General features: G+C 38.7%; 3 protein-coding genes across 5 annotated transcripts in view; 1 reads left to right on the forward strand and 2 right to left on the reverse strand.

The window, feature by feature from the left end:
• Nucleotides 1–3,436: 3,436 nt before the first annotated feature.
• On the reverse strand, nt 3,437–8,055 carry mns1 (meiosis-specific nuclear structural 1). The gene is made up of 10 exons (XM_058381372.1): nt 7,896–8,055; nt 6,359–6,583; nt 6,121–6,248; nt 5,931–6,033; nt 5,614–5,843; nt 5,213–5,429; nt 4,990–5,097; nt 4,564–4,821; nt 3,795–3,920; nt 3,437–3,708 (listed from the first exon to the last, which is right to left on the reverse strand). The coding sequence occupies exons 1-10, from the start codon at nt 7,914–7,916 to the stop codon at nt 3,595–3,597; spliced, it is 1,530 nt and encodes a 509-aa protein (XP_058237355.1). The 5' UTR covers nt 7,917–8,055; the 3' UTR covers nt 3,437–3,594.
• A 3,108-nt stretch (nt 8,056–11,163) lies between these two features.
• itga11a (integrin, alpha 11a) lies at nt 11,164–61,592 on the reverse strand. The gene is made up of 30 exons (XM_058382304.1): nt 61,454–61,592; nt 53,962–54,073; nt 43,981–44,093; nt 43,414–43,505; nt 42,379–42,493; nt 41,912–42,039; nt 41,517–41,665; nt 41,118–41,262; nt 39,412–39,577; nt 39,066–39,136; nt 36,556–36,700; nt 35,177–35,325; nt 33,142–33,285; nt 31,523–31,726; nt 31,239–31,369; nt 30,615–30,781; nt 26,591–26,730; nt 26,220–26,330; nt 26,012–26,097; nt 25,715–25,919; nt 24,863–24,961; nt 18,772–18,848; nt 16,950–17,033; nt 16,777–16,867; nt 16,579–16,692; nt 15,404–15,487; nt 14,827–14,937; nt 14,433–14,528; nt 12,475–12,588; nt 11,164–12,251 (listed from the first exon to the last, which is right to left on the reverse strand). Exons 1-30 carry the CDS (start codon nt 61,500–61,502, stop codon nt 12,174–12,176), a joined length of 3,570 nt encoding a protein of 1,189 aa, XP_058238287.1. The 5' UTR covers nt 61,503–61,592; the 3' UTR covers nt 11,164–12,173.
• Nucleotides 61,593–94,099: 32,507 nt separating this feature from the next.
• Nucleotides 94,100–118,140, forward strand: part of coro2ba (coronin, actin binding protein, 2Ba) — a 52,154-nt gene continuing 28,113 nt past the window's right edge. The window contains exon 1 of one of the 3 annotated variants that reach the window (XM_058381527.1): nt 94,100–94,338. In XM_058381527.1, the coding sequence (XP_058237510.1) occupies nt 94,324–94,338 (15 nt within the window). In that variant the 5' untranslated portion in view covers nt 94,100–94,323. Of the gene's footprint in view, nt 94,339–117,938; nt 118,093–118,140 lie in introns of those variants that run through there. The other 2 variants (XM_058381529.1, XM_058381528.1) reach the window with 2 other exon arrangements.

A 118,140-nucleotide genomic window follows, 5' to 3' on the forward strand; every position in this document is an offset into this window, starting at 1 on the left:
CCAAAAGTGTGCTTTAATGAGTCGTGGTTGTAAACTCAACGCCAACCCATGGCTTATATTTTATTCCAACATTCCCACACTACCACTCCTTCCTAATGCTCTAATGTCTCTGCTTCATTGATGTGAAACACCTACAGGGCTGGAAATAGAGCATGTTTGTACCTGATTACAGCCAATTTATAAGGGAATTACAGCCAATTTATAAGGCTTTTCTCAGAATATGACAAAAAAAAAAATCCCCAGATTTTTATAATGTTAATAATGTAAAGTAATCTAATATTATAGGCCTATATAGGTCACCAAGAATATAATATACACTCATTAAGTATGAGTCAACTTCATACAGATAAATTCATCCAGACACATCAGCATTGTTGTTTACATTTGTGTCCGAAACAAAAGTATGTTTTAAAGAGCATTGATCATTAAGTCAGGTGCCAAAAAATATATATATATATTTTTAATCTAACAGTAATTACATTAGTATTTTGCATTTAGCATATGCTGTTATAATTACAAAGTTGTCATGACCCTCTCGATCTCCAGATATGATTTACAGAAAGGAGTATATGAAATTTCTGATTTGCTGGATAAATCCAGAACATTATACTCAAATCATATAAGCTTTGCCTAGAGAGTAAGACAGATGTATGATCACAGAATTATCATATATATTTGCCATCAAATATGATGGTACATGAAAATATTCTGCATTTTAGTCTAACTCAGTTCTGGACTCATTAACGTACATTTTACTGTAGCAATGTTCCACAAAAATCAGACTCACAGAAGAACACTGCAAGAGCGCAGTTTAGTTAGTCACATTAAAACGTATGTAATATATGAGAAGAGTCTCTGTTCATCCCTCTGGTCATTCCAATACGCATCATTGACATCTGTCTTCTCAAGTAAGTCAAAGAAACTCTGCATTGGAAAACAATGTCAGCTTGAATTAAGTCGTGCTGTGTTCATTGGGCTTTGCTTGATTTGTTCCAAGATTGAAGTATTCATCCGTTTACCAGAACCCGCTTTGTGATACCTACAATGAACAATTCTCTTAGCAAGTTTATAAAATGTCTTGGAAATTTAGAGGAAACACTAATTCCCAGAGTAGGGCTGAATCACATCTGAGTCAATGCTTGGCACAGTAAGGACTAATAAAAAGTTCAGATTATTTTCTTTTTCTATTGACCTTTGGAAACCACGTTATTATTATTGTATTTGCTGATTAATCATACAATGACATACATGACATAAAAGTCATATTTTCTTAATTGTTATACAATATATATCATACTGAGGCGTTCATGAATGTTGAAAAGACTTTCTTTGTGGCTCTGAGTGTTTATACAGCCTTCTGGGGTGTGAACTTGTGTGTCAGTATTCTGTATGAGTATGTTTACATCTCTCATCTGTCTCAGCTGTCAGCTCCATAACTTCTGCATGAATGACATGAAGAACTGGGCTAACTGAAACACCAAGCCGGAAGAATAACACATTTTGTCCCTCCATTTTTAGTTTATTTTTCCATATGAACGTGTCTGGTTTCTATACATTGACCATGGAAGGCCCTGACACGATGCAGAAACATCAATACAGACGTAACAAATATTTGCAGGGGATCTCTTAATTGAATTCCGACAGGGTCTGTGAAGCTAGGTATGATTGACACTCGACAGATGCTCAAGGCTCAAAGGCTGTGCACGAACCATCACATCTGATTAGATTCTGTGATGGTCATGAACCTGCTTCTACTCAGTGTCAGTCAAGCAGTAGAGCTATGTTCACTTTTGGAAGAAGGTTAACTGCTGTTCCTCTGGGTATAGCTAACTTAGAAGTCCTAACTGCTATAGAAGCAAATAATGTTCTTACAAAGTCAACTAATTTAATTTAATAAATTCCCAAACCACAATGTATGGAAAGTCCCAGTTGCAAGGCAAATCGCAGGTTCATAATGTTATATAATAACAGTTCATAGACAAGGACCTGTTTCACCACTCCAAATTTTGTTGATTTAATTTAAAGTCAAAAGACAATACAATTCATTTAGAATGGATAAACCTACAAAAAAAGAAAGATCGCAAAACATTGGAAAATCTACTAAGTCAGTATTTTGCCCTTTAATAGGTAACACAACCATATGGTTCTGGTACGGTTTTTGTTCTTCCATGCAGATCACAGTTGTGTTAGTGATGCACTGTAGAACAGTAACCAGCGTATGGCCAGCTTTATCCGATTTATTGGTCTTCTAAATCTTACCTTAACTTCCATTTCTTTATGACATTGTGGACAGTAAGAACTGTGAGCTGGAAGTGCTTGATATATCTTTTTTATAGCTTTCCTCTGCTTTCTAGGCATCAATTCAGATCCTGAGACAGAAGCTCGGAGATGCTTTTAGCACAAAGTTTGAGAAAAAAAAACGTAATTGACTGTGCTCTGAAATGCCAATTCCAATTCTTTATCTGTCTAATGATTGCTAATAAGTCAGTTAAGGTCTAACAGGTTAATAAAGTTCTTAGACTTGTTTTTAGTGTTTACCTTTTTGCGCTTCAGAAATCTATTAATTCATGTATATTTATATAATGTCTAAACTTCCCGAATAAAACTGCATGAGTGACCCTCAAAAAGTCCAACAATAAACAGATTAAAAACAATATGTCCTTTAAGAAAGGAAAAAATGAATAATATGGTGGCATTTTCTATAAAGTGATGTTTATTTAAAATTTATGAAAGGAGTCATGGGGGTTTTTTGCCATGGGAGAGTCTTCAGATGATTTTACAGGATTTTATTTTGTTTTAATTTGGAGAGGGAGGGAAAGTAGGCACCTGTTACAGCTGTTATCACCTATATAAGTTATACTGTTTACCTATATAAGTGACTATTGAAATGAACTTGTGTTATAGGTTTACAGTATAACTGTTCATTCAGAATTGTAAACACTAGCAGATGGTCCTTACTTATTCACTTGCTATATTAGTTATAAGTAGAAGCTCTAAATTGTCTGTTTGCTTACTGTATTAACATACTGTGAACTTGTTATAAAGCTTAGGAATTTCTGAAGAGGAACCAGATCAAATGAGAATGCATATATTAGATGCTAAGCTCCTTGGACAAAAAAAAAAAAAAGTCATATGTACCAGAACAGCACCTTACTGGATACATGAAGATGATCCCTGTAAGCGTATCAGAATTCCTAGTCCCTTTCACTTTTTTCTTCTCCTTATATCCCCTGTGTAATGAATGAATTTACTTTATGTAAAATTTTCAAAATATTGCACTGGTTTATTAAAGGTGATCTCAAAATCTCTATAATCTCTAATCATAAATCTATAATCTCAATATCAATATCAAATCATCAAAAACGAATTTCCACAGAGAATAAGATCACACCTGAGATGCTGTTATTAAATAAGCAAATTATTTCAGATATAAGCGTCTTGTTTCAGGGTGTTTTTAATGTTTAAGATGTGAACAGTTTCTCCAACGGATGTATGGGTTTTTACAAATGTAAAAAGCTGGTTTGGACTATCATTTTAAAGAAACTACTAGTAAAATCAATTGTCTGCCATCTAGTGGTCACAAATAGATAAGAGTTACTGCTCATCCTCTCCATAGTCCTCCTCGGAGAACATGTCAGCCTGACGTTTCCGAAAACTGCTCTTGAAGTCTTCGCCAAAATGCTCTAAATCATCCTCCCTAAAAATTCCCTGGAAACAAAAACAAAACAAAAATGAATTAATCTCAGTCACACAAACAGCTAAAATTTAATTTAGTAATAAAGTGATTTCTTTACCTTTGGTAAGTACCCCAACAGCTTTGAAGCATGGAGCTTGAGGAGCTTCAGTCTCTCCTCCTCGATGATCTGTCGACGCTGAGTTTCTCTTTCCTGTTCCAGCGCTCGCTCCTCCGCCTCTCTCTCCTGTACACACAAATATTATAGATCAATATCTCCTTCTGAAACATCACACCTTCCTCGATATATCTAAAATACACTAAATTGCCAAAAGTTTTGGGACACCCCTCCAAATCATTACATTCAGGGGTTGGACTCGGCCCCTTAGTTCCAGTGAAAGGAACTCTTAATGCTTCAGCAACTTTGTGGGGATGACCCCTTCATGTTCCAACATGACTGCACACCAGTGCACAAAGCAAGGTCCATAAAGACATGGATGAGAGAGTTTGGTGCGGAGGAACTTGACTGAACTGCACAGAGTCCTGACCTCAACCTGAAAGAACACCTTTGGGATGAATTAGAGTGGAGACTGACAGCCAGGCCTTCTCGTTCAACATCAGTGTCTGACCTCACAAATGCACTTCTAGAGGAATGGTCAATAATTCCCATAAATACACTCCTAAACCTTGTGGAAAGCCTTCCCAGCTGATTTAGCTGCGATTGATTAACTCCATATTAAATTCATGTGCATGTAAAGGCAGACGTCCCAGTTTTGCCATGGCTTGCATGTCCCAAAACTATGGCAATATAGAGTATATAAATAATTGCGCTGCACATTACACAAAACGAACATTACATCTCTGTAGGTACTGTCTAATTTAAGCTTCACCTTATCAGCCAGGTATTTCTGCCTTCTCTCCTCTATGAGCTTCTCCACAGCACGTTTGTGTTCCTGCTGCTTCATGCGCCGCTTCTGAGCGTTCATCTGCTCAATGCGGTCATCTTCAGCAAACTTGGCTAACATCGTGTGCCTGAAAGCTTCCTCCTCCTCCTTCTCAGCCTGAAGGCGCAGCTGTTTGAAGGCCAGCTGTTCCTGGCAGGTCTGCTGCAGCTCCAGCCTCTGCCGGATTCTCCGCTCCATCTCCTCCTGTGGAAAAAAAAATAAAAGAAATTAAGATGAACAGAAGAGAAGATTTAGAGAGATGGCTGTTTTGGTGAAAGACGTGTCCAACAGAAATGCTACTTTAGCAGAATTATATATTTTAAAATAACAAACATGAGTATATTAATATATGGTTGAAAGACAGATTCTCACGATTTCTTTCTGCCTTGCAGCCTCTGCCTGCTCCTCGAGATAGAGCTCCTCACGGACACGCTCCATCTCTTCACGCTGCCTCTGTTCATTTTCAATCTTCTTAGTCAGCTAAAGGAACAGCAAAGCATTTATCCAGAATTTATTCATCAATAATCTGCATTTCTGAGCACAGTGTTTACTGACAGGCGTGAAGGTTCCAATTTTGTAATTGAGGTTCACCCACCAACTTGTGAAGCTTCTCCTTAGATGCCTCTCTCTGTCTTACACTAGCCACCCTGTCCTCTTCTTTCCTCTCCTGGTATTTTGCATACTCCAAAATTCGCCGGTTCTCCTCCTCCATTTTCTCTCGCTCCAGGCGCCTCCACTCAGCCTGCTGCTTTTTGAACTCCTCGATGTATCGCTGTGTGGCTGTGACCGTTTCGAGCCGGAGCTCATGCTTCCTAGAAAATGAAACAAGCCACAAAAATCCACAACAAAAATCGTCATATCTGATCATTTGCTAAACTAGCTGCTAATCCCAGTGAACCAGCCAGTGAGAGAAGATATAAAAAAGATATAAAAAAAATATATCAGTTCAGTCAATAAAAATATTACAGTATTTGTTAGAAAGGAGAATCATCTCACTTGCGATCTTCCTCATATATCTTTCGCACAATTTCATCCACCATGAGTTTCTCCTTGAGGAACTCTTCATACGACTCCTGTCTCTTTCTCTCCTTCTCCTCCAGCTGCTTCTCCAGTTCCTGCTGATAGCGAACCACTTCCTCGTAGCGCCTCTGCTCCTGCTTCTCCTTCTCCATGGCTGCTTGCTCCTGTTCACTATTCATCCTGCGTGCAATGTCAGCTTGCTCCTTCTGTAACACAACACATCCACAAAAGTGGGTCAAACCTTTCCTTCACATTTTAAAGACCTTTGTGTAGTTCAGAAAGTTCACACTCACCATGGCCTCATACTTCATGGCCTCCTTCTCAGCTATCTGTGCTGCTCTGGCTCTGTTTAGGTAAGCGGATTTAAGCTTTGCCTCTAACTCCCGAATCTCCACACTACAGTGAACAGAACGTAGATAAAGAATAAATGAACTGCACAGAATGACAACAAAATCCATGCTGTTGTTTTCCAGCTCTATCCACCTGTTTTGTTTGATGTACTGCCTCATTTTCTCGTCTCGCATTTTCTCATAGTTTATGCGGGCCAGTTCTTTTGCCATCCTCTCCTCCTGCTCCAACAGCTTCTCCTTGTACATCCTGTCCTGCTCTGCCTGTGAAAACAAAACGGACTAAAACCTACTTTTGGAATAAACACAGAGTATATGTTGATCGCTCATATATTGTACAATGTGAAAACATTCAAAGAAAGATAACACCATACCTTCAAGTAAGCTTCCTCAATTTGTCTCTCGTACTCCTCATCTTGAACCATGCGCAGATACCTTTTCATCTCCACTCTCTCTTCGTTCTTGAGGTTGGCCTGAATCTGCTTCTCTTCGGCCACATGTCTATTCTGATCCTCACGTTTCTCCTCCTGTCGCCTGAAATTGGCGAGTGCTCGCTCGTACAAGCTGTGAGACATTCTGTGGCGCTGGCTCATGGCAGTCTGGAGATTAACAGCAATGTAAACCAACATATGTTTCTAGAAATAATGGCAATGTTCAAGCTCAGCCTTTCATAAAAAAACGTATATGCACACACTGGTTTGATTACAAAGTCCAAAAGTTGCTGCTTTGAATGGATTTATTATATAATTATCCAAGGATCCCTGTAATTGACCATGTGTGTATTTACCTTTTACTCAGTTTTACAATTTTCCATAACCAACAACAACTGAGAAACAGTTCCTTATATAATGTGCACTATATTGCCAAAAGTTTTGGGACACCCCTCCAAATCACAAAATTCAGGTGTTGTTTTACAGGGGTTGGGCTAGGACCCTTATAAGTGAGCTTGGTGTGGAGGAACTTCACAGAGTGATAGAACAACTTTTGTGATGAATTAGAGCGGAGACTTCGAGCCAGGCCTTCACGTCCAACATCAGTGCCTGACCTCACAAATGCGCTTCTAGAGGAATGGTCAAAACTTCCCATAAACACACTCCTAAACCTTGTGGAAAGCCTTCCCAGAAGAGTTGAAGCTGTTATAGCTGCAAAGGGCGGGCCATCTCCATATTACATTCATGTGCATGAAAAGGCAGACGTCCCAGTTTTGGAACGGCTCACAGTCTGCGCTCTAATTCATCCCAAAGGTGTTCTATCAGGTTGAGGTCAGGACTCTGCGCAGGCCAGTCAAGTTCCTCCACACCAAACTCCCTCATCCATGTCTTTATGGACCTTGCTTTGTGCACTGGTGTCCAGTCATGTTGGGACAGGAAGGGGCCATGCAATTGTCCAAAATGTCTTGGTATGCTAAAGCATTAAGGGTTCCTTTCACTGGAACTAAGGGGCCAAACCCAACCCATGAATGTAATGATTTGGAGGGGTGTCCCAAAACGTTTGGCAATATAGTGTATCTTGTTACGATGAATGCTCGACTGCGCACGCGCACAATCTTTGCTTTCGTCCTTTGATTAATAGATAAATCCGTGCATTAACCAGCACCCTAGACCATTCCCATGTTAATGTCCCTAAGCCATATTAGTTTTTACTAACAGGAGAACTGATTAGTTGTTAACGCGTGTGTTCATTTCTATCCTCAAGGCTAAAAATATCGCGATGTTATGATGACCATATTGTTGCTAGAACAAAACCGGCCACGATCATGCAGCATTTTTGTGCAATAATGCACGTTTTTAACGCTAAAAACCTATAGGTAAACTTGTATGTATAGGTAACATGGCATTCAAACAAAAACTCATGAAGCATCTAAAAAATAATTATTATTCTTCCTATTTTGAAGCATCAAGAATTATTTACCATGCTAGTCGAAGAGTTCATCACTCAGGTCAATGTAGTTGTTTTTGGAGCAGAAACCTATCGCTAAAAGTTAGATAGATATCTGCTGTCCTTTTCTTCCCATTCGTTTGTAAATCGTTCCCAAGGAAACCAACACTAACCCTTACTTGCCTGCAAACTCGACAGTGATTGGTCAATACAAAGGTCTGTGTGCGCTTCTCATTGGTGTGAATAAATAGCGCCGTATTGACCACCCTGTTCATTTCCGCGCCTCCTTAAGGCCAGTGTTGCCAGATTGGGCTCAATTGGGCTCCTTTTGGTCACGTCTCACCGGGAAAAAAATGCACTGGGCGGGTTGATAAAATTTAGGTTGGTTTTTGATGCAACTGGCGGGTTTTTATTTTTGACTATAAACATGATATTTTGTTAATTTTCTATTCAAACGAACTTTACAATAAAGTGTAATATGTAATGTTGACGTTTTAGTAATATGGTTCGGTTTAGCCAATAAGGTTCAGGTGAGTGCTGTCCAATCAGACTTCAGTCTTGATTAGCGGGTTGCTGTAATCGTTGTAATCACAAACTGTTATTAACTGTTATAACTGTTTGTTATTATATTAATTATGACAGTATGCATTTTGGGCTGGTATTTCTTTTTAAATGGGCGGGTTTTAAGCTGTAGTTGGAATGGAAATCTTCAGTCCAATCTGGCAACCGTGCCGAAAGCGCCAGAAAACCTTTTATCAACTGTTTACGAACTGATTTTTGACCAGGAATCCTTCATTAATTCACAGTATAATCAATTAATTTTTAATTCATTCACTTCACCTAGAACAAAAAAAAAATACTTCAGTGAATCATGTGCAAAAGAACATCTTTTTCAGATCTTGAACTTAGTGTGCACTATACATTTCCCATAATACACCGATCAGCCATAACATTATGACCAGTGAAAGGTGAAGTGAATAACACTGATGATCTCATCATGGCACCTGTTAGTGGGTGGGATATATTAGGCAGCAAGTGAACATTTTGTCCTCAAAGTTCATGTGTTAGAAGCAGGAAAAATGGACAAGCGTAAGGATTTGAGCGAGTTTGACAAAGGGCCAAATTGTGATGGCTAGACCACTGGATCAGAGCATCTCCAAAACTGCAGCTCTTGTGGGGTGTTCCCGGGTCTGCAGTGGTCAGTATCTATCAAAAGTGGTCTAAGGAAGGAACAGTGGTGAACCGGCGACAGGGTCATGAGCGGCCAAGGCTCATTGATACATGCAGGGAACGAAGGCTGGCCCGTGTAGTCTGCTCATGTGAACGAGCTTCTGTTGCTCAAATTGCTGAAGAAGTTAATGCTGGTTCTGACAGAAAGGTGTCAGAATACACATGCATCACAGTTTGTTGCTTAATGGGCTGCATAGTCACAGACCAGTCAGGGTGCCCATGCTGACTCCGTGCACCAACGAAAGCGCCAACAATGGGGACATAAGCATCAGAAGTGGACCACGGAGCAATGGAATAAGGTGGCCTGGTCTGATGAATCACGTTTTCTTTTACATCATGTGGATGGCCAGGTGCATGTGCGTCACTTACCTGGGGAACACATGGCACCAGGATGCACTATGGTAAGAGAAGGCAAGTCGGCGCAGGCAGTGTCATGTTTTGGGCAATGTTCTGCTGGGAAACCTTGGGTCCTGCCATCCATGTGGATGTTACTTTGACAAATACCACCTACTAAGCATTGTTGCAGACCATGTACACACTTTCATGGAAACAGTATTCCCTGATGGCTGTGGTCTCTTTCAGCAGCATAATGTGCCATGCCACAAAGAAAAATATGTTTCAGGAATGGTTTGATGAGCACAGTGAGTTTGAGGTGTTGACTTGGCCTCCAAATTCCCCAGATTTCAATCCAATCAAGCATCTGTATGATGTGGTGGACAAACAAGTCCGATCCATGGAGGCCCCACCTTGCAACTTACAGGACTTAAAGGATCTGCTGCTAAAATCTTGGTGCCAGATACCACAGCACACCTTCAGGGATCTAGTAGAGTCTATGCTTCGACGGGTCAGGGCTGTTTTGGCAGCAAAAGGGGGACCAACACAATATTAGGCAGGCAGCCATAATGTTATCCCTGATCGGTGTATGCTAAGTATTTGGAAAATTTTAAAATATGCCAGTTAATAAAACTGCACATAGTAGATAAATGAAATGGTTGTCGTACTTGAAGCTGATAATGTGCTGGTAAATCTCTTTCATGATTGGTCAGTAATGTGGTGATGGTCCAGTTAAACAGAAATTACAAAAATCAGCCAATTATGTTTGCTAACCCAAAACAAATGGCAGGTTTGGTTCATTTCCTGCAGTGGAAGCACTTTCAGTCTGCCCTAGAGCTTTGGTTTGGTCTGCTTTGGTTCACTTTTGGTTCACTGCCTGATTAAGATGCACTCGGACCGCTTATTTTGGTTTGCATCCAAGATGATTGCTGTGTCATTCTCCCCTGCATTAAGAACGGCAAAGAGGAAGAAAACACGCCAGGGATTTATTTAAAACCAACGAAACACTGCCTACGTGAAAGCATATCTAGGGATTGTTTGTGGTTCTTTAATAATCTATAGTTATTCATGTTAATCAAGAAATACATGAATTGGAGAGCCCGAGAAGAAAAATAAGAAAATGGCATAATAAAACACAAAAATAATGCAAAATGCCCGAACTGATGAATTACCTTGCTGATCTATTCTATGCATAAACAGATAAATTCAGGCAGAAATAATAATTCTATCTGAATTTCCTCTTTACAACAGATTCGTATATGTTTGTCTAAACAATTTTTGTTCATATTGAAATGATACAGACACTCTAATAAAATGGTATTAAGTTTTATTACTTTTTGTACAAATACTCCATCGGTTCCTATTTTTTTTTTTTTTTTGACATACAGATAAAAATGATAGTACACTTAAATTTCTCTGACTATAATACATGCTTCATTTTTGACACTATACAAAATAACAATCGTAAGTATACCTGAACATTTCGGGAATGTTCTGGACATTGTTTTTAAATTACAGTTATGCTATCCACCGTACAGGTAGATAAACTGGGCCTGGTTGGGGGAAAAAACAAACAAACTATTGGTCAATAAGCCTACCCTTTCTTAAAGGCTATTTGTTGAGATGCAGAGTTTGTAAGCAGAAGAGAAACACTACAGCTCGTCTTAAAAGCCAAACTAGAGCTACAAGGTAATGCCACAGTCCTTATTGAAGCAATATTACACTATTTCTGGCTTAGGTTATAACAAAAAAAAAAAAAAAAAAGATATTCATAACAAAATTCAAGTTTGCATTTTTATATCAATATCAAAAGTGCATCAAAGATTGATCTAAAAAAAAAGGAAAACAGGAAATCATCCTCTCAAAGAGTAGAGAATCATTCGTGAAGAACAAACATATTTGCTAGGGCAAAAATGTATGTGTTATTGTTTTAGGATACCACAAGAGGACAAAAAAAAAAAAATCCAAAACACTGTTCATTTTCATACCAATAAATTATAACCACTGAAAATAAAAAAAAAAAACAAGGAGCTAGTTTACACCAGTGCCTAATATTACATCTTAAATCTGTTGACATCAAAAAAAAAAGAAAGAAAAGCAAGCCAGCTCTTGTGCCAACTTCTGCTCTCCGATTCACCACTTTCTCTATTTCCTAAGATTTTTTTTATTTTGAGAAAAAGCACCAGGAAACATGGCCGTTATGGACAGTCACAGCCCTTTGAGGTTTCTCTTGTATATCTTTGCAAAGAAGAAGTTTAATTTGGCATAGGATCAGATGTGATGAGTCAGTTTCCATGTAAAAGTTCATGTTCCCAGAAGCTGTTCTCCTGAAGTCTTTAAATGCAATCCCACTGTCGGTTGTGACTGACGATCAGATATGGAGGCTTGTCTGTGATGCAAAGGCTCAGTAAGCAGTGCAGGCCAGGTGAAAGGTGGTGCAGTGTTTTTTTTGTTTGTTTGTTTGTTTTTTTTTTTAATGAATGAGCAACAGATTGTCCAGTGCACTGAGCAAATCCCTCATTTTCTTTTTGTCTATTTTTGCCCGTCTCATGTTTCTTGCTTTGACTCTTTTGCTCACTTTCATTTTCCTCTTATTATTGACATGCGTACCAGTCTCATTTATATAATCCTCTCTCTACCTCTTTTTCTTTCTCTTCCTCCTCCTCCGCTCTGTTCCAGAGACGTGTAGTTTCGTAGCGGGACGCTCCCTGAGAGTTGGGCTAGGTTAAGCCCTGTGGGCAGCTTGCGTTATCGCTCCTCTGCTACTTTCCCGTTGGCCTCATTTTCTGCCTCCTCCCTGGGTTTCTGTCTCTGGAAAAAACCCAGCTGGGGAAACAGAAATAGCCGGGAGTTACCATGACACATACAACAAGACAAACGTCTTGTGAAACAGTTGTGAAAAACATTGAATTTACTTGAAACCAGTTGTCTCAGTTCTACCGTAGTGCAAAAATAGTATATCATCTATTATGTAATAAGTATACATGCTAAAATATTGTGATCTGACATGATTTATATCGGTTTCATATTTACATCCAGAATTTATTACCTTCCATAGAGCTAAAATGAGGAGAGAGAGTAGCAACAGTCCACCTAGTGTACTCCCGATAATAATCCAGATGGGAACGCGATAATCTTCCTCCTTCCTCACTTCCAGAATTATCTAAGGAACAATGCAGTCTTACATTATGGAGTTGTACAGTATATATTTATCAACTTTACATTAAAAATAAAAAAATGTTCAATAAATCAGAGGGAAATCACATTGTGCCAAAAACAAATTTCTAACATGGTGATAAACATATATATATATATATATATATATATATATATATATATATATATTTTTTTTTTCATCTTTCCTTTATAGTCTTCTTGCCATTTAAATGATAGATTTTATTTAATTGGGATATACTTTCCTATAGGACGACTGAGTGGTATTCTCAATAAACAGAGAGGGTTTTAAGGGGTAAGAAATGTCAATAATAACTAATCCTAACTAACTTGCTGATTTTTTTTTCTATGATGCATTCTCCGACAGTGTCTATAGATGGCAGAAGAGTTCAGTGTGCTGAATAACAACTGCAAAAAAGTCTGCTGGTCCTTTCGGTCCTTTGGCTCCAGGTTATTGAAGTTCACTATAAACTTCCACCGTCTGAGCTGGTAAAAGGACGTCTCCACCCCTGACTGATTAGTGTTACTACACCGTCTTAAAGGATCCGCACACAGTACCTCAGGTCTGTACTTTCATATTCAACATGAGGTTCTGTTTAGGTTTGTAAATACTTTTGAGTTCTTGTGGGTGATGAGTGTAGAGCACAGCTACAAAGGTTTTGCTGACTAAGATAACATTCAGTTCCAGTGCATAGATCAGCAGTCATCAACTGATGGATTGCAGACCCAGTAATGTATTTAAATGGATCAAACTGAGCACTTAAATAATGCTGGAGTAGAACCAATCAGTTTAGTTCTAAAAAGACATGAATCAAATATGTTTCTGTAGCAGACCCCCTGTTTTGCATTCATGTAAATAATGTCATCATCACTTCAGAGAGTAGCTACAGCGCAAGAGACATTACATTAGAAACATCACTTTTTGAAGTCCATGCAATAAACAAACTCCATTTTCCAGAACACACCGTAGCCTACAAACATGGCTACACTTCCCAGAATCCTCTACTGCTAACTTGTTCTCCTGGACTTTAGATCAAACTCACCTGTTGACAATCACATACACACACAATGCTCCGATTGTCCCACGCATCTGACTTTCCCAAGCCTTCTCTACTGCGTTGTTTATTCTGTTTTTGTGATCATCTGCCTTCCTGATTTACGTGTTGTGCCTTTGCCTAGTACACTCTGATTGATGACCGCCTGACCTATGCCTGTTTTTGACATTGGTGCTGCACGATGATCTGGATTTGTCTGCATTGCTCTCATTTAAAGCACTGAACTGCATCTGTCCCAGTCTGACATTCCTGACAGTCATCTATTCGTAACCTGTGGCGCTAGTAAAGTGAATCAACACTATGAGGCAAAATATAAACGCTTCAAATCGTCTAATCCATAGCTATAATCAAATTATTAATGATTAAGCAGTCAAAAGGATGTCAGTCATGATTTCCTGGGACCTTTGTAAGCAAGGAATTTTATGTCACTGGACCTTTGGAAAACCACAGGCCTAGATTTTGCATTCACAGTACTAAAGAATGTACAAGGTCAAAAATGTTCAAAAATTAGGAACAAGACAGTAATATTTTCCAGATGGGGCCTGGTCACTGTCATACTAATCAGTCAGATATTAAACACTAACAATATGTCAATGAAACAGAAGTGTTTTGCAAAACCACCTACTCTTACATCGCAATCCTTAATAAATTTCATTAAGAAGTCCTTAATTATTTAACGGTGTGGCCGTCATTAGTGTTTATGCATTCTCATGCCCCAAGTGTATGTGGGGTTATGCACACGGTTTCCTGCCCACGTGGAAGTGAGGATGTGACTCACATGTCTGACGGGCCTCTCTTCTTGAAGGAACATGGGACTGGCCTGGCTCAGCTCCACCGAGGCTGTCGTCACCAGCTCCAGTGTTTTAAACTTCAGCTGGACATGACAGGATAAACACACAGTCATTTCTATGGCCCACACACACACACGGACACACAGAATGCAAGAGAGGGCAGTAACTGATGCAATATACATGGAAGAGAATCAGCAGTGATAACAGAAAATGATATGGAGTCATTTCTACAAGAGTGGTGTGTGTCTTTTCTCTTGTTTCTAAACAATGCTGAGAGATGACCAAAAAGTGCTACTATACGGTGTTGTTTTTTTCATACACAGTGCTTCTAGAGGTGTACAGATCTGACCCCTGAGTAACTGAATGATAGGTTCTACTTACTTCATGGAGAGAGTCAACACGCAGAGATCCACTGATTCTCACGCTGACCTCCTTATAGGAGCTTAAATTCACATTGCACTGAATCGGCACAGCCAGGGAGTTGGTATAATTCTACACACACACACACACACACACACACACACAAGGTTCACAAACACACGTACTTGCAAATCAACTTCAGCTGCTTGTGGCAAGATTACTTCTCTGTCATGAAGAGACACACTTCATTAAAAAAAAACCCTTCCAGTGATATTAAGACGTTGTTAACTTAATGAATCCAGTTAATAACACTGGTTGAAGTGCAGTTGCACTGATGAAAATCGGTTGACCGCATTTTAAAGGATAAACCAGTGCAGTAGAGACTCTCTGTCTTACATAAAGCAACAATTTGGCATGCTAGATGACCAAACGTTCAATCTGCTTGCCACAAATGGTGATTAAATAGCCCTGACATCACAGGAAAGGATTTTAGAATTAAGCAAAAGCACCAGTATAAAAAGGCACAGTGTGGTTTTTAGATGCACTGTGTGATATTAGTAACAGAATTACAGACAAAGATGACATAAAAAAGACTTACCAGGCGAGAGACACGACTCAGGTCCTCTGGTGATGCTCGACTGTGTGCTATGTGTTGAGGGGGAATGCAGTGAGTCCCATCTACCTAAAGGCAGAACACAGCTCATCACTTCACCAGAAAAGGGATTATGTTATATTAGGTTGAATCGTTTTAAAGCATAAATTGAAATCAGTATAGAAATATAGTGATAGTCTATAGTATGACGCAGTCCTGGACAGACATTTATTTAGAAAAGTCAAAGCTCTTGGCCAGTCCCATGCTTTTGTTGCCTGGAAACTGAACTGACTAGACTAAATAATTTGTAGCTAATGTAATAATTGACAAACTAGTTAAGTGCATTAATATACTAGAGTACGTAAAATGAACAAGTATACGATCATAATCTTCTTGACGTAGCACATCATGAGAATGAGTTGCCGAGTTAATCAGTTATCTGTCCTTGCGTCACACATGAAATATATTGTTAGAGTCTGGCTAGTCTCTTTACGTTGACATGTATAACCTTAGCGTAGAGTTTTTATGACAGGTTTGTGTTGCAATTTATGTTGTTTCGGTGTCTCTGTTTCTTTTGGACTTTAGAATTTTCCTCCCAATTTGGTCACCTGCCAATTCCAACTTAACACCGAGCTCTCCACAATCACGTATGACTTGAAAATGCTGAGGCATGTGGAACTAATACTTCTATATTTTTGAACTGCAGGTCATGCTATGTCTCATGCTATGTTTCTCACACTAGGAGGATAGAGATATCTAGCTTGTTCCTCATACATGTGTTCACAGGTGCCCATTATTGACTAGTGATTACCAGGAAAGAGAAAGAATTCCATTTACAGAAACAACAAATATTGCTCTCTTATATTCTGGTTCCCGATGGCTGTAGCATCATCAAGGTTTTAAATCATGATCTAACAACAAAACCAGCCTGACCAATCAGCAGTGAATTAAAAAAAAAAGAAGCTAGAATACTGGACTGGTCCTGGTCTCCAGCACTGCTGTTGTTTTTATCCACCCCAGTTACCCATTACTTTGACCTTGAATGCATTTGGTAGAAAAATATATATACTCAGAAAACATCAGTGGCGACTTTACACCTCTCCTGCTCACATTTAAATTCCTTTCTGCGTTCCTTAAGAGTAATGGTCTGATAATTCTTCAGCTTGCTATATATTACTCACCTGGTCTATGTGAAAGTGTTGGATCTGTAGGAAGCGATTCCCGTTTTTCGTCATTTCTGGGATCATAATGTTAAGCTGTAGATTTCTCACTGGGAAGTAGCCCAGGTTCTGGATCTGAACAACACAGAGAACACAACGTTACTTTTTTCTTCTCTTTTTACTTAATCAACTGAGAAATAAAGGGTAAGTGGGTCTCACTTGGAATGTAAAGTTGAAAGGCGGACGGAGGTTTTCTGCCTTCTCCAGAGCAAGATTGGCTTTGAGCTCCCAGTGCGATGGAGTGGAATCTCTACAAAGGCAAACAGACAATTTCATTTCTCATCCGATTTAGAGTTACAGGAAATCACGCTCATACATATACTCTGACTGACCTCGTGAACAACAGGTCAGTCTCGTATCTCAGCGTGTAGAAGATGTCGTTTATGTTGTCGTGTAAAGCCACTTCTTCTCCATCACTAAAGAGAGACAAGAATGAAGAATATGATGTGCGCTACTTCAGTTAGTCTACTGTTCTCTATTAATATTCATTAGTTTCACATTTCTCCAGTGCCCATTCATCAGTCTTGGATATGTTAGTTCACAGTTACAGCCATAAATTCAGACTCGGAATGATGCCAGACTGAAATGTTTTAGTAAAACAGTCACTGGGAACAGTCAAGTGACACTTAGTCACATGTGGAAATTCCTGAAGTTTTTAAGGGTTTTCACAATGATGGGGGAGAAGCTCTCTCTCTCTCTCTCTCTCTCTCTCTCTCACTCACACACCCACACACACACAAACAAGTCATCTTAAAATGCCAGCACTAGTAAAATTCTAAAGACCATAATGCTTTGATTCTGACTGAATGTTTATTATTTTTATGAACTTAGAAAATGGAGATAAATCTTATAGAAAATCCTGAGAAAGAAAGGCGTTCTTAATGATTCTTTGGTTCAAGCTTTCTAAAGAATTATATTATGAAGCTTTTTTGAAAGAGGAAAGCTTCTCATATGGTTTTATAAAGAACCCAGTTCTGATGATTATCATATGGGCTTTCTATCATAGCAAAATTAAATATAGATTCATGCCTGTTGTTAAGAGATCACATGTAAACAAGGTTTCCATCAACAATCCTAATGTTTCTCTGAGGAAACTTTTAGAAGTCCAGAGTAGATCCAAATAATCCTTAACTATCCATATATCCTTAAATAATCCTTAACTGTCCTTCTTCTATGCATGTACAATGGAAATTCATGTGTTCAGTAACTATACACCAGGGTTTACAGGCTAGGTTTTGTTTTCTGCTGTGATCTGTGATTGGGAGATGAAGAAGAAAGCTGTGACAAATGCTCAAAGCATCAGACCACACAAATGTAATTTGGAAAAGGCTATAAATAGCCTCTATAAAAAGTCTCATCTTAGAGGAAGCGATTACAATGATCTTGGACATGTTCTGGGGGTCTTGGGCAAGTCTAGAAGAGCATGATTCATAATGATGTCAGATTTAATAAAACACAAGGAGGTTTTGGTTTGCTGGGCAGTAAGATGATATTCTGAAGCTGTAGCAGTTTGACTAATGCAGCTTCCGGGGGTCAAAGAGTCAGAATAAACCAAGCCCCTTCTAGCTAGCATTCTGAAAGAGCCAGTAACATAATTCAAAATTTGGCAGTGCCAAACCACCTATTTCCTTAAGCCTCTGTAATTTTCAAAAATGGATATCCTCATCCTTTCCAAATAATATTTTTACCAAAAAGCAGGCATGAAGGAGATAGAGAAAGCCATAATAAACTATGGAAGAATACGAAATGTCTGGAAACAATAGCATTGTCTGAGTTATCTATAGGCAACACTATATCACATACACTGTATAATAGATCATATTTATTCAACAGTGGTCATGACTTGTCGATTAAATAATTACTATTAATAATAATTCTTATTTCATTTTATTTATTATGATTTTATTCATAAAAACAACAACAACAATAATAATAATAGTAATAAATAATAATAATAATAATAATAATTATTATTATTATTGTTATTATTATTATTATTATTATTATTATTATTATTATTATTATTATTATTATATAAATGATAATTTCAACATAATTTGAATTAAATTATAATCTTTTTTTAAGTAGTGCCACACGAGACAGGACAAAAGGGCACTGCTGAGTGTTAAAACATTTTTAACTTGAGTTTTTTACCTTCCAGCTGCCAGAATGACCCGAACATGGTCCAGCAACACTGAGCTAATAAATTCAAACTCCAAACGGAAAGTGACCTGGAGAAGAAAAAAACAGAGACAGAGAGAGAGAGAGAGAGAGAGAGAGAGAACAGATTGTTATTTAAATCACATAAGCAGGTAGGGTAAATATGATCTGTCTAGATCTGATCATAAATATGATTTTATCACTGCTGCAAAAAGTCTGTCCAATCATCCTCAGCGAGCTCACAGCGATTACACATGAGTGAGTTTTTATGTCTCATAAGATCGGGGAGAAATAGTCCCCATTGTATAGAAAAGCTTCCAACAGCAACAGTGCAAGCTTTCACACAGGGTTTAGCAAAAGTCTTCAATAATATGCTGTAAGTCTGTGGCCTCGAAGTAAAGCGTCTACGGGCGCCAAAGCACAGCTTCACAGCCGCTTCACTGACAACCAACACACACACACACACACTTTAGAATGGAGAAACGTTATGTCATACGTATCATGCAGAACGTGTGTCTCTCCTTTCTAAAAGGATTTCTTTGCTTGCTAGCAGCTAATATTAACAGCAATTGGTGCTAACATTAAACACTGTTAAATTCCTTTAAAAAAATTGCATTCAGTCAACTTTTAGGACCCTAAGAGTGTATACTGGTGGAGATAGAATAAGCATTTGCAGTGAATGCTACTTCACATGTTATACCAAAGCTATAGATATTGAAAACTGTCTGAACAAAAACAATCACTAGGATGCAAACAAGAGTTTCCTTTACACAGCAAAAAAAAAAAAAAATAATATGAGCACTGCTTAAAATATCAAATAGTAATGCTCAATAAGATGGCTGTATTACATAAGTATCCTTTCAGGTTGGTTAAGCTTGCGTTAAGCTTGATTTGGGAAAAAGTTGATAGAAGTTACTGGACAGACCTGATACTTAAACATGACCTAAGAACGCCACGATATTCCCAATAGGCTTTTGTTAGGAATTCAGTCCTAAGAACATACTGAAATCCTGCAAAGTTTTGACTCCTGAAGCTGTTTTTATTCACAAGGTAAGTAGTCATACCAATAACTAGGTAGCTAATCTGGTGTTCACAAATGTGTGACAAATGACATTAAGAAAACAAAGGCAAAACTCCAACAAAAAGACCACTGCCTATAAATTTGTTTTCTACTGAGTAATAATTAAGAGCATATTTGTTGGTAAAAGTCCACTTAGCTGAACTTGGCACCAAGTGTAGGTCACATCCTGTATTACTTCTCATCGAAAACAAATTGCCTTTTTTTAATCAAAGGCATTCAGTCTGTTAACAAAGAAAACATGCATGTAAGCAAATCTAATGAGTACAAAATCTCTTCTGCCCTTCTCACAGCACACAGAGGAAAAACAAATACTAATGCTAAATTGCTGTCTCTTAAGAGTAATACACCCAAAGGAGAATAGTGATATGGTCTGGAATACCACAACAACCACTGCACCATGATGTCCATAACCTTGTCACTGTGAAAGACTCCTGCAGTAAAACTACTAGTGTTTATTGCGTCCTATCCCAGTCTGAACACCGCTTATGTGCACAGCAAACCACCTAATGAGGCCCTAACTCCCATATCCTCTAGTTGCATCCCTCAGCACTGATGGTCTTGACACAGAGCACACACAGTCCCACCTGATAATAGCAGCACTCAGCTGTAACCACTAGACCTCTCTAAAAAACCCACAGGCATCCGCGTCTGCAGAGAATACAGGAGATTCTTTTTTTTCTTATACCTTAAAGTGTTCTAGGGATGGCTAGAAGGATATTCTGAAAGATCTCTTTGGCATGCCTCAATGAGAGAAGAGGATTCTGGGTAACAGTTCTGTCACTGCTATGTGGAAAAAGGATCGTGCCTGGAAAAAGTGGCAGAAGTGGTGCGGCTAGGAGGCTTCTTTCTGCCTCCTGGTGCTGTCCAGGAAAGGCATGGAAACTCTTTGTCTGGATCGAGGTTGCCAGGTTTTTCTTGAGTAGAGTTCTTAGGGCATAAGTTTTTTCAGCTGACTCTAGACCACCCGCTTTAGATCAAAAAAACTTGTCTTTGTGCCTGAAAAAAGTCAGGTGGTGGAAAATATGCTGTCACAAAAAGCAAGATATAATAAAATTCTAGCATATTGATCATAAGGAATAAATAATCGTAGTTGTGTTAATTTGCTGTTTAGAAATCAGGGATTAATTGACGACTCAACCCTTTATATGAAGCTTACTACTAGAAATCTGCTAATAGGTGGATGGATTGCTCTAAATTGGTCCTAGTTGTGAACAAGTGTGTGAATGTGTGTGTGGATGCATGATGCCCTGATGTCCTTTTAAGGTGAAAAATTGTGGTTAAATCAAGCAGTCAGACATGTCTGAATAACAGATAGTGAAATGTACTGCTTTTGCCCTTATGGGCACAACTGTTCAGTGTCTCTTCTTTGAAATAATTTTGAGGTCTGAATACTGGTGTGTGCAAATTTGGTATTAACTCCTCAGTGTTGGCAGCTAGCACACACTGAGGAGTTAATACCAAATTTGCACACACTCCTTGTTGCCAAGGAGTTGTGGTGAGTTTTCAGTTCAAACCTCTGTTCTGTGCAATATTTCAGCTGTACAGAGGAAAAGAGAGAGAGAGAGAGAGAGAGAGAGAAGATGGACAGGGTGAGAGAGAGAGAGCAAGAGAGAAGATGAACAAGGTGAAAGAAGAAGAGGGGGGAGAGAGAGGGAGAGAGAGAGACAGAGAAGAAGGACAGGGTAAGAGAGAGAGAGAGAGAGAGAGAGAGAGAGAGAGAAGAAGGACAGGGTAAGAGAGAGAGAGAGAGAGAGAGAGAGAGAGAGAGAGAGAGAGAGAGAAGATGGACAGGGTGAAAGAAGAAGAGTGGGGGAGAGAGAGGGAGAGAGAGAGACAGAGAAGAAGGACAGGGTAAGAGAGAGAGAGAGAAGATGGACAGGGTGAGAGAGAGAGCAAGAGAGAAGATGGACAAGGTGAAAGAAGAAGAGCAGGAGAGAGAGGGAGAGAGAGAGACAGAGAAGATGGACAGGGTAAGAGAGAGAGAGAGGGAGAGAAGATGGACAGGGTGAAAGAAGGAGAGGGAGAGAGAGAGAGAGAGAGAGAGAGAGCGATGGACAGGGTGAGAAAGACCCACTCCCCCAACAGACCTTCCTAATTCTGCTTAAGTGTGATATCAGGAACAGAGCAGGAATTTTGGCAGAGATGTTTAAGAATGTTGATGTCCTGGTGTAAAGTGAGTGTATACAGGCCTGTCTTGTGTGAGGTCACTAAACCAGGGTGAATCTCCTCAGTTTCACTGTTTGGCATTAGCTCACACAGCAATAAAACATATCTCCATTAGTGGTGTATAGACGTCACATTAACTGGCTGCGGATTTACGTCCCAGCACCTTCATCCCGAACTGGACCTTTACTGGATTTACATAAAAAAGCTAGTAGTGAGATAAGAGAAAGTACCACTTGAGTACCAAGTTAATTCATTTATGATTACGAAAGACTTGGAATGAAGTTTGCCACATTGTCCAGATTTACTGCCAAATGTACTCACATTGTGAGAAACTTTGGTCTTATGGAACTCTGCATTCTACATTTCCACCCAAACTACACACACACACGCACACATCCCAGTCCTAACTTGTTTAACAGCACTTCTGTATCCTTGCACCAGTGGGAAACTCTTGTTTGTATGTTTACAAGTTTTGATTTAGAGCAAAGCCAAAGTAAGTATTTTGCTGAAGAATTAGCAAGCTAAGAAAATAACCACAGGGAAGTTAGAAGAGATTTTTGTTACCACACAGCAACCAGAAGCCCAGTTCACATATACAGTACACAAAAAACTAACAGAGCTCATAAATCTCACAAGTCAAACATCATCCACTAACTAATTCATGTCCCGTGACCTTCCTGATCAAATCCTCAGCTTCATTCAAAATGTTGCAGAATCAAATCTACTGGGAAATAAGTAAATAATAAAACACAATGTGGTGAAGTTGATTGTAAGCCTATAATAGCATGCTGTGAAGTGCATCATTCTTCTTATGATTTATTGATGAATGACATTTCAACATTTTTACCTATTTATATTTATATTGAATGCTGTGGAATGTTCACAAAAGGAGACAGCTTGTCATATTACAGAGAAACTGGAAAGCACAAAGTCTTCTTTCCTGCCATTGTGGAAAACTTACTGGAAACACTGGAGACTTCCACAGATGCAAAATAAATGTCTTTACAGAAATCTTAAGCCCTCAGGAATCATACATTTGCAGCCTTGGTTGTAATTTAAATCACAGATATACACTATATTGCCAAAAGTATTCGCTCGCCCATCCAAATAATCAGAATCAGGTGTTCCAATCACTTCCATGGCCACAGGTGTATAAAATCAAGCACCTAGGCATGCAGACTGTTTTTACAAACATTTGTGAAAGAATGGGTCGCTCTCAGGAGCTCAGTGAATTCCAGCGTGGAACTGTGATAGGATGCCACCTGTGCAACAAATCCAGTCATGAAATTTCCTCGCTCCTAAATATTCCACAGTCAACTGTCAGCTGTATTATAAGAACGTGGAAGTGTTTGGGAACGACAGCAACTCAGCCACGAAGTGGTAGGCCACGTAAACTGACGGAGCGGGGTCAGCGGATGCTGAGGTGCATAGTGCGAAGAGGTCGCCAACTTTCTGCAGAGTCAATCGCTACAGACCTCCAAACTTCATGTGGCCTTCAGATTAGCTCAAGAACAGTGCGCAGAGAGCTTCATGGAATGGGTTTCCATGGCCGAGCAGCTGCATCCAAGCCATACATCACCAAGTGCAATGCAAAGCGTCGGATGCAGTGGTGTAAAGCACGCCGCCACTGGACTCTAGAGCAGTGGTGACGCGTTCTCTGGAGTGATGAATCGCGCTTCTCCATCTGGCAATCTGATGGACGAGTCTGGGTTTGGCGGTTGCCAGGAGAACGGTACTTGTCTGACTGCATTGTGCCAAGTGTAACGTTTGGTGGAGGGGGGATTATGGTGTGGGGTTGTTTTTCAGGAGCTGGGCTCGGCCCCTTAGTTCCAGTGAAAGGAACTCTGAATGCTTCAGCATACCAAGACATTTTGGACAATTCCATGCTCCCAACTTTGTGGGAACAGTTTGGAGCTGGCCCCTTCCTCTTCCAACATGACTGTGCACCAGTGCACAAAGCAAGGTCCATAAAGACATGGATGACAGAGTCTGGTGTGGATGAACTTGACTGGCCTGCACAGAGTCCTGACCTCAACCCGATAGAACACCTTTGGGATGAATTAGAGCGGAGACTGAGAGCCAGGCCTTCTCGTCCCACATCAGTGTGTGACCTCACAAATGCTTCTGGAAGAATGGTCAAAAATTCCCATAAACACACTCCTAAACCTTGTGGACAGCCTTCCCAGAAGAGTTGAAGCTGTTATAGCTGCAAAGGGTGGACCGATGTATATATATACAACCAGAGCTGCTGCCGTTATAAAAAAGTCAGTCAACACCTTCAGGCCAAACAGATTTGAGAATCTGCTGTTTTAAAGAGTTCATTCAACTACAAGACAATAAATAAATATGACTCTAGCTCAGATGCCTTGATCTGCAAATTTTAAACCTTATGCCTTCAGTTTAGTGTGAATATTTGGTAGATTTGGTATATATTTCTGGTGGTGAAATACATACACTACCGCTCAAAAGTCTGGGATCAAAATTGTATTGTTTTCCAAGGAAACACACACGGAATTAGTCTGAATAGAAAATATAGCAAAAGAACAGGACATGCTGACATGTCAGCGTTAGAAATAATGATTTTGATGGAAATGATGAACTTTACATTCATCAAAATAAACACCTTTTGCAGCAATTACAGCCTGGGTGTTCTAGCGGTCAATTTTTCAAGATAATCTGATGAGATTTCACCCCATTCTTCCTGGAGCATCTCCCACAAGATGGATTGGCTGATGGAGTCTTCCTCCTTAGCTGAAATCAAGCTAAAATATGCAAGTGATCCCAAACTTTTGAGCAATAGTTTAGGCCATATAATTGTTTTTTAAAGCAAACACTTACCTGTGTTTTAGCTCTCATGAAGGGAGCACCGACATCGCAGTACTTCTCATTTCTCGACTTGTCTCCACTGCGACAGTCGATCTGTATGTCTGAATTATCCTAAAACAAAAATGGTCACACCATTTAAAAAAAAGTCTTTGCATCTATAGTTAAGTGCGAAAAATTTCATTTCCCCTTTAAAATAACGTCCTCATATATCGATATTAATATTACAAATGTAGAGTCATTTTCTATGAAAATTGCCTGATCCTGTAATGCTTTTCTGCTAAAACTCTCTTATGACCCAAATATTACAACAGTTGAGCAACTGTTCTCTTTATATCAATCTCAGATGTTTGTATCTCTGCTTTATAATTAGTTTGAAAGTGTCTCATTAAGCTGTCAATGAAAAACAGCACATGACCTAAAAAAAGATCTAAAAAGTATATAAAGTGTTTATGGACCCAAATTCCAACAGCTGGGAGCTTTATTCAGGAATGAACGAAACATCGTCATAGGGGGAAAATGCCAGGGAGATAAAATAAATAGAAATTAATAGGAAAATAAAAAGAAAACCTAACATTTTAAGGGATAAAGTATAGACAGACATAAGACATAAGTATGATTTTTGCCTAGAAATTATTTTATTACATTTTTATACATTTATATATTAATATTTTAATCTATTATTATTATTATTATTACTATTATTATTATTATTGTTAAAATATCTACTTTTTAGCCATTTCAGCTACACATAGACGGTTCCTGTAATGGTACATTTGCTTTTGCTATTTCTTCAGTTCTACCTCTCTCAAAACAATCATCTGTGTTTCACATCCTTATCCCTCATATCCCTTTACAGTTTCTTACCTTTATTATAAGACTGGAGAACTGTAGGTTTCTGGAGTATGAGATGTTAAGTTGGGCTCTATAAGCATTTTCTCCTCGGTTCTCCAAACGAACATCCATTACCATTTTCTTCCTGGATGCCTCTATCACACGCTCGGTATCTTCAGGTTCACTTTGGCTAAGACACAATGCACTGCTCACTCGAAACACCTGTCCACAGAACTGCCTAATATAGAGCAAAGATGGAGTCATTTTTGAAACTGTTGTGTTTAGTATGACTATAGTTATATGTGTGTGTGTTGGGGTATGTAGCCATACTTGCGGCTAATCAGGTCAGTTTGTGATTGTAGCACCAGGTCTGGGACACAATGATCGTCCTCATCACAGCCGTTCCAAAAAGGAAGCTGCAGTAAAAACACAAATGCAGTGGTTTATGAAATATAAACCATCATGTCAACCTGTCAGCGAGTCCAGACATCATAACATTTCATGCAGTTTGCAAGGGTTAGAGAGTGCAGGGACTAACCTGGGTTCTGACGGTAGTTGGCCAGGTATCATCTAGTGTTGGACCATTGTCTGGATCCTGTAGACCTGTTTCCACTGTAAATATGATGGGTCTGGCATAGTCTGTTGTTTCCTTGAATGATAAGAAATAATACGACTCAAATACACAAGGCAGCACAGCAGTCTTTTGTTTAAAGGATGGAAAAAGAATCTTGATGACATTTTATTTCTATTAGGTCTTCTCGTAGCCAGCTGTCATAACTCACAGCTCTTCTGTGTTACAAAGTGGACAGTAGGGTGTGAAATATATAGCATGGCTTAGCAAGAGAATCTCGAGTTACTACATGTGAAGCAATGTTCAGCAATGTTAGTGTGTCTAAGGTGTGAGCTTACCATTACGTGGAAGTAGATGTGTTCACAGTTCTCCACTCCAGGAAGTATAGTAAGATTTTGTGACTGCTGCCGGTCTGGATCATCCATCACTGCGCGAGGGTTGAAGCGCTTCTCCTCAATGAAAGTATTGTACCAAATACCTAGACAGAAGGGGAGACAAGGCAATTCTTTCCTTTACTAAATATGCAATCATATCGGTACTTTCTACTCACTACATTTTTTAATTCTACATCATAACATTTCTCTATAATTGTACACTGATCAGGCATAACATTATGAGCAGTGACAGGTGATGTGAATAACACTGATTATCTTCTCATCATGGCACCTGTTAGTGGGTGGGATATATTAGGCAGCAAGTGAACATTTTGTCCTCAAAGTTGATGTGTTAGAAGCAGGAAAAATGGGCAAGCGTAAGAATTTGAGCGAGTTTGACGAAGGGCCAAATCGTGATGGCTTGACGACTGGATCAGAGCATCTCCAAAACTGCAGCTCTTGTGGGGTGTTCCCGGTCTGCAGTGGTCAGTATCTATCAAAAGTGGCCCGAAGAAGGAACAGTGGTGAACTGGCGGCCAAGGCTCATAGATGCCCGTGGGGAGTGAAGGCTGGCCCGTGTGATCCAATCCAACAGACAAACTACTGTTGCTCAAATTGCTGAAGAAGTTAATGCTGGTTCTGATAGAAAGGTGTCAGAATACACAGTGCAGGATGGGTCAGGGCTGTTTTGGCAGCAAAAGGGGGACCAACACAATGTTATGCCTGATCTGTGTATATTTTATTTTAAAGCTATAAAATGCCTTTTTTTTACCATCAAACATAACTAATTTACATTTAGTAATTATAATCAGTGGGTTTTGTGGGAGATTCTTATTTCTATTATTGTGTAGTATTGTACTGTTTGCATAGGTTTGCTCACCTGTGTAGTTCTGTGTGGTCTCATTTAGTTTGTTACTGTTTTGTGTACCAGTTGTACATAGTAGTTGTACATAGTTGAAACAATAATAAAGCCACTTCACATGACTCTAATTTTATCAGTTCATACCTTTCCATTTTAACTTGGGCAATGTATTCCAAGCTTCTATTAATTAATTAAAAGTATTCATTAATACTACCTTTGTATATTTCTACACGCTATAGTAGACACAAACACACATCCAAAGCTGATTAAGGTTTCCATCATCCCACATGCCGCATGACGTCTACAATTGGATCCACACTTAGATCCTTTCTCTTTGTTAAGGTCTTTGATCTTTGTTAAGACGATCTCCAGGGTCTGAATTCTTTCCACCTACTACAGTTTCATAGACTCTCCTCCTACCACAAGCAGAACTTGAAAGCACTAACAAAACAACAATTTGTATGTTCATTATCATTATTTCTGGTTCGTCATCAGCCAGCTCAATAGGTATGTCCATGGCGCAGTTGATGAACTCCATAGAGCTCAAGATGCACAATGTATTTTATGGCTACAATACAGTAAGCTTTGATTTAAGGGCCACTAGAGATGGGATGAAAATAAGAGATGTGAAACCTGGGAGTTTAAAGTCTTAAATTCAGACTTAAAATGAATCCTTCCACTGACACATAATATAAAACCTTTGCTGCTTATGGAGTAAATACTATTTACGTACTGTATTTGCTAAACTAAGCGCCAACTTCAGTGACTGCATTGAAAAACTGCCTTTCATTTATCTTCATATTAATAGATAACTGTCTGTTTTTTTTCCCTTTAACTTTATAATTCTCTAATGCATGTCAGAGACAGTACCCCCAAAAAATCCCTGAAGCAAGGATGCAAATTAGAATCAGATAAGGAGGAGAAATGCACTAAAGATAATACACTAAATCTAAGTGATAAATCTTGAATCATTTATTTCAAGCCAAAGCAGACTACAAAGCCCTACTTCGAAGTCACCCAAAGCCCTTCTGTAAATCTGAAGATAATTAGCATTAGACAAAATATCGGTGGGAAACCTAAACAAGATGTGCTGCACAATTTACTGCCCTGGCTGTCCATTACAAGCCAAACTTGACATCTATCTGTGACTATTTCTTTGTCTAAGACTATCGGCGAATGGGATGTGGATGCTGACAGGTCATACTGGTTAACCCAAAACACATGCCACTGTAGGACCTGAGGTCAAAATGTGATTGGTTTTTCACAAATTTTGCAGCAAATTTGTGATCAGAATGCGGGTGTCAGGCTGCGAGTGGGCCTCATAAGTCGTAATCCTCTCAGCACTATGGTGAGCAGACCTGCCTTGGAGAAACAAGTGTGCTTTCTCACTGTCCTGTTGCGTTTCTCACACTTAGTATCTGACTGCACTTTAGACAAGATAATTGACTTCCTGGCTTTGGCACAGACAGAAGCACTGTGTCTGGAAAGCAAGATCTATAAGAAAAACACTAAAAAAATATAATAAAAGCACAGCAAGGGAGTGTGTCATCTTCATAAACCTCACATATATCCAGACAAGATATTTCATTTACGAAAAATGTACTCAAGTAAAAAGGTACCTGAGATTGAAAAGCACTTAACCTAAACGATATATTACTCCAAATTTTAATTTAGGGCTTCACCAAAGTCAAAATCATTCTACACTTTAGCTAAAACATTTACTATTCCTAGTTTCACTCCAATCTAACTAATCTGCTTTCCAGTTTTTTTTCCCCACTCAAAACCCAAAGCCTGAGTCAACAAAATGATCATTGATGATCAAAAGCCTATGCTGAGTTCAGCCGTTCATCTTCTTGTTGTTTTTCCTCAAGCCATAAAATGTGGCAAAGTCGTCCTAGGAACCCCAGATGAACCGAGAAGATGTGAGGAAGCAGGAGTTGTTTAGGTTACCGTCTCCACTAACAGATAATAAAAGATTTCTTGCGAATGTCAATAAAAAGAAAGAGCTATTGAAATAGTTGCAGCTTTACAGTATGCAAAATGCAGGAGAAGAGCTTTTAAAAGTACACATCTGGGTGACGGTAATATAATTCATATGATGAAAAACAACATTAAAAACGGGAATAAAAAGGAACAAAAGCGTCAACAGTTTCCAATTATTCTGTCCTATCTAAATTAACCCCGTAAGGCTTAAGTAAACAGCACTTCTCTCTCAGACTGTGTAATATAGCACTCATAATTTAATAATAATGACATTTTCAGAAGTGTTTATTCTGTGCTAGTCTGTACTCTCCAGACTGCATACAAAGTGTATATACGTTTATGCATATGTACAGCCAAAACAGCTAATGTTTTTCTAATATTCATCTGTTAAGTTTCGGTCAGCTTGTGCCCACTGTAGCCTGAAACCCTTTTTCTTGAGTGACCGAATGGAACCCCTATGAGATCTTCAGCTGTTGTAACTCACCCCCCTCAGATTTTGGTGTTTTGTGCATTCTAAGATGCTCTGTTTCTCACCACGGTTGTAAAGAGTGATTATTTGAGTTACTGTATCCTTCCTGTCAGCTTGAACCAGATGTCTGGCCATTCTCCTCTGACTTCCTCATCAAAAAGGCATATCTATGTGGAACTGACGGTAACTAGATATTTTTCTTGGTTTTTTTTTGCACCATTCTGTGTAAATTCTAGAGACTGATGTGTGTAAAAAAGTCTTAGAAGCTCAGCGGCACAGTCGATGATACTATAATCACTGTGATTTTCCCAGTGACCATTCTGAAGTTTGATTTGTATATTAACTGAAGATCTTGATACATGGTTTGATGTATTATGGTTCTGCCACATGATTGGATAATTGCATGAATGAGCAGATGTTTGATCAGTGAGTTTATATACCAAGTCAAATTTCTTGTAAGTTAAATCTTGCTTAGGCAATAACATTCTATCTGATTCTGATATTATTTAGAAACGACTATGAATTATTCAGTAAATCTCATGGGAAAGGTACGGTATGTAATGTAACGAGAGTCAGTCTAGACTTGCCAACTAGTCCTGGCGGTTTAAGCGTTTTTATGGAGCTTTGGCATGCCTTAACAATCGATAATAGAATAAATAACTTTGAGGACTGACCTACTTCCTGTGTGGGTTTGATGAAAGTCCTGGCAGTGACATTCAGACACACGATAGCCGACATACAGGTCACCTCCTTTCCACCGCGCCGACAGTCCTTATTGAAGATGTTGACTTTGCTGGGTTCGAATCGGACAGTGGCATGGATACGGATCACACTGCGAGACCTGAAACATAAAACGGGGAAAAAAGGGAAAAATGCACTTTAGCAATGTTAATAGTGCTATCGTGTTTATATTAGATTGCTTCTGTCTAGGTGACTGAAGCTGAAAATAAAAAAAAGGAGTATACATTACATTGTACCCACACTATCACCTGAGTAAAGCGTATCAAGGTACACAAAAACTCCAAAAAGGATCACAACACAAAACATGACAACACAAATATGTGGGATCAGCAACATACCAGGATTTAATTTTACACATCCAGTCACTGGGTAGAGAGCATTAGAGAGAGTATTTAGGACAGGTATTTTAGTAGTCTTCAGTGCCAGAATTATCACCTTCTATCCCTAACTGTTGTGGTGTTTTGTGATGTGATCATTTTTGTAGTGTTATGCATATTTTGGCCACAATAACGATGAGATACAATGACGCAATAATTTCCAAGCATGGATTCACCAACCAGAGGAGCACAGCAGCACCGATGGAACCAACAGCCAGATCCACCAGTCCATCACCATTCATGTCCATCTTCCCATGGATACTCCTGCCAAAATACTGCAAACCAGAAGCAAGCTCTGCTGCACTGATTCTCTATGAGAGAGAAAGAGACATAGATATACTGCTTTAAAATATATAGGAATGTCTTGATATAGCAAAACATTTTCCCAGAACAAACTCTACCTAAGGGTAATGCTCTGATATAATCCTACAGTGTTACCAAAATGTAAACACTCCAATTCCTACCTGTTTATACTTCCTTAGTATCCTGTTGCGCTGGCTGTTATAGATGTAAATGGCTCCTCGGTGCTCGTCCTCTAACGGTGCTCCCACTACAAGGTCGTTAAAGGAGTCCCCATTTAGGTCAGTTACTGGCGCTAGGGCAGATCCAAATCTTGCATTCTCACCCAGATCAGTGAGCTCCAGCACCCCCTCCAGGATAAAACGGGGCTGGAAGCGTACAGTAATTACCAATGAGACATTATGGGAGAGTGCCAAAATATTTAGACTCTATTATTCGCTACTTCCTTATAAAAGCGAAACACAAAAATGCATTCGTAGTAATATGAGGCGCCAAGTGCAAACTATCCTGAAACTTTACACCCTGTTTCAATACTTTATGCAGGGATCTTTTAGTGAGAAACCTATTAAAATACCAAGACTGACAAGGTCAAATCCATAAAATGCATCTGTATTATCACTTAAGTGTCTCAGTCCCTAGCGTGTGTGTCTATAGTGAAGTCAGTGAGATGATATCCACAGTGCCTTTAAAATCAATTAGTCTCCCAGGAGATGGAAAAGCTTGAAGGAAAGGTGCAATTCCTCAAAGGAAAAAACACTACATGTCAGCCAAGTATTCAGGAGAGCAATTAGCCACACACATCCCTCCTCCTGCTCAGAATATCATCCCTCTCGCTTTTTTTATATACTGCCCTCTGACTGCAGGCACATGAGGTCACTTGTTTTTGGAGGGAGAAGTTGGAAGGAGGAAAGGATGGGGAAAAAATGTGAGGAAAAGGGAGTGTGAGCGAGACGAATAGTGTAGATGGGGAGAGTAAAATAAGCCTATGGGGTTTAGTTGATATATATTTAGGATATAAAGCCTATATGGAGTTCAATTTTTTTTGACAGCAAAAGATCTCGAGCTAGTTGTCTAAGGGCAAGTCCATTGTACGTAATACTGATGCCATAAATTTTACAAATGTTTTAAATCTAGGTTAAAAGAAATTTATGTATATTCCACAACTGTGCATCTGCCCTGAAGCTTTTGAAAGATATCCCACCGACAACTGGACTAAATATGAAATCTCTTCTTCGAATCTTTCTTTGGCACGTGCTGACTTCTCTGTCTGTCGGTGGAAATAAACCTGAAACTAATGAAAAAAACAAAAAGAAAACAAAAACGCATGCGGCTCTCGTTCACGTCCATACTTACTGGACAGCCTTTTCCAGCTATTAGTGAAACTCTCTTGCTTGGCAAGCTGCAGGTAATTATGCTTGAAAGAGAAAATGTTTTCCTACTGAGTTCAATGTGCACTTGAGAGCTTAATGAAGACACGGTATGCCGTTGGCATGAGGCACAAGATGGCAGGTGCCAAGTGCCTGTCTGTGCTGGCTCAGATATTAGAGGATACTTACGACGGATTCTAATGAAGAAACACTTTCAAACGGTTCAGTTTGTTTTGTTTCTCATCAATAAAGAAATTCTATACTGAGTACTGACTTTTCTTTTTCTTTTTTTTTTTACTATAATGGTATTCCACCCAAACACCACTAATTGTGCAAACAGGAAAAATATGCTGCAACCCTGCAGTCCTCCACAGGCATGCATGTGTAAACAGCATCAAAGCAAGTTGTGTGTTTACCTGTTCGGTAATGCGGTAGATGTACACTTTTCCCTTTTCCCAGCCTCCACTGAAGAACATTGGTGCAGAAATGAGTAGGTTATCAGTGACTCCGTCTCCATCAAAGTCCACCGCAGCAATCTCACTGCCATAGTATGAGCCGATCTGCACACAGTCAGAGGGTCAGTGCTGCAATGTGGGAACCCACAGGAATATACACACACCAGCCACAAGCTTCATATTTATACATTTATGCTTGTGTGGAAAAGACCAAGTCCCTTGAATGATTTGCACACATAAACAACAAAGGAATTTTGAAGTGTATGTGCGTGAGTGGGCATGCATTTATCACTTTATGAGGATCCAGTGTCCCCCATAACAACGTTTTCAATGGAAAGAGTGTGTGTCTGTGGATTTGGTGGGGAGTTAGGGGGGTTGCGGGGGCCTTATATCTAGGCGGACCAAACCAAACGTCCTCACCAGGATTGGAATATCTGACAATTTTGGTGAGTTTTTGGCTGATCAAAAACTAAAAGAGGTCAAGGGTAGGGTTAGATTAAGGTGTAGAATTACATATTAAATAGCTGCATTAATAATTGGGTCAGTAGGAGGTCCTCACAAAGATGGCCACTTGTATGTGTAACTTTGTCTGTTTTACATTATGGCCTGTGATCGGAAGCATATGGGATGTGTTCTGTGGATGTGTGCAGTCTAGGCTGCATGTTGTTTCCAAAATAAGAGATGATGGGCGATAAACATAACAATACTGCAAGAGATTTTTATTTTCACGCTAAACATAACACACTATCTTTTGCTACTGCACCATTACTTTATTCACGTGTTATTTAATCTCATTGGTCACAATTTTAACCCTGCCAGATTTGTTTATTTTTCTATAAGAATTGTTAAAAATATGCATATGTATGTATAAGACTAATTATTACCAATATATTGGTGTTAGTAAGGTCAGTAGCACCAACTTATAGTCGTGTGCATAAGACCAAATAAGACTTATTCCCACACATGCCATCAAGACTGCTTATATATTGTTGGTTGTCAAGTTGATATAACACTATTCAGCTAACATACGATATGTAAAACACAAGCTGACATACTAAGCTTGTGTTATATAACACTTTCCAGGCTGACTAATTAGAACATCATGGCAGCTATATTTGTCACTTTGTGTGCTTCTGGTATGTCAGGGTCACATAATGGTGATGACATGACATAAACCTAAAACCAAATGTTTCCTCTGAGACTGGGTCATAAAAACCAGCTGTATACATAACACCATTACATCCTGAATGGTTTAACTGTAATTAACTACATTGTGAGTGTAGTTTTAGTAAAATGAGTTGCATAATTGTGCTTTAATGAACAGGAATGCATTATGCATATTTCATATATCTTCTAAATAAAGTATTTTTGAAAGTTTATGTAGGTTTTCAGCAGCTTTCACTCTGGGGCTTATGTAGGTTTAAGGTAACCCTATAAATGGCACACTACAGGTCGAATGATACAATTTCATGTAGCTGGTATAAATAGTTTATATATTATATAATCGGATCTTTTTACTTCCTGTTTGCAGCTTAGAAAGAAAGTGCCTATGCCAGAAGAGATATACTTAGCATAGTTGGAAATTAATGCTATTTACTAATAGTTTTTTCATTCCGTTGTTTCATTCATTCAGTCATTTTAATTGGTGTGGAGTGACAGCATAGAAACTGAGAGTTAAATAGTGAGTAAGTATTAAGTAGCTTAATAATGATAGATAAAAGATGTTTTAATGTTTGCTTTGATGGTCAAACTGGCACAGGACATCTAGATAAAGAATATATAAGGTTATCAGGTCATATTGGCTAGGTTGGGCTGAAAAAAAGAATCCAGACCCTTGATTTTTTTCCCTTTTTTTTAGATATAGGAAAAATCAAAAACATACACAAATAACTTCCAAAGGCTAAGAAGGTAAGAAGCTTGGTCTAGCTTATGTGCTAGCTTTTTCTAATTTATATGCTAGCTTGGTCTAGCTTATGTGTGCGAGCCAGACTCCTACCTGATGTCCCTTCAGTGAATGCAGGATGGTGAGCTCTCCTGTGTTCTTCAGGGTGAAGATGATCACTTTGCCTGTGTGGTTAAAACGCGGGGCTCCAGCCACATACAGCTGCCCGCTTCGCGCCGACACCACTGAGGTCACCGTGTATCCTACAACAATGATGGAAAAAGCATATCAATATAATCCAATATGATACATCCAAAGAATCCACAGAAATCCACTTTAGCAAAAGCTTATGACGCAGTCAGTACAGAAATTTATGGTACTATATAAAATAACATGTGTATGAATCAAATTTAGAAAATCCAATGGCAAAATGTATAAACTGTTGAGCTGTAAAAGCATTGCTAGAGAATGTAGTTCCAAGTCTCTGTAAACTCAGTTAGAGCTCTGTAATCATTCTCTCATCAGTGACAGCCTGGCACACACAGCTAGAGGGAAAGATGGAGCCTTTACACTTGTGAAAATGAGTGGGTGCACCGGCCTTCACTTTCAGAGAGAGACAGAGAGAGAGAGAGAGAGAGAGAGAGAGAGAGAGAGATGGCAGATTTTATAGACAGAGGTGGATGCAGTTCAGTATTGAAACTATACATTTCAATCAGAACCAGTGACAGATGAAGAATGAGAAAGAGACAGATCAGCAGTGACGATGTGCAGTGTAAGGAAAACAGAAAAAGAATGACTGATAGTAAAAAGGAAGAAGTATATATGAAGCAGTTTGTCTGTGATAGCAATGCTGCATCTTATCTTATTCTAGCCCAGACTATAGATTTGTGCCAACTATCAGTGCAAAATACCATCAGTGACATGACATAAAAGCAGTGATTAAAGGGCATGTGCACTACAACTGTGGGATTAATGATTGTGAACAAGGTGGATTATTTATTCTATCATCAGTTTTCCACAAAATGCCTTTGTAGAAAATTCAACACATTGCACAGAATTCAACACATTTTTGCCAATAAATAAATAAATACGTAAATAATAATACTGTTGAAAATATATTTATGCATGCAATTATGTTTTACCAAATTATACTATTACATTAAATTAAAGCAATAAAAATCTAAACATAAAAAAAGTAAAAAGTTGTATTTGCTTTGCCCATACTAAAGGTCATATATGGCTCAATAGATTAAAATTTCGACTGGGCAGGCACTTTCCAAAACTGAGATTCAAATACAGAGCTAAACGGTTGAACCTTGGGGGATTGCATAAGGGCCCAACAATGGTTCTCACTGACAGCCATGGGGTTTAAACTTTCCAGTCACTAGCACTTTATCCACCAAGCCATTATAGCCCACACTAGTACTTTAAGGCAGTGCATTATAGAGCTGAGTCAGTGGTCTTGGCAGGCTATGGAAGAGAGAATCCCTTACCCAAGTAAGCTCCATGATTCTTCAGTTCTTCAGGGAACTCCTGTGCATAGGAGGACTTGGGTGGAACCACTTTACCATGCCGGGTCTCCTTTAACACGGCTCCATTCCAATCATAAGCCCCGACGGCCCCAACAAGAATCCCATCCTGCAAGCACACCATGACATCAACTATAGAAAACCACCTACATGCTTTCTCAACAATCAAGCCACTGGACCATGATTTTTGACAGAGTGGAAGCATCCATCTTGCATTTGAGCTGCCAGTTGCTGTGTTTTAAAACGCATTTTAATGACTCAGTGTGCATCTGAGCCCTAATTGCTGTAATTAATTGCTACTCAGGAGCCACTCATAGACGGTTAGTCAAATTCTCATTCACTGAAACGCTAATCCAATAGCTATAGTATTGCCTGCCATCATAAAGTCTTATGAAGGTCATAAAATAATTCTTCCCTGACATTCCCAAACATATTTCACAATCTTTGTGCTGCCGTATGCTATGCATGAGGTCTCAGAAACAGCAAAGCTCAACTGGCTGCACAGCCACTGCACATTTTCCAGTGGTTTGTGCATAGCGCAGCACCACAAATACCCTGTAACCCACTGGAACAGTTTCTAAATCAATATTACAGCGATCCACTAACTCTCCCACTTATTCCAGGACATAATTCTTAGAAAGGTCATGCATGTGTGTTGAAGACTATTGCCATGGAAACAGTGCAAACTCAAACCAATTTGTATTTGTAGTGGGATGTGTATGCACATTTATTTCAGAGGAGAAGAATGCAAACTCTAAATGCAAACCATGCATAATGACCATGACTGGACTAGTCAGAGCTCCTACAATGAGTGTATTAGATTATAGAACCTGATCTTTTGGGTTAATTTTGAGGAGTTACACAACGGGGTGGGTGTGGGGGGGGGCTGTCCAAATCCAAAATAAGGTTAAGCTTATAACAAGCTTGTGGTTAAAAAGCAAGACCACATTCATTAACATGAGCGTGACTCGCCACACGATGCCTTTAACATTCATTCTAATGGCTTAGGAAAAAACATTATTAGAAAATGCTCTATAGATTCCTATTAAAAATACTTGGAATTAAGATGAGACTCGGTAAAGCTCAGAGCAAACAGTATTCAATTCTAAATCGCACTATATGATGTAATTATGCACTGGAATCAATGAATTTCCTCCATTGTTGGTATACTGGCATTTTAGATTATAAGCAAGAAGGATTATAAGAGACTATATGATGTCATTAAACAGTACAAATGCATTGATTTTGTGATTGTTTTTAAAATTGCTATAGCATACAGCTAGCTGGCTTTGTTTCTGCATTATTCACATTTTCATGCATCATTAGTGACTGTACTTAGCTAGAGGTTCGGTGTTATTAGGTCATAATTAGCATAGATGACGCTAGTTTTATTTTGTTGTGTGACTGTTCCCTGCTACAGTGTGAAAAATGCTCAATAATGACTAGATATCTCACTTGTCAGGTACTGAAAGTTTTTATAATTAAGATAACTTTAACAATCTGTCTGGTCCTGCAATGAGTTAAAACCTACTCATATCACCAATGGCTGAAAAAACATAAATAAGCAATTAAGACCACATGGAACATTTGGAGTATGTGTGCCCAGAGCTATATTTTAACAGGCCAGATCCCAGTTTCAGTGAAAACCATCTGAGCATTTGTGGGACAGTTTTCTCCTAGAGCTCAAAGATTTTTTTCCAATATATTATCCCTCTTGTCAACATTCAGGTGGCTTCTTATTAAGCAAGTGCTATTCCAGGCATTTGGTTTAGTGACGGATGAGATTTCCAGCCTTCTTAGTCTTACCATCTGCAGTTTTCCTATCTATTTCTTTTCCCACAAAAATCAAACGATTATATCCTAATGATTCCGACAGCAGGTCGGGCCTCATTTGCGGTGATGAATCGGAAAATTGGAGCAGTTGCATCAGCAGTGTGACTTAGACGCTAACGAAGTTCCAGCTAGCACTGAGATTTGGAAAGACAAAAACAACAGGTACAGTCTGGAATGAGCCTTTGGTTTTTGGATGAATGGCTGCGGATGGTTACAGTAGGGAGTATGGAATTTTCGTGGACAAGCCAGCTGTGTCAACTCACGAGCCAAGGATTCTCAGTGTGCTATCAGCTGTGGGCCGAAAAAGAAAAATGCACTGGGGGAAAAAGTACTGCTATTCTCTCTGTCTCACTTGTGAAACACTTCCTTTTCTACTTGCTACTATTCCTCCCCTTGGGAACAGGAAACCGGTCTGTTTTATTCCCATCTTTTGGAATGGGGATTGGAAAAATCCTTCTCTCTATCATCAGGGGCAGACAGTAGGGAGTCAAAGATCATGATGACCTCAAGATCCACAGAGAGAATGGAGGCTGAATTTAGAGAGGGCACGTAAATAAAAAAAAAGATGTGGAAAAACAGTTTGTGTACTATAGGATTGGAAGAGACCAGACAAACATGGACAAACAAACAGCTATGCTTACCTCAACAACATGTGTGGAGAAACCAGCCTGAGACATCTGGAGACCAAATGCTGTCCCGTTCTTACTGGTTCCTAGAATTAGAGCCAATAGCAAGCTTAGAGGGAGGCGATGATCTCCTTTATTGGCTTAGAACTCCCTACACAGTATTTCAGCTTACGTCCTAGAGCATCTTATGATGAGTTATGACACGGAACATATTTCAATGTGAAAACAGAGTGCTTAAGATTTGCTTGGAGAGATTTACACTGCGACCCACTGTGGAGGTGGTGGGAATGTTTTACAGACTGCAGCTTTTCAATGTGGTGTTGATATAAAGCATCGCAGTGTGCGGTGCCCTTGTAGCTACCTTCTAAACTGAATATCCTCTCTCCCAAAGCATCCACAATGTCTTTCAAGGCAGCTTCATCAGTCACATTGAAGAAATGCTTATCATCGGGATCAGTAGCAATGTCTTTGATTTCTTTGAGAAAAGCCTTTGCATCAATCCCTCTGCGATTGTAGTAGCCAAGGACCTGGAAAGAAGATCATTGATATTTGACAGTCTGGTAGCCATGGGCAGAGCGTGGCCAAGGGTGGACAAGTGACTCCTTAGTTGTGAAATACTAGACTGAATTTTAAGGGAATACCCCTTACTATATCTCTGAGAAAATAAAGTCCCTCATTGCCCAGTATTGAGGATTGAAGCATGTGTAGCTAGCAGCTAGGTATGTGCCTTTCATTTTCATTGGTAATCCTACACAAAGAGACTCATATGACATTTTAGTATTTTGCCCGAACCATAGATTGTCACCCCAAGGAAGTCATTGGATCTAACCTGGTAACTCCATTGTCAAAGGTCTTGGCTATGCCCCTGTCTTCTATCACAGTGACAGTCCTCGGTTCTCCTCAGGGTTTATACTAACTCAGCTTCCTTAACCTGGCTATGTTTAAGAAATCCATAGACCTTTATTTATCAGGGAATGTGCCATGTGCCTCAAATTCTGTCAAAGACAGCACCTAAATGTGACCTGAACTCATTACAGGGCTTGGATTTTAAAAACTAGTAGACCTTGGTGAATCAATCCTGTAGGCTGGAACAGTAAGCACACCTACACTCTCAGAACAAATAGTCCTTCAATGGTATTTGGATAGATAAGCTATCTTAGCTTCTACTTGGACTCATCTCTAATACAAAAACCCTCTCCTAGAAGGTTCTACATAGACTAAATGGATTGTTCAGAGGGACAAACTGCGGAGCTCTTAAGGTTCCTTGGATATTTTATCAAATTTGGGAAAAGGATTCTTCTAGTACCCTGAAAAGTTTTTAGATTGCCCCTTTAAAGGATCTTTGTAAATAGGGTTTTAAAGAGATAGACCATGTAACTGTCTAAAAATCCATAAATACCTGGACATGTAGGGAGAACCTTAACAACCGTAAAGGGGTCTAGATTAAACCTTTATCTTCCAGTAAAGTCACTTCACTCACCCTCTTCAATATTTTTTTAGATGGCAAATTGTCCATTGGTCAAATTACTTATCTATTGTCTATAGTTATCTATTACCCTAATGCATTCTTTGGTTTGTCCTTTCTAAGTGTATAATTCCTGCTGTCTAGAACCCTTAACTATTCCAAAGAAGTATTGAGAAACACTTATACCGTCTAACCGTGTATCTTGTTAAAGTATTTTAGCATTTGGAACATTTAATACAAACTAAACTGTCTGCTGTGGTGTTCTACATGAAAATATTCATATTTCCCACAGAGGAAACCAAAGAGTCCTTTTGGAGTGCTTAGCAAGATTTCTAAACAATATTTTAGCAGTGTACCTTCTGAGCTCTAACACAGGATATTGAGAAATCTAGCTGGTTTATGTCAGGATAATTATTAGCGTTGCCTAACACTGACCAAGCTGCTCTGGGCTGCAGTTTGTATCTCACCCAGGCAATTTTGTGGTTCAATGAGATTTACATGTTGAATTTTTATCCAGTATTTGGATTGGAACCGTATATACTTTTATTCCAAAAATTTAAATTAAAGGTATAGAATGTGAAAGAAACATAAAGGAGACTCACAGCGATGGCGTATCGAACAATGCCGTCCTTCTCACAGTCCTCAATGACCTGTTTCAGGTTGGGGCTGTCATGTGATTCTCCGTCTGTTATGACGATCATGACCTTCTTGGCTCCTCTCCTTCCACCCTGTTTAAAGGCCTGAGATCTAGGAATAAATGTGATGGTAACGATCACGTCTTTAGCTGTTTAACAATTAGAAAATTAGAAATGTAGCAATTACAAAGTAAGTACTGCAGTTTTATATATTCACTACCATTTAAATGTAATGTAGGAAGTGGAGATTAATATGAAAATAGAGGTCTTTCCTGCTTAGCATGACAAACTGCATTGCAATTTTTGCATTAAAGGACTGTGTTTGCTTCCTGTTGGTATTTATGTATGAGTAGATGTTCATAGTACCGTGCCACACTGATTCCTAACGCAGTGTTGGTCTCCTCTCCACCTCTCTGTTGTATTTGTCGAGCAGCTTTAACCACTTCCTCCACTGAGCGGAAATCATTTAGCTGGAACTCAGTCACCACCTTTTCCCCATACTGTACCACACCAACCTACCACACAAACACTTCAGTAAATATCTAGGAAATATCTCATACATAAATGATTTCATATGCACAGTACTTAAGTGCACTTGTGCTAAAATTGTGACTATACAGTATCTAGCTTTTAATATGCTATATATAAATACATACAATGAATTTATTTTAGAACTTTATTGGTCTGAATTAAGGATAGGTTCACGCGGACAGTATTTGGACTATCATTATCATTACAGAATATTGGAATGCAAACTATACCTGGATCTGCCCTGGTCCGATGTAAAATTTCTGCAGGATGTTGATGAGAAAGTCTTGCACCTCGTACCATGGATAAATAGAATTAGATCCATCCAGAACAATAACTATATCCATGTACGTCTCACATCCTAAAAAAACAAAAACATATGCAATCAAGAGACAATTTGCTAATCAGACTGTTGTGACTCAGGTTCGAATTTTGTTTAGAAACTAAATACCACCAAGCGGATTAGCTTTCAAGATGTCAGTTTCCATGACACTAAGTATGTGATGGCATTTAAGCTTTATGGCTTGTAAATGTTTCAGGGAGGGAAGTCTTAATTTTTGATTGCTCACATCTCCAAATTGTCATGCTGGGTATGATCAAAAGGGAATCTAGAAATACAATACAAAAAGTCCTCACCCAAAAAAGGTATCTTCGCTAGTTAAATCAAGGTGCATGAGGTGTGCAGGTGTGCATAGCTTACTTTGGAAAGCTGGAGCGATGGTGCGTGAGAATTTAAAGCTGGCGTTGACCCTGGAGCAGATTCCTGTGCTGTAGTAGGAGCTACCACATTCGTACGACCAGAGAGGACCACATGCCTGAAAGTCAAAGCACTCTTTCAGTTTCCTTTCAGATTTTTAAGCTCACATACACACTTTGCTGTCTAAAAGGAGGCATACTATACCTATGGATATAAAATAAAAAGCATATTATTTATAATTGAGTGAACTGTTTGCATTTAAAGTTATACTTCATTTACAGGGATACTCCAGCCAACTTAATCTCTATCTACCCCAATAATAATGTATGTGAAATTACAAGAGATGATTTTCCCATGCTGATGTTTGATTAGAACTCACCCATATTAAAAGCCTAAAGACAGTTGCTGTAATGTAAATGTAATTAAAATTATAATTAAATTCTCTAATAATAAAGGTCCTAGAGAGAAGCAGCTATGGGCAAACATAGTTCTTATATTTATTTCTCTAAATTAACACAAAAATCTGGTTTATTCATGCATTGGTGAAGGTTTCGTCATATCCCTGCATGATAAAATGAAAGGTCAGACACACCGTTGTTTACTTATGTGAGCTACACTGAATATATTAATCATTGGTTAATTCGAATTCTTTAATCTGAATGAATTATTTCATTTCTGAATGTAGAAATTACACAGATGCAAGACTTTAAAAATTTATTTTCTGAAGTCTGGACAAATATCTGCCCTTCTTATCTGACATTCATTATAAATGAGTCCCAAGAGAATGGGATTTCTGCTGGGGGGTGTGCATAAATGTGTAGGGAAATGACCTACACTTTACAGATTCAGTGGATAGGGACCAGGTTAAAAATGCTAAAATGTTCCTTCCCTATCTTAAAGTGAATTTTCTAATTTCTAATAAAGTGAATTTTCACTTTCTAAGTGAATTGTTCAGGGTTATTTATGATCCACACATCTTAAATCCAAAAATGAGAGATGGCTTGAATAATTTTTCTTTTATTCCACTCTTTAACTCACCACAAAGCTGTTGTCTTTAGGGTTGGATGTGAGTGTCATCCCTAGTCTCATTTTATCTTTACGTTCGGAGACATTCGTCAAAGATATCTTTCCTTGAAGAAAACAAAATTGCAGGATGAAACAAATTTCTAAACCAAAGCAAACAAAAAATCCCAAATGCCTGGCCACATATGTCATTTTCACAGTCTGTCTTGCCCGTGTCAGCTAAATCCACATCATGCAGACACTGTAAACTATATAACACCAGCACAAACACACACACACACACTGTCCACATACTCTGCATCCATATATACAATCCTATACAGATGTGTGACACATGTTGGAACAGATGTGGAAATGTATATAAACAGTGGAAAGAATAAATCACACTGATGGTCCCTCCTATAGCTTTTCACACCAAAAGCTGGCTGGTAACACTTTACCCAAAACCACAGCAATAAGATTCACCCACTTATTAAGGGACGTTTTGCGAAGTAATAACACTGGCACAGTAAAAAGTTATGATGCTTTTTGAAAAGTCTATTTACATAAATAACTGTAAAGTGTGTTGTGAAGACAGGGTACCTAAATTGAGCTTTGTGCAGCCGGGGCCTGGGGCTCTTCTGTTTAAAGAACATTTATACACATCACCTGTCTGGTGTTGGCCATTCGTTTCCAATGGAGCTCCGACCAACAACCTGAAAAGAAAAACACAGTTGTATTTTGAAGACAAGTGTCTTATAATAGAAATATAATGGTGTAAGTTTTGGTAGACTGGTATACATTCATGCCTACATTTTTCAGAGATACCCAGTTTGAATATGTATTCTATTTCCCTAAACAAGTAACATATGTTTAATACCCGAATATGAATATATCGTTTGGAATCAACAGATACCAACAGTAGGTGTGCTAATTAGTTTTATTTAGGGCAGAATAGGTGTGCATATGGACTGCAATCCTGCTGGACACAACAAAAAAGTTGCACAAGTGGAAGGTTTTTACTTTTCATTCAGATGCAAGCAGCCAGATATGCAGCTTGTGGACAGAAAACACTGACTGGGGAGCAGGAATACACCCTGGGCGGGATACCGATCCATACACACATTCACATCAAGGTGGAGTTTATCTTAGCCAATCTACCTACACACATGTTTTTGTGAGGTGGGAGGAAACCAGAGAACCCTGAGGAAACCCATGCAGTAACCTGAGCTCAGGATCAAACCAGGGAACTTAAAGCTATGACGGTGTAATGATATATACTGTGCCACCATTCTGCCATCAAATACCCTTTCATATATTACTTGCCTCCATAGTTTTGTCCTAAAAACTTTGAACATAACATTGAATATTGGATTGGATTGAACAGTCTTTATACTGTGGATTTTTCCTGCTTGTTTAGGAAATCAACAACATGAGCCCAAAGATATCATGTCTATTTGGTGCTAGTTGATGAGTTTTTGAGAAAAAAATCAATACCATGACTAAAATATCAACATTTATCCAAGCAAAAAGAGACTTTATGTAGACTGAATTTGGATTTAGTGTGCTTTATCTGTGAAAATGTACTTCTTCATCTGTGTGCTGTTATTCACAGTGACACGACACATACACATATTATTTTTCATCAACCCTGGCTTGTAAATGCTACAAAGAAGAATCTGCTGTATTGAGAAAAAAAATAGCAGGCATTCACCTGGCCCTACACACACACAACATCCAAACACTTTGGAAGACAAGCTCAACAATTGTTCCTTTGTGACAGACCCAGAGCAGGCCTTGTGTTAGATCAAATCCTCATAGAGGAATCATTTCACCTTTCAGAAAATTCAGCTCTATCTGGAGCACTCACACTTTATCCATTTTAAATAGCAGATAGAGCCAAATCTTCTAGGCTCTCAAAGAAGGAAGAAAATCCTCTTGAGCTCAATATGTTTAGGTCACTGTGGACCTATAAATGTCAGTAGATAATTTTATAATGCACTAAGAACATTTGGAGTACAAAACATTAGGCCTGAGAATGGTGGTTCCTTCAGTGATATATTTTCACAGCCCTAAAGAGTGACCTTACACCTTTAGAGGGTCTCTAAACCCAAAAGAAAAACAACTGAGGGTGCAGTAAAGCAATATGGTTCTCTAGGCCAGATAGAAAACAGCAAGTTTCTTTCTTCTGGAAAATCCTGAAGATTTTATGACTTTTGCCTGCATTTTATTTGCAAGGAAAATTCCTACCATCCAATGTTAGATTTTCATTAAAGGAACAGCTTTTGTCCATTTAACATGGCGGTGAGAATTCTTTGACTTTCAAAATAGTCTAATCTTTTAAAGCTTTCTTACTTATATGAATTGTTTCAGTGTATATGGGGCATACACCTAATAAACCTTGAGGTCTAGTGCTAAGAGTTTCTTATCCACTACAAAGCCCTTTGCCACTTAAGTATACATTATCCATGATGATGACAAATGGTTTGGCATTTCAGCCAGCTCCAAACTTGTTTAAACATGTCACGCACAGCTGTCTGATGATGTTAGGGGGCTTCATATGCAAGACTGCTGGAGTTAATGCTGTATACTTGTCTCTTCAGTAGTGCAGATGACAATGGCTCAGTGGGCTGACACTCGATACTTATTTATTACGGATCCAGACGTTGCCGCTAAGCTGTAGCCCCGAGGTCACATGTCAGGCCCCTAAGCACTAAAGAATCGCTTCAGCACACTACTCCTTTTTTTTGCAAAAAGTACACTGAACAGTTGAACTTCTTTAAAAACAATCTTTGTAGGTCTGGTAACAATCTTAACTGAATGGATTCAGATGGTGCTAATATTTTGATGGCCATGGATATTGTGATTATTACTGACATTTCTGCTGTCTCTAGCACTTTATTTTACCCAGGAAAGTTCAGCTAAGGATACAGATACCTGAGACCTGTGTTACTGGGAGAGACGGCTGCTATTTTGCATTGCTTTATGGCCAGAGACATGGCGAGCTGTTAAACCATTTAATGTGTGACTCATTAGGGTCAAGTGTCCTTCATGTACCGCTGCTACCGAGAGAGCAAGAGCACACCTTCAGCTCTCTTGAGTAACAAGACACCAATACATGTTCTCCCACAGAAAGTCCTGGTTTGGAGAAAAATGCTATGAGGCAGAAAGGATTAATGCACCACAAGTGTTATTCCCATTAGCAAATGGAGGGATATGAAGCCAAACTTCTCAGGTATCAAAAGTGAACGAGCTCCAGTGACAGGCTGTTTCAACACTTTCATGTATTTACACACACACACACACACACACCACAATGCAAACAGATGAAAATCTCCAAATTGTGGTCTGATTCTGAGCGAGTAAAAAAAGAACTAATATAGAACATTATGGACATTTTTCCATGGCTTAGAAACATGAACTGGCCTCAGCAGAACATTGGAAACCAGTTCTATTTTCCATCAGCTAAAATCCACATATTGACAAGACTAAAAAATACTGCATCATCATTTCAGTGCACAATGATATCACTTTTACTACCAAGTACTTGATTTAACAGCTCCTTTCCTGAGCTGACCAGTTCTCATCGAGGACAATCAATTTACAGAAAAAAAAATCAGATCAAATTATCAAAAATTATTAAAAATCAAATTAAAAATATTAAAATAATAAAGAAGGAAATTGAAGATTTAGATGTATTTTTTATTTGAACCGATTCCTGTTTATTTTGGGGGAATAAAATGGGGGAAAATGTATATTTCATGTATATAGATTGAATGGAAGATACTGATAACCAAACATTTATTATTGATGATTACTAGATGATATTAAGACTCATATAAAGAACTTTTACTTTAAACTATTTGTGTTTATTTTCCATCTCATTTGTCGATGTTAGATGGAAATCCATTTTAAAATGGATTATTGGTCTGGCCAAACTACCTGACCAAGTATGTATAAAGATGGATTTGGACTGTGGTTGGACAACAGCTATATTCAGTCTATTCAAGCCGAAAGGTAGATCTCTGTGGTCTTCCTGCTGCTTCAGACCCTCATTAAAGCCCATATTAAGATTAACACCTGGAAGGAAGGTTACACTGAAACCCATCAGCAGGTTGTCAGGAAAAATAAATTGCAATAAAGGTGGCAGGATAAATGGCTATTCCCTGAGGGATTTTCATAATTCTTGTCCAATCTACTCACCAATGCATCAAAGGCACAATAAACCTGAAAGGAATTTCTAGTTAATCACACTAAGCTTATATATTAAACGGTCTTTGCCTAGCCAAAGTCTAATTTAAGTTGATTTTCCAATGCGGGCTCAACTCATATCTAGAACCAGACAAGGGCAAATTGTGTGTGCAGAAGGTGTTTAAACTTTGGGACAACTATGACCACTAAAGGCATTGCATTTCAATTGTCCATGCAGAAGAATGGAAAATGAAATAGATACATATCAGTAGTGCAGATCAGAAAAAAAAACATTTCTGAAGTCCCGCTTTACTAAGCTCTAACCAAAATCAGCTGTGTTTCCACTCCTGATCTGCTACTCACTCACAGATCCTTTATAGGTCCTTTATCTCACCCTTTTTCTCTCAGAACTCGGGTTCTGTTTCTGTCTAAACAGACTGGGTAAATGGCGACAGCCGAAATACTGCAGGAGATTTTATGTTGTCTGTGAATAGAAAGTCATACTAGGCGATGAATGGCACCAGGAATTAGTATTAAAAGCAATTCATATTAAAAAATATCCAATAGATTGCTCAACTCTCTGTGATATTGACCAATGGTCAAGGGTGGAAAGGGCACATACATGTACATACAGCTTTACATTATGGTTCCTGAAACTAATCTTCTTCACTGCATTTATTAACTTCATAAGAACACCTGCATTTTTCAATTCATCACAAGAACTATGTGGTGGTCTGGGAAAACCCATTACAAGGTCAAAGCTTGACAACTGTACATATTGTCCACTCCCAAAGTATTGGAATACAAGGCCAATACTTTTATTTTTGTTAAACACTGAAGACATCTGGGCTTGAGATCAAAAGATGAATATGATAGATCCGAATTTCATCTTCCATTTCCTGATATTTACATCTAGATATATTAGAACGTGTGAACTTTTGTTTGAACCCAATTTACAGTGCAAGATTGTAGACATTTTGACAACCAGTATCTGATTACAAAGTGAACTGATCAGGCTTATGTCCAGGTTGCTATGGTGCATGCGAGTAAATTCAACAAATCGTGAGGAAAGCACATTAGCTAGCAAGATTTTAGATATATTTTGGTCAGATCAACTTACTGGCTCCTTAAAAGACGTGACCCAACATGACAAACAAAAGTTAGAAAATGGACTAAAAGTATTCCCATCAATATTGTGTTGACAGAAACAGAGATGTCATTTCTGTTTGGCAGAAAAACTCGATTTTGGTTAAAACCCATTTTTACGAACATCTTTTTCCATGTTATCCAGAATAGAGCCATGGTGACAGTGCTGGGTTTCCCAGATCAGCACACATTCAGTTTAGGGTCAAAGGGTGATTTATTAAATTCTGGTCTAATATTAGAACGTCTATTCAGCCTTAGTTGTAAACTGGACAAGTTAAAAAACACAAACATTTTCAAGTGTTCTTTAATGAGCTTCATTTTACTTATTGATGGAATGAAATAGTGGTTATAATTTTGCTTATTATATAAGAAAAAACAATATTAGTCATGTTGTTAATCTTAATTATGGTGTTTTCATGATCAAGTACATGGTTTGTGATGTTAACAAATGAATTAAATAATGTTAGCAAAGGACTAATCCCCGACACTCACAGCATGTCAGCAGGAATGAAGGTACATGGGAATGAATTTACAGCTATGTGGCTCCCTCCTACAGAGCACTTCCCACTTCAAAGACCCCAAACATCCCAGTGCTTCCCCAGACTACTTGATTCCTGGAATAAGCAACACATTCATCATTCTAGAAAAAATATTCTGTGCTGTAAACCATCCGCACTGGACCTTGCGATCTGCACAAAAGCTAGCTGTGTGGAAGCAGTGTGTGATTTGAACATCAGAGATACTATAGGAATTTGGTCAGGTTTCACCGAATGTGGAAGTGAGTGGCTTGAGATGGATGTGAGGAAACACTTCTTCTTGACATTAAATGTGGTGTGAAGTTGACATGTGATCCAGGAGCCTGATCTCTACAAGTATTTCAGTTCATTCCTGAAGATGATAATTCATGTTCCACCTAATTTGGATTTTATAATTCTACTTGGCATCGATACAAGATACACTGAAGGTTATAAATTAGCAAAATGAATGGGGAATTTATGTTATTTTATCTTTTTTTAACAGTTAACTGTTTTAATAGTTAGTTAACGGTCACTGCTGGCCAACCTCTGAAACCAAAGGTTCTGGAGTTGCCCTGTTGTGCATTTTCACACAACATAACACATATTTTCACCACTTTTATTAACAGAACTTCAACTTTTTTTAAAAAATATTGTTACTCAATTTATTATTTTATCAAATACTCAAATTATGGCTGATACCAGAGGCCACCCGCCATCTTTTTCACCATTTTGGACAAGAAAATGATGATCTAAAGGATCATTTGGATCTTCAGAGATCCAACACCAAGTTCTAGAAAAATTCTGCTGTGCAATAAAGCTCACTAACTAAAGTTAATGGAATGGTTTCTCTGAGATTATTCCTAAATTTAAGGAAATGGTAAACTCATGCATTGTTCATATTCTGTCAGGGTTTTATATGCCCATAAAAGTTGAAACCACTTTGGCACCATTAGTTCCTTTTGGTGGAAAACAATGCTAAAGCCCTGTATTTAAAGTGCAATATCTTTTATTGGCTATGTAGAAATGATGTCTGATTTACGGCCATGTTTAAAGCAGCTGTAGGATTTTTGTTTGACTTTTCACTAATTCATACCTGTTTATTGCATTTACATGTTGGTACTCTAGCTTTTTACTCACTTTTTATCTTGGCAGCCAATTTGCCAGTAACAGTGATAATAGGCCTATCAGGATGTACCTGCTAGCATGGTTCAACAGATACTAGCCATGTATTTGGGGAACATAGAGTTAGGTACTTGCAAAATGATAGTCGCTGAGCTGTTAGCCTGTAATTACACAAAAATAGTCCCTGAAGTTAACTTTTGCCGAGGATGCACAAATTCATCTTGTGTAGTCTGTGTCTCTTACTTAGAACTGTAGTATTTTGGCGATTTGGGAACACCAGAAGTGACTCGAAATGTTCTGTTTGTTTCATTGTCTGTCCAAGACAAATATGTTTGATGGAACGAGACCATTTACTTCTGAGACCTACTAACCACAGTCGACTAATAAGGGTTGTCGAAACATCTCTCAGACTCTCACTGTGTCTCTGAAGCTTGTACAGATTTTGTCCTTTATTCAGACATCAATGCAAACAGGGCCAAAAAGAAAGAAAGAGCAAATCTCTGGGCAGTGACTACTGACAATCTTAATTCATTTTTTTATTTTTCACATTGGGCAGCTAGGGAGGTGGAGCAAGTCCCACTTACTCTCACTTTGGCATTACCTAATTTTGGCATTATGAGTTAAATTCAAGCTGCTAAATATGTTCTGCAGCTGCTTTCAAGGGATCCAGTGTAATATAACAGTGTAGGAGGAACGATGCAAAAAAAAAAAAAAATGGATTTCTCTTTCTTGAGGATCTGACATGTTACTTGAAAAAGTACTTATCAAGATATTTCCTGAGTGGACTGCATGTCTCAGACACTCTCTTACATTCACACACAGCCAGCAGTGTCTCTTACCGCCTTAAGCATTTCCCCTGTTCAGGCCGATCAAAAGTAGGCTTACACCATGTTGACAATTAGCTACTGTTCCTCCCATTCCCTATCGCCCAGAGCTGTGCCAGTGCAAACACTCAAGCTTCCTGATGCTCTGACACAAAAATATTGTATTAATTTCCAGCTCCCCATGAAGTAACCTTCCGCACAAACTTTCATTTACTCTATGGTATCTGCTAGCATTATGTTACATAACCACCTCTGACCTTTCTCTGTCAGTAAATGTATATGACAGTGTGGTTTCTTCACAATGCCTCAAACGGTATCGCGCTGTAGAGTAATAGTTAGAAATCTGTTTGTGCACTCGGATAACATAAATTTGAGAAGCTTGTGTGGGGTAAAAAAAAAAAAAAAAAAAAGCTAACTTTTGGCTTTTTCTTATATACAAGCTGCAGTTTTTGTAAAAAACTGGCCAAATGTGTGCCAAACAGTGAACGTGTGGGCCCCATGGAGATATAAAAAACACCCTATACACACACACACAAATACAGACACATATACAGAAGCCAGGCATACCAGGCACACACACATACACGTACACACACATAGAGTACACTGAAGTTTCCTTTAGCCACTAAACGATTTCCAGATGTGTTTTGACTGATGAGAAGAGAGAGAGAGAGAGAGCAGATCTTTGTTGATATCCCCAAATATCAGCCCAACTAAATTTACAACAAGCATTGTAGTTCCAGCTACAGGCTTGGAATTAAGCATTTGCACTAAACTATGTGGAGAATGTAAACTAGGGAGAAGCCTTTTCCTCATGGTCTGGAGAGCAATAGGAATGTCATTGTGATTATTTGAAGCAAAAGTTCAAATCATTATTGTCTACTTAAACAGATTTCTCCAGTTACAGGGTTATAGTGTATATGGTATGCTCACTCATACTGGAAGGAAGTACTGACATTCACGTTTCTAATTTTTAAATATCTTGATCTTTATCTCAAATCACCAAAGTCTGGACTGGATCTGGATCGTTCCAGATGCAATTCAAGAAAACCTTCACCTTCAAACACCTCAAATATGTTTAGATTTCAATATTTGCAATGGGCTTAGGGATTCTGGTGCTAATTTGTTGGTTTTATTTTGTTATGTCTGTGAGAGATTAGTGGTTGTCTGCTGGTCTGACATCACACGGAGACATTGCTAGTGGAATGACAATCGCGTTTAATAACAGAATAAAGTCAACAATCTTAAACCTAAGCTATTATGGTCAGGCTTTGCTCTTAGTGCCTAAATACACTTCTTGTCCCAATCACCATTTTCCAGTGATGGTTAATATCATTAATGAGAAATCCAACATAGAAGAAATGCTGAGCTGTGTTATGGCAGAGACTGAGCTGTTTGATGAAAAGGGCAATGGTTTTGATGGTGGTACTAGCATGATACTTTGGAAGTAAACTACTTTGGAAGTAAACTTTGGAACTACAGAACTGGGTGAACCTTAGTACTAAAGCGCTGCTGCATTGGTCTCTTTATGTAGGTTGTTCACGGTGGATTTTTCCATTAAATGGTAATAGGTAAGGTCAGGCTAACTTTCAGGCTGTGACATCCAGTGTAAATCCAGGCAGATTGCAAAGATACTTTAATCCCATCTGAACTGACAAGTTACGGAGCATTACTGTGAAGCCATGGCATGGCCAAGTTTTTAAACATGCAGTGCTGAAAAGGGAGCATGAGCAGACCAAAGGTAGCAAAGCCAACTTTATATGGGTCAGAGGTATATTTTCAGGATATTTGATTTGTTCCTTGATACAAAATGAATGGCCACATAATGAGCTTCCCTGTAGTTTCCTTATACGCAGTGGAATGTAGTCGAACTATTCCCAATGTGTCTTGATTTAATCAGCATGAATTCACATATGGTTATAAGTCAACAGCAGTAATAGACCATAACAGACCTCTCATAGATTTGAGGTCAGGGTTGGGGTGGTAATTGGTACGGCAAGACTTATTCCAGAGGTAGAAAACTTCCCACAGCCCCCCACACCACAACCAGTACAGAGAACTCTGAATAAAAGAGAAAGTCAGAAGCCTGATTAAAGATGTTTTGTATTTACTGTGGTTTATACCATAGTTTTAGCTCATATTAAGCATTGGAAGCTAATCTAGGCTGTAAAAGGCAATCAAAGAACTATCTTTACACCACATTTAACAATTAATGTCCATATTTATTTGGAGAATGTATACGTACAGAGTGGTTTAATGTGATCAGGAGTCATTTAGAAGTAATCTTGTTATTATGATGTACCATAACTCAATAATCAACACGTAGACACACGGCTTCTGTGGTCAGTACACACAGGAATGGTGCCAGGATCCTCGCAAATGATGTCATATGGATGGATGACAAATACCCTGCTCATTCCAAATTTTTAAGTGGTTAACCACATAAAGTATGATATTAGGAGTTCTGTCTGTTTTCTGGCAAGTAACAATGGTGGGTAGAATGAATAACGTTTTCTTGTTTATATAATAATTTTTAAATTGTGTTCAATTGACCTTAAATGCACTCATAAGAAAGCAGAATGAGAAAGCCTGCTAGACAAATGAGGCTTTTTCCATTTTTCCAAATCTCTGTCATGTACAACATTGTACAGTAGATGTTTCCTTGGAGATATTACATTTCACACTTCATCCCAGCTAGCTGCAAACCCAAACTGGCAAAAGCATGACATAGAAAGGAAACACAATGGAAGGAAATAACAAAGGAAGTGAATTGAAAGTCATACCATTTCTGTCCGCCAGCTACGTGTTGCTGTACGGTGTAACCGAACTGCACCTGCTTTGGGCCCTTTATGACTCTGTGGCTCTTTGTGTCTATGTTGAAACAGTCATGAAGCCCTGCAACAAAGCAGAAATGGGTCAAACTCAAGCAATCATTTTCAAGAGATTATTGTTTTCATTGGCAATGGTGAATCATTTCTGAAACATTTCACAGACACTGAAACAGAAATCTACTGCCAAGCTTTATACATGTAGTTTCCTCAGTAAGAATGTGAGATGGTGATGTCCTTAAAAAACCTCAATACTTGCAAGAATCTTATTTGTAATCCACGTTTGTAGAAGATTCTATACCTAAAGCTAGCAATAACATTAAAGGCATCGCAATTTTATTCACAATACCTAGATTTTTTTTTTTACTTGCTGTTAATATTGTATAACCAAATTAAAGCACACAGTTTATCAGCTTGGAAATGAGCACAAATGTTTTCTAGCTTTATGCATACCCCAGTAAGGAATCTGTTAGCACTCAGTATGACTTCCTACTGGAGCACAGCAACCCCCCATTGCGAGGAGCATCTGACCTCTGGGACACACTAAAATAGCAAATACTCTCATGGAGGTCCAAAAAACATCTTTGCGAAGATAAGGCCTTCTTTCGTAGCTCACAAAGAACTTTTCTGTGCTTTCTTTCAGCTTCAACTGTCTGTCTGCCACTCAATCAACATGCCATTGTATAATGGAGAAACTGATTTGCCCCATCAGAGTAAAAGTAGAACCGTCAGTCAATCCTACAGTCTGAAATGGCATTGCCAGTTAAGTGAAGTGAAAACCAGAATGAGGCCAGGGCAGACTGAGAGCAGCTGATGAACTTTCAGACCATGCTTTCTGTCTATTTAAAGGAGCTATATGCTGTAAGCAGACTAACACATAACTGCATAACTGTAAGGTTTCTTAACTTCAAACCCTTTCTGACAGGCCAACGTTCAGTCATAGAGTTCTACACAGAACCTTCAAGAGTTCTTCTTAAACCTTAAAGAGAGACAACAGAATAGATAGATAGATAGATAGATAGATAGATAGATAGATAGATAGATAGATAGATAGATAGATAGATAGATAGATAGATTCGGGTTTAAGGTTAATTGAAGAGTCTCGGGTTTAGGGTTTAGGGTCTAGTCTTAGGGTTTATTCTGCATATACACAGAATCCCTGAACAACATGAGTTATCGATATACAATTTTATTCTATTATAGACAATTTAACACCTTAATTTTGTCAGTAAGACTCACAGACTGAATATTACTTAGCATTCTTTTTCATTATGCACTTACCCAGATAGCAAGTGTAATTCGGTTGACACACATATATACATTTCTCTAGATTAGTCATTCACTTCGGTCAAGATGTGGTCAAGGTTTTTACCGCAAACACTTTTTTTTGTTCTTTCGGCCACGTCGGATCACTGATACCCTTATCATACTGATACCCGGATCACTCATACCCTTCCTGAAGCAACTCTCCCATTGTTTTACCTGCTTACATTACACTTCAGCTAGCAAAATAACACAATATTTGGATTAAAAAAATGTCAGCTGGTCTTCTTTTTCCCCACAGTAGATTCAGATGACAGGAAGTGGAACCTGATGTGGTCTTCTGCTTTTGTAGCTTATCCACATGTTTTGTCATGGTTCGATCTGAGATGTTTGCCGTGGTTTGGAAACATTTATTTGATTTTCCATAGCCTTCCTGTCAGCTTGAACCAGTCTAGCCATTCTTATCAACAAGATATTTTTGCCAACACATCAATGGATAGTTTTTTTGTATTTCCCACCATTCTCTGTAAACTCTCTCTGTAAAATCCCAGGAGATCAAGCCAGTCCATCTGGCACCATCAACTACACGACGGTCAAGGTCACTGAGATCACATTTTTTCCCCATTCTGATGTTTCTTATGAACAGAAGACCTGTATCTGCATGATTTAATGTGACTTGATCCACTGTATGCTCTGAAGAAACAGACTTGTTCTGGATTCGAATAAAAGCCTTGTCAGGAAAGGTATTTTGTGAAGGAAAATCAAATCCTTTCTTTGTAGTATCCAAATAATTCATTGTAGTTTCTGAATAAATAATCTGCTTTAAGATAAATAGTTAAGCTGAGGGGTTAAAGTCATTTACTGATGACAACATTGTGAAACGTGATTCTGACTCTTACAAGGGATTTACTTTTCCACTTACAGAAGTAAGTATTTGAAGAAAAAATTGAAAGGAGAAGTAGTGATGGTCTGTTGGCAGGCAGGAGAAGTGAAGTTAATCCTTCTTAGCCTTGGCTTGACATTTTAAAACCATTCTTTTTTAGATCTTTCTCCTACTTTTCACTGTCACTCAGCCTGAATTGCTTGCTTGTTTGACTGCAGTAATATCACTGATATGCTACTGTGGTGATAAGGCCGATGCCATTGCACACTGTTTTCCAGCACGAAAGATGATAGGCATGCTGGTTTCTCTTTAATTGCTTTTTGGTTCTGGTCCATTGCATAAAAGCATCATGTATGTACGAAGAGAGAGTGAGCAAATTAATGTGGTCCTTTTCTGTATACTGTTGCAACCAGCACCCGAAAATGATTTCATTGAAAGGATAAAAATGTAAAAAGGAAAGGAACAAAGAAACAAAAAAAATTCTGTCTTGTGGAATTTACTGTCAGATTTATCTCTGATATTTCTACATGCCAAGAGTATTTCTCTACAGTTATATGTTATAGCATGAACACACACACAGAGAACTGGAACATTCGATTTCACAGAGAACATGACCCTTGGTTCACACACACAAACATACACCCTCAGAGATATTCTCACAGGATCTCCACTCTGACCTGTATCTGTACTGAATTTTCTCTCTCTCTCTCATCCTCCCTCTTGCATTCTCCTTCTCCCTTCATTCTCTCTCAGCCAAGACTAATAACTGCTAACAACCTGACCTGTCTGACAAAACATCTGAAACTGATTCATAACATTACTGAAATGTCTGCTTCTTGTGTACTTCACATGGAAATTAAGGAATATTTAAATGAAATATATATTTGTTTATAAATGTTTGCGCTGCGCTTAGCAATTCTGGTGCCAGTTGGTACGTTATTTGTGTTATTTCATGTTAACGAGAATCCAATGTAGCAGAAGTGTGAACAGCAGCAGTGTGGGAGGTCATCTGTGAGATGACCTGCATGATGGCGTTACCTTCATTATTAGCATTTGAGCAAAGTGTACAGATGAGGAAGAGGTAACAGCGCTGTACACACTCAAGCACTAAAGTGCTGCTGCATCTCATGCCACTACCAGCTGGTAGTCATATGGCATTGTGGTTAACATTTAACTATCCAAAAATCCATTTAGGAACCTGTTTACAGATCTTGAAGATGTATGGGGGAGATTAAGACACTGATCTACAAAATCTTTTGACCTCACATCGACTGGACTTCATTTCGACAGAACACATTGTTTTAAAAATATTTCATGACAATAACATGTGCTAGATCGGTGACATGAAACTGTAAGAAACATGATCCAAATGCACACGCAAGCAACAGATGGATTGACCCACACTGCCTCTTTGGTATATACCTACCTCATCCATGCCCCTATAAAGAGCCTAAGCAACAGTCAGAAACGTTATCCAATCTGACCTCCATACTAGAAAACATCAGACCAATCATTTCTGTCAGCAAGGCACCCGTTTAAATATTGACACATTCTCTACATTGTTCATGTCCTGTCTTTGATGCCCCCCCCCCCCCGACCACCCCCACCCCGGGAATATTCCCCAGAACATGGCTTGCATAGCTATAAAAACAATTTAGTAAGTTAATAAGTAACAGTTTATAGCTCACACGTGCGTGACAAATCAGTGAAGTGCATTAAATAGGAAGAGCTGCAAGGACGGATAAATCTAATAAGCATGATGATGCTGAATGCGGTGAGGTATTTTCTGCTCTGATTGATTCATTTTCCCTTTCCAAGTTTAATGATTTCTTAAGCATTTACACAATCCTTAGTGATCTTTGATCAAACAAACTATTCAGACTACCATAAATAGTTTTTATTTTTTCAATTTCTCTTGCATGAAATGGGAAGAAAAAACAGAACTTTTTATTTGAAACCCTAAAGTGGCACAGCGATTTAATACTCCCTCTAATATCAGCGATTCATGAAGCACCCTTTGCCTCGTTTTTGTGTGTGTGTGTATACAGATGCCTCTTCCCAGATAAATAAACCTCAGTACAGTGGCTGCGGGCCCTGCGTGTCCAGAATGAGACTCCATTGCCTTTGGCCCAGAAACAAGCTGCAGGAGCTTCACCACAGCCACGCTGACACACAACCAGCCTCACATCAACAGCGGTGAGGGTTCCAACCAGAGACCGACTCAAAGAATCAAGAAGAGAAACCATTGACTATTCCCTGACCCCATATAATTACCACGGACCCCAATTAACAATGATGAATATGATCCTACATTAGCGTCCTTACTTGTGGAGTCCCCCGTCTCCAAAAGAGCGAAAGCTCACTGGATCAACAGGACCCTCAAGTCAAGAAAACTAAACCAGGAACAACTGAATCAACCCTACTGACATTGCATTCCCCTGAGACATTTGCCACGACTTTAAAACTGAATCAACTCAAGACATGGTGGTACTCAAATCTGAAACAGATGACCCAAAGTCTTGGATCATGTCAAAAATAAAACTATAATAGGCTTGATTTGGCTTGATCCAAAACTCTTAGATGAAAACTCAGAACAGCTCTCCACCCCAAACACATGTAAGGAAAAAAACAAAGCTCCCAGCTGTATGTGATCACCATCTGTGATAGACAGAAACACTTCCACACATCTGTCTGTCTTTCACTTATCCCTCTCTTCCTTCACAAACATTTACATGTGGAGCTGCTCCGATGCTAATGAGGCCCGATGCTGCCCATCGGCTAGGATTATAAGCCAGCAGATTTGCTTCTAATAAACTTCACATGCCTGAAATTCATCCTTCCGACCGCTGAAATATTCCTGCACCCCGCTATACATAGTGTCCTCTAATATGTGTGCGATTTTTCTTGGAAGTTTTAACACAATAGCAAAACCAAACATCTATCGACCCATGCCAACTTTCCTACTGTGTGTTCTGGAGTCTGGAAAACTCATCGCAGTGCTGATGGAGAGAGATGCTTTGCAGGGGACAGGGTCAGTGGAATGAAACAAAGTGTGAGACCTTGCAAAGAATATGGGCTGGAAGGAAAAAGGTTGGGTGCTATCCAGAATGCTCTAGGTCTACTGAGCCACACAAAATAACCACGATTACTCATGAGTGAAAGTATACAAACTGCTGCACTGGGTGATCTTTATAGTACAATTCTGCTTGCATTCTGAATATCTATATAAGAGTCAGAAGAGAAAACTGGAACAATGTTCCAGCAATAAAATTCAACAAAAGAATAAAATCATCTTCCTCAAATCCCTGTACTGTTTTTACATACTGAAGCTCATTTCACCAAGTAATCAAAGAACATGAGCGAACATTAGCTAAGGTTAACTAACAACAGTTTCGCTCCAATTATTTTAGGCAACATGATGCATTAATCGAATAACACAAACGAGCTGGATGTTATTAGTGAGTGTAACATCTAGCTTGTCACAATACAGACTGTTTGTAGTGACAGATGCTCATTGTTCTTGTCACATCTGTAAACATTTAGATTTTGATCAAGTCCTTCTGAAGCTGAAACGTCAGCATATGAGTTGTACAGATGTAGGGTAGAAAATGTGAGTCATTTCGGAAGAAAGTCAAAAGTATTAATTGAAAGAAAAAACCTGAGTAAAGCATAGACACTTAGAGTATAGGTAAAGCATGTCCTTTATAATCCAGACCGCATGCATGAGCCTGGTATGGTTGGATTTTGTTTCTCACAGAAATATTGATTCCTTGAATGTGTTTTCTGGACATTTAAACATTCTTAGCCTAAAGGGGTTGTATTTGGAGCTCTCCCGTTCTCCGAAGAGACAAAGTGAAAAGCTGTAAAGTTACATTTATTCAGTTTTTTGTGCTGTAATCTTAACTATGGCAAGTTTTCATACACATTAATTCATGCAGATTGCAAAGCAAAATTGTCTCCACACATTTCTAATATTCTACACTGCTTATACAGCACTATGATGTTGTTAAGATTAGTGTCACCAGCTGTTCAGGCAACAGATGTGTTAAGGAAAAGGCAGGACCCGATGAGAGTGCGTAAACCTTGCTTGGCCAGTAAGCAGTCTAGACCTCCATCTGGATGACAAGCAGCTGACGGAAACCAAACACAGAGCAGGCTTTCCCACTCACACACACACACACACACACACATCTCTCTACGGCTCACATTAAATGTCCTCAGACTTGCTCGAGTTCCAGCACATTACACAGCATCCAACTTCAAAAGCTGTCTGAAACATCATACATGACTTTTGCTCTGTATTTCCATCTCTTTTGTCTGTTTGACCAATAAATAAATCACTTCCTACTAGACAAGAAGCCAGGATTTCCAGCCAGCAAGTCAATTTCTGCAGCAACACAAATATTTACCCAACAGCTAAACTAATGTTTCAGCCCAAATTTGATTTAGAACAGCACCGAGAAGAAGTCATAGTGTAGCTCTTTCCCAGCAATGTCGAAAAGATAAGAAAAAGCAATTGTTTCTATTAATACCAATCATGTTTTTTGGAATAAATACAATTCCTTTCTAAACACACTGTGCGAGAAAAACTGGCCGGAAAATAATCCCGTTAATTATAATTACCACAACGAGCTAACATCCAAATGTTCAACATGTTATAGAATTTATATAACCTGTTGTCCTAATTATGTCTAGTTCCATGTCTAATCTTTTATAAGCGCCAGCAGGACTCCACTCCAAATGACAGAGTCCATTTAAATAAGGCTGTGTGCACTAACTGCCCCAGGACAGCACTCAGGATAGCTGCCAGACTCTTGAGCTCTCTCTGTACGCTGCTGTGACGGTAATTTCACTGATAATTGAGGCAGGATGTGGCAGGAGACCAGCCTTATTTCCATATTCTGGCATGTATTCATGCTTCTTGCTGGAAGTCAGGTAATATCACCTTTCATTTCAAAGCATCGCTCGAGAACGGCAGAAGAATGGGAGCCTGAGAATTTAAGTCGTTACAGTGCAAGCTCAGCATCTGTCAAAGCAGGAAGTTACTGGCGAGAGAACGTTTATATTGGTCACACACACAACTTCGGAATTAACTCTGGTCTGAGAAAGTTCCGAGTCTCAGAAAAATCCACGATTATATTTGCTGTGGTTGCCAAGAAACAGAAAGCAAACAGCTCTGTTATTCTTGAAAGAATTCATCAAAGAGGCATCTTTTTAAAGATGCAGAATCAAAGCAACAGGAACTACATCAATGTGTAAGCACACACACACACACATACACACACACACACACACACTCACCTGGCCATAGGCACAGGGTCCAAAGCAGCAGAGTGCAGTAGTACTCCATGGTGAGTGTGTGTGTGTGTCTATGTGTATGTGTGTGTGTGTATGTGTGTGAGGGCAGAATGTCTGTCAGTGTGTTCTCCTTTAAACTCCAGGCCTGATTGACTCCACTGCTGCTGAAAATCTTCACTATATCTGGGGGAAAGAGGAGGAGACTGTGGCCAAATAAAAAGGAGGTGCACATTCAGCCAGCAGGCAGATAGTCCTGAACTCTCACTCTTGTATTTCTCTCTCTCTCTCTCTCTCTCTCTCTCTCTCTCTCACTGCTCTTCATCTTCTTCATCCTATTAGTTGCCTAAAATTCTTGCATTATTCCTTTCATAAAAAATAGCAAGAATTATGTAACCACTGAAATCTGAACTGTAATTGAATATACTGTACAGTTAGACTACGCCTACAGTCTCAGAAATAAAGGTATATAAAATATATGTTTGAGGAAGAATCTTTAGTATGTATCTTGCCTCATGGAAATATTATATCCGTTAAGGCATAACTGGACTTACCGATGTCGTTTTATATAACTGGGTAAAATAAAAGTATAAATAAAAGTGACTTCACCTTGGATGATGGAGAAACCATGGAGATGATGGAGAAACAAAATATCAGACGCAAACAAAAGTCACAACAGATGATCTGCTACAGAAACAGAGATGGGTTGTGTTTAAAAAACAACCTGAAGTCATTGAACTGCTCCCAGTTTTGATCAATTCTGCTCCAATGGTTTTTTTCCCAGTGTTAGGTTCAACTTTCTGAACTACTTTTTGCTGGATCTGCCAGTTGTTGACCCCAGTTGAAGGCAAATGTTTCAAATACATTGCCCTTAACAATGATGGATGCTCAGATCTGTTGTTTATATAACTTGAAGATAGCAGATTAACCCTAATGTGGAACTCCCAACCCCAAATCCTTATCCAATCAGCCTTGGTGCATCATGCTGATGCCCAAGTCACTACCATTGAAACCCACAATCCTCCTCTATGTACATGTTGCACAGCCACATAGTAATGATGAATAATTGATCTACATTCACATAATCCAGATTTGGGGAGATTTTGCACTAGAGTCTTAAGATTTCCACTAACACATTACTTTTCCCATGGCATGTTTCATATTTTTTTACGGGATTAACTGTTAATAGATATTACAAAATTCACACTTTGCCATGTCGGACCATTACTGCACATTTCTTTAGACATTTTTTAAAAATGATTTCAAGTAATGTATCAACTACAGTGTTATAATATAATTAATAATATTATGGTTTGTTGTTATATTCTATAAGTGCAAGTATTTTGCACGTGCTACGATTATTATTATTATCGCTAAACCTCTTGTGTTTGAGGAAGGAACTTCGCTACAGTAAATTACAGGATCTTTGATGATGATTGCATGTTGAACATTCAGAACAACTAAAGCTAAGGCAGCAGCTTTCATTTAGGGCACTTAAAAAGTCATCTTCTCTTTGCTTTTCATCAAGCTGCTCCATCACACCCAAGCGTCTCACAAATGCCAGTGGTTCGTTTCTATTTCGAGAAAGTGAACTGGCAGATTTTTCAGCACTGTTCAGACAAACAGACATGCCGTTTATTTTTCAGCACCATGCTGTGAATAAATATGACAAATTATTCCTGTAATGTTCTATGGATGCCAGGCGGTCTACATATACAGATTTTAGAAACATTAGTTCTGTTTGTTTAGGATGTTTATTTAACATTTTGGAGGTTTCCATTTTTTAGTGCTTTGTAAATTAACAAGTTGCTTTATGTTTTCTGGCGTGGGAGCTACAGGATAGAGGGTTTTGCTCTTCGGGCTTTCTTCACAACATGATAAGCTGCACTATTTCTGGTCTAATTAATTGAGAGAGAGAGAGAGAGAGAGAGAGAGAATATAACTACTGTTTATAACTACTACTATAACAAATGATTGCAGGAACATGATAATACATAAATACACAGCTCTAGAACTTTTAAATGGAACTTTGTGGTTCATAAATTTATAAATAAGTATATTGTTGTGGTATTAGAGAAATAAAATGCTTTCCATGTGTTAGTGGAAAGTTGTCAACTTTGGATTATTTGGATTATTATGGGATTATTTCCCATAATCCTTGTGTGTTTTATTCCTTTTATATATATATATATATATATATATATATATATATATATATATATATATATATATATATATATATATGTATATAAAGAAATAAACAAAATCTGCACAACCCAGACAGAGTTTCCAAGTGGCTTAAACCTTAATTTAACTGTTCTTGAACGAGTAAGTCAAACATATGATTGTTTGTTAAGCCCATTAGTTTTTTGTTTGTTTTTATGCTTCGAAGGATCCGTTTTAGAAATGCAGTTAATTAAGTTTCCCAAAATAAGCATACATTATACTGAACTGAGTTTGTAAAAAACAAGATGATCATGCAGACAGTCAGACAACATGTGGGACAAACTGACAGAAAACAGACCAAAACATCCTGAGAGCGCTGGGAAAACTGAGCAATCAAACCACTGCTACTTCCACAGCCTGCTTCTTCAGTATGAGGAGATATCCAGTTATTCATTTGGAATCAATAATAATAATAATAATAATAATAATAATAATAATAATAATAATAATAATAATGATAATAATAATCATAACTTTCTAGAAGTTTATGTCTTGGATCGTCTACTATTTCGCAATCTAGTTCTAAAATTTTGTAATGATACTTTGCTACACAATATGTAGTGATAATCTAGTGCTAAAAGCTTTATAAAATGCAATATATTGAAAACTGTACCGATAGACAATGATGTTTATCAAGAAAAAACAATGTTTTCCATCAGGGCTCTAGCTGTAGCTAGAACTAAAATTAGCTTTTTATCACTACAAATATCATATTTTAGGAGTATTTGGAAGTTGATTGAAGTCAGCCTTTATGACAATATTAATATGAAAAGCAAAAATTTCAAATAACAGGTTGTCATTTAATCCACATAGCTTCTGTTGCGGCTGCTTCCTGTTTTGGGGTCGCCACAGCGGATCATTTGGGCCGCATGTTATGATTTGTCACAGGATTTATGCCAGATGCCCTTCCTGATGCGTAGTTTCAGATTTGTCTACAATTAAGTCTAAGGTCGGGGTGTATAGGATTAAATCTGTAGAAATGAATGGATATGATTTTTGTGTTAACATTCCCATTTGCATGTTTGAGTTAAGTCTTTAGTTAAGTAGCCTTTATTTGTCACATATACATTACTGCACAGTGAAATTTTTTCTTTGCATATCCCATCCTTGGAGGGTTGGGGGTCAGAAAACAGGGTCAGCCATGATGCAGTGCCCTTAGAGCTGGGTGGGTTGGGGGCCTTGCTCAAGAGCCCAATGGTGGCAGCTTGGCGGTGCTAGGGCTTGAACCTACCCAGAGCCTCAACCACTTGTGCTACCACCACCCCAATGATCTTACAAATGATCTTACAATTACAAAGTTGCAATAATTTGTACATTTACAATACAATTTTGTATATTTGTTTATATTTGTATAAATAGTTGACGTTTAAGGGTAGGGTCTAGACATTTAGGAGTAGGGTTAATGGCAGTGAAACCAAGCCTAATTTACCCACCATATAGCTTGTGCTTGTTTCATAAATGTCTCAACAAATCAGGATCAAAAAGGCTCCACAGATACTTTTGGTAGGCTATATGGAAAGTGTTTACTTTTAAGGTACAAGATTTACCTAAATTACAACAAAAAATACCTCTCAGTCTGTTAATTATATGTAAAGCTATTCAAGAAAATCACCAGGAAGATGAATCTGTCTTTCAAGATGCAACAAAATCTTAAGATTAAAAAGCCAGGAGAGATTAGTAGTGTAAATAATTAAGATTCTCCTCCAAACTTCGAATGAGCAGCTGTAATAGATAAACACACACAGACACACACACACACACACACTGGAATTATATCAAGAGTGACCTTTTATTGCCTTCTAAACAATCATAGAGTAAGAACACTTTTATTTCCGAGCTGAATGGAAGGAATATTTCAAGCTGATGTGTTCCATCTGTGTCCAGTACTGGCTCTTATACAAGGCAATGCACAATATCTCGGTTGATCTATTCAGAAACCTGGTTTTATTATGATGTCCATGGTAAAAATCAGCACTGTTGGAATGCTTGTATTTTCAGTTATAAGCCGAAACATAACCCTGTCTTTCTTTCCATAAAGTTCGCTTGTAGTGACCGATTTCACTTTTGCAAATGCTTTAATGGACCTGAAATTAGTTTTTCCTCCATTTGTCCTCAATGGCTGTTCCATTTAGTTGTGTAATGATTTTTCCATGGCTTTTCCAGAACGAACAGCTTGGTTTTTTTAGTTGTTTCTCTGGTAACATGGCATGTTGTACTTAATTCATTAACAGTATCTCTCTGGATGAAGGTATTTGCCAAACACCATAAATATAACAAAATTATACACAGGACATCATTCATCCTCACTGAGTGCTGCATCCTGGTCACCAGTCCATCACAAGACACCATGAACACAGGCACAGTATAGGTGAGAGGTGTAAGAGGTCTTAAATTCTGGGCTTTCTGCAAATGAAATAAAAAGCAGGGATATAGGAGTTGCTTAGATGGAGTGGAAGAAAGGGCTAATGTGGTGGTGGTACTCTGGTAACTGTCACAACATAACATCAGGCAAGTTACACAACAGAATTTAGAGACATAACTCATGGTTCAGAAATCTCCCTCGTCTGCTTGCAAAGTATCAAAAAAATCTGAATCAAATGATAAATTAAAGCAGAACCTACAATTAAAATTAGCTTGTTTTTTTTTCTCCGAATATGGAGGGAAACAACCAAGGGTGAAGAGCTGGGTCGTGTCTGTCAGTGTTTCCACAGAATAGTGGATTTATATGTTGAAGGAAAGACATGTGAGAGACACAGAGGACATGTGTCAAACTTTTTAAATAATGACCCTCTTTTTTGTTACCTTCCAACGTTTCGAGGTCTGAGAACCCCTTAAAGAGGAGTATACAGAAATCAATCTCCATCCACTGTAGGAGTAGAAAAAAGTACTTCTCATGCCCATAGAGGCTCAAAATGCTGACCAGCAACTGCAAACAATTAAGCACATTGCTTCAGATTTACCTCCGGTGAGATGCTGATGAGAAGGACAGAATCTGGGGTCCTCTGCCAGACCAGACCCTTAGAGACTAGACTAATACTGAAAAATATGAGTGGACCATGAAGAAAGAAATTCATTTGTCAACTTCATTAGGGAGTTTGAGACTGTAAGCTTACAATGCAAAGCCTATGATATATCACACACTAGGGCAAGGATCCAACTGGGTTGGAAACTTTTGTTACTATAAGTCTGGGAAATACACCAGCAGGGGGGATGAAATTCCTGTTCTGTGGCCTCGAGTCACATGACTTGGAAAGCCTTGCGATACATTTTCACACAAACCCAGAAATTACTAATTATACATTGTATAAAAGTGTGCAGTGAACCAATTATTCCTTTTCCCAACAAATCAGCATTAATCTTTGGGTCATGCCATGGTTCAAGAAGTTTGACTAGAAAGTGATGAACACAAGTTTGTATAAATTTACTATATTAATTATACCTTTGGGTTTGGTAAAGAGCACTGAAAAGTGAAAAACTTGTAACTTTACTTGGACTGTCTTGACTTGAGACTTGAATGCCAAGACATTAGATTTACTTGTGACTTGCAATAAAAAGTGACTTGGTCGCAACTTCTGTCCAGAAGCTCAACTATAGCTGTGATCATTCGTACCATCACCACAGATACCAGCTCTCCCTCAGTACTGACTTATTATGAAATATACCTGTAAAAGAAAATACAGGAATAATAGATTCATTATTTTAAACTTCACCAATTGCCATTCTCCTTTTCTTCACTTTTTCAAAAAGTGTACAATTATGTATGCAAAATAAGGGGTTGTCTAATTAAATATGTATAATGTAAATGTTCTTTATTGTTTAAACAGGCTGTTATAAAAAACTGTGCGTGTGTGTGTGTGTGTGTTTGTGTGTGTGTGTGTGACAAGAATGAACTTCTAAAACACCCTAAGTGCAGATCTAGAATAGTTTTTGAGAAAAAAAAAATCTTACAATGTTATTTCATGCCTTTTCACAGTAATCTACACTGACCTGGCATAATATTATGACCACCTGCCTAATATTGTGTTGGTCCCCCTTTTGCTGCCAAAACAGCCTTGACTCCTCATGCACTGTGTATTCTGACACCTTTCTATCAAAACCAGCATTAACATCTTCAGCAATTTGAGCAACAGTAGCTCGTCTGTTGGATCGGATCACACGGGCCAGCCTTCACTCCCCACGGGCATCAGTGAGCCTTGGCTGCCCATGACCCTGTTGCCGGTTCACCAGTGTTCCTTCCTTGGACCACTTTTGATAGATACTGACCACTACATAACGGGATCACTGTGATCCAGTCGTCTAGCCATCATTGCCCATTTTTCCTGCTTCTAACACATCAACACTGAGGACAAAATGTTCACTTGCTGTCTAATATATCCCACCCACTAACAGGTGCCATGATGAGGAGATAATCAGTGCTATTCACTTCACCTGTCAGTGCTCATAATGTTATGCTGGATCGGTGTACAATGTTGAAAGAAAATCAACAATAAATGCAAAGATATATCAGAAAACAAGGATGACCAACATGATTTGAAAGTGCAAAGTGGATGGAGTTTACCTTCTTCAAAGGTGTTAAGTTTCATATAATAATGCTTCATAGAAATGTCCTAATATTTAAAGCAATAATCACATCGTCTAGGTAATCCATCCCCCAGAATCCCCAGCTAAATGCCAAGCCCACCTCTCAGCCGCCCACTCAGGTTACTAATAACACTCACCTGCCCCTCATTTCATCACCGCTTCGGCTTAAATGCCTCTCAGTGTATTTAATTCAAGTCTTGTTTGTGTTGATCAGTCTACATATTAGATATGCAGCCAAATGCTCTATATTCAGTGCCATATTTTCTTAAATCCAGCCCCATATAATCCTGCAAGTTTTCTCATTTCCTGTTAACCCCACACATAGCCTCTTAAATTTTTGATTTGATTATGATTTTGCAATCTTCACTGTTATTTATATATGTATTATGTATTATTATACATACTTGGGTGTAACAAGAATTCAGCACATTTCCCTTCCACGCCAACAGACGCTACAGTCACCAGAGGTCACATCCGTTTCTGGGTCACTTTCACATGTTTTCATTTATTTATTTTTAATTATATCAAAGCAGTTGTATTCACTGACTGCCTTACTGTATTCTGGACTATTCTAGATTGTTCTTTAGATAAACTAGTCTAAAGAATTAGCCTGCCATTTTTTATTGTGGATTGTCCAGTTCACAACCTTTAACATTAATGACTGCTGGATTACAGTTTCACTCCATCTGCTACAATCTTTATTAACACCTTATACACACCTAAGTTCACTCTTCCTCTGAGTCAAATATGTTAAAATAAGCTAAAAGAACCATTTACAAAAAAAAGTGAAACTCTAGAAAGTCTCATTCATCCATTTGAAGGAATCCAGATGTACTGTAAAAGCTGGAGTGACCATAAACACTAGAATAGGGCTTAACCTACAGGTTACTGTGCTTCTGAAAACAGTGGTGTGTTCATTCTGTCTGCTTCTCCTTAGGCCTGCTAGATCATAAAAACACACATTGTTGGCAGTGTCAGTGTCAGCTTCCCTCTGCAGCTCTCCTGTGGTTGAAGTTTGGAAATCATCATTGCACGGAAGCCGATCAGAAACCACATAGGCAAGTATCCCCAGGCAACAGCGTTCAGATTCATGCTAACCCATTGAGCGCTAACCCAGATTTAGTCCATTTCCTACAAAACTAGCCCCCAAAAAATGGCAACCGAGGTCAATCACTTGAATGTGTTTCATTGGCATTTTATAGTTACATGTGCAAGCCAAGCTGGGTTGATTTTTCCATATTTTCTTTACATGTCTGCAAAGTCCCAATTGAAAATGATTGATATTGTGAGATATAAGTACAGGGGTCCATGTTACCAAAGGATACTGTTACCCACATACTCCAAGGTTGATGTTTTACCCATAAACCTGAATAGCTGGGAAAAACCTTCCATGTTTCAGGGAATCCACAAAGCAGAGTGCTCTCTAAACCCATTCTAGGGTTACGTTTTAATACTGTTTCGCCCCTTAATGAAGCTTAAAACCTAACAAACACCATTTTATCACTCTGCTGCTATGTTACTATCAGTGAAAGCTTTCTCAGCTTTGAGTTCAACTGCTTTCTGAATATTTGGACATATTTCAAAACAAATGTGATTAAAAAAAAAAAAAAAAACTTTCCAGGTTTTGTGTAGACTTGTTGCCAAGGAAACTGTGTGCGATGAAATTACATTAAGGTCAGTTTATGGGATGATTTGTGGCTGAATAAACACACTCCTAATGTTATCCCTCAGAGCGTCATGCTCCAGCTTCACCCAGTGAGAAGACACTCCAGAAAACCACAACAGAATGCAAAGAATGGAAGCTGTTTATTCGGCGATGTGTTCATCCTGTCTAAATGACTCTGCACATCCATTATAAAAAAGTATCTGGAAAAACGTAGTCTATAAAATGTGCTGAAACTTTAAACTGGCATATGCATCATGCTATCATTTTCAGTAAGTTATTTTTTCCCTGTTATAATTCTTTGAATGTTCCTCCATCACCAGGTTGGTCGAGGTCCTCGCTTCGCCACATGATCCGGACACAATATATTGCATCAGCTGATGGGACTTGTCAAGGTAGATATGCTTGAGTGCTTCAGACTGTGAAGTTGACTACTTGTTTAAGAGGGAAGGAATTTAGTGGTTTTCACTAAACTCTCAAGCTGTGATGAAGTCTTAGCGCTTCAAATCTGTCATATCACATTTCAAGCACAGTGTCTGGGAGGCTGGGAACGCTAATATAGAATCAGCACCCTGAAACTGAAGTACCTTCTTGTTAAGGGCTGTAAGCTGTGACTGCAGATGCATTAAGGCTAAGCCAGGGAAAGAAATCATCTTGTTAATTATGTGGCAAATGTTTAAAAGAATCAACAAACAAACAAACAAAAAAGTAATAGTAAACAATATCAATATTACACAGAAGAAAGAAATATAATGGTTGATATGACAATAACTTTTGTAAGATGTTTATTTCATAGTAATGGGTTTAGCCTGGGACAGTGATGAGTGATGTAGCTTCACAACCACAGATAATTCCAAGCATTTTACACAGATCTTCTTGAGTCTTGGAATTTGCGACAGAGCATGGCAATGGTTTGCTTCGTACCTGGAGGTCGTAGACATGGAGGGGCTCCACATCGTTTCCAGACAAACTTTCCACTTCTGTTCTCCCACTATACCTGCCCTTTTGGTGAGGTCAGATCCTCACAAGGTTTTTCATAACAGTGCTATGCGGATGACCTTGGGTCCTCATTTATATGGCTGTTACTTTGACACGTCACCTACCTAAATATTGTTGAAATACCAAGTACATCCATTTATAGCAACAGTGTTCCCTAATGGCATTGAAAATGTTCCTACCACATGGCAAAAATTGTTTAGGAATGCTTCAGAGTTCAAGGTGTTGCCTTGGCCCCAAACTCCCCAGATCTGAAGCATTTACATTTTCAGCATTTTGGCAGATGCCCTTTTCCAGAGCCATTTATATTTTATCTCTTACTTTTTATACAACTGAGCACTTGAGGGTTAAGGGCCTTGCTTAGGTATGCAGTAGTGGCATCTTGGTGGACTTGGAATTCATACTCACAACCTTCTGATCAGAAATCCAACGCCTTAACCACTTAACCACTTCCCCCAAGCCATTCAAGCATCTGTGGGATGTGCTGGACAAATAAGTCCTATCCATGGTGGCCCTGTCTTACAAATTAAAGGAACTAAATGAGTACGTCCTGGTTCCAGATAGAACAGCATACCTTCAGAGGTCTTGTGGAGTCCATGCCTGTTTTGCAGCCCAGGGAGGGCCTACTTAATATTTTTCAGGTTGTTTCAATGCTGTAGATGTCAGTATATCAGCTGAGATTTAAACCCAGAAAAACTGTGCAGCTGTTCATCGCTGGAGATGCAGCCTATCATCAGGATCTACCTGGACAGCTCTCAGATCTCACCATTTGTTACTGCATGGACAATTAACTGTCCTCCTCACTTGATAATCTAACATGCTCATGCCTGTTTTCTCCTTTACAGCACCATTCATTACAGCACCATGTCATTTAAATTTACAGCATTTGGCAGACACCCTTATCTACAGTGACTTTTTACCTCATTTTAAACAGCTGAGCAATTGAGCGTAAAGGGCCTTGCTCAGGGGGCCCAGCAGTGGCAGCTTGGTGGATGCAGGATTTGAACTGACAACCTTCTAATCAGTAGTCCAATGGCTTAACTACTAAGCCTTATGTCATCGCCTTATGTCAAAATGTCATGAGGCCTGTTTCATAAGGCATTTGTGTTCATGAGACATTTGCTTCATCAGACTTAACTCTTTCTAGTTACTTTAAGACTTGCTGTTGTTGGATAATATTCAACTTAAGGATGGATACCATAACTCTTTGATGCTTTGTGTCGGACCACCTTGTTGTTGATTATTTTGCTCACATGTTTCTTACTTATTAAATCAGAATCTCTTGACACATCCTACACATCACAATTCTCCCACCTATTACCAGTAAATGTTCTGGTAACTCCACCCCTCCTCGCTGCCACATAAATAAACTCCCACATGTTACTGAATATGCAGAGTCAATTAATGCCTCCACAATAGGGAAAGTGTATAAGCAGTATGCACGGACATTAAGCCTGCCCCAAAGCTAGCTATCACTAATATTTTTTTGCATACAATAATTGATGTGTGTTATACACTACCAGTAAAAGTTTGGACACACCTTCCTAATTCCATGGTCTTTCCTGATGTTTATTTCTTTCTACATTGTAAAACAATGCTGAAGGCGGCCGAAATACACAATAATGTCGTTTGAACAGTTGATATTGAGATATGTCTGCTACTGATGCTCTGTAAAGCCTTCATAACGGCTCTAATCTGAGGTGCTGTTAATTGGTGATTTCTGAGGCTGGTCACTCTAAATGAACTTCTCCTCTGCAGCAGAGGTAAGTTTTGGTCTTGCTTTACTGGGATGGTCTTCATGTGAGCCAGTTTCATCATGGTGCTTGATGGGTTTTGCAAATGCACTTGACAATACTGTTCTTGCAAGAACTATTCCAGAACACCTGACCTTCGTGTCTTAAAATAACAACTGACTGTTTTTTGTTGTCATTACATATGGATTACTTAAGTCCATGTGTGTTATTTCATAGTTTTGAAATCTCCTGTATTGTTCTAGAATGTAGAAAATAAGTCACTAAACAAAAAACATTGAATTAGAAGGTGTGTCCAAACTTTTGACTGGTAGTGTATATGTGATTGTGTCATGTAAATGTTTGAATTTGTGAAAAGGCTTGAGACCATGTGACAATTTCATTAACAGACCATCACATTAATGTTGAAATGTCATCTACAGGACATTACAGAAGGTAAAGTCATGGTTAAAACAAATACTCTACGAGTTTATAGAGACAGAGACACACACACAGACTGCATTTTTCATTGGTTTGGAGTTCCTTTCAGGACACCGGTTTTGTCAGGACTGGCTATATCTGTATGGTTAAATGATTTCACTTTATATTGTTCTATTCCATTCTATTCCATCGTCACATTTTCTGGAAACTCACACTGTACTTGGATGGCATCTTCTGACAAGCTCCAAACTCAGTAACATCTACCCCGAGTTAATGCTTTGTGATGGATAAGCTATTCGATTACGCAGATAATTCCAGGTTTCTCTAATGAAATTCCGTCCTGGCATTCACAGGATCGCAAACCTTGCCATACAATAGTACATTCAAAAGTTCAGCAGTGGTGAATGAGTGGATATTGTCTTTCTTACTCAGTTTCTTTGAATGCCACTGCAGGAATTCAAGCTTTTAGGAAGTTTACTTTATCCTGAAAAATTCGGTCAGTATCCAGTGACCTTGTTTGGAATTTAAACCCCAGATTAAATGATTAAAATCATCTGTGTGTGTTGGGTTTTGCATTCAAAATAGCAATAATTTAATAATAGCTATTTACATAATGTACAAAAAGCGCTTAGGCTTTATCATGGCTTTATAATGGATGCAAATGCAGGGTTTCACTGGAATGATCAAGAGGTTGAAAGTAAATCTGTAATGCAGGTACAGGTTGAGGTCACAGATCAAAACTATACTCAAGTTATCAGTCAAGGCTCAAAATCATCTCTAGCAAAACTGACAACATGGGTATATGGATCATGTTACTGGTCATGTGACATTGTTTGCCATTTGCTGTCATAATAAGGATCTTGGGAAATTCAGTTTTTGTATTTGGTGGATGCTGAAGCTCACATAAGAATTTGAAACATTGTTTTTTTTCTTTTATTTTTTATTTAAGTCAGTCTTGTAAAATTGTGCTAGCACCTAATGCCATTTTCTATTTCTGTAATAGAGTCAATACAAAAATGTACACTCCCCATGACCAAAAGCTGCATTATTATTATTATTATTGTTATTGTTGTTGTTTGTTTATTTTATTTTATTTTATTTTATTTATTTATTTTTTGTGCCTGTGCTTAGCATTGAATATTTTTGTCACACTCCACTGCGGTGGTTAATGACCCATATAAAATGAGATACTGAGGGATTTAAGACAATCTAGACTTTTATAAGTATTTCTGCATTTACCTAGCCTACCAAGAACAATATTTTCATAGAAAAGTTCCATAAACCCAAAAACTGTTATTTGTTTCCACATGAATGGTTCTAACAATAAAATATTTCATTTGTTTACACTGATGGAAAATGCCTGATAAGTTGATTTCCATTCGAAAAAGTTGAATTCCAATCTCCAGTGTACTGGTAATAAGGGTCGAATATTTCCTTTTTTCAACATTTACAATTCAGCAGCTTTCCAGGATAATAAATATTTGCACCTCCAGTAACAAGGCAGCAATCTATAACATAGGATAAAAAGCTTGAAAAGACGCTTTGCCACGACCTCCACATTCTTCAGACTGGATTTCTAAGAAATCAAACCTCTGCATTCAATCTTATTCATGTTATTTTTCCACAGAACCTTTACAGACCCCAATAAATAAACACTGCCATGCAATAAAAACTTTCAGTTTGAACAGCACATAGTCACAATTATGATTGTTATAAAAATAATTGTAATGGTTGTAACGATGATGATAATAATTTATACTGCACATTGTTATTACCATAAACTGTAATTCGAGAAACATTCCTTCTGCATTAGACACAAGCCAGTGGGGCTGAAACATCGATACGCAATGTAAAACTTTTAAGAATAGCCGCTTGCTGGGAAGCAACTGCAGCTGTGGTTGTTTTCTCTAAATTTGGTAGATTTGGTGGGGCGGTGAATCTTTTTTTAGGTTTATTGCAAATCGCCTCTTCCGAGTTATTCGTCTTCTTCTTCAAACCAGAATGTTACCATAGTGGTAATGTTGTGTTTGTTTTTGCAACAAGGCCGTAATCCACGATTTCATTTGAAATGGCTGCTTATGAAAACAATGTGGTTGTTTGCAAAGGAGTTAAAAGTATCATTCTTCAATGATGTCACATCTGCTGCTCATACATTTACTCTGAACAGCGTCTTTATACAACTAGCAAGCAATTCAAGCTAGTTAATGTGTAGATGTTCCTTGAGTTTCCAAACCTCATTTCAGCAGTTTGATATTAATTATCGTAATGGAAATGTAAGACGATAAGCACGTGATTTTGCAGTGTAGGTGAAAAGATTTTACTCCTGCGTAAAGTGTTACCTTGTGTGACGTGATTGGTTGTAAGGAAAAAGCACTCGTACTTTTTGTATAGCCTGTAAAAATAAATTATACAGACCAGCTCTATACTGATTTATTTCAAGAAAATCATTTAAAAGTATTTTGACAGTGAGTTTTCTATTCTCAGATTTACCAGAAACAGAAGACATTTGGTCCAAGTCAAAATCATTTATAGATTTTTCGAATTATTGAGGTTCTGATGAAACCAATTCAGTTAAGTTAAACAGACTATTAACAATGCAAACTAAACAATAAGCACATAATGGTAGAATGGGATTTCCTGTAACAAAAATAAAAAAAAATCACAGACCGTCTGGATATACTTCACAGACCCTTTGGGGTTGCTGGACCCGACTATGAGAACCAAATAAAATGAATAATAATAGAGGGACTGTTATACAACAGATTATTTGTTTAATCCAAGTCAATAGCTTGATACAAAGGCTGTTTGAAGCAAAGGACGTTTATTTTCTCAGTGCAACTTGTTGAATACTTATGGAACATGATGGTGGAAAAAATCAAAAGCTCGGATAGTGTTCTCACAGTCTGGTCATTTTTTTAAATATCGCAATTATTTAAGGGTTGGAAATGTCTCATTGTTGTTCCTCCTTGAGACGCACACTAAATATTTTACACAGTTTTTAAGTATCGTGAGGTTCGACGTTGCAGTTTGCCTTCAGATTCTGCAGCAAAGCATGATCATCAGAGGAGCAATAAAACCCAAGCACAGACAGCAAACATAAATAGTGCTGATGTTATGAGAGAATGAGACCGAGGGTAGAGCATACGTGTGCCATTAGAAAAGCAATGGCAAAGCAGTCTGAAATAAATATATAAAAATAAGTGAAAAAAAAAAATGGTGTAGCCTGAAAAGTGAGTCATTGCTACTTTTCCAGATATCTGGCAGTGGAAGGGCACGGGCAGAGAGAGCCAGTAGCAACACTGAGAGATGGAGTAATGTGGAAACTGAAACCGCATACACCGCAGAGAGACTGCAGCACACAGTTCACACCATGCAATACACACATAAAGCGCATGAACACAAGCACAGAGGCATGCAATGCAAACACATGCATGAAACTCGGACTACATGTTTCCCCTCAACACTCCCTGGCCACATCACCTCCTCAGATTATTTCCAAAGGTAAACATTCTGCACATCTAAAATCACCGGATGTGCGCTTAGAGAATGGTTCTGAGAGCACAGTCCCCTGTTAGCATTGAAAGAAAAACAATGTGCTTGTGGTCGGAAACTGCTCTTCCTAACGTGCATAAAATCAATCAGAGCAGAGCTGCACGCTCAGCTTGTCCTTCCTGACCTCTTTACCAGCCACTGGGCTCAGAGCTCCTTGTCCTGTAAGCTTGTAATACAGTCCAGAGTAAATGTCTAGAGAAGCAAGAACGCAAGGTCGTGTTTCACAGAGCTTCCGGTTTGGATCATATGGAATGGATTGGAAAAATGTAAGAAGTAGGAGGAAAAAATGTTTTTAGTTCTGCAAGTTTGTCTTGTTTTTTTGCATTGTGACCATGGAAAACCAGAACTTCGTCATTTCCAGCGTGTAATTATTAGGTTCAGGGAGCCGTTCATGCAATTATTTATTTCGTGGTTGACCGCATAAACGCCAAGCTGAGCTCTTGTGTGCAGTGTCTGTACATGTTCTCCGCATGACGGCCTATCCGGGAGTTTAAAGAAGCACTTCTTGAGGTTGAGGACGAAAAAAATACTGAGTGTTTTCAGGTGCTTCATTTCTCGCCAGGGCCTTAAATGATCTACTTATGGCTTTTCGTAGAGGTTTGGATCCTCATTTGTCTTCCCTAAATTAGTCTCGTCTTTCGATGACATCATGGCTCGGACTGATTGGCAACTTTAAACGATGTTTAAGCAATTAAAAGACTATGATTAGAGTCAAAGATTCAAAGTAAAATTCAAGCATCTAAATAGTATTTAATGTGTTATATGATGCTATTATTTTTCTTTTTGTCAGTGTTTTGGAAGAATTCCCTGTATTGTATTGGATAATGTTTTTCCTGGCATTATAAGACGCAGAATAATTACAACATAATACATAAAAAGGACCACTGGGAAATGCAATAAATCATGACCGACTGCTACTGATGTATAGCAGAATAAATACATTTGTTGTGTTTGTTCAACTGCGTTATTGGTACACTGCTTAAGGACGAGATTCTGCCCCAGATACCTGAGAGGCTAACAAAAGTGTGATGTGTTGCTTGTTAATAAATCAAAATTGTAATCATTGGCAAATCGCTGTGGTCTAAGAGGATTACAACACCACAGGGCATGCTGTTATTGGAAAAATGATCCATTTTGGTGTGTTAAAAGCTACTGGAATGAGTCTAAATAAATATTTATGTAGGTTTAAGTGATTTGTCTTGACTACCCAGTAATTTTACTTCTGATTAATTTGATATGCAAAATTTGACCACACAATTTACATCAATTCTGTGATCTAAAATGCTTCAGCACATCATCTAGCATTTTATTCAGAATTCTTCAGTGGCTGTTGACATATACAAGACAATCTTGTTTTTGAAAACTGACATTTAATTCAATTCAATTCAATTTTATTTGTATAGCGCTTTTAACAAAGAGCATTGTCTCAAAGCAGCTTTACATAAGAAATAACAAACATATAAACAGACAAACAGTCCTAGATGTTATCCCAAGTGAGCAAGCCTGAGGTGACTGAGGCGACTGTGGCAAGGAAAAACTCCCTTAGATGGTATGAGGAAGAAACCTTGAGAGGAACCAGACTCAAAAGGGAACCCATCCTCATTTGGGTGACAGCGGAGAGTGTGATTATATTGTGCATTTATGTGTAGTCAATTGTGTGATGGTGATACAGCATGTGTAGAATATCATGTAAATTAATATGGAGGTTGTTGTCGTCCACAGCATTGCTTTGAATACCCCAATCCTCACAAAGCAGAACCCGGCGCTGGAGCTGGTCCATCTCTGGATGCCAGAGGAGCCAGCACAGTCTCCGTATGCCTCGGGATGGGTAGAAGAAGGGAAACAATGGAACATGGATATCTGTTCTAAAGAAAAATGTACAGTCTATGACATAAAAAAAGCCAAGTCAAATTTGTATTTTACTATTGTTTAACTATGAAAAGTGTTATAGTCATGAGTAATGACCAGATTGTCCAAATTGGTCTTTTCTAAAAGTTAATATTAATATTATTTGGGTCCAGAGGTGAGGCAATGCTATCTAAGTGAGGTTCAGAAGGTAAATTACACAGTAGTGATGTTATAACAAGACATTAAAAACTAGTATTCAAAACTTATATTGCAATTAGTCAGTGAGTGACATGATGTAATAGTTTGCTTTAGATAGATAGATAGATAGATAGATAGATAGATAGATAGATAGATAGATAGATAGATAGATAGATAGATAGATAGATAGATAGATAGAAAAATAGATAGTTTTTACTGATCCCATGAGGGAAATGTTTGTGTTACAGCAGCTTAGCTTAGACAATCCATTTCACCCGCTCTACAATACACTGCATATATATATATATATATATATATATATATGTATATACACTATATTGCCAAAAGTATTCGCTCACCTGCCTTGACTCACATATGAACTTAAGTGACATCCCATTCCTAATGCATAGGGTTCAATATGACGTCGGTCCACCCTTTCCACAAGGTTTAGGAGTGTGTTTATGGGAATTTTTGACCATTCTCCCAGAAGCGCATTTGTGAGGTCACACACTGATGTTGGACAAGAAGGCCTGGCTCTCAGTCTCCGCTCTAATTCATCCCAAAGGTGTTCTATCGGGTTGAGGTCAGGACACTGTGCAGGCCAGTCAAGTTCATCCACACCAGACTCTGTCATCCATGTCTTTATGGACCTTGCTTTGTGCACTGGTGCACAGTCATGTTGGAAGAGGAAGGGGCCAGCTCCAAACTGTTCCCACAAAGTTGGGAGCATGGAATTGTCCAAAATGTCTTGGTATGCTGAAGCATTCAGAGTTCCTTTCACTGGAACTAAGGGGCCAAGCCCAGTTCCTGAAAAACAACCCCACACCATAATCCCCCCTCCACCAAACTTTACACTGGCACAATGCAGTCAGACAAGTACCGTTCTCCTGGCAACCGCCAAACCCAGACTCGTCCATCAGATTGCCAGATGGAGGAGCGCGATTCGTCACTCCAGAGAATGCGTCTCCACTGCTCTAGAGTCCAGTGGCGGCGTGCTTTACACCACTGCATCCGACGCTTTGCATTGCACTTGGTGATGTATGGCTTGGATGCAGCTGCTCGGCCATGGAAACCCATTCCATGAAGCTCTCTGCGCACTGTTCTTGAGCTAATCTGAGGGCCACATGAAGTTTGGAGGTCTGTAGCAATTGACTCTGCAGAAAGTTGGCGACCTCTTCGCACTATGCGCCTCAGCATCCGCTGACCTCGCTCCGTCAGTTTACGTGGCCTACCACTTCGTGGCTGAGTTGCTGTTGTTCCCAAACACTTCCATGTTCTTATAATACAGCTGACAGTTGACTGTGGAATATTTAGGAGCGAGGAAATTTCACAACTGGATTTGTTGCACAGGTGGCATCCTATCACAGTTCCACGCTGGAATTCACTGAGCTGTTTGTAAAAACAGTCTGCATGCCTAGGTGCTTGATTTTATACGCCTGTGGCCATGGAAGTGATTGGAACACCTGATTCTGATTATTTGGATGGGTGAGCGAATACTTTTGGCAATATATTGGAGGAGCTGGGCTTGGCCCCTTAGTTCCAGTGAAAGGAACTCTGAATGCTTCAGCATACCAAGACATTTTGGACAATTCCATGCTCCCAACTTTGTGTGAACAGTTTGGAGCTGGCCCCTTCCCCTTCCAACATGACTGTGCACCAGTGCACAAAGCAAAGTCCATAAAGACATGGATGACAGAGTCTGGTGTGGATGAACTTGACTGGCCTGCACAGAGTCCTGACCTCAACCCGATAGAACACCTTTGGGATGAATTAGAGCGGAGACTGAGAGCCAGGCCTTCTCGTCCAACATCAGTGTGTGACCTCACAAATGCGCTTCTGGAAGAATGGTCAAAAATTCCCATAAACACACTCCTAAACCTTGTGGACAGCCTTCCCAGAAGAGTTGAAGCTGTTATAGCTGCAAAGGGTGGACCGACGTCATATTGAACCCTATGGATTAGGAATGGGATGTCACTTAAGTTCATATGCGAGTCAAGGCAGGTGAGCGAATACTTTTGGCAATATAGTGTATGTATGTATATGATGGAGAACAGTTTGTTGACCTCCTGTTCTTCACTGACTCAAAAATCTCCAGTTTTTAAAATCTCCAGTTTGTGTCCAATGATAGATCCAGCCTTGTGAATTGTGGGCATCTCTGGTGCTGATAAGGGCTTAACCAAAGTTTAAGTCCACCACCATCTCCTCATCTACTGTGATGAAGTAATGTATTAGACCTACCTATGTTGTTTTTATATAATATAACCAGAAGTTATAAATTAACTAATCATAATCCATAATCTAAAAATAGAGGTGATTTTGTCTTAACATCTAGGACTTTTTGTACTATGTTTTTTGTTTTTTATGTTCTGTAAAGCTGCTCTGAGACAATGTCCATTGTTAAAAGCGCTATGCGAATAAAATTGAATTGAATTGAATCCAATGAATTCACCCCCTCACTTAGAATTTTAGATGGTGCTCTGAGTTCTTTCCTGAATTTATAGCGATTTGGCAAAAGGCATCAAAGCAATCCCACGTATCTGTTTTTCCCACCAAGATGAGAAAGAAAGAGCTGTTTACTGCAGCAGGATATGAGGTTTATAAATGAGACAGATTTCCATGTTTATGATATTGTGTGTCTGATATTATGCCAAGGTGAAGGTTAGCTGGAGACAAAGCTGGCCTTTTCATCTCGCACGGTTGTGCTTTAAGCACTTGTTGTTTCATCTGTGATTAAGAAATCATATTCCTGAGAAAGTTTATGCATTTCAGACTCATGGCAGCTTCAGAATTGCAGATTTTTTCCTAACGTGACACTTTTCCAAAAATAGATTTTCCCTTCTGTCTGCGTTCATGGCTTTGCATAACAATCACGACCGCAGAGCGAGGCAGCAAAGCACGAGTCACACGTCATTTGCCCAGAATGAACGAGATGCTCCCACCAGGGGGATCAAGTGCGCTTCCTGGATTTGAGAAATGGACATCACAGCCGTGGCAAATATGCCCGGGACAGGAGCAAAAATAAACTCATAACATCACATGAGCCAGAGGAACAAAAAAAGAATGATCTGTTTCCTGAGTGTGGAAAAAAAAGACATTCAGGCACCTTTACAAAGGCTGGCAGGCCGCGGATCGAGTCTAGCCAAACAGCTGGAGTCCTGGAATGACAGGGTTCAGCTGGAAATACTGAGTCAGTTCAATTTCTCCAATAGTTAGACAAATTTCACTCTTTGTATACCAGAAGCAGTGTCATTGGGGCCAAGGCCACATTGCATACTGAGAAAATAGAAATGCTGAATCAGAATAAAGTACAGATGGATAATGAAAAGCATGTGGAGAGATGATGTGGAGGGAGAAATAGGGAAGATGTCCTGGATATCAATAGAAATCCCTCAAAACAGAGAGAGAGAGAGAGAGAGAGAGAGAGAAGGGTTAATCTTACTGATTGTATACACAGATAGCGCAAAAAAACTGTATAAAGACAGTAACACAAATCAAGGGCCGGCTATTCAAATAGATAGGAATGATTTCCACTTGACACTCCAAATTTCACAGGTGTAAAAAAAACTACCATGAGAAAATGAAATACAGGATTTGCATTGATTAAGAAAGCTCATTTTACCCCAACTACACTATCACAATCTGTACAACTTTCATTCACCCAAAAAAAGGAAACTGGCTACATGTACGAAAGTGTAACCTGTGTTTTGTACACAATAATTTCATGTTTCCAAGATGAACGTGTTTAAATCATGTTGTATTTGCATGAAATTCAACAACCTCACATTTATTAGATTCAATCATGTTGAGATAAACTGAGGAGATCTTGTCACTACACGAAACCAGAAATATCAACGCGAGCATCGTGAGAAGAGAACACAGTTCGTCGAGAAGACAAACATTTGGCAGGCGTCTTGAATAGTTTTTAATGAGTTTGTCATTTTTGTCAAAAGTGGCATAGACTCTTCCTTTTTCTTGTGTTTTTGCAAGCAAATGGCAATAATAAAAATATTAATTAAAATAATAGTAAAATATTAAAATAAAAATAATAATAAAATAAAAATAATAGTAAAATATTGTTAAACTATTTTGTCCACCACAGTTTTGAATTCACTTTAACACTTTAACAAACCCACTGTAGCTGGTAATTAGTTGAATCTGCTGGCATGTCTGGATTTTGAAGATCCCTGCTGCAGATAGATTCACTTAAATATATTTACTTTACTTTTACGTTATAGTTACTCTTCGAATGAACTTAATTAAATCATTAATTAAATTAAATGGCCCCATTGGTTGGGAGTGGTGCTGTCTTAGTGGTAATGGTGTTGGGCTGACGATCGGAAGGTTGTGAGTTCAAATCCCAATTCCGCCAAGCTTCCACTGCTGGACCCCTGAGCAAGGCCCTTAACCTTCAAATGTATAAAATGAGATAAAAATGTAAGTCTCATGCGACTCTTTGATTCCACTCGGGGTGGGAAAAGTCAGTGCTGACACTACTCTCTGTCCTGGACTGAAATTGCACATAAACAATTTTTTCTGTACCTATAAACTCATTGTTTTTTGCACATTACTTATTTTTTATTCCTCTAATATCTATATTTATCCCTTAAATCTCCATATTTAGTATTTTTTTGCTATGTTTTCTTAAATTGTGTAATATTTTATTATTTGTTATATTTTTTATTATATTTTTGTACCCTTAAATTCGGGTATTTTAGTATTTTTTTGTTATATTCCTTCTTATTTTATGTATTGCCTGTGCTTGTGGATACTGCTGGAAGCTGTTAATTTCCCTTTGGGATGAATAAAGTATCTATCTATCTATCTATCTATCTATCTATCTATCTATCTATCTATCTATCTATCTATCTATCTATCTATCTATCTATCTATCTATCTATCTATCTATCTATCTATCTATCTATCTATCTATCTATCTAATTATGTTGGACCCAACTGTACTAAATAATTCAAATGAAACCTCATTAATTAAGTTAACTGACCCTAAGCACGTGACGGGCGAACAAAATTCATTAATGCTGAAAGAGAGCCTTTAAGTTACGTGGAAATTCTTTCCATGATTTAATTAAGTTCATTCAAAGAGTTATTTTTTTGAGTGTAGAATCAGGATTCAGATCATACATGGAAAACCTCTGTGTGTCTCTGGATTCTGCAACTATGAATATAAATGAATTTAAATCATATTTTCATAAGTTCGATTTTGATTCATATATAAGGCTCCGAGATTCACAGTGAGATGGACAGCTATGTATAGGATTCCCATGTCTCCTGATTTGAAACGTATTTTGACCTTGACATCTTGTGCTTTGGCTTTCAAGCTCAAATCAAAGTGCATTTAGATCAGCTTGATCCTTTTGCTTCATCTTCATCAGTACTGTGAGCTTGATAAAATGCAGAAAGCTCATTTTTAATGGGAAGATCTGTAGTTTTTATGTGTACGCTGGAGAAATGTTTTTAATTTAAATACTTCAAAATGCATCCTAGGTCACTTTTAGATGGAATTTTACACCAGAAAATCGAAGAATTTATTGCAATAACACTTTTATCTTTATCTGTGTCTGTTTAGTTTATTAACACAATCATTATAATGTACTGTAGAAATACTAGATAAAAACACCACAGGTAGAAATTCCATCTTCCAGTCTATCAACATCACTCGAGCGCATAACTAGCTCAAATAAAGATGTGACAGTTCAATTGTGTAGTTATTATTTTTGTTTCTACCTGCCCACAGTATTTTTGACCTAAATCTGACCAGGCTGTCACTAAGGATGAACACTAAATGATACAAATGCAACTTAATTAGTTGTCAAAACATGAAACTTCTTCCACATGGAATTTAGTCCATTTATGATGGATGGAATAAGTATTAAAAATTATAGACATAATGAACTGGGAATGAAATGAAAAGTCATTACTCTGAAAGGCTGTTATTTATTCCACGCTTTCCTAGTCTACTGTCGTTGTCCACTTTGTTTACGTCCAACCTATTTTCATCACTGAGTCACTGGTATATTCTGTTGTTTGTCCCAGGCCTGTGTGTTTACCGAGGCAGCTGGCTGTAATCATGAAGTCTCACTTAACTCTGTATCCAATTATCATTTCAATCAGGGCTAATTAACAGTGTAACCGCATTAAAGATCGGCTTGTGCAGATGGATCACGTGTACAGGAAACTGTAAAACACTGCACGGCTGTGAATGCCAGAGATGCAGGTGGGTAGGCGCAATTCTTCCAATCTGCCAAAAACACACACACACAGGCGAAGGCAAACACACTTCGACATGCACTCACTCACTTTTACACTCACATTCTTCTGTTTTCATGGATTATAAGTGAAATCCACCTCTTTCATAATAATCTCTGGCTGGTTAATAGGAAGCTTTGTGTAAGCCTAGTTCAAGACTTTTAAAATAGAAGCAGCAGCAGTGGACTTCCAGTCTGAAACCTGGCAAGCGTCCTGCAGGCCACACACACTCCTACACAGAATACACTATTGTTCTGTGTTATGTTTCTTGATTCAGGATAAACACAGATGAAAGGCTAGGTCTCTGGGATAACCCTCGCAGCCTGGAGGTGGACTGACGACTCGGAGCCAAGCAAGCATGTACATGATGCTCTTGGCTTTAAAGGGAAAACCCACCCTCTATAATCCTTATTATTGACATATGACCTTTGATGAAGTCCAAAAAAAATTAAGTTGTCCTTTTTTTCATGGTCTTTCATGGTCAACAGTTTCCGAGAACCCACAATATCTTTTGACTGTGATTGTGACAGTGGCACCAGTCGGGTAAATGCTGTATTCAACTAGAGGTAGTAACTTTCAATTTCTAACCTACAACCAAGTAAGAAAACGTGTCCTCAGCTTGGAATTCCCACTCAGGAACTCGTCCAAATGGAGTTCCTCCATGTCTGCATCCAGAATAAGCAGTAAACTGGATCTTTATTTAAGTTGTGCTGTATATACAATAAGTATTTGCTTTAGCGCAATCAACATACGGACATACAAAGCTTGTTAAATCTGCTGTTTTGTGGAGGGAAAATGACATCACCCATCAGCACCATCATACTAGACAAGCCAAGTCTCTGCTGTAACTTAGTGCAAGTGTTGGCATAAGGAAGTTATACATCAAGACTCTTCTCTGCTCTGGCTTGTAAATGTAAGTGTTTAGCTGCATTGCATTCTCTAACTTCTGCATTGCATTCTCCACTACTTCTACTTGTTAATGACAAAAAAAAAAACAGACCATTCTCACCTATGTTTGAGATATTTTTTTTATCCTGTTAAACAATATGTCTGCGTGAGCAATGTCTCCTGTGATGTTAGAGTGACAGATAGACGACAACTAACAAATTTGCACCAGAACTCCTAAGCACATCCCTAATAATTCACTACAAATATATTTCATGTGTTTTTCCGGATAGAGTTTATGCCTTTAAGCCTTAAATACTGTAAATGGCCAAGTAATTTTTTAATTAAAAACTGTTTCAGCCAAATGTCCTGCACACACCTGATTTTAATAATGCGTCGTCCAGCTGTTATGTCATTTTCCCCTCGTTCTCCCCATGGGATGTTACGTGAGCTGAGTAAAACAGATGATTTAACCCCTTTCAGACAAATATTTCAGTATTTATACTCAACAAATAATAGCAGTTTTCCCCTCTGAGGACTCAAACCACAACCGGACATGGCTCATGTGTGACGTGCTGCACAGACTATGAACGGTGGCATTTCTCATTAAAAGTATTTCAGGGCAGCTTATTTACTCAGAAATACTTTGCTTTACATCAAAGCTTCGGTATTTTATAGCGCACAGCTTTATTAATGCCTGTAGGGACTCGGTGTGTATAATTTAGCTTGATGTAGCTGCTTGCTACAGTTTATGTAATAATTCAGTGACAATGAGAGACTAACCCTAACCCTAAGCTTTATAACTAACATGCACTTTGTCATCTTTAAGTATCGTATTATAAAAACTAACCCTAACTGCTTTCACATGTGTACTTACACATTTATTTAATCTGAGAAATCCCTCACCACACTGTGTAACTCAAATGTACTCAAATATTTGTCAAATAAACTCAAATATACATCATTATATATATATATGTATATATATATATATATATATATATATATATATATATATATATATATATATATATATATAGATATATATGTATATATATATATATATATATATATGTATATATATACACTATATTGCCAAAAGTATTCGCTCACCCATCCAAATAATCAGAATCAGGTGTTCCAATCACTTCCATGGCCACAGGTGTATAAAATCAAGCACCTAGGCATGCAGACTGTTTTTACAAACATTTGTGAAAGAATGGGTCGCTCTCAGGACCTCAGTGAATTCCAGCGTGGAACTGTGATAGGATGCCACCTGTGCAACAAATCCAGTCGTGAAATTTCCTCGCTCCTAAATATTCCACAGTCAACTGTCAGCTGTATTATAAGAACGTGGAAGTGTTTGGGAATGACAGCAACTCAGCCACGAAGTGGTAGGCCACGTAAACTGACGGAGCGGGGTCAGCGGATGCTGAGGCGCATAGTGCGAAGAGGTCGCCAACTTTCTGCAGAGTCAATCGCTACAGACCTCCAAACTTCATGTGGCCTTCAGATTAGCTCAAGAACAGTGCGCAGAGAGCTTCATGGAATGGGTTTCCATGGCCGAGCAGCTGCATCCAAGCCATACATCACCAAGTGCAATGCAAAGCGTCGGATGCAGTGGTGTAAAGCACGCCGCCACTGGACTCTAGAGCAGTGGAGACGCGTTCTCTGGAGTGACGAATCGCGCTTCTCCATCTGGCAATCTGATGGATGAGTCTGGGTTTGACGGTTGCCAGGAGAACGGTACTTGTCTGACTGCATTGTGCCAAGTGTAAAGTTTGGTGGAGGGGGGATTATGGTGTGGGGTTGTTTTTCAGGAGCTGGGTTTGGCCCCTTAGTTCCAGTGAAAGGAACTCTGAATGCTTCAGCATACCAAGACATTTTGGACAATTCCATGCTCCCAACTTTGTGGGAACAGTTTGGAGCTGGCCCCTTCCTCTTTCAACATGACTGTGCACCAGTGCACAAAGCAAGGTCCATAAAGACATGGATGACAGAGTCTGGTGTGGAGGAACTTGACTGGCCTGCACAGAGTCCTGACCTCAACCCGTTAGAACACCTTTGGGATGAATTAGAGCGGAGACTGAGAGCCAGGCCTTCTCGTCCAACATCAGTGTGTGACCTCACAAATGCGCTTCTGGACGAATGGTCAAAAATTCCCATAAACACACTCCTAAACCTTGTGGACAGCCTTCCCAGAAGAGTTGAAGCTGTTATAGCTGCAAAGGGTGGACCGACGTCATATTGAACCCTATGGATTAGGAATGGGATGTCACTTAAGTTCATATGCGAGTCAAGGCAGGTGAGCGAATACTTTTGGCAATATAGTGTATATATATATATATATATATATATATATATATACATACATACATACATACATACATACATACATACATACATACATACATATATATATATATATAATATCTGAAATAATATATTTAGTCTGCTTTAAAAGTAGCACTGTATTGTGATGTTGCCAGCTCTTATTCCCCCTCCTTCATCTGGCTGTAGTAACTCATCAGGACAGTTCGTGACTGGGGTTAAAGGGTTAATTAATTGTCTTGCAGTAACACTTTTATGTGAGGAATGCTGCTCTGCACATCTTGCTCTGCGGAAAGAGAGAAAAGTAAATGAGAAAAAGAAGGCGTGAAATATATATATGGCTCTTTCCTAGTCGTTCTGCCATAAATCAGTCCCATTGCAGGTGTAATAATAAAACAGTAACAGAGTCTGTCCCAGTAGAGGATTACTGGAAAAAGGGCTACTTGTGGGATTCATACAGTCATGTGCAATAGTTTGCACCACTCATGGTTTTTTGAACGGAATGTAGGAAAGTATACCTCTAGTTCATTAATCACCTAATAAATAATTATTCCAATTAGTTATTAATAGGTGTATCTTCGATCCAAAATAAAACATGTCACTACTCTCTCACTCTCTCACTACTCTTTTCCAGTCTCCAGCTGTCCAGTTTCACATTCTGTGGCCTCAAATTCCTGTTCTTGGCTGATAGAAGAAGAACCTGATGCGATCTTCTACATTTGTAGCTCGTTCACCTCATGCTCTGATATGCTTTTCTGTTCATCACATTGATCAAGCTCAATGGTAGGGGCAGTGAAACCTCAAGTGGTTCAGGCTCTGGGTCGTTGACAGGAAGATCAGGGTTCAAGCCCCAGCATCGCCAAGCTGCCACTGTTGGGCCCTTGAACAAGGCCCCCAGCCCACTCTGTTCCAGGTACACTACATCATAACTGACCCTGTGCTCTGACCCCAACCCCCAAGGATGAGATATGTGAAAAAATAATTTCTCTGTGCTGTAATGTATATGTGACAAATAAAGAGTGATTATTTGAGTTACTCTAGCCTTCCTGTCAGCTTAAACCAGTATGGCTATTCTTCTCTGACCATCTCTCTCATCAACAAGGCACATACACATACAGAACTGCTGCTCACTTTATGGTTTATGTTTTTCACATCATTTCAAAATCCCAAGAGATCTCCTGTGTGAATATATCTTAAAAGGCTTAAGGATGAGATACTTCCATGACATAACCTTACTGGAAACTTTTTTTTTTGTTGAAATGGAGATGGAGAGATGCTGCATATAATAAAGAGAGGAATAATAATAAGAAGAAGCAATTACGAAAATGTGAACTACAGAAAAAAAGATTAGAGATGTAGATCCCACATCCATGCTGAATAAACCATTTGTCTTCTATTCCACCATATCAGTCTCTCTTTCTCTCCACCATGTACCTCACTTCATCTATTCCTCTCTTCTGTGCCAACTACCCCCCCCCCCCTCAACAGCTCCCTCTTTTCCTCGTGGCTGCTGAAGGAAGCGGTTTGTGTGCAGACAGTGTTTGACTGGGACAGCATCTTGCGTACGGGAAACCGGAGAGCAGCACATTAAAAATTCCACCAGAGTAACGCTTTCCGTGAGAAGGGATTTAGTGGTCGGATGGTGCATGAATAGGGGGATGGCAGTGCGTAGTGATGGAAGATGCTGATGGAAAGAGGTAGAGGGGTACGTACAGAGTGCTTTATTTCTAATTATGACACTGACCCCTATTGGTGGAGGCTTATCAGTACAGATGCTGCCCTTTCTATCTTGATGTTCCTTGATGCTTGTCTCTTGTAGCTTCGATACGCTTTCTTACTTTGAGTTTCAAACCTTTTCCCAGACACGGCTGTTTAAATGGGAGCCGTATAATTGAGCTGATAAAATGCCTGATGCAGGACGGATTGCTATCTGTAACGATTTCTGAAAGAAATGTTTTCTTTTTCTGTAATGAGGCCTATTCAAGTCCAAAAACCTTGATCAAAAGTCACACTCTCACTTTTTTAAGTATGTCTTTAAAGCTCGAACACGATTCAGTAAAATCCTACAATTTTACTCCTAGTGCCTATTAGATCAGGTAAAAATTCCTTTAAACGCTGTACATGAGTCAGTCAGGCACCAAAACATCCAGAACAAGAATTCTTCTCATCTTATCAATAAATGAATGATACATTAAGGTCTTAAAACTACTTTTACTTCTATTCCAAACTCTAACTTCCACTTTTTGCGAGTCGCACAGATGTGACATATAATGATTTCTAAGGCTTGGGTTGAAGCTATTGATTTGTCAATAATACAGAAATGTGACTCCAGATTTCTAAAGATGAATAGTTGTGGCTTCTGTAGGAGATCCTTTGTTGTGGCTTATGGGGTAATGTGAAGCACCACTATGAAATCAATCACATTTACTTCAGGCTGTCTTATTTATAGTCACGAAATGGTCAATTGATTATCCTTTGTAATCAGGGAATTTTGATGAAACTGGATCTTCATGAATTTTATCTGAATACCTTTTATTCGCTTCCTTTCTTTTCTTTTTAATTAACGCAGACAGGCAACAAGTGTACAAAACATTGCATGGTTTATCATCTACATAAGTTTATTTGCAGATATGTGTATTTGGGAATAGGTTTTCTGTAATGAGGACATTTAGAAGTGGAACAGTGAGATTACAGGGTGAAGAGGTGAAGAAGGTACAGGAGTTTAAGTCAACAGTCCAGAGTAATGGAGAGTGTGGGAAAGAGGTAAAGAAGTGAGTGCAGAGAGTTCTGTGTAAAAGGAGAATCAAGGGGAAGGTGTACAAGACTGTGGTGAGACCGGCCATACTGTATGGTTTAGAGGCAGTGTCACTGAGGAAGAGACAGGAGTCAGAGCTGGAGGTAACAGAGCTGAAGATGTTGAGGTTCTCTTTGGGAGTGAGACGGTTGGACAGGATTAAGAGTATTATGAGTACATCAGAGGGACGGCTCATGTTGGACGTTTGGGGGACAGAGTTAGAGACGCCAGATTAAGATGGTTTGGACATGTTCAGAGGAGGGAGAGTGAGTATATCGGTAGGAGAATGTTGGACATGGAGCTGCCAGGCAGGAGGCAAAGAGGAAGGCCAAAGAGGAGGTATATGGATGGAATAAATGAGGATATGAAGCTAGTGGGTGCAAGTGTTAAGGATGCAGAAGATAGGGATAGGTGGAGAGAGATGATTCGCTGTGGTGACCCCTGAAGGGAAAAGCCGAAAGAAGATTTATCACATACAAAATCATACACAGTACAACATGGAGTGTAATGTTTTTTTTATTACGACTGTAAACCTTGTTACAAGAGAAGAATAGAATAAATTTAAGTGTATAGACATAATTCTTAACAGGCTACGTTTGAAAACTGTTAATCCCTAAATATGCTATCAAATTTCAATATACAAATATAGGCAGAGATACACACAGAGGAAAGGTCTGGGAGGTGTGACGGGTTTGGAGGTGTATTCAGATTTACGTGAAATTATTCAGGACAAAATATTGATAGAGTTGCGTTACAATAATTAATGCAGTACTAAAGATGACCACTAGAGGGGGATGTATGCTCATGGATATTTTTAACACCACTCTTAGTTGTCTAGCAAAACACATGTAACTGTTATAACTGGGTGATACAGATAACAGTGTACTACCTGTTTATTGATCAGTAAGCATTTTATTTCTTCTTATTCAATGTAACTAAGAAACTGTAAAGTCTTCTGTTATGAAGGTGAGAAAAATTAGGTTACAGTTTTACCTCTGATCTTGCCGAGCACTGACACTGGAGGCTCCTTACATAAATGCTGCATATACATCTTCTCACAGAAAAACATACTTCATATAAACCTTGGATTTTATATGTTTGTGTCGACTGTCCGCCATTTAAGTAAGTTGTTTCTGTTAATCGATAAGAATAAGAGAAATAATCTAAAGCCGGAGCTGCTGTTAGACAAAATGAATCCGGTGCAGTGGTATAAAACAAAACGAAGACCTGTTCCTTCTCTCATCTAGCTCATGTGTCTCTGTGGAATCGCAGCGAAGAGCTCACTCGAATCCCGCTGCCTGACCACAGCTCAATCTTGATCCTAAAAACCACATCTAAGGCATGATATGAGTCAAACGGGATCGTGTTCACTTTTGGAGGAAAATCGAAACGCTGGAACGTATTATTTACACGGGCGTCTTTGAGGAATCTTTGGCATGGATTCCAAGTACTCAGAAAGCCTTAAAGAAGCATATTTTTTTTCTAATTTGTAGCTCCTTTTGCTGCTTGCTAGGTGATTTGTGAGCACAGTGTGGATCGGTGAGAGCAGTACATGTTCATGTAAACACTGACTGAGGCCTGTCTGAGTGAATGAAGCAAATAATCCCTTTCATAATCCAACAATAATAGCCATGTTAATGTTTGTGTCCAATTACTTTCACTACCAGATATAATTCAATTCAATTTATTTGTATAGTGCCTTTTACAATGGACATTGTCTCAAAGCAGCTTTACAAAACAAAATAAACAGAGAAGGGAGTGGGGGGGAAATAAAATAAATTAAATAAATAAATAAATAGAAATAAAAATAAATTATTAAATTAAATTATTAAACTATTTTATCCTTATTTTATTTTATTTTATCCCTATTTTATCCCTAATGAGCAAGCCTATGGCGACAGTGGCAAGGGAAAACTCCCTGAGATGATATGAGGAAGAAACCTTCAGAGGAACCAGGCTCAGAAGGGAACCTCATCCTCATTTGGGCAAAAAAGATCTAAAACTTTCCTTAACTTGGAATGGTCTCCTTTCAATTTTACACGTGTTTAGCCAGTGATATTAATTCAACATGGCTGCACACAGCACAAGCAGTAGCAGTACTTATAATGTAAGTTATGCGTTATCTATAAATATTTGCTTTAGATCAATCAACATCGAGTCACATGAGCTTATTAAGTCTGTAATTTTGACTGTACTGTTACTGAGGTAAATATATATCACTCGTCACAGTTGCTAACAAAAGATGACCATGGAGTCGTCCTTCACTTTGTATGTCAGATGTGACATCGTTACTAATGCAATGAAACTAGCCATGACAATATTTTCAGGAATTCTTTAAACTGAATGTTTACTATAGGACTAGAGGTTAGGGAAGTTGCGTATAGTAATTAAGAGGCTTATAGTCGATTTTGGCAAGCTTTACATTGGCAGATTGTATAATTGCTAATTTTATTGTTTATATAATATTTCTTTGATTATATATACTGTGTGTGTGCATGTGTGTGTGTGTGTGTGTGAGAGAGAGAGAGAGAGAGGGTAGCGAGAGAGAGAGAGAGAGAAAGAAAGAGTGTGTGTGTGTGTGAGAGAGAGAGCGTGTGTGCATGTGTGTGTGTGTGTGTGTGAGAGAGAGAGAGAGAGAGAGAGAAAGAAAGAGTGTGTGTGTGTGTGAGAGAGAGAGCGTGTGTGCATGTGTGTGTGTGTGTGTGTGTGTGAGAGAGAGAGAGAGAGAGAGAGAGAGAGAGAAAGAGTGTGTGTTTGTGTGTGTGAGAGAGACAGAGAGAGAGAGAGAGAGAGAGAAAAAGAAAGAGTGTGTGTTTGTGTGTGTGTGTGTGTGTGTGAGAGAGAGAGAGAGAGAGAGAGAGAGAGAGTGTGTGCGTGTGTGTGTGTGCATGTGTGTGTGTGTATGTGTGTGTGTGTGTGTGTGAGACAGAGAGAGAGAGAGAGAGAGAGCGTCTGGGTTTATCTCTCAGCCATAGTCGACTCATCAGTAAGCTTTACTACAGAGCCCACTAATCAGGCTGAACAGTGCAGGGGTGGAGAGAGAAGTCAGGAGAGAGAGGGAGTGAGATAGTGAGAGAGTGAGAGACAGTGGGAGGAGGAGGAGGAGGAAGAGGAGGAGGATGTTTTTCAGTAGTAGGAAGCAGGCAGGCTGAGCGTACTTCACTGCAGTGCCCTACAGAAGGAGCAGCACTGCTTCATCCTGCTCTCTCTGTCAGACTACTGCTGCTGCTCACTCGGCTGTAGAGCGCAGACACACACACACGCACACACACACACACACACACACATACACACACACACACATTCAGACATTCATACACTCTGGTCTTCCTGGGATAGACACCAGCTACTCTCATCCTCTCTCTGCATGACTGTCACAAAGGTAAGAGTGGTGCAGAGGGGCGGGGAGCACTTTCGGACTGTGCTGCAGTAGGATGATGCTGTCAGTGCGCTAATCTGTGTGTGTGTTAATCTGTGTGTGTGTGTGTGTGTGTGTGGAGGGCGACAGAGAGAGTGTGAGACTATGTTCGGTGCACCATTTGAGTTGTCATAGGTGGAGCTGCTGAAACAGAAGAAGTGTGTCTCTAGGAGCAGGTGTGTGTGTGTGTGTGTGTGTGTGTGTGTTAGTACTTGCATGACTATCTTAACTGCAGTCTTGGCTAATGTTTGTATCATCAGTGTAGTCAGATTGTCCGTCTCTGACCTTAACACACACTGATTATGACAGAAGCACTTAATCCAGGACCATTCTGCATATTGATGTGTGTGTGTGTGTGTGTGTGTGTGTGACAGGATGCTGGATATATCACTGCACATGTGGCACATTCTGAGACCAGATGGAGAGTTTAACCATGGTGTGTGTGTGTGTAATTTATGTGATGAAGCTTACTTAATTTATGGAAAAAGACTAATATAGCAGGGCTGTGTGACAACAACTGAAATAATCATTATTGAAACCACAATAATGTAGCCAATTATTAAAAATAAATAAAATTAAATTAAAATTAAAATAATCATTTTATATAATTAATTATAGTGGCATTTTTTTTATAAACTGAAGACAAACTTTATTTAATTTTTTTAAATTTAATTAAATCATTAAATCCATATACCACTTTTCTCACAATGTTAAACGTTATGAGATTGTGAGTTAATGTAGCTAATAATATTAAAATATTAAATATCAATTAACTAGCTGATTTTATCGGAATATCACACTTAGATATAATTAATTAATTAAGGCAATAATCATGATCATCCTTAAAATGTGATTAATTGTCTACATGGACTTATGGTCATATTTTCAGTGCTTCTCTGCCTCTCTGATTCATAACATCATATAACATACATCATAACATTTGCATATAACATATCCATCATAACATACACATCTGCATATAATATATCCATCATAACATACACATCTGCATATAATATATACAACATAACATACACATCTGCATATAACATCACAACATACACATCTGCATATAACATATCCATCATAACATACACATCTGTATGTAACATCATAACATACACATCTGCATATAACATCACAACATACACATCTGCATATAACATATCCATCATAACATACACATCTGTATGTAACATCATAACATACACATCTGCATATAACATATCTATTATACCATACACATCTGCATATATCATTCAACACAACACACACATCTGCATATAACATATCTCTCATAACATACACATCTGCATATAACATCACAACATACACATCTGCATATAATATATACAACATAACATACACATCTGTATGTAAACATCATAACATACACATCTGCATATAACATCTATTATACCATACACATCTGCATATAATATATACAACATAACATACACATCTGCATATAACATCACAACATACACATCTGCATATAACATATCCATCATAACATACACATCTGTATGTAAACATCATAACATACACATCTGCATATAACATCTATTATACCATACACATCTGCATATAACATTCATCATAACACACACACCTGCATATAACATACTTATCATAACACACATCTGCATATAACATATCCATCATAACACACACATCTGCATATAACATACTTATCATAACACACACATCTGCATATAACATCACAACATACACATCTGCATATAACATACTCATCATAACTCGCACATCTGCATATAACATCACAACATACACATCTGCTTATAACATATCCATCATAACACACACATCTGCATATAACATACTCATCATAACATACACATCTGGACATAACATACTCATCATAATATATAGCATCTGGACAAAACATACTCATCATAACATACATCTACATATAACATCACAACATACACATCTGCATATAACATATCCATCATAACACAAACATCTGCATATAACATACTCATCATAACATACACTTCTGGACATAACATAACCATCGTAACACACATCTGCATATAACATCATAACACAAATGTATATATAACATACTCATTATTACACACACATCTGAACGTAGCATACTCATAATAAAATGCACATATACATATAACATGCATTATATACACATGTGTATACAACACACTCATCATAATACACTTCAAGAGTTTTGATTGTTGCATAGTATATAGCATTGCAGTAGAGCCTGTGGGGGGGGGGGTATGTGCATGCATGCATACGCACTGTTCTGCAATGGATGCAGAGGACAGTGTAACTGTGGGTGGTGCCACTAAATGATTTGGCACTGAAAAACATCATGACCTTGAAAAGTGTGGTGTGTGTGTGTGTGTGTGTGTGTGTGTACTGCTGGTTGCTGACAGGGCTGAAACACAGTTGGAGGCAGACTGAGATTGCATAGTAATGAGCAATACCTGGATTAGTTTAATGTCTGTCTGCAGGTACACACACACACACACACACAGAGAGAGAGAGAGAGAGAGATGTTGGACATCTCTTTGCTTTTTTAACCATTGTTACTGTTTATTCTTGTTAATAACTGTTAGCTACTATGTCCTGTAATGCTGTGCCAAATCTGTATCTGTATCTGGTCATGCTAAGAGCTTATAAGGCTCATTAAACTTTCATCTGAATTGCACTGAATTGAATTGAGTTGAACTGAACAGACCGGATATCCACTCTGACATTAGGGCACAAACAGTCTGTGGTCCAGATGGTTGTGTGGCACAAGGCTGCATCTCTCAGTCTCTCACAGTACACAGTTTGTAATTCTCCAGATTTCTGTAGCAGACAGCAAGACTTCAGCCTGCAGCATCTTACACCATTGAGTTACAGGGACACCACGGCCATAATGCAAACTTTACCCCTCAATACAGCTGTTCCAGAAACAATGAAGCAGACCTTGAATACCTTGAATACGGAGGAATCCCCCAGATTACGTATCTTGAAAAAGGAAATGGTTAGGAAGGAAGGAAGGAAGGAAGGAAGGAAGGAAGGAATCCTCAGACAGAAGGAAGGAAGGAATCCTCAGACAGAAGGAAGGAAGGAAGGAAGGAAGGAAGGAATCCTCAGACAGAAGGAAGGAAGGAAGGAAGGAATCCTCAGACAGAAGGAAGGAAGGAAGGAAGGAAGGAAGGAATCCTCAGACAGAAGGAAGGAAGGAACCTCAGACATGTGGTGGGTGAGTAGGAAAGAAAGAAAGAAAGAAAGAAAGAAGGGAGAGAGGAAGGAAGGAACCTCAGACATGTGGTGGGTGAGTAGGAAAGAAAGAAAGAAAGAAAGAAAGAAAGAAAGAAAGAAAGAAAGAAAGAAAGAAAGAAAGAAAGAAAGAAAGAAAGAAAGAAAGAAAGAAGGGAGGGAAAGAGAGAGGAAGGAAGGAAGAGTAAGCCTAATATTAAATGATATCTAACATAAAATAATTCATGAAGAATGGAACGAAAGAATGAACAATTGTATGATACACTCATAAAAATGAGAGAGAGAGAGAGCGAGAGAGAGAGAGAGAGAGAGAGAGAGAGAGGGGTTAAAGGGACACTTGTATGCCTTTAGCACAAGGTCAACTTTTTTTCCCCTTATGCTCCTATTAATAGACAGGGTCAATAAAATCAAACAGTAGCACACACAATCTTCAGCTGAACCTACAACTAATCATTACATCATCTGAGTCACGTGACTCTCACACGAACGTGTGGAACAGGATGTGTATTGTGTGCATGTTTATAGCACTGGATTTTGAGTTAAACTGATTCCCACAATTCATAGAGAAACAGAGAGGCTCTGTATTAAAGAGATATTCGTCAGACCATAAATCCTCATCATTCCAGCACATCTGTACGTCTTCTCTTCCAGTACATTAATATGTCGCAGTACTTGTATACTCTTTTGCTAGGGTGTGTACTACTTCATCACAAAAGGAGTGCATACTTTTAGGGTATAGGGTAAGTAAGCAAACTGGGACGCAGGAACAGGAACTATCACATTACATTACATTTCTGGACACCCTTATCCAGACTTATGTTTTATGTCATTTTATTCAACTAAGCAGTTGAGGGTTAAGGGCCTTGCTCAAGGGCCCAGCTTGGTGGACCTGGGATTTTAAACTCATACTCTTCTGATCGTTAGTCCAATGCCATGACCTCTAAGCACATCCCGGAATTTAACTAGTCATACCATTTAGTGAAGCAATAATCAGGTGACCAGGTCATGTGACTTGCAGTGTTGCTGGGATATGGAAACCAGCTCTGGCATGACAAGTGTGTGTTATATACAGTAGCAGCAAGTCTATGTATTAGCAGCATTCGTTATATTTTCATTAGTTTTAAATAAAAAGACGTTAAATTTTTTCTCAGCACAGACGCAGTGCATGGGGATTAAACTGAAGAACAGTCGAGATCCTGCTCTTTGTCTAAGAAAAACATAAGCTAGAGTGGATCAGAACTTTAGTTAGTTGTGAGTGGGGTCCGTGTGTGTGTGTGTGTGTGTGTGTGTGTGTGTGCAATGACTCCTGATCTTGCCTCCAGCTTTCACCTGCTCCCATCTAAACAATTTTGATGTTTAGTCAGGCAAGAGGTTAAAACTGTTTCTCCACAGCCAGGGAGATAATATCAGCTTTGTTTTATTGCGCCTGAGGCTTTAGTACCTCCCCATGGTACAACACAACACGCAGATAACACACAAACTAACAACACACGAAAAATCATTCACATCAGTGACATCTACATTCAGGCTGCAGAGTTTGATCTGGATTCTGACCATAGCTACAACCAAGTTACCTCAGGTCATACCCACTCAGCTAAGGAAGGAAGGAAGGAAGGATGTTGATCAAATTGCTGAAGAAGTTAATGCTGGTTCTGATAGAAAGGTGTCAGAATACACAGTGCATGACGGGTCAGGGCCGTTTTTGTAGCACAAGGGGGACCGGCACAATGTTAGGCAGGTGGTCATAATGTTATGCCTGATCGGTGTATATTACTATTTATGATTATTTATCAGTCGTAGAAACCATAACAGTAATAGAAGCAGCAGTAGCAGTAATAGTCGTAGTGGCTTTCTTTTCCTCTTTAACCTGTCAGATTAGGACTAAAATAAAATTATTTGAGATCACAGTTTTGCATGTGTGTGTGTATGAATGTAATCAAGAGCATTTCCCAAGCCATCCTCCACTCCACATGGATGTGTCAGAGGGCCAGAGCATAAAAAAGGAAAGGAGAGTGTGTCATTTATAAATATCCTCCTAATAGAGGGCAGAGAATCAGAATGAGAGACTTTTACCTAATCTCCCGAAGAGGCTCTACAGTCATTCATTAAAGATATTGAGAAATGTTAAACGGTGAAGTTAAGACATTGAGGACAGATATAAAAAGATGTGGGAAGATGTGGGAAGAGAGGGCGTGTTTCCTGTCGGCATGGCTGGTACTGGTGAATGAGTACAGTGAGACTCTGATAACCAGCAGCTGGGAAACAATCCGCCTGTATGTGTGTGTGTGTGTGTGTGTGTGTGTTGCTTATGTGTGTTTATTTGTCTTTCACACCCCATTCCTATCTTTTTCTGGTGCAAAGCTGTAACACAATGGTAAGCATATATCACACTAATAATAATACTTGTGTATATTCAACAGAAATGACAGTTCTGGTCAATTTTATAGAACAATAACACGTATTTTGTCTCTGCATGTATTGCAAATATAATCATATTAAAACAAAAAGGGGATGAATGGGATGTTTTATGTGTCTGACATACGCACAGAAAGGTCACGTGACCTCAGAATTTAGTGGGGTAATAAAAAATGTTAATAACACCATAGCCTCAAATAAACTTAAACTGAGAGGCTACTACACTAGCTACAGGCTAACATCTAGTGAATTTCTAGAAGAACCCTGCAACAACATGCAATCGTCCACCATACAGCTTGTTTTGACCTTCGTTCAAATGTGTTTTGATACAGCAGGTGTTTCCCAAGGTCACATATTTAACCAGGGTTGCCAGGTTTAAGCAAAAAGAATCCCAGCCAATCTAATCCACAGATCACGCCTCCTAAGAAAAAATTCAGGCATTTATCAGGAGAAAAGGTCGCTAAGGTGCACATGTATTTCTAAACTGAATTGTGAATAAGGACTTTATGAAGATTAAAATAGCTGTAAAATAGCTGATACGTGACTGGTGCCGCTAGCTGGTTAAGCTTGTTGAAGCTATTGTAAATGGATAGATTAAAAAATAAGCACGTCATCTATTGATCCGTCCATCATCTATATCCGCTTTATATCTAATTAGGGTCACAGGGATCTGCTGGAGCCTATCCCAGGACACATTGGGCGAAAGGCAGGGGTACACCCTGGACAGGTCGCCAGTCCATTACAGGGCCACTCATATAGACAGACAACCACTCACTCCTATGGGCAATTTAGAATTACCAATCAACCTAATTTTCATGTTTTTGGGCTGTGGGAGGAAACCCGGAGTAAACCCACATAGGCACGGGGAGAACATGCAAACTCCACACAGAACGGCCCCTGCCTGTTCGAACCCGGGATTCGGACCCAGGATCTTCTTGCTGTGAGGCAACAGTGCTAACCACTAAGCCACCATGCTGACCGGCACATCATCTAGAGACAAGAATTTGGGTAGTGTTGTGTAGCCAAAATAGAAATGAGTTCAAATTTTTATTTTGGTCTGGTTGATTTCAGAGGTAACATCTCTGTAGATGCATCTTATTTATTCATTCATTCATTCATTCATTCATTCATTCATTCATTTATTCATTTATTCATTTATTCATTTATTCATTTTTTTATTTAGCATGATATTTTATTCCTGTTTTATCTAACCAGACAGGCTCACAGACACAAGTCATTAAACAGCATTCTGTATAACACAAAGGCAAATTCTACCCTCTTTGGTCACGGATCCCGCAGACTCACACATAAAGTAAATCTAGTTTCCACTTTACTGAATCTGCCATTTGCTGACTAGCACTGGAAAAATCGTCAGAATTTTAACTGAGCTCTATAGAGATTATCTTCTTCCTTACGGCAACTGTGAGCTTGACTCACTTTGTCTCTGTGTGGATTTTGATACGAGCCTGCTGGGACTTTACCAGTGCTGGGGTCATGATGGATTTCTCTCGCTGTAGATCATCAGCAGCCCTTGATGTGGCTGAATGGAAAAATAGAGTTGTCATTTTCTGTGAAGCAGCCAGAACAGGAAAGAGGGAGGAACATCCAGAGACACAATTAATGAGAGGTAGGAGATGAAATGCACAGGAGGGATCTGTGATTGAAGCACGAGAAAGAAGTAGAGAGATGGAGAACACAGTCTTTGATAAGCAGGAGAAATGGTTTTGTATGTCTGCTCGACCTGTTCAAGTCATTAAAGTCTGGATTTGTAGATAACAAAGGATCTATTGGATGCTGGATGCACATGTAGGTCATCGTTACAGTAAAGAAGAGCAGGAATTCAGCGTTCGGATAAGAATTATGGTGTGTGAGGCTGACAGGAAAGATGACCCTATTTTGCAGGATTATAGCTCTAGAGTGTGTTTGTGTGTGTGGTTCGTAGTGATGTGCATCACCAGAAGAGGAAACATTTCCACCTACACTGTACTTCACGGCTACTGCGACAGAGAGTAGGACGGGAAAATGTGGGAGAGCGATAGCCGAGTCACTCGTTATACGTAGAGTGCTTTTACTCTCTACAGAAAATGTCTAACACCTAGTGTCTGGCAGAAAGGAATGCGACGGATGATTTTGATGTACGTTTGGCACTTCTCATTTGCGCATAAACAAAACCGACACACAGATATGCAGTCAAGGTTTGGACAGGATACTCGAGAATGTACTTAGACAGAAAGTGGTCCAGATCATCTTTCATAATGCATCATAATTATTAATTAAATTCACTGTAATTGTACTTGTATAGCGCTCCATTAACAATGGACATAGTCGCAAAAAAAAGCAGGAATATAACAATTCGAATAAACATTATAATGTTTAAAATTTATATTTATCCCTAATGAGCAAGCTAGAGGCTATGGAGGCAAGGAAAAGCTCCCTGAGACGATACGAGGAAGAAACCTTGAGAGGAACCAGACTACTCCAAGACTCTTAAGGTAATATTGACCGCCCATAGCAGTGACCACACCTGAACTAAACAAGTGCTTAAAAAATCAAGGCATTCATTCACTTCCATCAAAATATTCCCCCCAAAATTCCCAAATTCTTTCTCTCCATTAGAAAACACAGTAGACAATATTTTTGCTTAGTTATTAACCTTGACCCACTTAACACTTCTTAACTAGAAGTAACTAGTGACAGGGTTTTGATCTAGCTGGTTAAGGTAAGTCCTACCCAAGTTATTTCCAACAACATGTGAGACAGAATGCTGCCAGTTTTTTTGTTACAACTAGGAAAACACAGCCATGCCTATACAACAAAAATTACTTCAAGCTGATAAGATTACTTCCTCACAAACACTTTGCATAACTAACTAAGCAAACCTTGCCAAATCCACTTAGCTCCATTCGTTATGAAGTGCCAAGGCTAAACCCCCTACACCCAAACAGGTCTGATTACACAGCACACTGGAACACAGCATAACAAAATGTCTTGCTCCGACATAATTAAATTTGCTTGAATATCCTTTTTATATGCTGCTGGATTTCACAAAATGTTCCCATTATCTCTGAGTATCGCTGGCTGTTTCCACGTCTTGAGCACAGTAAAACGGAGGGGGTATAGTGCCGAGCTGGTTGTCATTACTATAAGCATTATCATTATCACTCTCATTATGCTCAGCTAAGCAAATACAGCAGGCAGACTGGCCACATGACGAGAAGGAAATACGTTACAGAGACACTTCTACAGTACAGCTCATGATTAGAATTCAGGACAACCATGGCTGATGAACCAGAAGTGAGGCCATGTGGAAGTGCTGCAGTATAACCAGACATTGTTTTATTATTCCAGTTACGCTGATGAAACATTAAAACCACCTGAATAATTTTGCCCTTTTGTGCTGCCAAGGTAGCTCTGATGTATTGAGACATTGGCTCTGTTAAACCTCTGAAGGTGTTCTGTGGTATCTGGTACCAAGACGTTCTTCTTGCAACCTTTATCCATTGCACAATGGTTTATATGCCCATCATGGGTGCTTTTAGGGGTGATTAGGGTCAGCATGGACACTCTGACTGGTCTGCATCTATGCAGCCATATATGCAGCAAACTGTGATGCTCTGACATCTTCCTATCATAGGCCAGCATTACATGTTTTCAGTACAAGCTTAACCAACAGTAGTTCTTCTTTGGGATCAGATGGCTAGCCTTCACTCAACACTTCGTCAATGAGACTTGAGCACTCATTCAATTCAATCCAACCATTGCATACTCACAAGACTTGCTGTTTTGGTGGAGATGCTCTGACCCAGTGATCTAAATGACCTTCTGTGCATGGTTCTTCTCTATCTCATATCATCTCAGGAAGTCTTTCCTGGCCACCATCGCATCAGGCCTGCTTATTTGGGATAAATGTTAGATATAAATACTACCTGAATTTTAAACATTATAATTTTTTCTGTGTTTCTATACTTCTGTAAAGCTGCTTTGAGACAGTTGAATTGAATCTATCCATTACAGTTTAGCCCTTCTCAAAGTTTACTCAGATCCTTACACTTAGCCATTTTTCCTGCTTCCAACACTTCCAACACTGACTTTTCATTTTACTGCCTAATAATAATAATAATAATAATAATAATCGATGTTATTCACGTCACCTGGCAGTGGTTTTAATATTATGGCTGATCGGTGTACATGGGCACTGTCATCACTGTAAAGCTTTTATTTCAATTTGACATATTTCAGTTCCTCTGTTTGTGTTGAGATCCATCTGTTTGAGTCATTCGAGTGTTTTCTGCTGTATCTGGTCATTGGGATTACCGTCATAGTTCCTATGGAAACCCGAAGTGGATGTTGTTAAGTTTCACAAAAACTCAGACACAGAGAGCTCTGTATTTAACTAAATTAAAGTTCATTAGAATTCACTGCACTGATGGCTGCGTGAGAAGACCGGCTTTGTGCATGTGTGTTATGTTATGCGGTGTGTATACTGTATTCTCAGGTTAGTTACAAATGCTGGAGGACTGTCAAGTCCACTGACACTTTACTCCCTGTTCAATTGGATTGGATTTATATTTGCCTTATATATACATCTACATATATATTTATATATTTATCTTACATATCCACACTGTACACACTGTATTCATTTGCTACACCATTTCAAAGTTGACCATTTTATCTACATATATGCATATACTGTATCTTCTATATATTATAGAGTCTACACATATATATTTATTTATATATTGTTTTATTTTTCACATATACTATATATATATATATATATATATATATACTATATTGTACTGTATTATATTAGTGTATTATATTTTTGTTTTTATATTTGTTTTTTATATTTAGTTTTTATAAAGCAGTTTTATATTTGTATACATTATATATTATATTACTATTTTTGTTATTATTATTTTTATTTTATTTTTCATTATTTATAATATTTACTGCTATATTGATACTACATATATTTATATACATATATATCTATATATACACATAGACATATATTTGCATATGCATATCTGACACTTGACTTTCAAGTTATTTTTCGTTTGTGATTTCTACCATTTCATTTTTCCCTACTTTTCCCTGTATATTCTTAACTATATCCCCTATTTTTCATGTGCACACTTTAAATGTCGTACTGTGTATGATGTGACCAATAAAATTTGAATTTGAATTTCTAATTTAATAATAATAATAATAATAATAATAATAATAATAATAATAATAGTGGGACAGATATAAATGTATTATCTGTTCTCGAAGCAAACAAATGATGACCTTTAGTATATGTTCATTCGTTCTTTCATTCGTTCACTCATTCATTCTACAATTCCTCTTCAAGTTTTCTTTCTCACATCATCTCAGTGTGTTTTTCCCTGTGATTGCTGGTTCATAATTCCACATCCAGATTTTTGTGAAACAGAAGTATTTGAAACTACAGTGCAACTATGAAGCGAATCCAATAATGTCATTATGTGTGCATCATGCACACCGATATTTTGGATGCTGTCACCCCATAGCATACTCTTGTCGTGCCTTGTCACCCTCTGCCACTGTTCACAAGGTAGCTGTTGCAGTGTTTCACTGCTTTATGGACAGACATGCAGTGTCACTGTTCATAAGAAACCTAAATAAATCACTCATGCTCATTAGTATTCTTATGCATTAGGCATGAGATCATGTTGGCACCACCTGCAGAGTGCGTAGTGCGTGTGTCTGTGTATGTGTGTGTGTGTGTGTGTGTATGGGTGTGTGGGTGTGCGAGAGTGAAGGAGTAAGAGAGAGCAGTAAGAGTTCACATTCTTCCCCGACATTCTCTGGCTCTCGGTGCTGTTTTTGAAGCGTCCTGCACTTCGTCTCTGTGCCAAGCCGTTTCTTTTCTCATAGAATGCATTGGTGAGAAAGACGGGGAGAAAAGCAAGATGCGTGTGTTTGTGAGTGTGTGAAAAACAGTGCAAAAAGGAAAGCACAGAGCTTTCAGTGTAGGAAAACTACTTTCCCACATTCTTCACATTCATTCGAGAAGGGGTGGCATAGACTAGTCATACACTCTCTAGTCACTGCTGTATATAAATCTTATATATATATTTTTTTTAGATTTTCTTTTGCTTTTATAGAAAATTGACAGTGATATCATTGTGTATGACATGTAAAGGTGAGTGGATGCATGAGACTAATTCCACTCCTGTCCGCTCCTGAAGGAACCTCAATTATTTTGAAATAATAAAATGGAAAAAATATTATCCTTGCATGAGAGTGCCATGTGTTGCACATCACTATCCAAACCCACTCCTGGTAGCTGATAGAAGATGATCCAGAATTGTTTTCAGCAGCTCCTGAGTCAAAGACCTTCTAGCCACGGCGGCATGCACAGCATCCTCTATCCAAGGAAGGCTATAAGCTATAATAAGGTCTCTGGTGATGGACAGGAGCTGCCAGGCTGCACACTCTAACTTCCAGAGTCCATTCTTCCATTCCTTAATAGTGTATCATGATACAGAAAGAATAAGCACAGAAACTGGAAAAGTAATTTGTAGCCTGTGAATGGTTTTTATTTAAGGTTCTGTTTCGCACATTTTCACTGTTTATTAATAGTAAGAAAATAGTGATTTTGATTCAGCTGTGTGTGTCTAGTTGGCTATTTTTTATTCCTGGTTGAGCCTTAATTTAAACAAAATATGCAGAAATCAGCATGAACATTCACTGAACACTTGTACCAAAGCTAGTTGAAACAGGTAAGAACTGGTACAGTATAATGGGCATGCCAATGAGTTCACTAGTCCTCGCAGTGACTGGACCTGAATCCAGTATAACACCTTGGGGATGTGGTAAAAAAAAAGATTCGCAGTATGAAAGTGGACTTGAATGTCAACATGGACCAGAATCTCAAAGGAACTTTTCTAACATCTTGCGAAATCCATGCCACAAAGAACTGAGACAAAGGGAGGCCCTAAAGCCTGTATTGCTATAGTGTTGTGTATAAAGTGCCCAGAGAGTGTATATCAGACAAGTGAATAGAGAAAAGGTGTGCCTCAGGGGTTCAGGAAGCACAGTGGTTTATTAGTATAGCGTTTACTTTAAACAAGCAGGGTTTCTGTTTCCCTGAAGACAGACCTGGCTGATGTAGGTGAAAGCAAATGCTACTGAGCCTCTAGCATCTTTTTCAGTACAGGGATTACACTTGTGAAACAGCCATGAGAGAAAGCCGAGCGAAATTCAACCCTTAAAATATTTGGAATATATCTGTTGGCAATTTTTAAATCCTTTTTCTCTCGTTTATTATGTCTTTGCCTTCCAGCTTGTTTGGTGAGTTTGGTGAGTTAATAATATTCTGTCTGACAGCCCATGCATCTATATTGAATATAGGAGGTGAGAACAAAGGAATAATTCTGTACACGATGGAAACGCTGAGCCCACAAGCAGGCTTGATCATTCATATGATAAATCAGCTGCGTTCTATATTCACAGTGGTAAAAAGCACGTTGTCAGCTTATAGGCTTATAGGTATTTGTATATAAACATATTGCTCAAGACAATCCTGACTGAGTAAGAGGAGTTATCGATAACCTTGGATATCCAAAGCCTAGGACACAAAGTGAATGTTTAAAAAAAGATATGCTGTTGTCGAAGCATAACTACAGTATTTCGTCGTGGATCGACACAGCTGAATGACGTGACACAATCTGCGAATAGCTTTAGAACTTTCAATAATATAGATCTAAGAAAGGTAAACAGCCAAGGTATGCTAATGCAGTGGCCAGAGGCAAGAGACGGAAATGGCTGGAACTCTGAGTATTGATTACTTTTTAGTCAAAAGAAAAGTCAAATGGCTAAATGACATCTCAGCATCATGATGAAAGCTATAATGTTAGCTATAGATCCTACAGGATGTAATGAGATGATGAAGGACATAAACAGCACCATCTTTATCTTATAAGAACACAGATAAATGAATATTATCGTTCTAGAGCCTATTGTTCTGTTTCTGTTTGCTGTTATGGCATCACCGTTCCATCCGGGAACTGCAGGATTATTAGAGATTGGTAGAAAGTCGGACGGGGTCGCCTGACACTAATATACACACACACACAAACACACACATGTTCTGCGCAAGACAAGATCCGTTCCAGCCCAGATTATACCCAGGTGAAATATTGTGAGGATAATCGAGCGCTACAGATTGACTTCCTCTCATAAATATGGAAATTCTATCACTTTTTAAAATGTAAATATTATTTTTCAATTTTCTCTTTCACCCAGGGCAATCCTCTCCACGGTGCACTAACCTGCAATGCCACTCTGGGAATAGTAGTAATGATTCCAATGATACGCATCTGTACCCTTGTCTTTGTAAAGACAGGAAGTCCTTTCAGTTTATATTCTGGTAAAAGTGCAGAGCTGCACTATAGTGACACACTGTAAACAGGTCATCAGCAAATTCATCTCACTGGGGTAGGCCCTGCGGTTTTCACGGTTATAGCCGCGTCAGCAGATCCTCGACAGTGAGGAGAAATCAATTATCTCCTCTCCTGCTCTTCTAGCAGCAAGTAAACACAACCATATGGGGCTCAAAGACTCTGTTTCCCAATTAAAACAAATACAGCAGGTAATGCTGTTAAATGAGACTGATTAAAAGGCAATGGGTGCATCCACACTACCTTTTAATCCACCGAGCTCTCGGGGTCTGAATGATCGTATCGTGCCCTGCAACAACCTGGCATCCCATTTAGGATGAATTCCCACTTCGTACACAGTTTTCCTGGGATATGTTTTGGATCCACTGCAATCCTGACCAAGATAATGTCATTACTGAAAGTGAGTGAGAGTGATATCACAGTATATAATACAGTTGTTAAATGTTTTTGGAAAAAAGTGATGGAATGTCTACTCAGAACTCTTCTTAAATCTACAGCGCATAGAATTTTCTTATTGTGAATTCATTATAAAGATATAAAAAATGCACCATGACTGAATGGTTAGCATGTTGTCTCCAGCACCCCAGGGGTTGGGGGTTTTCATTCCCACTTCCACCCTGTGTACATGGAGTTCTCTCCATGCTTGAGGGGTTTCCTCTAGGTTTCCTCTAGAGTCCAAAGACATGCGATGTAGTGGCATCTGTAAATTGTCCATAGTATGTGGATGGGTGTGTGTGTGTGTGTGTGCACAATCCAAGGTGCCCCCTGCCTTGTACCCCAAGTCCCCTGGGATAGACTCCAGATTTTCTGCGATTCTGTGTGGGATAAGAAGTACAGAAAATTGCTGGCTTGCTGGCTGAGTGGATGGATGGATGGATGGATGGATAGATGGATGGATGGACTCACACTAATTAATTGCAAAGCCCCTAGTCCAATTTTTTTAATGATAGTATTTAGTGATTAATAAAGAATAGATTTACAAATCCTGCAGTATTCTTTGGAGCAGATTTGATCATTGCTATCGCTTAATGAAGTAGGATGTAAATTTCCTTACGATTCATTATTAGTCCTCCCAAGGACCTAAAGCTTGTTCTGTATTCTAGAACATTAGCTTGTGCTAATGCTGTAGGTGCAGCGAGGTGCGGTATGCTGTGCTGGCAGTTATACTAAAACGAGACACTGATAGCTTTGGAAAATGTCCAAGCAGGAAGACAACAGGCAGAACGACACTGAGGAAGGTGCTGACACAGTGCTTCATCATGTCTGCCTTCAGCTTTCACGGTTGCCTTCACATAGCTCACTGTTTAGGGCCGACTGTGATTAATTTTTGGAATTCCTGCAGCAAAATAAAATCATGAACGCATTTATTCTATAAAGATCATCTACATGATCACCAGTCCATGATGTTTCAATCCTGGTTTTTGACGTCCCTATTTAATTCTAGAGATGCAACCTTTTATAATGGAAAAGGTGTGTTTGTGGAACAGATGTGGTCTTTGGCTTGATGTCCCAGGACAGATGGTGTGTATCAGGGCTAGCCGAAGCCCCGAAGCCTCTTTCCTCACTTCCAGCGTGAAGAATCAGCCTGTTCTCATATACAGCTCCAGAAACAGCAGGCAACCAACTCACAAAAATGGGGCCATAGCCTGTTTAGAAAGGACTTTCTCTAAAATGGAATGAAAGAGAAAACTCTTGAGCTTTAAATTTGTTTTTGCAACATATATCAGCCTATAATATAGCTGTTTATAAAGCACTACATGTTGCTTTATGTGACTTACTTTATAAGATTAGCAGTCAGTGAATATAAATATCCATTTGTCTATGTTTATGCAACTTCCCCAGCAATACCTGTGATTAAAATGGAAATTAGTTTAGAATTAGTTTTGCACAATTTTCTGGTTCTTTCACACTGATAAAGAGAGTAGAGGCCATTTGTGTACTAGTAAAAAACTTAAGGATGGGAAATCAGAGATCACACATCTAAGAATAATTCTGGTCCTATAACAGCCCAAATCTGCAAAGTGCTCTGTCTGTGTGTGTGTGTGTGAGTATGACGGTGGGTGTTTTCAGGCAAATTGCCACGTCTGAGCTTTCCTCTTGAGCTGTTGCCCAGATGGTCCTCATTCTGAGTGGTGCTTGTCTTTTGTTGCTTGTGGTGCACCATTGGCAGCTCAAACTGTGCTAAGCTGTCAAGACTTTAATAACTAATAAAAACAGAAGTGAACCACCTGATCTATACCTGACTATACCACATTCGTGCATATGCACATTGAAGTAGTATACTGTATTTCCAGGAGATTATCCAATTATTTTATTAATACATGCTAACATCGAATCAAATGATTAACATGGCCATATAAATTTGATTGGTGGATTGATTGACAGGTCAGCATGATATGTAGTCTGTCTGTCACTATGATGGTCAAGATGGTTCTTCCAAACAGCCCACCCCTGTCGCTATTACTGACAATTACCTTCACTTCCTCTCTCGCTTCATATCTTCCTCCGCCCCTTCATCTCCCTCCACACTCACACAGACGGTAATCCCCATTAGTCCATCTGTTACCCAGCTCATTACACACGCCCTTCACACTAATCCTCACTAACATTATACACATACAATAGAGACACAAAAAAACATACACCTGGAAATGAAATATAAATGATTATTATTAAGTGTCCTTTATCCATAAAATCATGTATTCTTACATTATACACACCTAAAACAACTGCTGTTGTTTTGCACATTTCAAACTACTGCTATACGTATATGTTTACAAGAACCCGCTTGTTTACAGTTCTCCTTTTTGCACATTTTTCGCCACGATTCTGTCTATATTGTGTATTGTGTATGTGTGTTTTGTGTCTTTGCACTGTCTTTTGTCTTACACTGTTTGCACCAGGTTGCACATGTTATGTAGCTAGGACAACTACTTTCTGCCCTTCACTATGTACTGATAGATAGATAGATAGATAGATAGATAGATAGATAGATAGATAGATAGATAGATAGATAGATAGATAGATACTTTATTCATCCCAAAGGGAAATTCTTTACTGTGTCAGCTACATATGGTTCAAATGACAATAAAAGCTTCTTGACTTGACTTGCTTCTTGACCTGTTGCAGTAAATCACAATGACAGACAAACCCTCCATGTGCTATTTGTCTTAACCCATGATTTAGACAATTGCAAATGCAAGTCTGTTTTATAGTATTTTAGCTATAACATTATTTTACATCATTTCAAAGCATCACATAAAAAGCTAGCTAGATAGTTCAGTTTAAACAGTACTGCCGAAAGGGGTCAACAAAGCGTTTGCTAGCTAAGTCTTCCTTGTTTTTATGCTATTTCACATGAATTTGTATAGCAGCAGTGTAAACATGCTAACCAGATTCTTGATTCTTCATACACATCCATTTTGCTAGCTTAAAAGCTCTACAGTAGCATTTATCTTCGGCAGGAAGAAATAAGAAGCCAGAACTGAAAAACAATAAATGCTACATCCTAAAGCCATTGTAATTTGTGAAATTAGGCTTCAGAACAGCAGCAGATATTAAAACCCGTGTTTCAATTTTGCTCTCACATTCCCATGTTGCCGATATTAGATACACCGAACTGCACTATTCCCATATTATTTTTAGCGCCAATTAATGAATCCTGAATTCCAATTTAATGCTCGATGCTTGATTATGTGTCACATGCTTTACTCACGTGTCCCATTATTTTCCAATTGTAAGGATAATAAAAGCTAATTAAGCAGACTTACTAAAGGGGAAAGTGAGACACCCCGGTATGAGAGCAGGCAGATTTCTAGGTGTAGATGACTGACAAGCTGAAGTGAAGCTAATGAGCAGGAGGGAGATTTCAATAGGGAGTATCTCCTCCTTCAAGAGCGTGTCCTTGACCATCTGCCACACACCACCATCTACAACATTCTGCATTTTTTCCCCCTTCATTTCTTATCTCCCAGGCTTTTGATAACTCAAGGACACCTGTCTTTCCTCCTTTGTCTGGCCAGAGAGTCTCAAATTGCCTTGTGAATAGCTGAATACATTGGAAGTTCATATGAGATGAGCTCAGGATTGTTCTCTCTCTCTCTCTCTCTCTCTCTCTCTCTCTCACTCTCACTCTCAGCAGGAATCATTTCAGCTTGCTGTGCTTGTTTCACAAAATACAGATTTTTCCACACATAATTTCCCCCAGTTTCATTGTAAATCTTCTCCTCCATTAAATTCTCACCTAACAGATCATTCGAAATCACTCAACTATCAATCAGTCTAGAATGGAAAAGGCTGCACTGTTTAGCACTAACAGCTTTATTGTGTATACTGGGATTATAGTGTTACTCTGAATGACAGGGAGGAGGATGATGACATCCTTTTCACCTTGGTAGGACAGCCAATTATTATTCAATCCTAGGCTCCAGGCCTGGCAGTGTCATCATTAGGATTCAAATTTGGGATTTTCCAATGAAGGGATGTTCACTCAGACTTGTCAGAAAACCCAAGTTTCATTTTTTATGATTTTCTTGTGATAAATGTAATGACCTTAGCTTTCAATCATGCAGAACTGAAGGTTGAGCAACCATTGATTGTACAACTTATGTTTAAGCTGTATCTACAAAAAAAATATTCATTCATTCATTCATTCATTCATTCATTCATTTATTCATTCATTTATTCATCCATTCGTTCATTCATTCATCTTCAGTCACTGCATTATCCTGGATCTGTAGTCTGTCCTATAAACACTGGTTGTAAGGAGACTAGGACAGAATAGGACACCAGTCCACTGTATGGCATAACAATTAATATGAAATAATACATTTATTTTTAATGCCACAGAAACTACTCAAATGACCCAAGAATATCTATACACTTCCTCTCACTGAATATTCCAGGATTTGTGAATATACATGAATATGTAACATTGCCATGTCCTCCTGCTACCAAATATGGCTAATGGCACAACATTCTCTCAGTTAGACACAAGTATCTTGATTTGCATTATGATATACATCATCCTAGACACTAGTAAGAAACTTTAGCATGCAGTTTCTGTAGCTAAAGGTTGCTGTCAACCACATCATCCACTAATCTCAGATGTCCTAGGTTTTTAACAGTCTCTTTTTCCACAATATATATGGAATATTTAAGCAAGAAAATTGACCCAAATATTCTATATAATCGGAATTTAGTTTATTTGGAAGCATTTATATTATTTTCCTATCCCTCCATGGTCTAAATTGGTATTCTTACATATTTGCCATCACACATTAAGCCATTTCATGCCCAGGAATATACATTTACATAATGAAGTCCACTCATCCCAGAACCATGTCTCAGTTTATCGAGATCAGTCTCTGAGTCCTAGTGGTCTTCAACAACAAAATAGGAGTTGGAGAGTGAGAGAGGAATTTACACGCCTCTTGAGCTTGCAATTCACTGAGACTTGCTAATCCATATCATTCAGAGCGCGAGAGAGAGTGAGAGAGAGAGAGAGAGAGAGAGAGAAGCACCAGTTCAACACAAAACCATCATTATTTTTAGCATAGGTACATGAGAAGATTTATTTCATTGTTGTCCTCTTTCATTATCCTTGGAACTTTCTTTGGTCCACGGTTGCCAGGTCTCAGCAAGATTTGCAGAGCAACTCCAAAAATTGTACAATAAGGGTGAATCGAGCACAAAACCTTTAGGCAAAAGGCAGACAAGATTTCTTTCAAGAAGAAGTCTTTGCATAGGAATCAAGTTCACTATAAACCCTTTTCCTTTTGCATGCCATAGGCTAAATTTACAGAAATTTAATATTGAATATTTGCTTTTATTTACATAATAATTATTATTTATAGTAATATAAACATATTTAAATGTATTTATAATTACTTACATAATACTCACACGATTTCTGGGGCCATGAGACTATTTTTATCCTTGAATTTGCATTTTCTATCTACAAAATCATTCAGAACTGCTGAAATCTGGTGTAAAGGAAATGCAACACATGGCAACCCTGCCTGAAAAATATGAGGGGGAGCTGGATTCTGATTGGATAGTGTTGACTGGTGCTCATTTTGACTGGTGCCATTACCTTTATATATATAATTTTTTTACGCCTGTTCTGGTTAGGGTTGGAGTTTGCAGCATGGCTTCCTGGTCCAGTCTTTGTGTTGGTGTCTCCCAGTGGCATGAGTAATGCTCAGATTGTGTGTGGTATGGCAGTGTCAGCCGTTAGTGGCGAACACAATCCCCAAAGCACAAAATGTCAGTGGGCATTGTGTTATCTGGCTCTCTCCCAGCTGTAGCTGAGCTTGTGAGAGTAGCTCAGGGCCACAGCTGGATCAAAAGCTGCCAAAACAGCCAGAACTCTGGATCTATGTTAGTTATCACATGCTGAGAGGGAACGCCATCTCCGGAGCCTCTCCTTCCTTGAGGGGTCCACAGCTGGGACCCTGAGGTCTTCACAAAAGCCCTGAACAGTGGCATTGCGAGGAGCCGATTGCAGCCTAATGTAGGCTTTTCAGTCACTTTTCCGCTCCAAAGACACAAGACCCATGCTTCCTCTCTTGCATTTGAATGGCACTGTATGAAAGAGATTCAATTTGATTGCTTTAAGAGATCCAGTCATTTTTTATGACATGTTCATGAATGATTACAGGATCTGGCAGTCAGCCTGGGCAAGATTAAATTAGCCCCGTGTTTCTAGGGTCCATTTTGCTGATTGCCAACATAAGAGAAATTTTTTGGGGGTTGCCCATACTGCAACCAAGAGCAAAAAGTATTTTCACAGCAAGAAAGATCTGTTTGTTTATGCTTCAGTGATCACACAGGAGTTTAGGGTGACGTTTAGCTTTGCGAGTGGTTGAAGTTTTGCAGGGCAGGTTTGCATAATGATGGAACCTGAGATATTAATAACACACATGGAGAGTTGGAATTCTCCGAGCATTTCTTGTGAAAAATGAAACCTTTGGCTGCTTTGTTTAGGATCATTACACTGTCCAGCTGAGAGAGAGAGAGAGAGAGAGAGAGAGAGAAAGAGAGGGAGAGAGTTAAGACAAAGGAGAGAAAACAGCATAGGAGCACTGACTGCAGGCAAAATGTGGAAAAATCAATAAACCAAGTGAATTCTCTGGAATGCTTTGGCCCTCGACTAGCACACATGTGGAGTCAAATATTTTTCTCATCCTTGAAAACGGTGCGTAAGCTTCACACCTGTGCATACACACCTGCTTAATCATACACTATTCCCAGTATGTATATAGTTGTGCACTGATCAGCATAACCTATGCCAATGCATACTGAATGTAAGCATATATTATTCCTGCTCTCTGCTGTGAATACTTAATCAATACTGCGGAGATGTACGTCCGGAGGCCCGAATGATCCCGGTGGAGCAGACAGGGTGAGGGAGTTTATTCTTAATGCGGAGAACTGAGGCATCACAAGTCTGCAGGGAAGAAAACACTCACTAACACGGACTGGCAAATCAGATTCAGCGCTAGTATATCTAAGACTAGCATCCTGCTTGAGACCACAGTCTTACATCGCTGTAGTCATTTCTGAAAATGTTCACATGACAAAAAAACAACTTCAGTTAAACATCTGGTAAGGAAAAACTGTATAATGATAATATTCAATTCAATTCAGTTTTATTTGTATAGCGCTTTTAACAGTGGACATTGTCTCAATACGGTACAAAAAGTTCAAGATTAATATTAGACTTATATTTAAATTTATTTGTTTCCCTGATGAGCAAATAATATAATGCATAAAACTGTATAATGATCAATAATAAATCTCTAAAATATAATACACTTTCTATTATACAGTGGTTTAGGGGCTGTGTGTTGGTCATGTAACAGAAAATCACTACGCTGAATTGAGGCATTGATAGGGTGTGGCAATCAGGGAGAGCTAGAAAAAGACAGTATAGGACTGATCTCGGAATATTCCGGATATGTTCATTGTATTTCTACACTCCTGTAATACACTCAGAAATGAGTATGAGCTTGCAAATGCCCCAGTGGCTTAGGGTTCAACTCCCAGGTTCCACTCCCACCTCCGCCCTGTGTGCACAGAGTTTGCATGTTCACCCTGTGCTTCGGGAGTTTCCTCCAGGTAATCTGTTTTCCTCCCTCAGTCCAAAGGCATGTGCGGTAAACTGATTGCCATCTCTAAATTGTCCATAGTGTGTGTGTGTGTGTGTGTGTCTGTGTCTAACCTGCCACACGTTAGAACCCTGTCCAGGATGAGCGGTATGGATAGATGGATTAAAATTTCCCTTAGGGAACAAACTAGTTTATTACTTGAATAAGGGAGGAAATTACTGCCTTATGGACCCAAAAGTAGCCCTTATGGCACCAAGCAAAACTAAATGAAATTAATAAAACAGGATTTTAGTTTGTTTTGGTCAAGGGCCAAGTTACACTTCAACCTCTTGGCCTCATTTTATTATTTAGTTCTTCGTCTTAAGGCACATTATTCAGTAACGTCTATGAATTATTCGGTAAGTACAGTACAACTAATAGGAAAAACATATGCATTTAGGAGGGTGAGGAAGTCTGGAGTTGTCCGTTTCGGAGAGTTTACGAGGTTATGTTGAATTTTCCCTTAAGTGTTCTGTAAAATCAAGTTTTGGTGCACAAGAAAACCGCATGTGGGTTTGCTAAGTGAAACTGTCATACCTTTCTTACACACTTAAGTATTGAATTTCCCTGTTCCTAAAAAAAAATTGTGTAGCATAGAGTGATTTAACTGCCTTAATTTCCCACAGGATGAAGCACGAACACTTTACTTTAAGATTACTGGTCTGGTTGAAAAGCTGAAGATATTGCCAACTTGTATTTCTTTATTACTTCTTGTACTGTCCCTTTGAGGGATAAACCTCAATCATTGCTTTTCTCTTATTTTCTCCCTCCCACTTTTTTTTAGTTATTGTGGGATTAACTTTGCTCCTCAAAATGAGTTTCCTTTTGTTGTGCTGTTTCAACAGAGTCTGTTTTTCTTCTGTAGTCCAGATCTTTTCAGTCTTCATGGACTCTTAAGAATAAATTGATATCTAGTATTAAAAAAATAATTAATAACAACAACAAAAAAAGCGATGAAATATCAGCAGAACCTCAGTTCAGTCACTTCATAACATCATAACAGTGTTTAAGCCAACATCTTGGATACAAGAAAATCTCTCAAGTTTGACTCTGAAAGAGAAAGTGTTTTCTCAATATCAAGGAAATGCTTGCTATGAAATATTAAGACTGAGTCCCCCACTGCACCTCTTATTGAAATCCAGAGCAGGAGAGTGCTTTTAGAGCAGAGCAATATTCAATAAAGTGTAAAGAAAATCCTGCAATATTTAGCCAGTACAGTACAGTGCTGCAGCTGGAGCTGGAGCTGGGGCTGTAACAAAGGGAGGGAGGAAAAGAGAGAGGATGGGAGGGATAGAGGGTGGGTGCAGGAGGAGAAGCCTGGGAGGAAAGAGGAAGACGGAAACCAGTGAGAAGCAATAGGCCGACTAACTGGATGGTCTTGAAGATCTGGAGGGGATACAGGGAAGTTTTCCTTCTGTGAGGCATAGCTTAAAGATTGTAGACAAGCTCATTAAAGCAGCTGAAAGGTAAGATACTGACACAATAATAATGATACATTCAGCAATTAGGAAATG

Source organism: Hemibagrus wyckioides, linkage group LG27 (assembly GCF_019097595.1).
Source record: "Hemibagrus wyckioides isolate EC202008001 linkage group LG27, SWU_Hwy_1.0, whole genome shotgun sequence".
Classification (NCBI taxonomy): Eukaryota; Metazoa; Chordata; class Actinopteri; order Siluriformes; family Bagridae; genus Hemibagrus; species Hemibagrus wyckioides.

Coding starts and splice junctions, on each gene's coding strand:
- mns1 (XM_058381372.1), bottom strand. CDS start 7,916: ATGAACTCTTCGACTAGCATG. Junction 6,034..6,120: donor CAGTACATCAAACAAAACAG/GTGGATAGAGCT, acceptor TGTTCACTGTAG/TGTGGAGATTCGGGAGTTAG. Junction 5,844..5,930: donor CCATGAAGTATGAGGCCATG/GTGAGTGTGAAC, acceptor GTTGTGTTACAG/AAGGAGCAAGCTGACATTGC.
- itga11a (XM_058382304.1), bottom strand. CDS start 61,502: ATGGAGTACTACTGCACTCTGCTGCTTTGGACCCTGTGCCTATGGCCA. Junction 31,370..31,522: donor TACTAAGGAAGTATAAACAG/GTAGGAATTGGA, acceptor TCTCTCTCATAG/AGAATCAGTGCAGCAGAGCT. Junction 12,589..14,432: donor AAGAGAGGCCCGTCAGACAT/GTGAGTCACATC, acceptor ATTGTTCCTTAG/ATAATTCTGGAAGTGAGGAA.